Here is a 125,932-nt window from a genome sequence, read left to right on the forward strand (position 1 = left end):
GCGTTCGTTCATATGGTCACGTGCCTACTAGAAGAGAGAGAAAAAGCAACTGGCATGGCAAAACGGAGAAAATTCCCATGAAAATGATTGCAAAGATTCTTTTTTATACATACACATAAGTGTTATTATGATTAGTATATTATTTTTGAACAAGTGCAGAGAGACGGAGAAATTGAATTCATAGGGTAAGCAGCTAAATACGAATGAGATTTTGAAACATATGCAAGGGGATTTGAATTGACATGGGCCTGAGCCTGATTGCAGGGATAACAGAGAACTGCTCAGTTTATTTTCGAACTTTTTCCATCTCACTCGACTGAAAATGTCAAGTGTCTGTGGCTGGCACTTAGTTTTAAGTGAATTTTCTGTCATAATTTGAAAAATTTAATTAAAACTATTTGGTAGTTAAAATTTACGTACGGACATTTGCGGACGCCGTTGAAAACTTTAAATGTGCCTGCGGCAATTGCTGAAAAACTTTTTACACTAATTGTATTAAATTAGTTGTTAGTTGTTGTCCAGGCCCTTAACTTATCCTTTTGGGTGGCCATCCAACCCGAACCGCAAGCCAAACAAATGTAAAGTACCAACAAAACCAGACGAAAAGTTGTCAACCGAAAACAAACCATTAAGTGGGTACAAAATACTGTGTCTCTTTGGAAATTAGCAATGGGAACATTTGGTATGCTTTGGGTCATATTGTCAAGTGTTTATTGTTGGCCCATCTCCCATGCCACACCATTCGAAAAGTGTGTCATCTGCAAATTGTTAAAGAGAAGGTTTGAATGGTCCAGAAACTTGAGGAGAAAATAGCAACTCCTGTTTCCGGGTAAACTTTCAACAAGTCCACATCTTGTCATTGTCTAATCGATCTTACCTAATGCCCCAAGATAGCTTAAACTACTTAACAAGTTTTCAGGGATTGTATTTACTTAATTATGTACATATTTTAGACAGCACTACATAGTTCTTTTTAGTACACCTCAGTTCATCTGAGACTCCTCATCAGAGTCCATCACAACAATGACTTCGTTGTTCTCGGATTCCTTTTCTTCACGTTCACGTTCTTCCATATCAAAATGTGTAATATAATCTTGAATCTCACTTTGCAGCTGCTGGATCATTAGGTCCAAGTAATCCAGTTTTTGGTCAAATGTAAGATTGCCCAGATAGAAAGAGCGTAAGTAACTCGGATTCTGCAAGAAATTTCAAGTTTTACTCTATATATTTATTATATAATTAATAAAATTTTTAACTTACCATTTTTGGTTTCACGAAAACCACGAGGCGATAAAAAAAAAAGAATGTTTTTTCCTCTTTGCAACACTCAGCGTGCAAAAGTTTTCAAATGTTCAACACTTTTTGGTGTCAAAAGCTATCGAAAAGGGTTGGGTAACGAAAACGGAAAGCTGTCAGATTACATTTTGATAGTTTTTAACTAAAATGAGTGATTTTTGAGTTTTTGTTAATTTTACATTAATTGTGCAACATTTAGATGGAAAATAACTTGAATTTACAGTTTTATCAAAAAAATAATCAGAATAATTTTAACTTAAGGACAAATGTGTGTACACAACTCCGCATAAACACAGCTGATAGGAGAATTGTCTCTTTCAAAATAAACTATGCATGTACATACATATAAAGCATTCCAAGTAAGATTATTCGTCAATTGGTTCATTGCTTTTCCTAAGAACTATTTAAAATATTATAAAATACTCAGATACAACTAATTAAGATTGATTTTTGAATAAGCCATAATAAGTCTTCGTCACCTTAACCTCATTGCTCTACTCACCTCTTTCTTTGTGTGTGTTGGTTGGTCGGGTGGTGGAGGGAGTTGATAATTGTTACGTGAATGTGTGAATCCCTTCTTAATACCATTAATGGCTTTTCCATTGCGTATAATTACGAGGGTTGTGTCTACACAATTAGAGTCAGAAGTTTTGCCTTTAAATTTGCATTCACACCCAAACGCCACACCTAAAATACATAGCCCACATCCATCCAAGGAACATCACCACCAACCAACACCATCACCAGCAGGCACAACCGGGTCGTCTGAGTCTGGAGTCTTCAACCCCATCCCCAATCCCTTAAAGCCTAGAGAGAGTAAATCATGATGATGCCAGAGGAGTTGACAGCAACAACGGGGCGAATGGAGTCAAGTCGAAGAGTTGCGCTCGCTTTAGGAAGATTCGTCAGATTCGCATAATTAATTGCAAAAGAGCTTACAACCTGGTTCAAGCTGTGGAATTTTGATTGTGTATGTGTGTGTGTGTGTGTGAGCCATGTGGGGGGATTAGTAGAGAGAGAGATGCGGCTTTTGGGTGGAGTGGAGTGGAGTGGAATGAAGTAGTAGGAGCACAGGTAGTTGTTGTAGCGATTTGTGAACGTAATCAGAAATGGTGGATCATCACCCCTTTTGGGCAGACAATTCCCTGGCATTTGCCAGGCGGCACACACAAAATTAATTGCTTTTGTCATTATACAGAATCTTGACGACGAGAACGACGTTGGAGACGATGGCGATGCCTCGTTTCTAAATTAATGTAGTGCAATGGGCATCACCTGAGTGAGTTTACCTTATACAAATTCTGGTTCATTGCTCGTCGGCGTCGTCGTCTGTCTTCGTTGATGTTGATATGTGATTTATGAAGATTAATTTATTGCTAAATAGTTGAAGATAATTTATTTTACATTGATTTTAAATGCGATTAGACGATGAACTTAAGCTTTAATATTTGGGTGTGAGTCAAGTTTCTAGGGACATGCAATAAATTACAATAATAAGACTATCTTCCATCTATTGTTAGCCAAGTTTGTTACGTATTAACGTTTATTTGGGTTTTAAAACATCAACTTTTGGATAAATCCTTTTCACAATAAGCCATAAAGGCCAAAATGTTCTATAATAAACTGAATGTTCTATAATTACTATCTACTAAAGTATCTTATAGTTACATGTGTTTCTTGATTATATTTTAATACTTGTGCATACATATGTTTGAGAATCTCCCAATTTAGCCAATTTACCTTATCCAAATTTTTTTAAAGGCTTGATAAAAAATTAGATAAAAATTGTAATTTTAAGATAGAAAATGCTTGAACTGCATATAAAGACTGCCAATTATTGGACCAGGTTAACAATAATATCACATAATATTGCCAATTATAAACAATAATTTTAATATATTTTTTAGTTCTTTAAACAGTTTCAGTGATTCTTTTTATGTGTCTGTAATCAAAACTCGACAAGAAAATTTGTTTATATTATGTGTTTATTGAAAAAGTTGTAGATCTAGTTAATCGAAGATAAACTGCTTACCTATAATATCAAATTTAGCCGTGGCATTTATTTTAGGGCCAAATATAATTTTTGGCTTTCTGTGTGCCATTCTTAAGGTCTTTTGGCTGGACGCCGTTTTATAACACAAATTTATACTATAGTATTTTTTTCTTAACTACACATAAAAGTAAATTGAATTTCCCGTCAAATGATAGTTTTGTAAAAATCCAATAAAAATTAGATAGTTTTCAACGCCCTTTTAAAAACAAGGTAATCAAAATTCCACATACATCCTCCATCTCTTTCTTTGTTAATCTCGTCAGATCAGACAGATCTTTCAGGGTCATTATTAATATAATCGAAAGAATACTTTTCCCTCCTATTAATCAGATCGTTCCATATCTGAAGGGTATACTACATATTTAGTATTATATGTATATGAAATATAGGTATAGACATATGTAGGTATTTATTATATTAAGTTTTCCCGATATAAACTAACACATTAATTAACTATGCAAATTAATCAAATTTAAAAGGGAAATTATATAGAAAACACTCACCTTTTGCCATGTGATTGTCCTTACATCTCCTAGCCTGTCCCAGTTGTCTTAGAAAGTGTTGTAGATTTCCTTACACAAATGTTTATTCATGAAATCTCTAATTTAATCGAAAATTAAATGACCTCAAGAGCAAACAAAACAAAATCCAAGTGTTTCCGTAAGGCCAAAAGATGTAACGACTTAAGACTTCATTCCGAATTCAAATCTCCAAGTTGTGGTCAATAATAGGAGCTATTTTCTTGTAAATGACAATTGGATTTGTCACTGGCCAAGCAGGAAGATGGAATTATGCATTCATTGGGAATGGGACAGATATGCAAATTTATTTGCCAAGTAGTCAGTCCAAACAAAGTAAATTGCAAGAGAAAACATTAAGAATTATGCATAAATGGATTGCACTTTGCAACCGGGGGCCATCTGTGTAAAATTTTCTTACATGAAAATTACTTTTCAGTTCGATTTGCTGTTGCACTTGTCTGATGTCTGCCTACAGAGATTTCCAATTGCCAGCACAAACAACCGAACGGAAGGGTAACAAAACATTGAAATGGCTCTTGCCATTTGTTGGCATGGAATACATTTAAGAGACACACACACACACACATAGCATACATACATGCAAAGTTATAGGCACTTGAAAGTAGGCTCCTCTGCAACACTTTTAAAACTTTTAATTGAAAAACTAACTAAAGATGCGAATACCTTACACAATCCCTACCATGAAACATTCCTTGGGGTTGAAGGGGCTGGCATTTAATTTATCACACACAATTAAAGGAAAGGATTTTGTCAAGGATTACCTTGACAAGTCTTGGTTAGCTCACAACAATGTCAGATTGGCCCACATCACATTCTTGGGAGTGAAAGAAAACGAAAATTGAAAGGTTTTTAACTTAAGATTGTATCAAACTTTGGAAAGGTTTTTATTATTGGCTGTAATATTTGAATTTGCAGTGGAAAATCAGATTACTTTCGAGTGGAGAGACAAATTTAAAGAGTTCTTAAGTATAGACCGCCCCACCTGAATTCTAACTGGACTCCCATTATCCGGGACGGTCGACACCAGAGCCAGATCAGTTAAAATTGAAAAACCCGGTAAATCGAGAGCAAAATATACACATATTTCTTACTTGAAACTTTATAAGTATTATCTTTAAACCAATCCACAAACAAATGTTTCTTAGTTCTACAAACGTTTCTTGATGGCCCTGTGTACATACATACATACACGCGTGTTTCTCATTGATTTCTAAGTAAAACCGGGAAGCCCCAAAAAATTGAGGCAATCACGGTTAACAGTGATAATGGAATAAACTCAAATTGATCCCGGATAATACGAATGTCCGGTTAATGGGAGCCCGTATAATCGGGGTCTACTGTATTAAAATTTTCTTATATAATTATATTTTCAAAACTGTGCGCGAAAGCAGAATGGTTAATTTAAATTCCAAGAAATTTGCCTGATGAAATATGCAATAGTCTGCCAAAAAGGTTTTTCTCTTCAAAAATTAAAGATCTTTTGGCAAACCTTCGATAAGGAAAACGTTGCTCAGAGAAGGATTTTTCTGTCCACATTACTTTCAATCCATTTCTATTTTAAAAATCGAATTCTTGAACTTCTTATTCCATACCCAAATAAACCTTAAAACATTTTGTTGAAAATTTATTAATAATTGGGCATATACAGCAATTCGTTGAAACTTTTACCCCGACTATCACTAAACCTCGAAAAGTTCTTATATTTATACATTTGTCTCGAAAGTTCTTATATGTATTTATACATTTGTCTTTGATTTGCAACAATAAAAAGGTTGTATTAAAAATTCAATATCTTCGCTGAAAAATATTTATATCCTGAAAATTATTTTATTTACCAACTACTTTACAGACTTTTCGCTGTCACAAATCAAAATATTCTTTCCAATCTTATTCTTTTTTTTTTTAGAAACATTAACAAATTTTGTCACTTTTCGTTAATTTTTAAATTTTCAATCATCCAATATAAAAACTTATACCCAATTATTTAATTTTTAAGGCCATAACTCTATCTCCTGAGTTGATAAATAATAAATATTAACTTACTTAATATTTACTTCATTTATAAAATCGTTATAAGGACTTGGTTATCAAAATGCTAAAACTCAGATTTTTGTGGGTAATTGTAGTTGATAAAGATAGTTGTATAAATAGAAATATTTTCAAGCCTGATTTAAAAATAAAAAATTGTTAAACGTTTGGTTAGTAGACTTTCAAAATTGTCTGACCTTAAATATATTTTATCCTTTTTAGTTTTCATCTAACAATTTCAATTAAGGAAATGCTTTTAACCAGCATAACTGTAACCGGATATTATAATCGTCTATAAGAGTGGATTACCTCATCCATATTCGCACTGAGGGACTGATCCTTGCGATGGGAATTTCATTTATTTGTTTGCTTGTCTGATTGATAAACGCCCTTTTTTCTCCTCATTGTCAGAGTCGCCGGGGATTGTCGGGGTCTCACCTTAACACCTACCGAAGGGTCTGTCCTTCCCTCTCTTTTAGTTTCCCAGAGTGTGAATGAAGTGTTTTCCTCTTTTTATTCATTTAATCAATTAAGTCATCAACACAATATTTGTATTTATTTTTGTATTGTTTTTTGCCTGGGTCAGAGCGATGATGATGATGGTGGGTATTCTGGTGGTGGTGGCTTTGGTGGTGGCACCTCATATTGACTTTCCAATGACAGTCGTTCTATTGTCACACTATCTCCTTACTTAGGTTCCCATACTTATTGGGTATGGGGCGTGTTTTTTTGTGTTGTCTTCCTTTCTGCCTCAAAAGCAGCACGTGTCTTGGCTGGCGGAGAGCGTCTCAGGGAACTTTGTTTTTTGGGACAGCCAAGCACTTAATTAAGATGAAAATGCCGCTGTTTTATTATTAGTACGGTAAATATGCCCATAAATTTTCCTAATGAAAACACTTAACGGACACACGTCACACAAAAAACAATGCGGGAATTCAATTTTTATTTACCCAAAATGATTATGTACATGAGTATGAGGGGTAACATAATTCAGCAAATAGGTAGATACTTAAGTTAAGTTTGTGAATATTAAATAGGAATTGTAATTAGAAATTTTCTAAAAACGAACCTAAAAAATCGTAAATAAAACCTCTAAAATAATCACATTAAAAGCGAGTTTAATTACAAAGGATTTCACTTCAAGTTACCATTTATAGAAAGAAATAAATTAAAATACTACTGAAATCCTAGAAAAACAAGAGCTTAGTAAGCTATAGTCCATGACACTTGAAAATAATGTGTATTCATTTTAAAGATGCCACAAACGAATTAAGGTAACTGTGGCTTTGATTAATCTTAAGCCATACTATTTATTGTAATCAGACTATTTTATCAGAAACTACCTTGATAATCTCCTTTGAGACCTGTTCTAAAGTAAGAAATTATTATTTTCCCACGTCATTAAAAGGTATCACGAAAATGCCTCTTTCTTGCTGAGTTATATATGACTCTGAAAAGACTCGACTCAGATTAAAAGAAGGAATCATTATATCCAACTTTTTAGAGACCACCTCGAAGCACATCGGAATACCTTAGCCAATGATTTGGCCGCTTCAACACCTCCAGGCGTAGGCTAAATCGTCTGCATCCTTTGGACAAAGATCTTATGACATACAGGAATATTTAAAACCAAAAAGACATTACATATTTGGCAATTGCAATACAATATATTAAATAATTTATAAAAAATGAATGATCTATGCTCTTAAATAGAACAGACAAGCGAAGTAAAAAGAACTTTAGTTGTTTATGGATAGATATATCTTTTGACCATCTTACCATTGCGAACATAATGCAAATATGGGTGTTCAAATTTAACTTATGGACCATGAGTAGGCCCGTTCATACTATAAAGAGGTTCTAAATGACTATTGTTAAAATAATAAGTGGCCAGTTGAGAAGAGTTACGATAAAAAGTCATTACTTTACATTTAGTAGTCTTAAGATTTAATAAATTAAACTGGCACCAGGATTGAAAATTTTTAAGATTAGCTTGTTGCCGATTAAATGAGACTATTTCTGTATAAGTGGGACCAAGTTTGACATCGTCAGCATACAGTAATGACTAATGGAAGATCGTTTATAAATAGTGTGAAAAGCAGAGGACCAAGATGACTAACTTGAGGTGCAACCGAATGTCATAAAGATAGAAAGTAGTTATTAATTACAGAAGTATTTAAAACAGTTTTCTAACAACTAAAAGGCTAAATGATAATTAGGGGTCAAAATAATCTCTATAAATGATTCTTAAAAATGTTGAACAAATACATTTTTAAAAATGTTAAACGACATAGAATTTTAAACTAAATAAAAAACGAATAAAAAAAACTATGACAAATCTACTAAAATATTTAAAAACAACATCATAAATTTCATTAAATATTTTGTATCGATAATAACTGGAAGAAAGACAAAAGGATCTTATAAATTTAGCTTCTGTTTGAAGAACTTTAATATTCGCAAAAATTTTGCACGTTTTGGGAAATTCGCGAAAAGTGATTGATTTGCACTTGCAAAAGCATCAATCAATGAAATTATAATTTTTTATTTTTGCCAACTGAAAGACACGTGCTATACCCATGACAAATGACAGAACTCAGATGTACAAAAAAAGAAAGAAAGAAGAAAGTTGATATTTTTAATTTCAATTAGCATATTGGACAAAATTTTCAGGCAAGACTTTAGACAATTTCGTTTTTCTTATTAGAGGTACTCGTTTTAATTTCACATCTTGAGGCATACAAGTACAATTTGTCAGAGGTCGTGGGCAAGAGAAGGGAAAGGGGAGAAGGGTCAACCAAGCATGTGAATTAATCATGGGCATAACAATTTCAATTTCACTTAAAAAATGCGAAAAGTACACTCAAAAACGGTTTCAATTTGAATAATATGACAAAATAAGGGTAAACCCCCCAAAAAACAAGAAAAGAAGATACTTACCACCCAAAAAAAAAAAGGGTTAAAGGTGTCCATGTCCACTTTTTTTTTGTCGAGACGATGGGTGGGGGCGAAACTGTCACCCAGCTGCGTCTCATTTGGCATTCACGGCATGCACGATTCCTTCTTGCCAATTTCATTTAGCGGCTTCATTTCTTGTCGTGCCTCTGTCATTTTTTTCATCTCAGTACAGGCAATGGGAAAAAAACAAGATAAATGATTTTAAAACTTGACTTTTCATTTTGTATATTAGCAGCGAACGTGTCCCTCTTCCTACACACATACATATATGTATGTATGTAACCATGAAAACTATTTCAAAGGGAGCCAAAAAAAAAGGTAATTGATTTCTATTTATTTAACAAGGCCTCGATTTGTTTCATGACTTTAACACATTTCTGGTTTGATCAGCAAATATCACCCTCTATTAGAGGTCGACCACTTTTTGGACATATGTTGCGCCCTGCTGCCTGCCTGCCTGCCTGCCTTGTGCGATGATATATGACCCTTGTCCACAACTCTCCCCTCTCTCACTCTTCCTCTCTAACCAGGGTTCTGTACAATTCTTGATTATGGTGGCTACAAATGCCTCGAAGCATGAAGCAGAATGGTTGCATTTGCTGGTATGCTACGACTTCTGTTTGCATATAAGCTCAAAACACATAATTAATTGACAGATATGCATCGACTTTGTTCTTTGGGGGAGTATTTAATATTTGGCTAGTATTTTGTTCAGAGCCTGTGAATTCCAAAAATTAAGCAAATCTAGCCTTGGCTTCTTAATTGACAATTTGACTTTATTTATTTACTTTACTTTGAAATCATTTAGTTCAAATTGTCAGTCAGTTTTTACTCAACCAAAATCTATAAATTTCTGCGTCCAACTCCGGCCTTATGGAAAAACGTCAAATTTGGTATTTTGCTGGATATAAGTATCGAATTCAAGTGTGCCAAATTTGATTGCACATCGAGTTAATAAGGGGCGTGACAAAAATTTGAAATAAACTTGATCACTTTACATACTACACGAGTCTATATACCAACTTTGGTGTCTCTATCTTTTATAGTCTCCGAGATCTAGGCATTCATACGGACAGACGGACGGACGTACAGACGTATATGGCTAGATCGACTCGATCGATATATACTTTATGTGGTCGGAAAAGCTTCCTTCTGCCTGTTACATACATTTCACCCTAAAGGTGTACGGTATAAAAAGGTAAATCTCCCAAAAACTAAAATAAATAATTTGAAAAATATTAATTAAACCAGAGGGCCAGGGCTAACTTCGACCGCGTCAAAGTTTGTATACCCTTGCAACTTTTTTGGTAACTCTTTCCTTACCTATTAGCCATCAATGTGGAAGAACGTTTTATCTAAAAAGGCTTATGTTTGCAAAAGAATGGCCTACAATCATAGAAAATAACGAAGATATTGATCAAAGCCACTGTTTTCCACCGATCGTTCCTATGGGAGCTATATGATATAGTCACCCGATCTTTATCAAATTCGACACAGTCGTTTATAGGCGTAATAAACTGACTAATATTAAGTTTCACAACAATAGCACAAAAAATAACGAAGTTATTGAGAAAAGTCACTGTTCGTGACTTTGGGGTTTATATGGGAGCTATATGATATACTGGTCCGATCCGGCTGAATCCGAGATATACAACCCCTGCAGTATATACAAGCCTATGTGCAAAATTTCTCTGTAGCTCTTACGGTCTAGGAGGAGTTTGCGTTGATCCAGACGGACGGACGGACATGGCTATTTGAACTCGTCTCGTCGTGCTGATCAAGAATATATATACTTTATATGGTCGGAAATGCTTCCTTCTATGCGTTGCACACCTTCGAGCAAAATTAGTATACCCTTTTTGCAAGGGTATAACAAAAATAAAAATAAACGTAGTAGCCGGGTTATTCTAAATGTCATTTAAAAATCCAATGCCCCAAACCCAGAGCCAAACATCATCAGTTTGTTGTAGCACCTTTCGAGCATAACACAAAAAAAATAAAAATAAAAAAAAAAATACAAAAATTCCAAAAAACCCAAAAAAAAAAAAAAAATGTGTAAAAGTAAAAAATCAAAAAAAAAAAAACCCGAATTCGAAATTTTTAAATCCATTTGGCGTAATTTTTTCGGGTATTCTTAGGCTAAGTAAAAAGTTTTTTTTTTTTACTTTTATAGAAAAAAAAAAAAAATCTTACTGAGCACATTTACTAAACCAGCACGGAGAGAACTGGACACTAGTACCCTTGGCCGAAGTGATCATCGATGTTGGCATCGATGTAGAAGTTTGTTGATTTACAATTTATAATTTTACCTTATAACGATATAATTTTTAATCCAACTAGAAATTGACATGGTTAACAAAATTAAAAGTCAGAAATCGAGAACCGTCTTAGGGATCTTGGAATGAAATAATAAGAAACGGATGTTTTTCTGCTTGATCTTGGAATGTTTATATTTTGATACTACTAATAAATATATATTTTGATACTAAATACAACTAATTTAACTGTCTGGTTTTTTTTACTAAGAATCCAAAAATAACAAACCTACAAAAGTTTGACACAAATTTCACTACTTTGACGTCTGGCTGTGCCCTCTACCAACTGCCATCTTCTTTTCGGAATTTGTGGAACTTCCTGCGTTTCAGGAGCCCTGGAGGATAGTGATATCCCCGACACCACTGCTGCGGCTATATACTGCCGCCAAGATACATACGTGGTTGCTCAGAGGGCAGTGCCCTTTATAACTGCAAGGCGAACAGCAGGCTTGACTGTCACTCCACTGGAGCGCCCACACACTGGCCTATTGATCCCAATAAGATCCCAGATTTGCCGTGTCGAAAGCAGTGGACAGACAGAGGATTGTCGCAAGCAATGATCAAGACCTTTGTTCAGATCACTGTGCAGTCAAGCTGCTTATTAACATGCCAGCCAGCACGAATACAGTCAGAAGCAGACTGTTCAAGAGAAGTACCAACATTCAGTCATACCATACATGGTTCCAAAATAACTTGGATCTAACGGTTCAGCTGAACGATGAGGAGGACCTGAACGATGCTGTCGAGCGGCTCAACATCGCAATACACAACGCGGCCTTCATTGCCACTCCGCCACCTACTTCTAACACAAGGAACGTTCCACGCAGAGGGACAAGGCCGACTTTAACAGAGCGGCAAAGGATCTTAAAGAGCTCTCCGTCGAGATTCTTTAGAAAGTTTCCTGCAAAACGTCGAGCGTGGAGATCAGTAAGAACATAATCTTCGGCGGCTGACAAACAACATCAAGAGGCCCACCAAGAGGAAGGAGCCTATTAAGAAGGAAGACGGAAGCCTTCACTCCGTTTAATAGGTGCTCACAAATCGAAGCTAGCCAAACGCTAGAGTTCCTAGATGTCTCCTACCAAATGGCTCTCCCTATCTGGCACGTCTAATCAGATAAACTGCTCGCTGAGATCGCGAAGCCAAAGTTGTCCAAATCGCCTGGATATGATGGCATTGACGTACCATCAGTCAAAGCCCTCCCAACAAATGCAGTTCAGCTTCTCCTCAACATTATAAACAAATGCTTCCTGATAGGACACTTTCCCTCCTAGTGGAAGTGCGTCGAAATCATCCTGATCCAAAAACCTGGGAAACTTGCAGCCAATCTCGCCTATATCGTCCGATCAGTCTATTGGCAGTATTCTATTTTTGCGTAAAATGCGGCCAACACTGGACGAGGCCGGTCACCAGTTTGGCTTCACAGGATCACGGGTAAAATACTGGAAGTATTTGAGGAGAAGAAGTACTGCAACGCAGTGTTTCTGGACGTTAAGCAAGCGTTCGATAGGGTTTGGCACACTGGACTGCTGTTCAAGCTAAAGACCGCTCTCCCAGCGCCTTTCTAAAGTTGGCTGCGCTCCTATCTTTGCCATAGGATGTTCTATGTGAGATGCGGTGATGACACCTCTGAAATCAAGAGCATAAGAGCAGGATGCTGGGCCCTATATTGTGTACCATTTACACTGCCGACATGCCGATATCTCCGGACCCACGAGTTCTCACTGCCACCTATGTGGATGACACTGCCTTCTTGGCATCCGACGAGTCACTGCTGGCAGTTTGATTCAGGTGCAGTTAGACGCCATTAACACTTGGCTGCGGCGCTGGAATATTGTCGTCAACCCCGAGAAGTCTGTGCAAATTACCTTTGCGCTTCGAAGAGGATACTGCCCTGCCATACATTTGGATGGAAGTACCATTCCATTCAGCGACTCGGCTAAATACCTGGGCCTCATTATGGACAGACGTCTCACTTGGAAAACGTAACCAAGGCTGCACCCATTGGATCTGCCGCATCTAAATTAGGACTGACCCTTCAGCGCACCCGGCTTTTCTCTCTAACTGCTCTGCTATTGTTACCCCATAATTTTTGTATTTTGGAACATTGAAACTTCCATAACACATAGTTTTTCATTATCTAATACTATCTTATACTATTGTTACTACATAATTATACCATACACCCATAGGCTGAAATGGTATATTAAAGTCGCCAATGTGTATGTAACAGACAGAAGAAAGCTTCTCCGACCCTATAAAGTATATTCTTGATCTGGATCAACAGCCGAGTCGATCTAGCCATGTCCGTCCGTCCTTCCGTCTGTATGAACACGCAGATCTCGGAGACTGTAAGAGCTAGAGCCACCAAATTTGGTATGTATACTCGTGTAGTATGTAAATGTATAGAGTTAATTGGAATTTTGGCCACGCCCCCTTACGCCAACAGGAATCACATAAAACTATTTTTCTTAAAAAGTATAACAGCTAGAGACATCAAATTTAGTTTGTATACCCGTTCAGATGGCGCGCAGAAAATAATCGTTCAAACTTTTTGCCACGCCTCCTTACGCCCCCAGGAATTACATAAAACTGTTTTTCTTAAAAAGTATAATAGATAGAGACATTAAATTTGGTATGCAGACTAGCTTAATAGACGAGCAGATATTGGCTATTTGTTTGCGTGTGTGCTTGGTCTCGTATGTTTGTTCCATGTGAGTGATAATGCGTATGTCCATATGGTCAGACGCTGGACGAGCACACTTTGTTCTGCTCTTTGTTGGATACATGGCACGGTTCGCTTAATTGTTCCAATGCATTTTACAGGTGAATTTCGAATAATGAATCTAGAAATTTGTCAAGTAGTATCTACTGAGTAGCAAGATTGTTTAGAAACTTGATGCCTAGATCAGTAGGTCAGTATTATAATTTATGCATATCTTTAAAGATAAGCCGATATACTTTAAAATGAAATGCATATACGAGATTTTATCAATGCTTTGCCTCTTTTGCTTTTTGCGGGTACAATTCCCAACTGGTTTTAGTGTTAAAGGAAACCCATTACAATAGCAGTGGAAGTTTACTTTATTAGGACTTGTTAGTTCGCCAAACATAGAACTTACTCCATTAAAGTTTTAACATGTAATATGTTTATATTTAACATGTAATATACCTGATCCTGTCTAAGACAAACGATTATCAAAAGGACAAGAGGCTCATTGTGCCATCTAGCTATTTCATTTGCCTGTTCTAAATAGTTTTTATGTTTTCAAAATATTTTTATAAATAAACGTTGCATTTTTTACACATGTTTTCTCATTTTCAAGGCAGTTTTCTGTGGGGAATTACCATATCAAATTTCACTCAGAATACAAAATTGTCAATTGTTCTACCCAAGACACTTTCTTCCAATTCTAATCACTCATCCATGAGAAACACTTCAAATAAATAGAAAATGAAATACTAAAACAAAAATTAAAATAAACGTAGTAGCCGGGCTATTCTAAATGTCATTTAAAAATCCAATGCCCCAAACCCAGAGCCAAACATCATCAGTTTGTTGTAGCACCTTGCAAGCATGACACAAAAAAAAATAAATAAAAAAAAAAAATACAAAAATTCCAAAAAACCTCAAAAAAAAAAAAAAAAAAAATAAAAAAATATAAATCCAAAAAAAAAGTAAAAATTAAAAAATCAAAAAAAAAGTTTAAAAGTAAAAAATCCAAAAAAAAAAAACCGAATTCGAAATTTTTAAATCCATTTGGCTTAATTTTTCGGGTATTCTTAGGCTAAGTGAAAAGTTTTTTTTTTTTTACTTTTATAGAAAAATAAAAAATACTCTTACTGAGCACATACATACACTAAACCAGCACGGAGAGAACTGGACACTAGTACCCTTGGCAGAAGTGATCATCGATGTTGGCAGTAGAGGTTTGTTGATTTATAATTTATAATTTTACCTTATAACGATATAATTTTTAATCCAACTAGAAATTGACGTGGTTAACAAAATTAAAAGTCAGAAATCGAGAACCGTCTTAGGGATCTTGGGATGAAATAATAAAACACTGATGTTTTCCTGCACATACTCTGAATCTTTATATTTTGATACTACTAATAATATATTTTGATACTACAATTAATTTAACTGTCTGGTTTTTTTTACTAAGAATCCAAAAATAAATTTCAGAACCTACAAAAGTTTGACCCAAATTTCACTACTTTGACGTCTGGCTGTTCCCTCTACCAACTGCCATCTTCTTTTCGGAATTTGTGGAACTTCCTGCGTTTCAGGAGCCCTGGAGGATAGTGATATCCCCGACACCACTGCTGCGGCTATATACTGCCGCCAAGATACATACCTGGTTGCTCAGAGGGCAGTGCCCTTTATAACTGCAAGGCGAACAGCAGGCTTGACTGTCACTCCACTGGAGCGCCCACACACTGGCCTATTGATCCCAATAAGATCCCAGATTTGCCGTGTCGAAAGCAGTGGACAGACAGGATTGTCGCAAGCAATGATCAAGACCTTTGTTCAGATCACTGTGCAGTCAAGCTGCTTATTAACATGCCAGCCAGCACGAATACAGTCAGAAGCAGACTGTTCAAGAGAAGTACCAACATTCAGTCATACCATACATGGTTCCAAAATAACTTGGATCTAACGGTTCAGCTGAACGATGAGGAGGACCTGAACGATGCTGTCGAGCGGCTCAACATCGCAATACACAACGCGGCCTTCATTGCCACTCCGCCACCTACTTCTAACACAAGGAACGTTCCACGCAGAGGGACAAGGCCGACTTTAACAGAGCGGCAAAGGATCTTAAAGAGCTCTCCGTCGAGATTCTTTAGAAAGTTTCCTGCAAAACGCCGATCCTGGCGATCAGCAACATAATCTTTGGCGGCTGACAAACAACATCAAGAGGCCCACCAAGAGGAAGGAGCCTATTAAGAAGGAAGACGGAAGCCTTCACTCCGTTTAATAGGTGCTCACAAATCGAAGCTAGCCAAACGGTAGAGTTCCTAGATGTCTCCTACCAAATGGCTCTCCCTATCTGGCACGTCGAATCAGATAAACTGCTCGCTGAGATCGCAAAGCCAAAGTTGTCCAAATCTCCTGGATATGATGGCATTGACGTACCATCAGTCAAAGCCCTCCCAACAAATGCAGTTCAGCTTCTCCTCAACATTATAAACAAATGCTTCCTGATAGGACACTTTCCCTCCCAGTGGAAGTGCGTCGAAATCATCCTGATCCAAAAATTTGGGAAACTTGCAGCCAATCTCGCCTATATCGTCCTATCAGTCTATTGGCAGTATTCTATTTTCACCCCCGAGAAGTCTGTGCAATTGCCCTTTCGCTTCGAAGAGGATACTGCCCTGCCATACATTTGGATGGAAGTACCATTCCATTCAGCAACTCGGCTAAATACCTGGGCCTCATTATGGACAGACGTCTCACTTGGAAAACGTAACCAAGGCTGCACCCATTGGATCTCGACCGCGTCAAAGTTTGTATACCCTTGCAACTTTTTTGGTAACTCTTTCCTTACCTATTATATACAAGCCTATGTGCAAAATTTTAACTCTTTATTTGGAAATTGACTTTAGAAAAATGTCGTGTATTTGTAAAATCATAAATTTGTATGGAACCGACCAACTTAAATGATGAATCTCCAAAGATAGGCAAAGATCTTTCATAGTTTCCAAGTTTTAACTAAACTAGTTAAATGACCTCAAGGCAACTCAAAAAGGTGAGCAGGTTGATATCCATTTCAAGAACCACCAAGTTCTATGATCAGCAGACTTTGCTAAACAACTCCAGAATTGCAATAGCCCTACCTTGTCTTCGACGCTAAAACTAGTTGAGAATTGCAACTAAATGAAGTGAAATGAGATAAGTGAAGCCAATATAATGCCAAAGTCCGCCCATTTGTGCATACTCTAAGCTAGTTAGACTAGTTAAACAACTTAAAAATTGATTCTTATGCAACCAATTCGTTGGTTTGTAACCAAAACTTATCATAAAAGTAGTGCAAACATACAAACAGCCTTACATATGTTTCAAACAAAATATTTAGCTAGATATTACCGTCAAACTGATTAATTTCACTTTGGTGGAAATGTTTCAAAAAAAAATGACGAATGAAGGGCAAACGACAAACAAAACAAAATAAACGGGGAAAAAAGAAAAATGAGCGTCAATATTTGCACACAATCCGTACATATGCTCTAATTATTATCCTTTCGGCTAAGGGCAGTGGCCAGTATCCTCGAATGCGTGGTGTTAGCCCCCTGATCAAACAAGTTCCAGTATCGTTTCGTGGCCAACTAATTATGGTAATTTCCAGGCGGAATGTCAACAAATATTTTCTAGTCCTGTTATTATATTGCACGGCCGGTTCGACCACGTAAGAAGGATTCTCAGTATCTATGCATGTAGTTGGAGTCGGTTACACGTCCAACCTCTTGACAAACGATGTTTACCTGAGGTGCTTGTTGGTGGCCCGTAATATGAAATGGTCTAGTTATTTTTAACCAAACAGGACATCAAAACCAGGACACTTCTGGGTGTGCAACCGAAAAGAGTGTAACTCGAACTCTGAACCCAATTCGCTTGATTGTGTTTGATTTTGGCCGCATGTTTTGTTAGCATTCTTTATTTTTATGCCCTTTTGCCCAGTAATTCATTTTTAGCCAATAAATCGTTGGTTGGTTGCTTGGCTGGTTGCTTGGCTCGTTGGTTTCTTGTCTGGCTGATACCTATGTAGTAGGTGCGGCTCCCAACTGATTACGGTATTAATTTGAAGGTAATAAGGAAATAATCGCTCTCATTTATCATTTTAATGCTTTGCCGTTTTTTATTCTTTTCCTTTGTAATATTTCTGCCACAACTCGGGCAAGTCAAGAGAGAAACTTAAGTTGAATTATTTCACAATTATGAATGGCAAGGAGTATATTTGTTATAACAAATCTCAACTTTTCTTAAACAAATTTCATAGTTTATATACATATCAATTTAGCATTGAGATTTACCTTATATTTGTGTCTCGCCCATAAGGCCTGATGAAGTTTCCCTTGTTAAGACGACTTGAATTGTTTTTTGGATTTTAGAAATTATAACTAATTAAAACAAGGTAGTATAATTGTCATAAGTTATTAAAATTTTGTGAGGGTGTCTGATTAAATCTGGCTAGAAATGTTATCCTAATTTTATGGCGCGATGTTTAAAATTTAGTGCTACAGCAAAACTTTATTTTAATCAAACAACAAATCAGACTATAATAACTAACAATAAAACCTAATTAAATGTTAAAAGCCTTATCAATAAAATATATTTCATCTTACCAGATGCGCTGGACCATTGGCCACAAATCGCAGCTCAGCACATTCAACAAGATAAGGATTGCTAATTCCCACCTAAAGCCCATATGGACATTCGTCATCCAGCTGTGGGATACAGCGTCTCACTCCAACCGGGAAATACTACAAAGGTTCCAAAACAAGCTGCTACATAGATTGGTCGGTGCCCCCTTCTATGTCCGGAACTCTGTTCTACACAGGGACTGTGTCCACAAGGAAATCCCGCGAATCGGAGTTCCCCAGCTCAGCCAATCAATCCAACCGGATGGCAGCAGACGTGCTAAATGAAAACTATCCTCGCAGACTACCTTTGGATCTACCTTTCAGGCCTGATTCTAACTGTTAGGGCTTGACTAGTCTCGTCGGTCTCAGACCCACCAGATGAACCCCTCTGCGGCTTTGCTTTTTGAGTGGCATGTTTTATATGTTTTTCATCGAATTTAATCATTGTTTATGCCTGGACGGAGAGGAGAGGGGTCAATTTTTTTCCTTATTTGTTTATACTTTTTAAAAATCTGGTTAGAGACTACGACCTATTGAAATTTAAATCGAACTTAGCCGGCTCGAGGTCAATCTTACAAAAGAAGATTATTTCAAAGGCAACACACAAAAAGGTGAGCAGGTTGTCTGTATAGCTATTTCAAGAACTACCAAGTTCTATCATCAGCAGACTTTGCTAAAGAACTCCAACTTGTTAAAAAACGAACAAAGTGACTTTTGTTTAAATAATTAATGAAATTTATGTATTTTTATCAAAACCATCACGAGGTTAATCTTCAAAACAAAAGGTTTAGTTTACAACTTCAAAATAATAATCACTAATGTATTATACTTAAAACTTAAGAAAAACAGAATCAATTGATAAATTTTCATATTCACACTAGAACCTTATTAATTCAAAGAAAGAAATACCTGAATAGATAATATCAAGACCCTCAATAACTTTTTACCAAGCAATTAAGGTTTACTATAAAAGACTAAAGGCCTTGGCGATTTGGTGAAAATATCAACCATAAATATAAATTAATTTTTCCCTTAATAACAACCACAATTGATGCGTTAGAGTTTTCCAACATCTCGAAAGCATATGTGATATAAGAACAAGATATTCCCATTGCCTTTCCCCTTTAAGTATGAACCAATGAACCACAAATGGGTCCCTGTTCTCGCCTAGCGGCGGTTTCCTGCCGCGAAAGATGGAAAAAGAGAGATGGAGATGGAGAGAGAGTATAGCGAGGGATTAGGACAAATCAAATGACTTTAAATTAAGCTGATGCGGCGGCGAATGTCGATTTAATTAAAATCAAAACAAAATCTTTACCCACGTCTGGCTGGCCATCCCCTCAGCCAGCCATTGCGGTTAAGAGCCATCTTCATGTCTATGAAAATAGACAAATAATAAAGGCATAAATAATGCAAAACAATAAATGAACAAATATTCATAAATTATTAACGCCGACTTCTGGCTCTTGTACTTGCTTCTATTGCTGCGGCTCCGACAGGAGAGGACAGGACAAAAGACTGCACAAATACCCAAAATATTTTGCCAAAGCATTTAAAAGGACAATAAAGCACGAACACAGGGCCAGATGACAGCAAAATGGTGAATGGGTCGGGCAAGGAAGGGTGTGGAGGGTGTAGAGAAAGGAAAACCAAATCCCCGCAACAAATAATTGAGCCTCATAAAGGAAATATCATTCATTGATTTTCCTTTTCCAACCGTACCCAGTACTCACTCCCGTTTCCCTTCCTCCCCCTCTCTGTTCATTGGACGAGTTTCTGCAAGTGGATGAAGTTGTACCCGTAGTGGAGGCTGTCACAACACACACACAGACACACAGGAAAACCATAAAGACAGCTGATGAAACTATCTTCGGGGTGGCAGATTTTCACATGAATTCGAAATCTATGCCCTGGCCCTGGCCATGATTTGCAGAAAAAAAAAAAGTAAGGAAGGAAGAAAAATATGAACTTGAGCTGGCAAATTTGTCAGCGCCAGGAAGCAAGTTGGTAAAGCAGGCGATACTCAGGACCGAGTCAAGTTTGTGAAGGACCGAACCTCAACACAGAACAAATGATAAATTATTAAGGGATTTCTGTTAATTTGATGACATTGATGCCATGACCAGATTATCCCAAAATGTTCAAGTGAGGGCGAATCATTATGATTTTGTGGGTGAAAACCTGTGTGGGGATATGTATGTCCTATATCAATCACTATGATTTGCACCTTTCAAAGATGAATATTGTTTGAATTTCAAATAGAACAAAGCAAAGAGAAGAATGGTCACTAAATTTATGCTAATTAGATAATTATTAACAATCGAACTTAAATTGGGTTCTTACTTACCCCAAAGTCGCTTGATTTGTCGTGTTTAACCCAGGTAAGAGACATATGTATTAGTTTTACATTTTAAAATATGAATACAAGTTCTTTTATACCCTTCCAGAGAGTATTAGAAAATTGGTCAGACGGTTGTAACGCAGAGAAGACGAGAGGAGGAGACGTTTCCGACCACATTCTTGATCCGTTCGTTGGTGGAAATCCGTGAAGTTGATTCCAATTAGAAAGCTATTGAAATAAATCTCCTGAAAATACGTAAAGGAGTTGGATTATTTTTATGAAATTTACTAATCAGATAGTTTTGAGTGTAAGACATCAAATCCTTAAACTTAAATAAGAAAAATATTATGGCCCACGGACTGTAAGGGTATATTACGTTCGGCATAACCGAGATTAGCTTCTTTGATATGTTTTTTATACCTTTCCAGAAGGTATCAGTCAGAGGTTGGTAAAGGTAAAAAGGAGACGTTTTCCTACCGCATGATAAGCCTTACGAGCCGATGCGGTATGCCCTTCTGCAAGAGTATGTGAACTTCGGTGTATCAAAAGTAATCTTCTTTGATATATATTTTGTATAATTTATTCAACAAAGAATAGCAGTGGCTTTGAAAAATTTTTGATACTTGTTAAGTGAGTCTTCTATGTATATTGGAATTGGAACATATTTTTCGAACCCCTTTTTAAAAAAGGTAATCATTTTACAACAGAATTTGAAATTGTAGTAAAAAAAACTTTTTTCCATGGTAAGAGAGCTGGCTCGAATGCATTTTTTTGTAGTTGAGTATAAAAAATACCCAAAATTTTGATAGAAATTTGTAATATTTGCAGTCAATTCGAGATAAACGTAAAGATTAGTATGTAAATGATAATTTTAATGGACTTGGGGTACTTATTGGAAATGCTATTCCTACTATTTCTACTACTATTTATATGCATATCAATTCACAGAAATTCATTTGATTGACATTTGATGGACAACATGAAATATATGACTGAATCCTCACAGTCGGTGGTTCAAAGAAGAACTACTAATTGTTTAAATTAATACACGTTGTATTCGAACTCTGATAAAGCTATACTAAAAGGAAGTTTTACTCCGGATAATGGAAAGGATTGTGGATTATAGAAATCTTATAAGAATGTATTTAGAGAGCCCATTATAAGTGGAAAAGAATTTAATTATAAATAATTTTAAATAAAATAAAATAATAAAACAGTTTTTAAAACGATCAACACATTTTCTAAATCAAATTTAAAAAAAAATCATATGGGCCAAAAATTTCTGAACATTTAAAGGGGTCACATATGTACGTTGATCTCCTATTTAGGCCATCAACAGAAATTAATTGTTCCATAAGAAAATCTACAAAACTAAAAAAAGATTGCAAATATAATTAAATCTAAGCAAACAACAAAGAAAGTGCAACGTAATAATGATTCTTGAACAAAGATAAGTATTCCACCGAGGAGGAATACTAAATGTTAAAAAACTGTCATAGTTATTTCTTATTAAATAAAACTCAAAACTTCCATATTTTAGATAAGAAAACATCATTATTGGATGGATTACTTTTAAGCTTTCAACAAGTGCTTATTGTACAATAGACCGGAAGCGGAATCACATAGAACTATGAACCCTAAAAATATGTTAAAAATATTTATATGTTGTTCATTCATTTCGAGTCTTATCAAATTTTTGTTTTAACTTCCGGCCTGAATCAATGAATGAACGAAATTTCTCATTAAAAAACTTAAGATTATAAAATATAATTATTAGCTGATTATAGTGTAATGGTTTGATTTGTTTATTTTAATAAAATTGTAAAAAATACTTAGGTGTCTACTTAATCTCACAGAGGTACAGAATTTTCGTTTAACATTTATAGAATGTGTGTGTGTGTGTGTGGGTTTGATGTGGTGTGTGGATGTGATTGTTGTCAATGGCCAACAAGACAATAAACAGTGATCTAAGATTGTTGACAAAAATGGAATATGAGACAACGAAATTCGAACATAGTTATAAAATAATACATCAAAATGAGATTTGGATATGATGTGGTTGTTGTTGTTGATGATTTAGATTGTTCTCTTTCTTGGCATGTAATACTAAAACGACAATTAATAAATTTAAAAACACAAACGTTTCAATGAGTTCTTGCGACTCAGCTTGGAATTGTAGTTCTGTGGCCGCTGTTTGGGCGGTGTGAATCTCTCACTGGGCATCATGACTTTGGATGGCGTACCGAGCTCGGTGACAAGGCATTTCTCGCCCGGATGAGGCTGAGAATAGCAATGGACGCAGAAACGGAATCTGCATAGGAAATTCGTGCATTCGCCAAATTTATATGTCGACGATGAGGGCTGCGCATCCTCCTTTGCCTCCTCTAGATCCAGCGAGAGAAAGCGTGCAAGTGGAGGAGCAGTCGATGAAGAAGCAAATCTGTCTCTAAAATTGGGTAATGTTTGTGAAAGCAGGCTTCGATCTCCGCTGCCGCCTGCACCACCACCTCCAGGTGAAGGCACCTCTCTGAGATATACTTTGCTGCCTTTGCCGCAACGGGGACACTTGATTCTTTGCTTCTGCTCCACTAAGTGAGAATTGTCGTCCCCTTTATCCTGTGGCCGATTGACACTTTGATTCTCATAGGCTAGCGCATGGTCATGGGTATTACTGATAGTTGATGTATGTAATGGCACAATTGTATTACTTCTGGACAAGATGCGTCCCTTTTTCGCTACATAAGGATTTTCTTTGGTTAGGTTCATTTTGAAGCGATGATTATGCAAACGCTCCACAGCAGCGGGAATCTTATAGAGCGCCTGTTCCCAGCGCTTGGATACACGAGTCATTACGTCCAGCGTTTGGGAATTGACATTTCTCAAAATGCACTGCATGGCGGGTAAGGTGTTGCTCAGCATGCCAATAATATCCAATTGTTCCATGCCATTGTAGTAGCGTGTTCGCCCTATACGATCCGGCTCCAAGGGAGGAGGAAAGAGTTGCTTTTTCGATTTCTTGGGACTTGTGTGCGATGCTTGAAAGTGCAGCTTTCGTCTCTTGCTTGCCTGGTGCACCTGCTGGCAGCTCGGTGACTTGCAGGTCTCGTCTTCTCGTGATTCGCCTGTTGAAATCTCACTTTCTAAGGCGCCTTTGAGATTCTTATGTTCAATGACCATGGGACAACTTTTAATTTTGTTCCACAAGTGTGACGAACTGCCGACCATTGGCCCACTTCCTGGCGTCTGATATTGTGTGGAAGATAAGCCCAAGCCCCTATTGGACACATTTTGACAATTCTCCAACTCTTCCTGGTCCATTAAAAATGGCGCCTCCACGGTTGAATTGTGCGTACCTCGAAAGGACAAGTAGCCAGATTCGTCCTCCATTTCCATGTCACTATCCGGCGGCCCGAGGCTCATTTTTTTCAACATCTGCATCTTTCGATTGTAGGCACTCATTTTGAATGAATACTGCTAAAATTTTCTTGGTTTTTTACGCATTTGTTACTTTGTTTTCTCGTTTTGCTTGGTCAAAATTAAATTTATGTTTCTTTTTTGTTGGAATGATGCTAGAGATGAGCGATATTATGTTTAGAGTTGTCGCAATCTAATTTGCATCAGTGGCGCCAGTATTTTTGTGCGGATAAAAGCCAGTGGCAGTCTGATAAAATTTTGTCTAAAGATGGGAAGCCATCGATAGTGCTTGCGCTCGATAAAAGCGATGAAAAATATCGATGGACTTGCAGCTCTATTACCAAGCACGTGGCGCGCAACAAGCAAGACCAAAAAGAAAGAAAATTAAATTAATAAATTCCCGTTTAATTAAAGTTTTTAAAAGCTCGGCCAACGATGAGTACATCTTTGGCACAGCAGCTGCAGAAGTTGGCCGCGCCGCAGACAGCGGGAACACTAGCGGATGCCCACAGCAGAGCGTCGATATTGTTTGACCCCAAAGAGGCGGCCACCAAAGACCGGCGAGCCATCTATGAAATTGGTTTAACTGGTCTACAGGATCTAACAGAGTTTAATCCCGCCTTCAAGGAGTTTCAGTTAACACTCTACGATGAGGCCACCTTGACCTTGGAGCGTTCCGTAGAGCTACCGGAGGTTAACAAAATGCTGGATGCAGCCATTGCCAAATTCCTGCGCTTGCTTTCACCCTATATACTACTTCGCCCTGCACATATGGCTTTTGAATGGCTGCTAAGAAGATTTCAAGTGCATGAATATAATCGCGACGATGTGATGGCTCTTATCCTGCCCTATCATGAAACAAAAATCTTTATTCAAGTGCTACAGACCATGCGACTCCGACAGTCGGATAACAATTGGTCATGGCTGCGCCCCTTGCAGCGTCCCGGTGTGACTCTGGCCAAAAGTGCAATAATCAATCGGGCAGCGACCAATCCAGCCTTTTTGGGTTTCATTTGCAAGAGCACGCGCAAAGCGGTCAAAGAATTGGGTCCACGGGCTCACCAGCTGCAAACCCAAATCAATTTCTACTCCACAGTCGTGGTAGGAGCCCTACAGGCGGCGAAATCTGTTGAGGATTGGCATATAACTACAATACTGGAGCCACTGCTAAAAGGATTAGCTTCCGAGACTGTGGATTTCATGGCCGCGGCATATGTGATTGTTGCCCAGTTGGTGTCCCGCACCAAATTAAAGAGCAAAGTGTGCAATGCTCTCTTAGAGAGGATAGCAAATTGTCCCTTCGAGCGTCTGCATACCACATCGCTGCTTCTTCTTATTTGGATTAATGACAAGCAAAAAAGTGCCAAGCCAGAATTTAAATCGGAAACTATTCTTAATTTGGTGCGTCAAAAGTGGCTCATTATATGCCTCGCCTCGCTGGCCAAGGATAATATAGCAATTCAACCAATTTGTATACCTTTAATACGAGGTTCCGTTGCCGCCATCAGAGAAAAGGACGAGGACTCTTCGCTTACATTTAAACAATTTCTGGATAGCCTCATTGGTGATGTACCATTCTCTAAGGCCGGTGCTCAACAGTTGATCAAGTTTGTTATACCATTTTAATCGAACTAAATTGCAATCCTATTAAATTTCTCTTTCCCCTTAGCTGCTTCCTCGACACATACGTAGAGACGGAGATAGCCAATGCCACACCATCTATAGAAACCGCATCCAACTCCAATGAAGATGACGAAGATACAATTGTCATTGATTCTGATGATGAAGAAATGCCTCAAGAGAAGACCAACTTTCAAGCTTGGTATTCCGCATTTATGGAAAAATTGGAACGACGATTTCCCGAGGCCTTCGACTTGAGCGTTAAGGAAGCATTGAGGGCTACATCAAAGACAAGCAATCGCGAAAAGGCTTTGAAGTTGGCTCTTGGTAATAATTACTGTTATTCTAAATTACCTGAAAGTTAAATACAATAATTGATTTTCGTTCCTTTTAGGTTTCCGTTTAAATACAACCGATGAAAAGGCCAAATTGGCCTATGAGAAACTGTATCACTATAGTGCCGATTGGCGTCTGAAAGGAGTGAAACAATTGTTACGCAACTTAAAAATTCCCTCTAAGCGGGAAAGAAGTTTAAGTCTCTTGGAGGAGTGTCTTTCAGATCGATTGCAAGATGACAGTGGAGATATTGTAGCCGCCTTGCTAACACTTGATACCAATGAATTGATTGGCATGTTGAAATCCCCAGCCACATTTGCTCAGATTCTCTGCCGTCTCCTGCAACGTGCCCAAGTGGAGACACAAGATTGGATTGCTGTTATACCGAAAGCCGTTCAACATTTGACCACAGCTGATGTGAGCGATCACTATGATAAAAATCTAGTGCTATTGGCCTTGATGCCCTTACTATTTCCTAGCGATGAATTTAAAAAGCAACATCATCAGGCTCTGGTTGTATTGCTTGAAAGTGAATTTGTGTTGAATCGTGTTCCATTTTTGAAACCACTGAAGGTGGAACGAGAATTCAATGACTTCAATTTGGTAGCACATCGTCAGAACTTTTTGGATGTGATTGCGAGCAGCTCAGGAGAAGCAGTGAACCTGGACAAGGGACTTCTTGAGAGTGTTGAACAGCATGGAGGAGTTAATTATCTAAAAGAAGCATCTCAATTCACACATTTACTGCTCTTGCTGACAGCCTATGCCAAGAGGCAACTGAAGCCAGAAGAGAGTTTGCAAATGCTTGAGAAGATTAACCAATACAGTAAACGGTTCAGTTTCAAATGGGCCGCAAAACATAAAACACCGCATGTCAAACTTCAACTATTTTTGGATTTCTTATTAACCTTGGCGAGTAATACAAATTGGTCATCCAAAAAATTGGCTACCCAATCATGGACAGAACAAACCGCTGATTTGAAACTTTGCCTCCTCTTGATTGAGATCTTGGCTGGACATGTGTATTCAGAGAACTTGCATTCTGATCATAACGACCTCAGAGAGTGGTCAAATGCCTTGATGCAGTGCCTTAATTGTATATTCCAAAAGCCGCAACAGAAATTGAATTTCCTAAGCAACTTCTTTATCTATGAAAGATTGCCGCAAGTGTGGCCCAAAGACGCGGATTATGCAATAATTCGATTGCAAGGATTTTGTTTGCTTCAGGCAGTGGTCAGGGGCAGAGATCCCACACTGAATTGCACCTTAACCCATGTGCTTCGCGTGGCCAATGCATGTGCTTCGCCTTTGCGGACTCTACGTCTTTTAGCCTTGGATTCGTTAAAGTTAATGAAACATATTATAAAGGAAAAACATGTTATACACTTGGTGGAACAATTGCTGCAACGAACAAGCGAATTGGGAATAGATCAAGATCAATATGCTTTGATATTGTATACCATTTTGGTTTCGAGACTCACAAGCACAGAGACACTAGCCCAGGATAAATTGAATAAAGCCAAATTGCGTCGCTGCGTTATAGAACTCGCAACGGATGAAAAGCAGGTACCAGTTTTTACAATTGCCTTGCTCTCTGCCCTCAAACATGTGAATAACGAGGAATTGTTGACATCACTTTTGCCTTTGGGAGTTTCGGCTCTGGAAAAGATTAGTTCCGGTGATTCTGTTAATCAATCGCAATTGAAACAACTTCCCTGGCCTTATAGTCAAATCTATAGATCAGTTGTGGAACGTTTTGAGGGTAGCATTGCCCTAAAAGTTTTATCGAACCAACCTCTGGCCTGGGATCTGTTTACGAAGAGTTTTGAACATCAGGATTCGTATATTCAATTGGAGCAGAAACTCCAGCCCATACCATGTTTGCTGCTCAATACTCTCACACCCGAGACCTTCGAGAAGTTGCAGTCGAAGCATAAGGTGGATCTAATAAAGCTTTTGGTAGATGCAGCCACTAAATCCGATAATGATAGCATCTTTCTGGCTGGTCACAGGCTTTTGAAACGTTGCAATTTGGAATGCCAGCCATTGGTGGCCATGCTATTGGAGATGGCAACTAAGGGACAACGGCAAACGGAAACAAAGACTACAAAGCGGCGCGTAACTGGCACCAGCCAATTGGATTTGACAAGTACCGCTTGGAAACAGGGCATGACTCTGCTCGAGCTATTGGAGCATAAAAAACAGCTGAAAGGAGCAGAGTTACTTATTCCTCCACTTTTTGAACTGCTTCAGGCTTGCCTCAGTTTGGAGGAACACAGCGCTGCCGAGTATCCTAAACAATTGATCCTGTCCAGCTTATTGCATAGCTGCCAAACTGCCGAAGCAGCAGGAATTCAATTGGCCAAAGCTTTACCTGAATCTTGTTTCCGCATCGAACAGGTCGTACAATGTCTGAGAAACACGCAAAATCCTCAAACCCAACAGCAAGCTTTGCTCTTCCTTACCCACTGTGCTGGGCTATATCCACAGCAAGTGCTACACAAAATTGTGGAAATCTTCACCTTTGTGGGCTCATCTGTGGCCAGACATGATGATGCCTTTAGCTTGCATATTATTCACAATGTGGTCGAGTCAATAGTGCCCATACTGCTAACCAAAGCTGGCCAACGAGAACAATTGGTGATTCCGGTGCTAAAGGTCTTCTCTGATATATGCACAGATGTGCCAGTCCATCGAAGATTACCTCTCTATGCCACATTGTTTAGGGTTCTTGAACCCAAGGAGCATCTTTGGCAATTTTTGTGCATTGTTTTTGAGTCACAAGTCTTAATGGAGGAGAAAATTTCAACAGACAAATCTCGTTTGGAGTTTGCTCGCGAGTTGACAATGATGTTTGAAAACTCTTCAGTGATATTGGAGACTTTTATCAAATTGCTTGACTATCTAAGCAAGTTACCTGTCCATATTGGCAAAACCCAGTCCGGCGCCAGCAAAGGAGTTGTATCCTATCTCTCCACAGAGCACCAACTCTTTGATGTACGCACAAGAACCTTCAAACAACTCCGTCACTACAAATATCTCATAATGGATCATCTGTCAACGTTGAGCAGCAGCCAGGAGTTCCAAACGAAAATGAGCACCGTATCAAAACCCAGTGAACTTTTGCCTCACTATCAGGATCTTATTTTAAAGACTTTGGCTTACGTTACGGTGGTTAATGATGCCATGCTTGGAGCAGCTGGGACACCGTCTCTGGAGAAATATTGGCGTGTCTTGGCCAATCATGTGCACGATGTTTTGGACAATGCAATTGGACTCCTTTCTCCGCAATATTTCATCAGCGTTATTACAGAACTCCTGCAACATGATCTAATCTATGTGAGGATCAAAGTTTTGGAATTGCTTGTTCAAAAATTGAACTCGACCAGCAATTACTTTGAGGCATGTGAAGTTTCACATTTTGGTGTACTCTTTAGTCCGCTGGATGCCATAGTCAATGGCATTCTAGAGTCAGAGGGATCGAGCACTGCGCAACAGGCACAACTGCAGCAAACAGCCCTTCAAGCTCTGCAGCTGCTAGCCCATCGTTATGGACGCACCTACCTAGAGGAATGCCGCACACTATTGGCCACTTTGACTAGAATCACTAAGAGACGTTCGAATGTGCCCAAGGCCGTTGTGGGCAATGTTGTACTCACCCTGGTAGAGATTTGTGCTGCTCTCAAGGCACATGCTTTGGCCCAACTGCCGAAATTCGCCCCACAATTGGTGGAATTGCTTAAAGACCAAGTACAGCAAATGAATACTTTAAAGCAAGGTCCAGACTATCTGTGCTCCACCTTGGTAACGGGTGAGTAAAAAATTTCCCTTTCTTGTATTATTTGTCACTAAATCCAATATTCTTTTGCAGCTTTCCATAAGCTATTCAATGCTTTGCCTCTCTTTTTGGGTCCTTATTTGGTGGACATTATTTCGGGCCTCGTTCGTCTCTCTGTACAGTTGGAAAACTCGGACTTGGAACGGGACAAGCGAGCTCAGGCATTGAAGTTACGAATGAAAGATGTATGGACTGCTTTGGTTAATGGTGTGGAGGTGCGCATTTTGGTGCCCAGCTGTGCCAAGAGCTACGGATGTCTTATGGAGGCTCAAGCCTATGATGAACTGGGTCATCTCATGCAACATTTACTGCTACAGTGCATCAAAATTAACACAAACGCTCAACTGGAACCAGTGCGAGATATATTGAGTGAACTGTTCCTACATGCGTTGGAATTCCGGCTACAAGTTCGTGGTCGTTCCTTAGCCCGCCCACAATTGTCAGCCATTGAGGCTAATATTGGTGAAACCTTCGTCACTTGGATACTTAAATTGTCTGAGACCAGTTTCCGTCCCATGTACTCTAAGCTGCACAAGTGGGCGCTGGAAAAGAATCAGCAGGAGACACGATTGACATATTTCCTACTAACGCAACGCATTGCCGAGGCCCTAAAATCGCTCTTTGTTCTCTTTGCTAGCGAATCTGTTGAGGAATCATCCAAGCTGGTACACGAACACAATTCTTTAAGGACACAATTTGTCGCCAACCAAGTCGAAGATAATGTTGAGCTATTGAAAGCTGTCCTCACCACCCTCCATCATGTATTCCTGCACTGCAATGACGACTTTGTTAATGACTATCGTTTCAATGCGCTGATGCAACCTCTGGTCGATCAACTCGAGAATGAATTGGTTCTGGAAAGCGAACCCCTTCAGCAATCTCTTATTGATTGCATAGCTCAATTGGCTGTGGCCACCAACGATGTAATGTGGAAGCAACTGAATGCCCAAGTGCTACTCAAAACACGCACTCAAACGCCCGAGGTGCGGATTTTGTCGTTCAACACGTGTGTGGCCATAGCCCGCAAGTTGGGTGATAGTTTTGCTCCTTTGTTGCCCGAGACGGTGCCATTTATAGCAGAACTTCTTGAGGATGAACACGAGCGAGTGGAGAAAAGTACACGTTCGGCTGTTCAGGAATTGGAAACTATTCTGGGTGAACCTGTTCAGAAATATCTTTAAAATTGAATTCAATTTTTAATTTGCTTTGTAAATAGAAATTGATTCTGTTTACAACTTGTAGTTTTACCTAAGTAATTTTCAATTTAAAGCTATATTAATGCAAGTTATATTCAAATTAGTTTTATATTTATAAATATGTATAAAAGCAAATATATTTCTACAAGTTTTAAATTATAATTTGGAAGCCCTTCCAGTCGCCCCATAGATAGAGCTGTCAGGTGAAAGGCAAACATCTAGACCAAAGCGTCCCAAATAAAAGAAAATGTTGCCAATTCTGTTACCCCTTCACATGAAATGCCATTTTTGGGTTTAAATCAAAACTTCAAACGTTGTCAAATTACTTAAGTTATATTTTGGAACGTAATGCGCATTAAAACTAAATATTAACAAATTTTCTTTATGCAACATACAACAGGCTGATCAACAGGTTAGGAGTAAGTTGGGGAAGTTGTAAGCACTATTTCCCCTGTTCGATTACTATTTATTGTAGGAATAGGATATGGTTGGAATATGCGCATTATTATGCGTATTATCCTGCGTCTCCTTATCCTCGGGTATTTCGGGATCTTCACGTTCTTCTTCCTCGTCAATGATGCTGATATCACGAATGGACGGGCGATGACTGCGACGCCAGCCAGTCAGATCCTGAGGCTGTTTCGTCTTGGTGAGTAACTTAGTGCCCGTCACGGATATCAGAATGGCTCCCAAGGGAGCCGTGAGAACAATACTAAAGACGCAAATTGTCTGGACAATGGCGGCATAATTGCGTTCTTCTTCCGTGGAATTCTCATCAAGATGCTTCAGGGCAACCGGTCCGAGAGCAGCCTGAACAGTGGCCTTGGCCATCCATGAGAGACCCACAAAGAATTTCTCTTTGGTATTCAGGCGATCACCGAAGGCGATGCCGGCTGTAGTCAGAATACGAAGAATGGAGCCCGTGAAGATGCAAGCGGCTCCAATAGAGACCGTATGCGAGTCCAGCTCGCGTATTTTGATGGTGGCTCCCGTGATGCCAAACAGAATGGGTTCAAAGATCATCCAGAAAATTTCAAAGGCGGTGGACACTGGATTATCCTCCACATCCCAGCCGTCTTTGCACCAGAAAAGATTCGACACAAAAGCCGAAAAGACGACAGCCAAAGGGCCGGCTCCCTCGAATCCAAGCTCCTCGCTGCCGTAGATGGCCATCAAGCCACCAGTAAAAAGTAGCAGGGTCCTCAGCGGCACCACAAAGGCATCGCCCTTTTCGGGAAAGATGCGAGCTAACATGCCCCAAATGACACCAAAGCCCAATCCACCAATTATGCAAACTGGCGCCTGAGCAATCTGATAGCCGAGTCCCTTATCCGAGAACATCACAGTGCTAATAATACCAAAAATGGCCACAGATAGAGCATCATCCACACCGGCAACGGCCACCACCAAAGTAGGTATACCCTTGGCCACACCATAGCCCTTGGTCCTCAAACGGAACAGGCAAGGAACCACCACAGCCGGCGATACAGCAGCTATTATGGAACCCAGCAAAAGGGCCCAAATCCATGGCAAGTCCAGCAGGAAATGCGACATCACAGCCATTACCATGGCCTCCACTATCCATGGCACAATGCCCAATTTTAGAATTGTCTTGTAGACTTTCTTAAATGCTTTGGGCTCCATTTCGAGACCAGCTCTTGTTAGGATAATGGTTAAAGCAAATTTACGCAAATGTCCTGTGACCTTGGAGAAATCACCATCGAGATCCACCCAGCCAACGTTCTGCAAATGAAAGAAATGTTGAAAATTACGAAATCCCAATAGGAGCAGAGAACTAAACTGAATTCTTGGTCTAAAAAACCGAAGAGAAAGTTTGGATTGGTATCAGTGTCTCACCTGAAATAATATGCCCACCAGGAGCATACCGATTAATCTTGGCAATGTGGTCAATGATATCAAATAGCCACCAAAATTGGCTGCCACAGTCAGCACAACGAGACCAAACAGCTGTCCACCAGGGGCAGCTGAGTCTCCGATGATCACAAAGGCCGTAATCCATATTAGGACACCTACAAACAGAGTTTGCCAATTATCAAAGGATATCAAACTTTCAATTGTTTTGAACTTACCAATAAGAATCAGGGAAATCAAACGTGATACAGTCCTGAAGGTAGGACACAAGGGATACGGGAATACTTTTTGCCAGAATGGTGGTTCCCATGATGCTGATGGCTCTTCGCCGCGACACTTCAGACAGAATGTGTACATCCATGACTCTTCCACATAGTTGGCTCCATTGCTGCCTTGGTGTGAACTCTGACCCATCTGATGACCATTGTATTTTGCATTCAGAATATCCAATGCATTACCTCTATAGTCTAGGAGAGAATATAGAATCGGAAAAAAGATTGATAAGCAAATTGTTTTGACAACAACAAAAATTATATCATCAACTCTAATTAGGTGATAAAATATGGGCAAATATATGCATGTATGTATCGATCCGATCGATTTTTTAGTATACGCCCAAGACCTGCGCAATAAGATCAGAAAGTCAGTGGACTTCTCCGGTGCCTTTGACTGTGCTAATTGATAATGTTAACCGTGTGGGCCAGCTCGATGATTGCAAATTGAATTGAAATAGACAAAGTTGATGTATTTGCCTTTCTGCTAAAAACATATATTGATTTAATTTTGACGTGGGCGGGCTTGAAAACTTGCCCAACAAACATTGATAATACATCAAATTTTGGTAAATTAATTCACCCCGAACTAAATCTAACTAACGGTTATGCCAATTATCAACTAAATAACAGTTAGTCAATGCTAAATACCTTGTTGTTTGGTTATTAGGTAAATTGAATGGAATTTACCTTGAAAAATGCTTTGAATTATTATGGAATTTTCTCATGTTCTACGTCATTTAGATCTCTGTTTACATTAGGTATAAATATTTTATTGTAAATTTCCACAACAAAAAATAATTTGGACTAATTTAAATAGAACTTAAATATTTTGCCCAATCAAGTGCTTAGAATTAAAATAAATTTTAACAGTAAACATTTTTTTAGGGGAAACCTTAAGCCTGACTTTTTTGGGTTTTCTCTTTACGGGACACATTTTGAGGATAGCTTTTAATTAAAACATCCTTAAGAATTTGGTTTTGGAAAGTGCAAAAGGATGGCCAAGTCTTAGTCCTTTGCAGGGATGTGAGATTTAAAAACAAAAACAACATTTTTTAAAGCTATGTATGTGAAGAATTATGAAAACAATTTTTTAATCGATACGCTAAAAGTTGGTTTTTAGGCACATTCGTTTTAAATATTATGATTAGAAAATTAGACACAAAACTGCAGAATCGAAATGAGAGTTTAAAAATTCGGAGTATTTTTCAATTCTCGAAAAATTTAATAAGCTAAAAAAATTAATAATAAAGTTTTTTTTTGAAGAAGTATTTCTCTTGCACATCAAAAATATTTAATTTGCTCAATTCGAAATACAATTCTGGCTAAGTTATTGTTTTTGAATTTTAACTCTTTTTATATTGACTTCCATGTAACTTAATAATGAAATTAATTTGTTGGTTTTTATAAATATAAATAGATTTTATCTTCAGGTTCCTTGGAACACAAAAAATTGCTGGTCAAACACTTTTCGTTTCGCGTGTTTTTCCCAAAAAACTTTTTTAGATCCGGAAAAAACTAAGATAAAGTTTTCAATTCTTCATAAGCATTCTTTTTAAGGCCAATCGAAACTAATAATTTTATATCATTTTTGGATCTTTTGATCTTATTGTAGATGTTTTATGACTCTAATTTTCACTATAGAATAAATACTTTAGTATAGAATAAATATAAAGACATGGAATCGAATTTCTAAACAAATTATATATATGTATATTTTATAAAAATCTGAAAAAAAATTTGATAATTTCTAATGCCCTCAAAAATAAAGCAATATATTCTGTATCTCTGTAAATTTTCAATATTTTGCTGTAAAAGTTTTTTTTTTTTTCATTAAATCTACACATATTCACACAAAAATTTAAAAACCAGGAAAAGTCTACTAAGAAGGGTGGCATTCCCCTGAAAATAACTTGATTTCAAAATGTCTAGAGTCTAGACACTCGTTGGAACGCAATTTTCAATTAAAATGTTGTCTCCAAGTTGTTAATTTTAACACATACATATGTTTAAATGTATATTTCTTTTTTGATATACTCGGACGTGCTTTTTGTTGATTAATGTAGAACTATTAAATTTTTGCACAAAAATTAAAAAATTCTTGAAACATGTTGGACAGAATTCTATTAGCACTCAAAATTGCTTATCAGTCTGAAACTTATAGAAAATCAAAGTTTGTTTAAGCGTTCTATCAAGTGTCGATATAGTCTATGGCCCTTTAGGCACTCAATTTTAATCCTCTTAATCCTTTTGCACATTGTTCTCTCTTTCATTGCATTAGGGACACTCTGATTGGAAAAAAATGGAAACTATTTCAAATATTTTTCATTTCTTAAGTTTTTACACCAAAGACTAATTTTCACTAACTAATTTAAAGGCATTATTTCCTAATCAGCTTTTCACTTAATGTCTGTTTTTCACTTTCAACCAAAGGGTCTTAAGACTCATATCACTCACCATAGCTATGTGTTGAGGCTCGATCGCTTTCATTATCATGAATGGGAGTGTCCTTGAGTATGCTTTTTCGCCGCGCCGGACCGATTTCTGTGTGCGAATGTTGGGAGCTCTTTGGAAAGAAAGTAGAAACACAAATTATGAGTACAGTCAAATATGTACATACATCGGGCATTATCAAAACACGTGCGTCATGCGATAATCAATACATATGTGTGTATATATAGTTTTTCTGTGTTTTATAGAGTTTTGTCATTAAATCGTATTATATGTGGGCATATAGGCGAATGCGACTAAATCCAAATTTATGGGGGACCCCAACGAGCAAGTTAATTATAATCGCAATAGCAGCCAGTTACCGAAGCATGCCATGCACATGGATGGGGGCAATTGACTGAAAGTGGGTACGCCACAAGTCTAGTCCACTTAAAATCCTTCTTCTCCCGCCAACCATCTCACCTGTGATATTTTTCGACGCGGATTTTGCTCATAGGCAATATTGTCATAGCCGCCACCGATGACACCGCCGCCAGCGATCATGGGTGGATCCGAGATAATGCTGACACGTCGTTTGGGTTGATTCTCAATGACTATGGTGCTCTTGTGATTGCCATTGCCATTGGGCAAGGGTACATCGCTAGTTACGGGCGGATGAACGGGATTGCTGTTGCTCTCATCGCTGGTTGCTGGCTCACCGTGGGCCGTCATCGTTTTATGGCTCTACGAAAAGCAAAAACGGAATAAAAAAGATTGTTTATTATCACAAATAACCGAAACGGATTTTATAAGGGGGCAAAAAGGGGTTTATGATGGTCTGTCTGTGTGTGTGTATGTGTGTGTGTGCCTTACAATAAACATTGGGTCGAAACAATGCGCCGCGAATCGTAGTCAATGTCTCGATACGACGAAACGATTTTTACAACTATCTCGTTCGGCGTTTAGCAATGAAATAAATTCATTAGGCTACACCTGTCGCCGGTACAGCTGGTGTACCAATCCGTAAAATTTCAGCTGCCGTTGGTGGGGAACTTGTGAAAACGTTAAAGATTAACACAAATATTTGTTTATCCCCAGCAACAACAAAATATCAGACAAACTTCTATAAAAATTAACAATAATTAGCTTCAATTATATCACCAAATCGCCCCGTCGTCGACATATGTAAAAACTTTGTCAATGATTATCCCATCGGTTTCTCGCTTTGATGACCAAGATGAAAAAAACTAAAACATATCAGCAAGATCTTAACGAATTCGTCATACTCTACAGTCAACAACACAGAAAACACTGATATAAGCAAACTCTCAAACAAGTTGTAGCTCATTCATACTAACAATAAGAAGCAGCGACTAGGGGCAGATTTAAGATTTATATAGAGTTGTATTTATAATTCTTTTTCACTGCTATTGCAAACTACTTATATATTTGGTATGAATTCTACTTAAACTTAAATTTGGATTATCCCTAAAACCAGAAATCACCCACAAACATCCCAATTTCTAAATCAATATTTTACTTTATTGAAAAGAAGAGTTATTAGTTATTAAGTATTCAAGTCTTAAATCAATTGCCTAGATTAATTCTGTTCTAATTTGATCAAGGATTAGTTGTGGAACAGTTAATGTCTTTTATAAACTTGTCTTGCTTAAGATAAGATTAAGAATTAAATTTTAAAGGTTCACTTAGCTTATATCTGCCTTTCTTTATAAATCTAACTAACTAGATAACTAATCGAATGAACCCTTTTATGCGATTAATAGAGAATTAGAGTATTAAAGGAAATATGTGTGTGTGTGTGTGTATGTTTGTACTTTTTTCTTTGTCCCCTCTCACCTATCATTATGACGCGTTTTATCTAAATAAATTCACGTGAGTTGGTGTCTCGAAATAATGAGGCTGAATTGATTATTGTTATTGTTTTCTTTTCCCTCCCCGTATATTTGTTTTTTTCTTCTTTTTGGCTATACATACATATATGTATATTATATCAAATTCAGAACAAAATGTGACATTTAGTCATGTGGTTCGTTAGTTGCAATCAAACAAATATCCATCCAGGGGAATGTTGATTTTGCTTTTGTGTGTGTGTGTTTTTTTTCCAGCTACCAGTAAAAAGTTTTATATTTGTTTATTTATAAAAAAAACATCTAAGGGTTAGCTTAGCGGTAAGAACTACTTATATAAAAAATCTTGCACTCTTTTTATTTATATAAATAATTATCAATTGTATTTTATATGCCACTATTATAGTTCGCAAATGTATTTAGGTGTTATTTTTGTTATATTATTATATTATATTTAGGCAAATATTTACTCAAGTACAATGTATGAAAATACATTCCGGAAAACACTTTAGAAAGCGCTTTATAAAGTTGTTTTCGGATCTTAAGTTTGCACTAGATCTCTTTCTAGACTACTACGTTTTTCAAAGGCGGTTAAACCGGCTCGAGATCAATCTTCTTAGGATGATTTCTCCAAAAGGCAACAATAACAGCAGACTTTGCCAAGATGTTTGGCATATCTTCAACGCTAAAACTAGTTACGAATTACAACTAAATGAAGCTAAAAAAGATTGGCAATACGAGAGTCCAGACCTTTAAGCACACCTTTAAGAGCCATGACAATTTATGTAAGCTCATCGCCCTTAACACGACATCCATAGATAGGGAAAATCCTTTCTATATATGTACATACGTATGTCTGATATATGCCTAAATGTCTAACCTTCTCAAGTTATATGTATGTTATTTATGGCAACAAACATGAGTAAACCCTAAATTCAATTAAATAAACGATGAAAGAACTACAAGAAATGAAATATTAATATTAGTTAAATTTAAGTATATTAGGAAGGAAAAAGATTGAGTTAGACATTCTGCCGAGGATCTTTTTCGCCAAGTTTTCTCCTCTTTTGTTATAAAAATCATCAAATTTATAAAAATATTATGCCCAACATTATGTGTTGTAGGAGAAAAGGTCCTTGGACTATAGCTGAGTGAAATTGTATTTGCACCTATTACAATAAACAGACACAAAAAATTGAATTGAAATCGAATTGTCAGACATTCTTGACACCTGGATATCATTGGTTTTACGATCAATGCGTTTTGAAAGTGTTTTTATTTCAATAAAAAACATCAACTTCGGATTTGAACAAATTCGCTGCCATAATGCTAAAATCAATCATATAAATATCCTTATTTCGAATAAAGTAATACTTTATTTTTTAAAAGGTTCCAAATTTTCAAAGATCATTTGAATTAGGATGGGTATGGCTAGGTCCCATCTTTTGGTTTGCTCAATTTTAGAACCTGACTTTGTTACCAATATTGGCAAGTGCTATGCAAATAACAACAAGTGAGAGCTTGTCGGACTTGTTTAATACCAAATCCCCCAATTATATATTTGTTTAATTCCACCAAATAATGTGTATAAAGAAGATCCATTTATTTGCTGTTGAATTGAAATTCAATGCTAAATGAATTTGCATTGGCTGTTAAACAATTATTTGATATCCAATCAATCACTTGGACATTAAACAATGTGCAACAACTTGTTGTTGACTTTATTCACGCTCTGATTGAGACACTAAATATAGACATAGTCCTCGGTCCGAGTAAGAGAGTGTTGAACTAAGTATACACACACATCTGTGTACTATACGTATCGGTATCAAAAGAAGAGGCAATAATGTCTATTTGCAATCACAACTGCATAATTGACCAGACACGCTCAATGTTTTCAATTTTCGCCTTTAATTAGCGCTCCATTTCAACGCCTTTTTTCCTTTTTTTTTTTTATTTTTGAGTTATTGATATGAGTAATTTGCAAAAAGAAGAGAGAAAAAAAAAAAAAAGAATTGCCATAGACAATATTTAGGTACGAACAGACTGTCAGATGTCTGCAGATCAGGTGGTAGAGACTGACTCGTCTGTCTTGCCAGACCTAGCCAAGATCCACGCGTGTCTGGTCTGAACTTGGTCTTGGTGACAGAAAATAAATTCAACTTCCCTTGCCATCACGTGTGAATGGCAAACAAACATTAATTAGCATTCACGTATCATTTACCCACACACATAAATTATATATACATGCTATACTATATATAGTTAGTATATATGCATATGTACTTGTGTTTGCATTTGTATCCCGAGTTGAGAGTTGGAGTTTTTGGGGTATATGCAGTTAATGGAACATAGTAACTCTATTAAGTAGGAATGTAAATACGCAACAGGCATTTCAATTCAATAAATTTTGCAATTTAAATCTACAAATTTTTTTTTGTTGCATGTAAATTCATTTAATTTGCTACTGAGCACTTTAATTAATAAATCCATTATATAGGTACTTAATTTGAATTAATATCCTTTATTCATATGTTGATATGGTTTTTTTTTTTAATGCTTTATTGAAAACCACATAATTGACATGATTTTTATTTGTTATCTAGAATGAAGCAGATGGATAAGTAAAAAAAAAGGATTTACAATAAACCAAATTACATATATTAAAATTATATAAAAAAAAAAACATTTAAAATCAATTTAGTAAAGTAATAAATAAACAGAAAAGGAAAATAAATGTAAAGAAATAAATTTTTCAATCAATTTTTTACTTATATATTTTGACTTTGAATTAAGAATATAAAAGTAAGTAATTATTTTAAAAGTATGAGTAAAAATTTTTGATTTTCTTAAAGAATTCCTTATTTTTCTTCTTAATTTTTTATTTTGAATTTAAAAGATGATATTTTTTTAAAATTTTTTTATAAGTAACTTTTAATTAAAACCCATATTTTATATTTAAATATACATTGAACTGCAGAAAAAAGAGAGAAAGAAAGAGATTTAATTGCTTATTCAGAAATCAATACGAAATTGTATGGTTAAAAGTAAGTACTTATCTACTTATGTACATACATACATATTTAAGTAGACAAAGTGAATGAATTAATGCGAGTCAACAAAATGAATAATTTTGCAAGACTTGAATTTAAATATACGTAATGGATATTTAATTGTTGTATTGTGCTACGTTTCAGTTTTTGGCGGGGTTTTTTGATTTACATAATGTGTTTGACTAATTTTCATTTAACTTAACTTTCGCTGTTGTACCCTTTATCAAAAGAAAGGGTATTGCTATTTGAGACAAAGAAGTCGAAAGTGAAAATAAGGTTTATTAAATAATAAATACATAAAAGGAGTATAACAAATTTAGGGAGTCTTGCTCACTCTTCTAATTACACAACTTCACTCTTCAATTTTTGTGTTCATTTAATGTAGGTCGAAAACATTTTTACGTGTAACTCATCTATTTTTAGTTCAATTTTTTTAAAATTCTCTGGTTTAATGTATAATTATAAGAAATATTTGTGTACCAAATTTTATAACGATACATGAAAGAGAGAGTGAGAAAGAGTGGGCCTTGATGGCTCTAGCCCTTATCATCTATAAGATCTAGATGTTCATACGGACCAGATCGACTCGCCTAATAAAGAAATTATGTACTTTACTTTCTTAAGTATAGCCCAGTTAATCAGCTAGTTTTTAAGAGTATAAAAGATTGCCCTCTGGTTTATGCTTTTTTTTTGTTTCATTCGTTACATTCACTTGACAGCTGTGACCTTGCTGGAGGTTGCCCATCACCAAAAAGCATTTTGCATTGGCACCGAAACAAAATGAAAAAAAAAGAGAAACAAAAACAGAAACGGATTCTACGTGACATGATTTTTGATCGGAATTGGCATAGGCGTAAGCAAATTTAATAGTTAACTTGGGTCAGTTAGGCACTGACCCACTCACCCAGTCACCCACTCGCCCACTCGCTCGCTTACTCAGTTATCACGACCCTTGCAAAACCATTTTCGACTCAAAAGGTTTTTCTCTTACTCTGTGCAGTACTTTATAAGCCTCGTTTCACAACTCAATGAGCGGCTAAGCATTAATTTTTGACACGGATTTTGAAAAAAAGAAAAACAAAAATTACTCTGGCTAATTGTAAATGCGGCGGCGGGAAGGCGAGGGGGGGCCAAACAGCTTTTGGTGACGTGATTCATTGACCTGGAGCCGTCGTCTAGAGCATTATTGTTATTTATTTGTTTTGTTTTTGTAATTAGTTTTCCAGACATTAAAATTCAAGTAGATTGTTGTTATATTAATCTAATCTGCCTTTAAGAACCCAATACAATTCATTGTCTAACATATTTGATATAATACCCAAGTATGTATGTACAATATATATATATACATATATATAAATAAATTCTTAGAGTTACAATACTTGGGTTAATATCAATTTAAAGCACATGCCTCTATGTGCTAGTCCATTGACTAAAGAATTTGAATGGTTTTTGTCAGGTGAGTATATTCGTTCTTATCGCGTGCGTTTGTCACATGTTTCAATTAATAAAACAACAAAGTCCATTTAAAAAAAAAGGGAAAATTCCAAATTAAGCGAATCATGTTCAGGACTTGTTTTTCTTCTTTTTTTGTTGTTATCTAATAACATATCTTAAGTAATAAAATTTATAAAAATAGGCACATTTTAACGTAAAAACTAATAGTCAATCAAACTATCTCTTGTTACCTTCTGCTGATGAAGGTGACTAATCCAAGGGATAGAAAATTAAGTGAAATTATTATTAGTAAACAATTTACCCTACTAAAATTTCATAAGTAGTCCCCTTCATCTACCATCTAATAGTATCTCTGTTTAAACTGAGATCTCGACCTTCTAGTCTATTTTGGTAAGTATGACTATACGACTTCGGGTAATGCATTTGAGTCAGCTATAACATTGCTCATACCTCGATTTATTATGCATTACACTTGAACCGATTTCGCTTTGAAGCCTTTTGCAAGCAATTGTAATATTAATAAACCTTTTCCCCTTTTCTTCTTTCCCATCATGTGTCGTAATCCATAAACGATTATCAAACATTTGTTTTAGTTTTTATTCATATGTCTTTTGGTTAGTGAATTAACTCTTAACCATTTCAATTTTTGGCTTTCGTTACTAAAACTATGCCAACTTTTTTCTTGCAAATTGGAAATGGAAACAAAAGAAATTTACAGTTGAAATGAGTTATTACAAAATTACTTAGAATTAACAATTTGAAAACGGAAAATAAAGCAAGACAAAATCCTAGAAATTGAGGAGGAAATCGGATGGGTGTCCAGGACTTAACGAAAACCTATAAGTTATACATATAATGGAAAGAGATTAAAAACAAAAACGGTTTAAACAATAAGAAAAGATCACCGATAGTCCAAGGTAAAAGTCATAGGCCAATTAATCTACTAAAACTTTATAAGTAAATATATGCCACAGTCTTCGTAGTCTAATTAAATTCAACATATTTTCATTTATGGCACAGCGAAATTCCAAAAACACGACTAATTTTGGTTTACATTCTCTTCTCATCGTGACTATCTATAAATGTAAGATAGCTGGTAACTATCCTTAATAAAGGGGGAAAACCTCTTTGTTTTATTTTCCTTTTTTGAATTGATAACTGCATTAACACCTGGACATAAAGACCATGTGCACCACGTGCCACAACGCTAATGTAATCACCTGCTATGCCTTGAAACTTTCTTTATTTATCTACTACCTTTGGGTCGAGCTACTGTGTTTGTATTAGAGATTAAACAAACAGGACAGGGGGGAGAGGAGAATTTCTAAGATTTTACTATATAAGAAGATGCTGCATTTGCATTAAGCAAACCAGTTGGTAAGAACGATCGTCATAATGACTTGTGGCTCTTTGTCTGAGATGAAGTAACTTTTTAAAGTGAAGTAATACCGTCTAATCGGACAATGTTAAAGAGCATTTGCAGTAAAGAAAAGATACTGTTAACTAGGGCAATGCTTTGCATCGATCTCGTAGATAATTGGAAACGTTAATCAATTTATTGATTTGTTTTTGTCCAACACCATGTGCTCTGCCTTTTATAACTTTAAAGTTTGACGTCAAAGCGAAAGTACTCCGCGAAAAAAAAAGGAAAAAGCGTAAACACAGTTCAATTGATCACAATCAGATGGAGCTCAATTGAAACCGTTTATAACTCGCATTCGCATTTAAATGACTTTAGCAAATGGAGCGAAATACAAATTTATAATAAAGGAAATTATCTATAACTGGCTGGTTGGTGTTAACAATTGGCCGATTGAGACGCCAATTTTTATGGGCCTCGAAAATCTTTCACAATTTTATCAGAAGCCGTATATTTGCAATAATTTATAACATACATAAAAGGCTTTAAATGATTGATCGCCCTAAATATAATATGTACATACATATAAATATATTTATTTATAATAATTTTATTGACTTGAAGCTTATCTCATGAAATTTAACATTAAAACTTGATAAGAAATCTTTGCCCTTAACGGCTATAGAAAAGATTTAACCATATACATATATATATTTACATTGGAAAGGTGTATAAAAATGAATCCATAAACTACTTGAACATAACCCATATAAAATTGTCGTTGTCGTTGACAATGAGCGATCGCCATGGACTGGCTATCGGAAATTGGGGCTCTCTCTTATCGGGGTCTAACAGAACAGTTAATTGACTTGTATTGCCCTACTACTGTTTGCCGTTATTAGCATTGTGATTGATTTCGAATGCTGAATAGCCGATCAAGATCTCGAAACAATATTGTGATTACTCCACTTACGAGTGTTTCATTAAACAAAAGAAACCTATCCCCCACTTGAATACCAATCAGCCATGATCGTAGAAACACTAAAAAAAAAAAAACATACGCCCCTTCGTCCGGTTGGCCATTCAAGTGGTTATCTCTAGCAAAAAACACAATCACCGAAAAAAAAAAAAAACATTATCAATTTCGGGTAATCCGAATTGCCTATTTTTTCCAGTTTCGCCAGTTTTGATTCATTTGAAACTCATTGAACATACACTAATGGTAGTAACTGTTAATTGTACAATTCTTCGAGACGACTCCAACTAGATAAGATTTTCACTTTTAATTATGTGTGTTTGTAAAAAATTATCGTTTGGGGGTTTTGCCTCTTGAGTCTTCAGAATGACATCTAACCATTATCTGAGTTGGTTAGTTCTCCATTGTTATTGGCGGAAGATTTTAAATTTACTTCATGACACAATATCTTTTTACATATCTATCTTTATGTTATTATGAAATATCAAATAAGCATCCAAATGTAAAGCAATGACTTGCATTTTTGTTTAATCTATTATTGCTTTCATTTTATTTGTTTCAGTTTATCGATAAGAAGTTAACTCAAATCTGAGATTTATAAGCGAAATAAAATTGACACCATTTTCTAGACTCTTAACAAAATTTATTAAAAATACGATTCTTAGTATATAAATATATTAAATTATTCCCACTGAAATATGTAGCAGCCCGATGTAAAGGGTCAATCATTTGGGCCACAAACAACAAGGTTAAAATCAATTCATTGCCCCCAGTTTGTAATGAGATATGATAAAAAACACTTCTGTTAAGTCTGATTGAGGTTCCCATATCATAAAATAGTAATTTAGAATAAAAAAAACAATAAAAGAAATTGCTGGAAATCCTCTAGGCATTTTAGCCAAGAATACGTATACGCACTGCATGCCAGCTAAACTAATAACATTCAGAAACACATTTGGACGAATGTTATAATGATAAAAATTGTAATTAAAGTCAATAAAAGTGAAAAGAATTTAATGTTTAAAGAACTTTTGGGCTATTGATGTTCACTGCTATGTAAATCAAAAACAAATGCAAAAATTTCAAATGTTAGTTTATTAAAATCAAATTTTGACTCTTGACTTTTTTATATTGCCTAATATAGCCCCAAATCTAAATTAGTCTTTTGATTTATCCTTTTTACAACTTTAAAATGTTGGCTTTGGTCGCAATCACGTGAGCCAAAAGTACTTTGGCCGCTTCATATAAGTTAATGGAAAAATTAACCTGTACGATTCGAATTCGTATAAAATAATTCCAGAAATACTTTGTTGTCTAAAAATAGTTTTCTTTCTTTAAGCCCAGTAATGTTAAAACTTATTAGGCGGCTCTTTTAAACTGTATATCGTTTTTAATCCACTACTGAAATATTTGAAACATTTCTCTTCACTTCTCTCTGATTTATTTTCGTCTTTTATTTAACAATTTTTGACCAATTTTCATTTTGAAAAAACTTTTTTTTCTTCAAGAAAAGAGAAACAAATTCTTGAATTCATTTGAAATTAATTTAAAACTTTAACGAATTTTAGTGAGAGAGGGAGAGAGAAAAAAATGTATCAACACAATTATTCAATAACAAAAACAATAATTAATTAATTCTTTTTCGTCAGTTCATAAAAATCTAACAATAAACATATTCATTTATTGTTGAAAGCATTTAATTATTATTATTTGTTTTTTAATAATTTATAAAAATATGTTAATAAAGTAATCAGCATTTTAATCAATAAATTGTCTCTTCCTCTCTGCCTCTTTAAGCCATTTTTCATATTAATTGTTGAACTTTTTTGATAAGTTCATGCCATAAATTAAAAATTATATTCAGTGGCACTTGGCAAATTATCTTCCTGATTTTATGCAACTTTACGAGTGAGTAGTATATACAATACATATAAAATATATAAAAAATATTTATATATTTTTTTTACAACACATCATTTGAATAACAAACAAAAACATGCATTAAGAAATCATTCACTTTCCGTTCATTTGCGGTACCTGCACTTGGTATGCAAATACACAACAATAACAACAATTTGTTATTGTTTATTAACATAAACCAAAATTTAAATTTGCATTTTTTTAAAATTTTTTGTTTGTTTTGCTCACAAAAAAAGATGCATTGATTTGATGTAAAGTTTAAGACTAAGGAAACCTACATACTTTGAGTTTAGCACACTCCAATCAAGAATTTAATCAATGTCACTAATGTATATCTTTCTATATATATATATATCAGTTTTTACGATGTTCTTAAAACGATTCAAATTGCTTGCAATTATTAAGCGGAAACTTTTACTTTCATATTTCACGTAACGAGCGCGAAGACTGGAATATAACTGAGACGATCCGCGATTCACTGCCCGCTTTAATAAGACTAAATCGGTGCAAATTCTTGCCAGCAATTTATATAGACACGGGGCGCACACTTATGCATCCGTGTGTGCGAGTGTGTGTAAGTGGGTTATGCCAGTGACTGCCTACATACATATTGAAAGGGGGAAAAGAATCGAAATTTGTTGACAATTTTTTTGTTGTGGCTTACTCTCTCGCCCACTCGCTTGGCCCACGAAGAAGACCCGAAGTTGTTTTGAGTAGGTAAGTTTCATTTAATCTGATTGTGAGCACATGGAGGCATCAAGCGATTGAACATCGATCGATTTCACTCTGTAATATAAATCAAATATTGGTAGCAACAAAAAATGAAGAAAAAATAACAAAAAATAAAGGTTTAAACAGAATTGAGTACTTAAGACTCAACTTGTCAATATTGAATCGCTGCGATTATTTCTTGAAAGAGGTTTTATATCAAATTCTATTTCTATATAAACAATATATAATTTTGATATATGTATGTATGTGGAAGGCGGTTTGCTTTAAATTCATAAGCAAATATTTCATATTAGACGCATTCAAGCCACTTGACTTTTAACTTAGCCATAAATTCGGTCTATCACGTAGAGGAATTTATTGACCCTAAATGCAATGTCACAACTTAACTTCATGTCAAACAATGCCTACATACAATACAATATAATAGAACATTGTAGTTTTTATTTCAAACTTGTATACCCTGTAAATATATGACACTAACGACTGTCAAATGCTAAAACCAAGTCCATAAGAGGTTTAAATTTAACTAAAACAAAACTGTCTTCCATTTTGAACTTATTTGTAATTATATTTATATATTTATACTAATACATATATTATAAAAGTCGCCCATAGTGTAAAGTGGTAAATTGAAGTAGCCAATATGTGTGTAACAGGCTGAAGGAATTTATCCTATTCCATAAGTATATTGTGATCATAATCTGTCCGTCCGTATAAACACCTAGATCTCGGAGACTATAAAAGGTAAAGCCACCAAATTTGGTATATAGACTCATGTAGTATGTAAAGTGATCGAGTTTATTTCTAATTTTTGCTTGCCACCCCCCTTCCCCCCCTTATTAGCAGTTTTACTGGTGCATAGTAAACCTAAGTCGGCGACACGACTTACTTACATCGTTTTATTCTAAATTCGACGTTTAAATTAGTTATTTGCTTTTTATATACTTTTAAATATTTATTATTTTGGCTTGCATTCTTGGGTTAAATATTATTGTAATGACTAAAATTGTATATAAAAAAGGAAAGTCATAAGCCTAATTTTAAACATTTCTTCTTTATGAATAAGCTTTAAAACTTTAATTTATATACATTAAAAGTACTATTCATATAGTGCAAAAAATTTTCTAATTTAATTTTTTATTATAGCATTTTCTGAATATATCAATGATCTATTGTTATCTATACAAATTTTAAGGAAATGCTAAAAATTTGTTTTCCACAGTCTTATTCAAATCCTAGGAAATACTAACAAGTTACGTTGTTTCCATTAGTTCACCTTACTTAGAGGGTATATTAAAGTTAGTTTAAGTTTTAGTAGATTTCTTAACTCGAGATGATCGTAACATGAATTGACTGATTTCTGTGACATTAATGAATATATTTAACAATATACGACACGGAAAAGTATGCAATCGAAATGATTGATAGCTTTAGATTAAGATTATTCCTGTTCAATTCTGGCCAATACTCAATTAGTCTGAGTTTAAAGCATTCAATCAATTGAATAAATGGATTAATTTATTACGGCGCTAATCGCAAATTATTGATAAGGTCTTAGAGCCATGTTCTTTGACTTGAGTGGTAACTTCTTGGGAATTTCTACACTTTTTTCATATGTATATAGAAAAGTACTGGTAATTATATTTACTCACTAGTTATAACATAATACTATCAAAATCTTAAAATAAATATCAAAAATATATTCCACTTCCCAACAAAGTGATCGATTTCGAGGTATTAATGCTAATTCATAGATATTTATTTTCATTCATAAATATTAAAATGTTAACGAGCATTAAATGTCATTTTCGTTTGTAGACATTCTGTCTGCTAGTTTAATTTAGTCACTTGGCAAATATTTGCTAAATTTAAGTCATTTAATTCCTCTCTCAAACTAGAATGATATCACAATCAATTACTGACAAATCATGACGATCCAAATGATAAGAAAACATTTCCACTTGGATTTTGGTAATATCATTTTTGTCTGATATCGGTTTAATTACATTAATAAAGTTTTTAAAGATATCTCTACATGAATTTGAAAAGTAAACAAATCATTTATGTAATTATACAATAAATATTCAAACTGATATAAGAAAACCTACATGCAAACATATCATATATTTTTGTTTTGTTGTGGGACACGATAATAACCCTCACGAGACTTGATATCTCCATTGAATCAACTTCGAAGTGCACGGTTTTAAAATTTACTTACAGAGTGTCTCTTTTTGAGGTTCAAAACCTCTTTGGGCACTAACTTATAAGGCCAGACAGAATCAGAAACACTATTTTCTCACTCTTGCATATAATTTTTTCAATTGTTCTACTTTTTCTTTTAGTAAATGGTTTCTTTTTGGCCTCTTAAATTTTTAAAAGCTAGCCAAACATTTTCTTCAAGGCAAGCATTCTGATTGGTTGTTTGCCATTATATCAGATAGCCAAGAGTTTTTACTATCAATCAGCCTAAGTATTTTAGCTGATAAAGAATATTGTATGTATAATAAATTTAACTAACAAATGTCACTTTATATTGCTTGAGGTGAAATTGAATAATTTTTTAATAGCCTCTGCAAACAGTTGATATTAAAACATTCTGCGACAAAACAATATTTTATGACAAGTAAAATACATTAAAAGCAATGCAAAAATTATCAAAACTCTATCCTTGCCCGGTTGTGGGTGGGGTAGAAGATAGACAGACCAAATATGAAGAAGGAAACATGTCTTTGGAAAGTTGGATTCATCACCTTGAACGCATTATGTGAAGACAGTTTTTTTCGTCAGAATACAAGAAAGGGAGAACACTTTGGTGGGCCACCTGGAAAAAATGAGTAAAAAATAGAAAAAAAGCCACACAACATTTCAAATTTAATAAAATTTTATTTTAGTCCAAGCTTTTTCTACTTTTTTTAATACAAATAAATAATTAATAAAGTAATTTGCCACCAACTACTTAAAATGAATTGTTGGCATTTTTAACAGATGTCTTTAATTGATATTTTCAGTGGCCTTATCTCTTTGATATTTTTAACAGATTTCAGTTTGCAGTATTACAAGAATTAAAAATTTCTTAAGAACTTGTGTGTTGAAACCAATACTCAGAATGGTCCAATGCCTCTACGATTCCCAGCAGCTGAACCAGATTAGATTTTCATTTAAGTTTACAAATTAAAGGATGAATTTTCATTTTAGCAAATTTAAACAAAATTTCTAGACAAAAATTAAAAAAAAATTTACCTTTTCTAAATTTGAACTCGTTGGCTGATAAAAATATATTATTTTAGCCAAAAAAGTATTTGGATCCATATTCTAACAGAATGTTGAGAATAATTGGTTGGCTTATCCACAGCCGGGAATGTTCTCTTTTGCTGTAAGCCCTAAAAATATAAATTTTTTTGTCATTAATTTTGTGAGAAAAATAGTTACAAGTTAAATATTATTTAAATATATTCTGGTTCTAAAAAGAAGTCACCCATTTGACCTGCCCTTTAAACCAGCCGGACTGCTGATTCCATTCCCATTTTATGATTACCTTTGACAATATTTCTTTATTGTCGATTTAGGATGGATCGCAAATAAAAATTAAATATAAAAAATAATAGATACTTTGTAATTCAACTAAATATGTAAGCGATTAACTAAACTGTTGACCTACCTCGATACAAATATATAGTTAAAACCCAAAACAAATAATTACAAAAACATATTTTAAATTAAAAGGATTTTCATACGAAAATGTTTATTATATAATAGGAATATATTTCTCTTGAATTGATAATAAATCATTACGATAAAATTTGATTTCAAAAACTTATTTTTAATGCTTTTCTTAGCCAAAACATTTAATTTTAACTTATTTATTTTCATAATTATTAACATATACTTATTTTCCAAGTTCCATGTGTATTGAATTAATGGTTTTTGAGTTACAATTTTATTCTTAATACTATTCAATAAGTATTAAAGATGCGAATGTTTAAAAATTTATAAAAGAATATTTATAATTTAAGGTAAAACACAATTCGTTTTTACACAGGTCGCTTTAAAAATATATTGTATCCCTTTGCGGCTAAAGTACACACGAGTTTGACTAATCAAAGGATATCCTTGGTCTCCTTAATATTAAGAAATTTTTAATTGTAAATTAACTAATCATTAGACTGACTTAAATAACAGAACTGTATACTAACAAATTTTGATATAAATTTGCATATCTAAAACGGATTTTAGTTTCAATTTAAAACTCTGCCTAATTTAATGTAAATATATTTTGCACATTTATTGATCTGTGTAATTTCCGGATTAGTTTTCCCGTCTCTTTTGCATAAAGCAAATCAATTTAATTTAGTTAATCTAACAATCTTGATTTAAATGTAAACACAGACAAAAAATTAAATCAAATTCGAAAATCGTTTGCCTGTTTTTAATTAATCGGGGTCAGCTCTTCTAATTATTCCAAATTCAAAAGTGCAAAGCAAAAACAAAACAAAAAAAGGAAAAAAAGCCAACGACAAACAAATCTCCAATTGGGACACAGGACACGCTTGAGAATGGAATTTGGAGGACTAGTTTTTGGCGTGTCGGTAGGGTCACCATAAATTAACTTTGGCAAAATTACAAACATTGTGCACATTAAAATCCAAATCACGACGCAGGACACAGGACCCCATACGCAGGACCCGCCTGCTGAAATGGGGGAAAGGAGCAATTTCAATTAAAGCTAATTACAACCAATATCGACTGCCAACAATGTCAAGCGTCGAATTGCGACGAAGCCACCAAACGTGGACAAACGATGGAAATGGATGACACACAAGCACAAAAACCATCACCCACAGACACACACACACGCACACACACACACAACCAAAGTGAAGCAGAGCGGATGGGTCCAGATAATGGCATGTCTAGAGATACACTGTGAGAAATATATAATATATATGTATATATACTAATATGTATATGTTCAGTCAGACAAGGACGCTTAAAGTGGTGACACTTGTGGGTGCAAAAATCCGCTCCGGGGCGCATGCATAAAATAAATGTTGTTGTCACCCACCGCCGTTGAGTCGTAGCGGGAAGAAACTTATGGGTTGGACTCACTGGTCGGGTACATAGGACCCAAGTGGCGACCAAGTCTGATGCAGATGCACGGAATAATTAAAGCAAATTTGCACTTCAGACAGAGTCACCCGTGGAAAAACAACAAGCAAACAGCTTCAGCCCGCAACGCTGGCGACCCACAACAAGAGAAGCGACGCCACGCTAGCCCAGGCCAAGCCAAGCCAACCCAAGCCAACTCAGGTACACGAGTTGGTGGCAGGGTGGTAGCTGTGCGTGGCGACAGCAACTCGAGTAGATGGAGTCGCCACAACCACCATGCACCATGTTGAAGGAGGAAAATAACAACGTCAGTCAGTCAGCCGGGAAAGTATGCGAATATATATATATATATACATACATATATATATAATATGGAACAGAGCCAACAATACGAGAAACAATGCCAGTGAGTGCCATACAAGAGAGTGTGGCGGCCACACACTTTGCCCAGTAGCGAATTAGTTTAAGAAATGGCCCAACTTTTTAATCTTCAAATTTGAATGCCGAAAGTTAATAAATTTGTCAGAAATTTTATATGTTGAAACTTTTACAAGTTTGTACTATGGTACACTGTTCATTCCGAATGTACATTATAATGATAATATGAATAAAATAAACTTAAACCATATAACTAATGTCATTGCGATTCATGATCAAAAATTTTACTTTGAAATCTATTTCTTATCTTACAAGGGGAACTTCAGGTATGCGAATCACCGGATTGGATGAATTTTGTATATATTGTAGAATATGCCGTCATTTGAAGTTGTGTGAAATATTTCTGCGCATTATTCTATATTTTCCTAATTACCTACCCTTCTTAGTTGAATTATGTTTTTGTAGTTTTTTAAATAAGAATGTTTTTTAGTAAACTACTTTCAAAATCATAACATTTTCTTTATATTTGTAATATAATTCACTTAGTCTCGATTCTAAATAATGACATTTTTCGATATTGAAGTCTTTCCTATGTCGTTCAAGTTGATTTTAGAAAACTTTGCTTTTTTAACACAGTTAAATAATTTACTTATAATTGATAACCCTTATTAAAAAAACAAATCAAACAGTAATTCAGTCATCTTAATTTTAGCATTTTCTTGCTTTTTATTTTAATTTTTAACATTTTTTTATTACAACTAGTTTCTTGCTTAATGAATCCCAATTAAAGTTTTATCTGCCATTCTCTTGAGGTTTACAATTTTATATAAAAATATAACAGATTTGGTTTAATCGTTAAAATAAATAAACAGCAATGCTTAAAAATTTCGCTAACTTTAAAACATTAAATTGTTAAAAAAAAAACGTTTGAGTTTTGTTTTCTCAACTTTAAAGATACCTCCTTTAAAATTATATTATTAATTATTTACTAGTTTTATCTAAGGCATAAAAAATTTCAAACTTTTTCAGAGAAAACCGCAATATAAGAGAATTTAAAAGACAATTTTATTTAAGACGCTCTAAATCAAAAGTAAATTAGCTTTATTTAATAGAGTCAGAAATCGAGAAAGTGTAAGTCTTAAATGCAAAATAAGTAGTCAGTCATTCAGACAATCATTATGCCAAAATTAAGTAAGACTACTCTAACTTAGCTAAATTAAAAAATTGTTTGATTACTTGCTACTTGATTACTTACTATTGTACATTTTTTAAAGTTTTATCTAATGGTACTTAAGTGATTAATAATGTAAATTTACCATTATAAAGGAAAGGGAACTTACTAATTTTTGTTTTTAATGTCTTGAAACGTTTTTGTCACTCTAATTAATCTCAAAACAAAGTCACGATTTCGATATTCCATTAAGTGTCTTAAAGAATTATAAACGTGACATACAAGTTTAAAATATGTTTAGATTTAATATAAAATTTTCAAACTCTAGAGCTTGGGGTAAATAAATTTAATTTTGAACTTTAATTACGATTAATTTAAACTTTTGAGCACTACAGAAACGGGGGAAAAAACAATTTCGAAATTAAAAATATGGCCAACCGAAAAAACCGGTTAAAAAACATGCAAAACAGAAACCGCCAAATAAACAAAAAGTTCATTTTATGCTCTGATGAAAACTCAACAAATTTTCAATAAAGTTTTGCCGAGTTAATTTTTGCCCCAAAGGCGCCTAAAAACATGCTTCAACAAAAACGCTCGCGGACCCTGCCTAAGCGTGCTGATAAAGAGAATCTGAGCGAGGGAGAGAGAGAGAGAGAGTGAGAAGGAGAAAGGAAGAGAGAGCAAATTTAACACCACACACAAAAAGCCGAAACGAAAGCAAAGCGAACCAACAAACAGTGGGCACTCGTGAATGCTGCTGAGCGCAACAAGGACCAGCAACAAAAATGCCAACACAGCAGCCATCAGAAGCTGCGGCAACAACAATAAACGAATCGCAACAATAAACTGAGTTTGCGCCAAATAACGAGAATTCTTCGGGGCAAAGAGAGATACATAGAGAGCGAGAGCGAGAGACAATAATAAGCGCGAGGCACAGTGAAAACGATTAAATAAAATAAACAAAAAAACTCCAATTGTTTATATTGAATAAAAAATGTTTCCTACAGATTGTATTTCAACAAGAAAAAATACATACTACAATATTATGCAGTATTCATTTCAAGCTGAAATTGGATATTCAATAAACAAAAATAAACCCCAAAAAAGAATCGCTAGCCAAGTTAATCAAATTTTTATTTGTTTAAAGAAGTTGTTTACTATTGAAGTTGCTTTTAAAGTAAAATATATGAAATATTTTATTGATTTTGGATACTAAAGTAAATTTAAAACCTTTTACTGATAAATAGGTGATAATAGATTATAAAAGAAAACGTAGACTTAAAATGATATGGCCATATTCTTATATCAACAATGTGAATCATATTTTGAAAATCTTATCGGTTAATTGTAATTCTCAACTAGTTTGAACATTGTAGTGAGCATAAGACAAATGGTTCGCTCAAAAGAGACGTAAGTAAAACGATGTTTCTCTTCATGTCTTAGTAAGAACCATTTTTGGAAATTGTTGCGGATTTGAAATTTCCCTTCAGATGCCAAAATACCAACTAACGTCTCTGGCTATAGAAATACTTGATAAGATAACTGGCCCTAGAGACGAACTGCTCACCTCTTCGACCTCGACCTTCGCCAAACAAAAGGTACATATGATGAAAGTGAAAAGGTTTGTATAACTCATGCTTCTTTGAATGAGACAAAATGCTTTCTACTTTAGTTTAGTCTAACATGTGGATAGTCGTGTCCCATTCTCTCCATCAATGATGTAAATTTTTAACGTTGTTTTGTATGTGAACATCCCATTGTGCGATGAGATGATGATGGCAAAACAAAATCACATATACATACACACACAGAGATATATTGGGCACGAAGTTTACTCTCCAAAATGGAAAGGAGAAAAGCAGAAAGAAAAAAATAAACCCGAAAAGTTTTCAACTTGAAATTGAACCTGAGCAAGAAGCAGACAAATTGGAGAGCGGTATCACACGCATTGTTCTTGTAGTTGTTGTGCGGGGAGCACAAAATATTTTAACGCAATTAGAGTCGGGGAGCATCCGACGGTATCGTCATCCATCCAAGCAACCAACCAACCAGCCAACCAACCAACAAGCCAGGCCAACATCACAGCCTCACAGTCAAAACCAGAGCCAGAGCGAGCGCGCACGCAAACGGACACGGAGCTCGGATAAACTACGCAAAAAGAATCCACAAAATAATCTAAAAAGCAAAAAATACAAAGAGAATAGAGGAAAGGAAAAGTCACATTGTGCTGGCTAAAATCGTGCAAAAAATAAACCCAAATCATAATTAGCAGACTTTATTAACTGTAAAAACTGCCAGAGCTAAGCAAAAAACCAAAAATTAAACACAAGAGATAGAACGAGAATAGAATAGAAAGAGAGGCTGTGAATGCGAATGTATGCGTGAGCGTGTGTGTGTTTGTGCGTGTGCCTGTGCGTGTGTGTGTGTGAATGCGTGTGTTCAAAAGAGAAGCGCAAACAATTTGTTGAATACCTCAGCCAGAGTTAAGGGCCAAAACGGAAAAACCCACAAAGAGCTCTAACGAAAACGAAAACGAAAGTGAAATCAAAAGAAAAATCAAAATAGAAATAAAAGGAAAACTGCAACTAAAAACTGTGAGTGGAAAATTCCCCTGTCCCTTTAAGCTTAGTTGGAAAGAAAGGGCGAAAAATTGGCGGCGCACAAGTTAAAAAGGACAAAGGCGATTAAGCAGCAGCAGGAGCAACAGCAGAAGCGGCAGCACCAGCAGCAGCAGCAGCTTGGCAAGGACGAGGCCCAGTACGAAAGGTGAGCGCAGCGCAAATAAGTCATGCAAAAAGAAAAATATGAACAGACCGAAGTTGCTCCTAGCGACACCAAAGAAAAAAAACGAGAAAAGCAAAAGAAAATAAAAACGCCCCAAACAGATTTTTCTTGAAAAGTGACAGTCGTCGTCGTAGTCAACGTCGTTGCCGTCGCCTTGCAACCGCCTTAAGAGTCTGAAGAGCCAGATGCGAGGGAAGGAGAATGGTTCGGGTCCTTTTTTTTTGGGGGGTTGGGTTGAGGCTAAGTTCTCAGTCCTTCTTCGTGGGCGTCGTTCGTGAGGACTCTACGAACATGGGTCTACCATCCCCAGCATACCGCACTTCTACCCACTTTACACGGCCATAGTGAGCTGTTGTTGGTGTTGTTATTTTTTGTTATTCATCAGCAAACACAGGCAAACAAGCAGAAGCAAAGCAAAGAGCAACCTGCGACAACAACAGCAACAACAACAACCACAAACGAGGGCTGATCCTAAGATTAATTAGACCATTTGCTAAAGTTAATGACTTGATCAAAACTAAGTCAAATAGGCATACACATATTTCATCATGCGTGAAACAGGCATTACATACAAAACTCATGCACCTCCCCATCCCCATCCCCTTTGCCTTACTTTGATCCATTGTCATTCACATACATACATACATACTTATAATATCTATTTTGGGTGTTTCGTTCAGTGAGCCCTTTTGCCATACAAAGGATTGACTATAGAACTACCTAATGTATTTTTGGGCTCATTCTTCTTATTTATGACCAACAGAATATCAAAAGATTGCGTCTTTATCAGATGCTTCACTCTTATTTAATGATAAACTAGGATAAGAACTATTTGTGTTAAGGCTTGTAACTTAGTAGCTTTAGTGCTAATTAACTTGCCGCATCTCGTAGAAGAACTTTAAATTAACCCGAAAAGGCTTTACCAAGAGTCTCTCGCAAAACTTAATTAGCAAAAAAACAAATAGTTTGTGCCTTAAAGTATATATTTTCTTAAAGTTAGAAAATACTTTATCCAGACTCTTGTCTTTTCGCTTAAGGATTACTTAGAGACTTAGTTTCCTTTAGTTATTAGGCATTAGTTTATTATTGTTTGATCTTCAATCTAGTTTCTAGTTTCAAATTTGACAACAACATCCAGCCCTTCATGGTCGTTACTTGCCCCCTCCCTATAGGCTAAAGGCGAATCTATGTCTTGGGGAAATTTACCCCTTAAAGCACGCAATTGTTTGGAATTCGTTTTCATTATTCATTGAAAACAAATTTATAATCTTGTAACTTAAAAAAGGTTCTTCAATTCTTTAAGGAATTTGATTATCCACAGAAAACTTTTTTATATGTGTGAAAAAGATAAAATCAAGGACTGCTTATTGCATACTTTTGGGATCATATTTTTCATACGTCTCCTCCTTAATCCGCCCCCATGCTATGAACATACTTATCTGATAATACACAAACTTAAACAGTTTTATCACAATAATTTCATTTAAATTTTTCAGATTTTCTTCAAAAAAGATTTTTAATTTTTACTTATTTCATAATAATAAATTTCATTATAAATAATCATTCATAAAAATATTTAAATAAAATAATAATGAAAACTTATTTTTATATACTTTGCTCAAACTTTAAATACTTAGCTCTGGCTTTGATTTGAATTTATATTGCATACTTTAAGGATTAGCCCTTTCGATTTCATTAAAATACTGAAATGTAAAAATAAACTAGAAATTTGTTAAGATTTAAACAAGCTTTTACATAAAAGTAGATATGAAAATGTTAGTTCATTAGTTCCTTAGTTGACTTTTAAAGTCAGACTGAGAAGTAAAATTTAAAAACAAAACATTTTAAAGAGAGGAAAGAAGAACCTTGAATGGTCCTTAAAGAAAACAATATTGTTGAACGAATGAACTGTTTATTATTAGGTTTTATTCTGACTAAATCTGCAGTTTTAATTAGAAATTAGGTTTAATATATGTAGACCCATTCGATAGTATTCAGCATTATTCTATTCTGCTTCCTTTAATTTACCAAAACTTGGTTGAAATATAAGTAATCAATGTCCAAACATAATATGCAAAAACACTTTCCATTAAATGTGATTGCAAATTTAACTTTCTGGTGCTTCACTTCTGCTTGACTTTGAAAACTACCCTCGTTTGACACCCATGCGGCGATGGCGGTCCAGTGATAACTCATGTCCCACTGACATTTTTGGGTCAAAAAACTAAAATATTATGTGTAACTGCTGCCATTTCGTTTCTCTGTCTGTCTCCCTGTCTGTCTCTGTGTCTGTCTGTGGGTTTGAGTGTGTTTTCTGGTGTGAGTTTGTTTGTGTGTGCGTGTCCTGTGTGTGTGTGTGTGTGTGTGTGTTTGTTATATTTGCGGTTTGTAGTCATTATTTCATCTGTCCCCGGCTACCGATTATTCGTCTATTTTGTCCGCCATGGCATTCCGGCAGATTAAAATTGCATCCGTTGGTTGGGCAAACAAATGTGTTTTGGACAACAAAAATAAGACAAAAGAGTTAAAGGAAAAAAGAATTTAACACCTATTGAGGGCACCAGGATCTAGATCTGTGTGTCGTTTGGCAAAGGTTCAAAAGGGTGACACAAAACAACAACAACAAAATGAAACACAAAGAGAAAGAGTAGAAGAAAGACAAAATAAAACAACGACACACAAAAAAAAAAGAGAAAACGAATTCATAGTAAAAGTCTTAATTGAAATTTTTGCTTCAAATGTGTACTGAGGGATTTTTTATTCCTTTTTTTTTTGGTATCACCCAAAATGAAAGCGGTCTATGACTAAGTGTGTGTGTCTGTGTGTGTGTGTGTGTGCAAGCGTATGTATCCTTATTTGCCAAGCATGACTAAAAAGCAAAAGTCCTGCCCTGTGGTGTGAACTGAACTGAGCTTTCCCTGTATTCTTTGGCTAACTTTCTATGTATTTTGTATCATATTTTTTATTCAACTTGGCTTTGCGCCTTTGTCTACGCTTCTGTGTGTGTGTCTGTGTATGTCTGTGTGTGTCTATGTATGTGTGTTTTGGAGTTTGTTCTTATATTTGTATTTGTATTTGTCTCCCATTTGTATAAAGCTCGTCCTTGTCGTTCACATTTTCGTCCTCGTCCTTTGGTCGTCGCCGACATCATCATCATGGTCGTCCTCGTCGTTGTCGTTGTCGTTGTTGTCGTCGTCGTTCTCGTCTACAAAAGCCAAAGGCAATCAACGTGCCAAAGTGCTAAATGTTTGATTAGAATTCTCGCATTTTACACGTAAGGGAAATTACTTTTTAATTTAATTTAATTGTGTTTTGAGTTTTTTATAGCATACTTTTCAGCGAATGAGAACCGAAAAGGATTTACGACTTGTTCACGCAATGAGCGATTACATGAAAATATATTTTTAGTAATAATAATGCATAAAACTCATTTAATAAGTCATGGGCTCTTGCTAAAATTGACATTTTAGACATAATTACTCATACGCCCTGTGCTTCGTATACTAAAGATTCTTCATGTCATTGTTGCTTCTGGTCATGCAGATCGACTGTTGGCACAAACTGCCACTTTTGGGTTCAGTCTAGATGTCCTCGGTCTAATTCGAATGACCAGCATTCGTAACTAAATTGTCAATTCACGTGTCACTAAATAGGTTAAGCCAGCTTCAGCTTAGCTTCTCGATGCTACAACTGGATTGTATCCTGATTGATGTCCTTAAACTCAGGCGGCTTATAACTGTCAATGCCACTAAGAGTTCAGATGGACAAATAAGAGGGCATCAATTTACTTTCATACCTTTTTTATTTTCTTAGGTTTTTGTCAATTTGTTTAGCGACAAGAAAGCTCAGCCTGTTATTACTACCATCAATCGATAGATACAAGCTAATAAAGCTTGATGAAAAATTAATCTAATTTGTTAAGAAACCAAATGAAACTAGTTTTACCCCATAGCAAAAGGCATTTTTGTCAAATAAAATGATAAAGCAATAAAAGATGATAAAGAGAATCGTATAGTTTATCTTCTGAGTACCTATTTATTTTTATCCTTTTTCCAATACATTCAAAGAATGTTGTCTGAAAAATCTTATCAAAACTGTTAAAGAAAAATCGCTTAAACAATAACATTTTTCAAGTGATAAGTAATTATATTCGATTGGTTAGAATGAAGAATACACTTTAAATAACTAAGAACGTTCTCCCTCATTTTCCATATTCTTCATTTATTTTATTATTTGTGCGTTTTATTTGCTACAAATGATAATGTCTAGAAATTTGTCTACTATGTAATTTTAAGAAAAGTGCCGACTTAGATTCCTTGACACAGAAGATCAGATATGTAGGTAACGACAAAACCTCCGATCAATAAATATGTTTATGTCTGTATTTGTCTTCTGGACTAGTAAAAACTGTAATTTTTAAAAAATTAGAAATGACCAACTGCCTTTAATTCTTTTTAGTTAAGTAATATAAATAGAAGAATTACTTAAATATGAGAAAGAAAATAATTCTGAACAAATCAGAATTGCATTAAAGAGTATAGAATGGAATAGAATGTTGAACGCTTGCTAGCCTTGCTGAATTTAATTGTCCTGGATCAAATATTACCCTTGGCATTGCAGAGAATCCTGTTTATTATTAGAGGAAAACTTTCTCCATTCGCTAACCTTAAATCCTGTTAATTTTTCTTGGTGAATCGAGAAAAAAGAATCGGTAATGAGAAATTACTTTACTAAGTTCCTCCAACACAAATCGAAAATCATCCTCCTTATTCATAGAGAAACTTGGCTTAAATTCACAGCTCGTGCAGAAACGGTTACCCAGTGACTGGTGTTAAAATCCATAGGAATAGTTTTCTGCAGTCTTTTCTGCTTTCGATTGAAGATGGTTATCTAGACTTTGGGTGGGGAATCAACTAATCGCTCAATGTTCCATGCAAAATGTCTTATCGAACATTGCGAGAGCAATAATCTGATAAGAAGATGGGTCATGAAATGGTTGGAGAAATGAAAACGAATCAATATTTACTACTGTCCAAAGGGTTGCTTTGAAGAAATTTTCTCTGATTGGGCATTAACAGAGTGAATTAGAAAACAGTCCACAAAAAGAAAAATAAAGCCAAAAAAAAAAAGAGTGATTGACAAAATGTCATAAAATAGATATGTATGTACCCAACTAGGATGAGTTGAATTCAACACTTTGAAAGAGTATATGTGTGTGTGTGTATGTTTTGGATGATGTTGCCGCCCATCTTACATAAAAGTCATTTGCTTTGTTCGGTGGTGGGGGGGGAATTTGAATCGAAAATTGTGTGTTGGGTAAATTCATGTGTCTAAGGCATAAGAAAGGATTCTATGTTGTTGGCAAAGGCGATTGCCGCAAAACGAAAATGGGCGAGAGAGATGAGGCGAGATGGTGAGCGAAGAGAAAAACTGAAAAGAAAATTGTGTTGTGTGTAAAGGTGGTGTGAGGCAGGGAGGTGCGGAGGGTGGGTGTGTATGGCTTGCCACGCCTTGCACACCAGCAAACAGCAACCAAACGCCTATAGATAGACACACGCAATTACACGCCCACTTTGCTTTATCTCTGTAACAGTTACAGAGACTTGGCTTTTCTATTTCTATGTGAAGCGTATGACGGTTGGAGGATCAAGGAAGGGATGAGAGGTGGGATGGCTTTCCGATGCGAAGAGGAGTGTTTATCTTGGCCAGGAGCAACATAGTTTATCTATGTGCATGTTTGCTGATTGTTGTTGTCGTCGTTGTGGTTGTTGGCTAAACTGGTATACACTTTTCCGCACTTATTCCATATTTAAGAGGCAATTTATATTCCCTTTTTTTCCTTTGCAGTTGTTGTATTTCTCTTTGTATCTCCCTTTCTCTCTCCCTCTCTCCCTCGCTCACTTCACTCTGTCCGTTTCCACTCGCCTGCCTTGCTCTATCGCTCTCTCTGACTGCCATTCAACTTCATCTAGAAACAGTTTCCGTTTCACCATTCCTCACCATACTGAATTTGTGTGCTTTCTCAGATTCTGTTTCTGATTTAGCCGCCACAAAAACTCGTTCCTGATGCTGATGCGAATGCCGCCCACTCATTCTATACAGAACTTAAGCTGCCCCCCACACCTTTGCATTCCTTCCTTCTCACATTCATCCTCTATACACACACAGAATGTGTTCTGTTACTGTCAGTTTGCCATCTCTTTTGGGTTGTGTAGCCAATTATCATTTTTTGAAATGAATAAAAACCGCCGCTCGCCACGTACCTAACAGGATATATCTAAATGGCATTTCCATAGCCACCGTTGCCATCAGCCATGTCCTTTTTGCACCTTACGGCAATTGCAACGGTGTGTCGGTGTGACTGTGTCTCTATCTCTCTCTCTCTCTCTCTTTCTCTCTCGCTCTGTCTCTGTATCTCTGTGTGTGTCCTGTCCTGACTTTCTTTCGGTTTCATTTTTTTTTTTTTTTTATTGTGTCATAAATTATTCAAACGTAAACATCATCAACAGCAACAGCAAAAGCAGAAAACAGCATCAGTAGTAGGAAGGTTGTAGGCAGCGGATCAGAATAAAGATGCGGCTCAACCAGCGCCTCCAAGCACTTCTTCACAACGTCCTTCTCATTATCAACAGCAGCCGTTTAACACACAAATACACGCACACACACACACACACACACAGACAGACAACCATTCGTTCTCTGCATGTTCTTTATTTTGGTATTTTTATACGTTGCCTGTCCCCTACAGACATGATGAACCAAACCAAACCAAGCCAACACGTACATTGGTCAAGATTTTTGCCCAAAGTGTTAGAGACAAATGGAATTCTAATTTATATGATCTACAAATACTTTTTCTTTCCTCACTTAAATGCCGCAAATATCCGTTCTTGGCTATAGGAAACTGCATTTTTATAGTTAAGTTTTAATAGTTCATAACATCTGTTCATAAAATTGGCTACTTTGTGTTTCAGTAGAAACGAATTAAACAGTTTTGTATTGTTTAAGCATCTACTTGCAAATCGTTATGATTTATGACAATCAAAATGAACTTTTCTAAATTGTACTTTCTATGTAGTTCTGTGTGAAACTTTTCCATACAATTTGTTGATCTGTTTTGTCTTTAGGCCAAATTTGATTTACTGTTGATTTAAATTAATTCAAGGTGGGAAAAAAGTTGTTTTTCCTAAAGGCAAATCAAAAACAACAACCAGTCCACTTTAATGAATTATAAAATGAATTATAAAATGAATTCCATTAACTTTATTGTGTACATTAATTGCATAAAACTTATCATTGCTTCATTTAAATTATTGAAAATACATACAGGCAGATAAATGTTTTAATTTGTTATATCAGCATAAACTATTATGCAACGAGGATTTGGAAGTGGGCTTCTAATGTGGATGAAGATTTTAGACCCCATGAATCCTCCACTGTATGGCACGCAGTTTAACCAAATTAAGATAATAACATTAGATCCAACAAATAATATCAATATACTTCAAAGAGTTAAGCTTAACTACTCAAATAATGCTTTTTGAAGCTAAACACATTTCAAAAAACCTCAAGTCGGAATTTCCCTATTAAAAATTGCTATTTTAAGGCCTATTGCTGTTCTTCATTTGAGTAGCTATTTTTTAATTAGATGCATGTTCAAGAAATTATTTCAACTACGTACACAATTTGTGATTTTTTTTCTTTCTTTCATATTTTGCAATACTTAATGCGAAACATATTTTCTGCCCCAGTGTGCGATGATGCGGAAGCAATCGCCTGACCCAGCGGGCGGTGGGATATAGAGTGGTGGCATACACATACTATATAATATATAGAATGGATGGATGGATGAATGGTTAAGGACTGCGCGGTATGAAGGCGGCTCGGCGTACTCAGCGCACACTTTCATAAATAAAAGCGGCGGTGACGTTGCCATCACTTGATAAATAAGTAGTAGTGCACGTAGGTATTCGGCATAATGAAGCGAACGCCCTCCACATCCTGTTACCTCATACTCCCGTCTCTTTCTCTCTCTCTATCTCTGTCGTACACTCGCCTTTTCCTTCCTTCAGGCATAGCAATTTGTTGGCCCATGCTGCGTATACGTAATCACGCATTGATATGCCATTTACTTGCATGACACGAGCAGAGAGCTGAGTAAAGTTGAATCGGTCGGAACGGGCGGCCAACCATCATTTCGTTTCGGGCTGATTTATGCACTTGATTTTGCAGTTTCAACTTTATTGTTTTTTATCATTATACGATATATACAATTTAATTCCTTAAACGCTAAGAGTAAAGGCCCGAAAGGGATGCCCAAGGAGGGTAAAGGATTTCCGTCTGGAAATTAAATTTATGCCATTTGCAGCATTCAATTTCAGATATTTACGAGGAGCAAGCAACAGCAGCAGCAGCAGCAAAAAGACCAGTTGGTCGTTACAACACTGATTACATGTTAATTATCTTATGGTAATGAATCGCTATCGACCTTTTTGTACTTTCATGTACATAAATGGGTATATGCTCACATATATGAATGAATGTATAATAAAGCCAATCACTGATAACTTATTAATATAAGCATATAAAAATTTCATTATGAAAAAGTACATAAATATTATTATTATGATGTGAACGTGTTGAGAAAACAGAATCATGTTTAATGCCACAAAGTGTAGCATACTTTATGGGGCAAACAATAAGTCATTATTAAGCTCAACTTTGTTTATAACCAACTTTTCAAAACAGCGCAACTGCAATTCAAAAACTTTGCCACACAAAAAAGATACGGGTTAATCTTTGCCCAAGACTTAAAAAAGTTCCTTAACCGACAGTTCATTGGCTTTTAGTACAACTATTTGATTTTAAAGTAATAAACAATTCTCAATTAACTAGTTACACTTTGCCTAAGTCAAGGAAATTAGTACTAAGAGAGAAATTTTTACCCCTTAAGTATGCAAAAGACATACAGGAAGCTTTTGCTGCATTCTGTGGCCCGAATATATTAGATTAGAGCTTATTATAAATATTAATTTTTAAGCAGTTTAAAGCTTCCACACACTTTTGAAATACTTTAGAATAATATCCGCTGAGCGATCTTTGATTGTTCTAAATCATTATGTAAATGGCAAATTTGTTACAGATACTCCAACTTATCGATTAATAACTCTAAATTCTGTTCTAATTTATACTATTTCCCTTCAAAGACTTAACCTATGTAGGGACCTATGTAGCTTTAAGTTCAAGCTCTGCTTCGATAGCTTTTAAACTGAGAAACTATTCAGATAGTTTGACTTTTTTGCTGGGGAATTTTGGGGCCAAGAACCGTTCTCTCTCCGCTTTGCAAATATTTAAACAATTTAAAAGTTCTTTCAATTTTGCCTTATTTCTTGGTCAGGCATTCTTAGAAGGCTATATATTCCGCCAGAGAGAGAATATTCACGCCATGTACATATCTATGTGCTTAAATCCAAATTGTAGAAATGTTGTTATTAAGAAAAGTAAATTTAAACTTCAACAAAAACTAATTAATGAATATTATTTAATATACGTTATCAAATCTTAGTCTATTTCTAATGCTTTTCCCATTTTACTTTTAGTTTTAAGATGTTTGTGTGTTTGCCAATTTATTATAAGTATTCTATTAATATACTACATATTTATATGTATGTATGTTCATTAGACACATTAGTTCTCTTAGTGACGAAGAACAAACTCTTATCTACAAAATGAAGGATTCATTCATGGCAAATAATCCGCAATTTAATTTTCGAGCTCATAGAATTTTCATTGAGCTAGAGCATCAACATCATTAGAAGGCTTAGGTTTCCCATTGGTATAGAGTTCATGTATCTCACCTCCACGGCAACTTGATAAGAGTTGTCTACAATCAAGAATTTTGCAAACTCAAATGCAAATGCTGTCAAGTACACACACACACACACACACCATCACATCCACATCACCAACACCATCATCATTATCATCATCACGTACACAAGTTTTAATGCCTGAAAATTTGGCTATCTAAAAGATACACTTCAACTTTGCTCGGCACTTGTTTCTGTTTTTGCTTGCGTTTTGTTGTTTTTGTTTGTTTGTTAGTTGAGAACACATCAGAATAAAAACACCAAGAACGACAACAACAACAACAATACAAGTATGAATACTTGAAACCGAACAAAAACACATTTACCTAGATACATACATAAATACATTAACAAACGCACCACACACAAAACAAGAGAACCCTATCGAAGTGCTCTTAAGAGAGAGAGTGTGTGGATGTGAATGTGAATGTGAATGTGAGTGTAAGTGTGTGTCGGTGTCAGTGTAGGTGTGTACGTGTGTGTGTGTGCGCAGACTCCGATTAATTCCATTGGCACCGATTGAAACTTTTGCGCTTCATGGCAGCAATAAATTACGATTGAATATATATTTACCAACCAAGTGGTACACATATTGTAGATACACATTACCCTGTACTTTATATATATGTATCTTCATGCTCATTGCACACATTGGCATTTAAGTGCATCCCTTTTATTTGCATATTCATTAAATTACAAACGATCTCGAAAATAGAGAAACAAAAAAAACCACACAAACGAGATTTCAACTACGAACTGCCAAGTGGCACGTCTGTGGATGCATGGCTTCGTTTGACTGGCTGTTCGGTTGTTTGGATGGTTATTTGGATGGATGATGCATGAAACGGTAGCTAGAAGAGTGAAAAGAGAGCCGAGGGAAACTCCACATTTGCATTAAGCCCATTTAATTATACTAAGTACATAGTAAATACGAACGAAGAGCAGAATCGTAGCATGTTTACATTTGCTCAAGTGCTTGCCAACGGTCCTCCCTCCAGTCCATCACTCTGGTCTCCCCTCTCCTCTCCCTCTCTGTCTTCTCCTTAACAACGCCTTATTACCCACTACACATTACATCATGTATGTATGTGTGTGGTGTGTGTTTGTGTTAGTGTGGCAACTATTCAGGAGTCTAGAGTATGTTTATATGTATATGGGCGAAATGTTTGCCGCAGTCATAAATAATTTATGCCTGCGTAATTTGGTCAACTTTCCTCCGAGCTCCGCCTAGCCTAGTTCATGCCCACCCTCCTTCACACTCACTTACAGGATATACTACGTACGTACATATCTTCATCTCAGACCCATCAGTGTCCCTTGTGTTAATCGCCTCCATTGCTCGCTTGTATTGTACAAATGTGTAAATCAACTTGGAATTTATATGTTTCAATTGACCACGTTTGTCTCATTTGCATTTTACATTTGCTCTTTTGGGTATGTCCTTTAAGGTCATTAGGCCACACAACTCGGCATTCCATTGGGGAGTAATTAGGAATTATAAAACATTAGCTACTTGTAGGCATAATTATTAACGTATGTATTTTAGGTTGCCCAGGGAGAGATTTATGAAGCATTCAAATACTTGTTAATGTTGGACTTTGCAGTAGTTTTCTTTAAATTATGTATATGTTTTTTTCAAATTAAAACAAAAATTTCGAAAAGTAAAAATAACTAAACGGAGCCCTTCAGAAATTCTTTCTTTGACTAACATTAAAGTCTAATAAAACTTACAAAAATAAGTTAAACAATAATTTTTATAAGAATTCTTCATAATTTTAAAATACCTACAAAATTTGCTACATCTTAAAACAGTTCAAAAAAATTTTCGAAAATTTTGTCACACAGTTTAATCAATATTATTGATAAATTAGATGTAAATTTAACTACTCTATTAAAGTGCTTTAACTACTTTATTTATAGACACTTTACCCTTAAGCAATTAGGCAAATTGTGAAAATTTACATCAAATTTCTCAAGACTAAAGACAATTTATTCACTTTTGTTATGCCTACTTACATGCATATATACATATACGTATGTATATGCCTTAACACTTTCGGTTTTCAATATGTCTTAATAGTATTGTAAAATATTCAATCTGTGCCCTAAAAAGTAGGCAATAAAATTGTGCATACTTCAGGGCAAATCTATAGCTAAACTAAAAAGCCATTAAAAAGCAATTTCCCCAAGCTCAAAAAGCGAACACACCGCATACACACACACACACACACATACATATATATTCTAAACTTGTATAACCTTCAACATGTTTGTGCAAACTTTATTTTCGATTTCCGTTCCAGAGAGACAAAAAAAAAAGAATATAAATTGAAATGAGAATAACTGGAAAGGTCAACCAGTAATAAAGTCCTTTGTCAACACAAATGCGGAAAATAGTTTCTAATTATCCAAAGCAGCAAAACAAAAAAAGCGAAAAACGAAAATATGGCAATGTTTCAGGTTTATTGACACACGCAACACACACACATACGATACTCACACAGCACACAGACACAAAAAGGGAAAATCAACAAAATTCGCCAACTTGACAAATCTTGAAAATGAAAATAAAAAATACATATAGAGGAATATGTATATACACACTTTTACATGCTCATGTTGAACACACATTTAGATATATAATATACTATAACAAAGTTAAAAAATGGGAACACCGAAAAAAAGAAGCTGAGTACGGCCAACTTATAATGTTCTGGTACTTAAATACTCTTACCAATTACTTGTTTTACTTGAAAGTCCATCTACATACATACATACATACATACATATAACCATCAGTTTTCAATTGAATTTGTCTATTTTAAACTTGTTTCAAAACTTGTAATTAGAGCAATTAAAAGTTTCTATTTTCTTGGAGATGACAGGCAAATTGTGATATGCCATCCACATTTTGATCAACTTTTTTTCAGTATCCGTTCGATGCTGATTCTTGCTGAAGTTTGTGTTTGAAACAGCAGAAGAAACCTAATTAAAGGCTTGGTATATTTTGATGTGAAACATTTCTTAAAGGTTCCTCTTTAACATAAAAGACGGAAACCTTAATCACACTTTTCAACACAGAAAACTGCGTCCTTTAAGACACAAACTTGTCAAATATTATATTGATCAGGTCTTGTAGTCATTTTTACTATGCCAAAATTCTTGCTCTAGCTTTGATACTCCTTAGCTAGTGTATACAAAGAGGAACTAAAAAATGCTTGGCAAGAGCTTTAGCCGCCCTCTCGTCCTGTCTCATTCGATGCTGGATTCAAGCAGCCATGTAACCTCGTTTATTTTGCAGCATAATGAAAGGGGGAAAGTTTCTGCAATTTTACCGCCCCTAGTTCCGGCATGTGTCTCTCTCTGTGTGTGTGTGTGTGTGTGTGCTGGTGAGGTGCAACGACGGCTGGCACTAAATGGCATTTGAAATGTTTTGTAGTTCCACTTTGGTGCTTTTGGCCTGAGGATGACGATGACGATGACGACGACGACGACGACGCAGCTTACGCCTTTTGCCATTTAGAACAGACGTAGAGCCCGTATTCCCAAACACTCACACAGACCCCACACACACACACACTCAATCATGTTAGCGCACACACACTCACACACAAAAAAAGGTCAAATGAAAATTATAATTTAAATAATAAAAATAAAAGCGAAAGAGAAAAAGAGTGAGCGTAATTCCTTTTTACGAAATTGAAATTGCCACATAGCCCCTGTTCTGTTCTTTGGTTCCACTTGAGTCCTTCGTATCTCAGCTGTCTGCTAGCGTCCTTTGTAATCCTGTGAACCTTTCGGCCTTTTTCCCAAAGCAACAACAACAACATAAAATAAACCAAAAGCGAAAAGCGAAAAAGAGAAAGCCAAATGCGTCCCTTTGCATTAGCAGTCAATGGTAACTTTTGAGCTAATTATTTGACCATTTTTCATGACCGTCGACAATTTCGACAAGGGTCATCGTAATTGTTTTTGTTGCGGCGCCAACATTTTGAAATTGGATTAAGATATCATCCAAATATGTCCCAAGAAAATTATGTGAAAATTTGCAACAAAAACGAAAAAGAATAAATGTTAAAAAACCAAAGCGAAAGGAAAGTCGCTTACCATATGCCAATTTCGATACTTTACTCATTAAACTGCCTAAAATAAGTAAGACTTTAAATATTAATAAGTCGAAGTATATCCTTTAGGCTAATCAGACTCATAGAGTCCATACAGATATACCCAACTATTTGATGTAATCTTTCAAAGGATTAGCTTCAAGAGTGCCTGGAATATCATTTTAAATTTAAACTTCTGATTTAAAATGTATGTAATAAATGCAATGAACAGGAAAGCCTGACCAAAGCCTCTTTCAAAAGAGCATCCTTTTTTAAATAAAATTATTATTATTTCGAAACGCTTTCTGTACATCAAACAGAAAAAGTTTTCATTTTGTTGTAGCAAATATTTGTATTTACTTATTCCTGTTTTTCTCTCTTTTTGCCATATATGTATCAGTCACATTGTCCTGTACATTTTTACCCTCTCTGTCAATATTTGACTCCCCTCACCTGCTTCACTATAAGTTTTCTGCCCATAATGTTTCATATTTTATACATACATATGTACATATTTGTTTTTAAATATACATGTGGGAAATGGTATTGAGAGAGAGCAATCAAAAGTGATAGAAGAGAGGAGACAAACGCGTAGTGGCCGAACATTCTAGTAGTAGTAGAGAGAGCAGGGCATAGGATCATTATATAAGTTGAGAGAGAGCTTGTAAAAGAGGCCGTGGTTCATTCGCAGAGAGACTGTCAACTGAGTCGCACGTCAAGGTCCATAATTCGTTTAGTGTTATTTCAATAAGTATGTTTAAATTCTATCAATATATTGAACTAAATTGTCATCAAGCAATTAAAATATTAATAAATAAATAAATACGTAACGATCGCTAAATGAACGCTACATTTTTGGGGGCTCGTCCGGGATATTGTTTAAAGAAATTAACATACAAACATATAACACTGCGTGAGTGAAAGAGACAACAAATAAAGTTCTTCGAAGTGACAAAGGATCAACTTTTTGTGTCGGCATCATTGTGTAAGAGCAAGCGAGATAGGCTGTGCTAAATTTGTTGCATTAAATCGTTGGTGTCCAAATACGTTACGACGCAAAACTACACGCACGAGCATGTTTGGTAACGGACGGCGATCAGTGAATCTTTCTAGAACAGTCTAGAAATATTTGGACAGAGCGAATCAAGAGGTAAAACGTCAGCAGAGGCAGAGGCAACCCGTTGGCAGAGGCGAACCGTTGGCAGAGGCAACCCGTTGGCAGAGGCGAACCGTTGGCAGAGGCAACCCGTTGGCAGAGGCAAAGCTGGACGTAGCGTGAGGCAAAACGTCAGCAGAGGCAGAGGCAACCCGTTGGCAGAGGCGAACCGTTGGCAGAGGCAACCCGTTGGCAGAGGAAAAAGTGGACGTAGTGTGAGACAAAACGTCAGCAGAGGCAGAGGCAACCCGTTGGCAGAGGCGAACCGTTGGCAGAGGCAACCCGTTGGCAGAGGCAAAGCTGGACGTAGCGTGAGGCAAAACGTCAGCAGAGGCAGAGGCAACCCGTTGGCAGAGGCGAACCGTTGGCAGAGGCAGAAGCTGGACGCGGCAAGAGACAAAACGTTAGAAGAAGACAGACAACCTGCTGGCAGAAATTAAACGAAGACTTCGTGGGACAGGAGCGGACTTGGGTAAATTTTTTGGGGACTATATGTATATACATAGTTCTAACCTTAATTGAATTTACTAAAACTAACCTTAGCATTAATTATTGGTATTGAACAAAGAAAATATTGTAATATGGAGCTTGACGAGGTTATGGCATTGCGAGTCGCAGATTTGCGAAATAAGTTGGCCGAATTGAACCTAAGCACAGTGGGAAGAAAACGTGATCTACAGAATAGACTTCTTACTCATTACGATATTCAAGACCAAGATAGCGAGGATGAAGAAGTAGAATCAGTAGTTACAGCTAGAGACGAATTGCCCATAAACAATTGTAGTCGATCTTGGTACACCTTAAAAGATGTTGAGGGCAGTGTATCCTATTTTTCCGGCACAGGTAGTCCCGACATTGATTCGTGGGTACAAGAGATAGAAGAGTGTGCTATTACAGTACAATGGGACAAGTTACAGACCTTTATATACGCCAAACAGTTGTTAGCTGCGGCAGCTAAATCATTTATTCGGAGTCAACATGGTATAAACAATTGGGAGATATTAAAAGCAGCACTGCGCAAAGAATTTGGTTCGAAACGATCAGCAGCTGAGATTCATAGAATATTATCGCAACGTTCTCAGAAAAGAGAGGAGACTTTGCATGAATATTTTTATGCGTTAATGGAAATTGCCAAACCAGTGAATTTGGACGATGAGAGCTTGATAGAATACTTTGTAAAGGGCATTCCAGACTCACAAGTAAATAAAGCTATTCTATTTCAAGCCAGGAATCTACAAGAACTGAAGTTTCAAATAGAAACGTATCAGAAAGTTCGTGTTTCACACAAGTCGTTAAACAAGTTTGAGGCTCAGTCAGGAGGAAAGATTAATCAGGGTAAAATAATTGATACATCTAAGAATCGGAAATGCTATAGTTGCGGTGATACATCACATATCAGACGAGACTGTCCGAAGAACGACCAAAAGTGTTTCAAATGTGGTAAAGTAGGACATCGAATGGCACAGTGCAAACTAGAAAATCCAATTAAATACGAGAGAAATACAAACGTGGTAGAAAATGAAGATGTAGTAATACAGCCGTCAAGCGAATTTACTCCGTCAGGGTTAGAACTTAAAAACATCGTATATTCTAACGTTATATTTAAAGGACTCGTAGATACTGGCGCTGGATTATGTCTTATGCGAAGAAATATTTATTTTATGATTGGATCTAAACCGTTATTAGGCGGAGCTAGACACTTAACAGGAATTGGCGACAGTAAAGTGTTGACTTTCGGTAGTTTTATCATACCAGTGAAAGTGGATGGTTTAGTTATGAACATAGAATTCCATGTAGTGCCAGATCAGGATATAAGTTTTGATGCTATACTGGGTCGAACGATATTGAACACTGTCAATATAAATGTAACAGCAAATGGATCTAGGTTTGCTATGCGCAACGATATAGAAGTTTGTCACACCCATAGTATGTCGAAGAGAGAACAAAATGAGTCAGATATTCAGTGGGCAGGAGATATTGGAAATATCTTCATCACAAATATTGAAGACAGGGATAAGAGTCCAGACATAAATCTTTCGCATTTAAACCATTTGATAAAAGGGGAAGTAGAGAAATTAATTCGGAACTACCAGCCAAAAAGAAATGCAAACGCACCAGTAAGCATGAAAATTATATTGAGCGACGAAATACCTGTGTATCAGCACCCGAGGCGTTTAGCCCTTTGTGATCAGGAAATTGTTGATAAACAAATTCAAGAATGGCTAGCAGAGAAAATAATTAAAACCAGTACTTCTGAGTACGCGTCGCCAGTTGTCTTAGTCTCGAAAAAGAATGGTCAAAAGCGTTTATGCTGTGACTACAGGAAATTAAACGAAAAGATTCTTCGTGATAACTTTCCCATGGCTCATATGGACAGCGTTTTAGAAAAGTTGCAAGGTGCCAATATGTTTTCAACTTTAGACTTAACAAACGGATTTTTCCATGTACCGGTAGTAGAAAGCTCTCAGAAATACACTTCTTTTGTTACTCAGAGTGGACAATATGAATTCCTGTATGTCCCTTTTGGTATTTCAAATTCACCAGCTGTATTTACAAGATTCATAATGGTTGTGTTACGAGATTTGATTAAAGCAAACGATTGTGTAGTATACATGGACGACATCATCATTCCAAGTACAGGTATCGATGATGGGTTGGCCAAGCTAAAACGCGTACTAGACGTGTCAGCCAAAAACGGTTTACGAATTAATTGGAGTAAATGTCAGATGCTACAACGAAAAGTCCTATTTTTAGGGTATGATGTGGAAAATGGTACCATAACGCCGAGCAAAGAAAAGATTAGAGCTGTTTCGAATTTTCCTATCCCAAATAGCAAAAAGGGGTTACAAAGATTTTTGGGTCTAACTTCCTATTTTAGAAAGTTTATTGAAAGGTATGCAGTAATTGCGAAACCGTTGTCCGATTTAATGCGTAAGGATTCTAAGTTTGAATTCAAAGATATACACAAACTCGCTTTCGAGGAACTAAGAGCTGCGTTGACTAAAGAACCTGTCCTTAAATTGTTTAACCCGAAATTGCAAACTGAAATACATGCGGACGCTTCAAAATACGGATTTGGGGCAGCTTTGTTACAAAAGCATCCAGAGGATAATTCATTTCATCCCGTTGAATATATGAGTCGTAAGACAAAATTGTGCGAAGAAAGGTATCATTCTTACGAACTCGAAGTGCTTGCTATAATTGGAGCACTAACCAAATGGCGTGTTTATGTCCTAGGATCTCGATTCACCATAGTTACTGATTGTAACGCATTTGCTATGACCATGAAAAAGAAAGATGTTCCTTTGAGAGTTGCTCGTTGGGCTATGTATCTTCAAGATTTCGATTATGTTATCGTACATCGATCAGGTACTCAAATGAGGCACGTCGATGCGTTGAGTCGTTTTGCATGTTGTATGCTTGTTGAGGACACTATTAAACATCGATTAAAAGAAGCTCAGTTGGAAGATGAGTGGACCAAGGCAGTAAGGACGCTAGTCGAAAAAGAAAGTTATAAAGACTTCTATATAGAGAACGAGATTCTCTTTAAAGACCCTAATTATGAGTTGATTGTAGTGCCTTCGGCAATGGAACATGAGATTATTAGACTTGCACATACCCAGGGTCACTTTTCCGTCAAGAAAACGCAAGATTTAATCGAGAAATCATACTATATTCCAGAATTGAGAGATAAGGTTATTCGTGTGGTACATAGTTGTGTGGAGTGTATTGTTGTTAACGCAAAGGCTGGCAAAAGAGAGGGATATCTAACTTCGATAGAAAAGGGTGACAAACCACTTGGTTCATTCCATATTGATCACGTCGGACCAATGGAACTTACAAATAAACGGTATAATTACTTGTTGGTTATTATAGATGGTTTTTCTAAGTACGTTTGGTTGTATCCCACTAGGAGCACAGGCGTAGATGAAGTGATACGGTGTTTAGAAGTTCAAGCAACAAATTTTGGGAACCCAGTACGATTGATATCTGATAGAGGCGCGGCTTTTACATCGCATATTTTCAAAAAGTATTGCGAGGATCACGACATCGTGCATTTATTGATTACCACCGGAGTACCGCGAGGAAATGGGCAGGTTGAAAGGATTCACAAGATTGTTATTCCAATGCTAGCTAAAATGAGTTTAGATAATCCAGCTTCATGGTATAAATACGTTGGGAAAGTTCAGCAAATCATCAACGATACGGCACCTAGAAGTACTAAGATAGCTCCTTTTAGGATCCTAACCGGTATTGACATGCGTAGATCAGAGGATGTAAACCTTAAAGAACTACTCGATGATCTTCTAATCGAAGAACTAGCAGAACACAGAAAGAAAATACGAATGGAGGCAGTTGAAAATATAAAACAAATTCAGGAGGAGAACAAGAAGTCAGCTAATCTAAAGAGAAAAGAGGGAAAACGATTCAAAATAAATGATTTGGTTGCTATTAAGCGTACCCAATATGGCGTTGGTCTGAAACTCAAAGGAAAGTATTTAGGACCCTATAAAGTAACGGCAATTAAAAATCATGGTAGATATGAAGTAGAGAAAGTTGGACAGGCGGAAGGGCCTAATAGGACATCAACTGTATCGGAATATATGAAATTGTGGGGACCGTCATTCGGGTCGAATGTACAGTCAGGAGGGCCGAATGTGGGAAATGGTATTGAGAGAGAGCAATCAAAAGTGATAGAAGAGAGGAGACAAACGCGTAGTGGCCGAACATTCTAGTAGTAGTAGAGAGAGCAGGGCATAGGATCATTATATAAGTTGAGAGAGAGCTTGTAAAAGAGGCCGTGGTTCATTCGCAGAGAGACTGTCAACTGAGTCGCACGTCAAGGTCCATAATTCGTTTAGTGTTATTTCAATAAGTATGTTTAAATTCTATCAATATATTGAACTAAATTGTCATCAAGCAATTAAAATATTAATAAATAAATAAATACGTAACGATCGCTAAATGAACGCTACATACATATGTAATTACATTCTGAAAATGCCAAAAGAAATAAAATAATTTTTTCAAAATTTCAAAATGTCAAAAAACGATTATGACCAGGAAAATCTAATTTGGGCATTCCATATGAGTTATTATGCTTATCTAAGATGGCAAAACTACGTCATGAAAATGGTATTTAAAAGCTTTAAGATTCTAGATGACAAACTATAAATAAGAGTTTATTTACTTTACTCTACTACTATTTACAATGGCCATTTAATGACTAACAAATGAGAATGACATTGCATATACTAAGAATAGAAAACATTTAAGCTGCAACTATTTAGAGTGATTCCTCAGAGGACAAAAACGTGACTCTATTTTCATAAGAAAATTTCCTTTAAGACTAAATTTAAATTGGTTATGTAATTTATATATAATTAAAAATCACAAGACCTTTGAGCAATTCAAACTAAGCTACCTCAATGTCAGCTTCAATGTCTGCTGTTAGCCCAATGGGTTCCTTGACACTCATTATAATCTTATACCTTATTAGCTCTGCCGAGACATCTATATATAAATCTATCTAATTTGGATCAAATTTTGCCTTAAGTTAAGTACTTTGGCGAAAGGAGAGTCTCTTTTACTACAAGTGAGTCTGGGAAAAGGATTGTTGGCAAATGAACATCTTTTGAAAGGGGGGAAAGGTTTTCCAATGAAATTTAAGCTTGTCAATTTATTTCGCAAGAGAATGCGAATTCAACTAGATATCTAATAAAGTCTCTTTCAAATATAAAAGTGATTAAATTCCCATGTGCTTTCTATGTCATTGAATTTATTTTCTGTTTCCTTTGTTTTGCTCTCACAAAAATAGTCGAAGATGAAATAAAGAAACTTCCTACTTTCTTGTTATTCAATAAATAAATACGGGTCTCTGTTCCTTTGCCGTTGGCAAAATTTCTGCAGCAAGTTTTTTTTTTCAATTTTTTTTGGAGAAAAGAAAAATCAATTGAATGCTTCAGTAAACCAAATATATTGCATTGCATTTTGCTTTTCCTTGAACCATGTTTTAATATTAACAAAAGCAAAAGGGATAGCTCTTAGTCCTATTCTTACTTATATATAAATCCTTGTTTCATATACATACATACAGATCTTTATATATATATATATGTGTGTGTGTGTAATGCATGTTCGCATTCATATGCAAGCAATTTGTTGTTGTTTCGTTATTTTTATTGCCACATCTCTCGTTCCATTGTTGACCTCAAATGAATTACACAGCAATTTCATGTACATACATATCCTGAAATTAATCGCAAACTTATTAAAAAAGAAAAAAGAAATCAAAAGAAGCAAAATGAATGAAAAACGAACAGAAGAAAGGGAAAACTGTTTTCAAAAGAATTCAATGTGAAAATCCGCAACCAATGACAACAATTGCCATCAACATCCTTGTCTCGGTATTTTCATTTTTGCCATACCAACGCTCCTTATCTCCTTCATTCTTTTTTAACCCAACCAACTCACATCTCTGTCCTACTTTGTTCCTACCCCTCTCCCACCCTTTATCTCACACTATCTGTCTCTCTCTTTCTCGCTCTGTCTTCCTCATACACATTGGCGTTCTTTTTGCAATTGCAAATTGTAAAATGCAACAATTTTAATGCTTTTGCAACTTTGATTTCGAGTTTAATGCAAAAAGTTCCCCCAAGTTAAGAAGGAAATGGCAGCAAAAAAAACGCATAAGACCTGAGATTGTGTTGCAGTTTTCTTTAGCCCATTTCACGATTTCATAAGTACCCTGTAAAATGGCCAACAAGGTATACTAGAGACATCAGGTTACTATCTCATATTGGATGGGAGTTACAATAGAAAAACATTTGCAGCTCTATGTCAGTCTCTTCAAAGGACTGTTTCACCCTCACTTCTTGAAAAGGGGATCCTATGTGACTTCTCCCTGCTTCACAGTCCAAGAATCATTTTTAGATCTATTTCTTATTCGCTATTTATTATAATCATAGATAACTAAAGAATATTAAAACACCCAATTTGTTTGCGCTGGCAAATTATTATCAGTTATTTTACATGTTAAATTTTTTTGATCTTCTTCGATGGGCCACGATTCAACAAAACAAAATTTTGTGGCTTTACATCTTATAATTTCAGATATATAAGTGTTAATACCGACGGACATATCTTTATCGATTCGGCTGTTAAACGAAGAAAATACTTTCTTAATACTTTCTTTCTGTACCCTAATAAGAAAAATAAACAATGCCATTAAATTACAACTAAACATAAATGAAAAATGTTTCAAAAAGTCGTAAATCCCTGGATTCAAAATTCTCAAAAGTATTTCAATATCTTCTACATTTATTGTATGTAGGGCAAATTCGAGAACTTAAAATCTTGACTCAATCAATCAATCAATTTACTTTCATCAAAGCATTCATTCTCTCACTCCATATAAATGCTGCGCTTATAATTTTTACTTAAAAGAACTTTACTGGATATTAATGAGTCGACTCCTTTTATGACAATTATTTCGTTCTCTTATTTTCTTATGTATTTCCTTTTGTGTGTGATTTGCTTCTATGGTTACACCTTCTTCTTTTTCTGTCTTAATATTTTTTTCCTCTTTTTTTACCCCCTTCTTGGCATCAAGTTGAAGTTGGCGAATTGCACTGAGCGCCAAGAACGCAACATTTCCTGTTTGCTTTTGCTATGATTTCCAACCATATTCAGGCAGTTTCTGCTTCATCCTTCTGCCATCCTGTTGTCGTATGTGTGTGTGAGTGTGTGATTGTGTCCCTTGCACTTCCCATTTCCATTTCATCTGCTCTGAGTGTGTGTGTGTGTGTGTGAGTGTGTGAATGAACGTATGGAAATGGAATTAGATGGCATGGGTATGGGTCTATGGGATAAATGTCTGCGTGTCTTCGTCTCTTGTAGTCACAGACAACTTCCTATCCCCTCGGGCTGAATGCCTTTCATGCAAAAATATGCAATTTTATCGGTCTTTACAGATTTTTCATAAAAAAAGGAAATGGGCCGGGGCAGAGTAGGAGACAGAGGGCCGATTGGGGGTGTAGTGCAAAACGCATAGCTTTGAAAGACATTTGCCAAGGAAAAATGTAAATATTTATCATACCGGAAACATGCAGTTCTTCTACCATGTCTACTTCAATTTTTCTATCAAATAGTTAAACCAAAAATATATATATCCAGCTCTTTATATGTGTGTTTGAGTAATTCCTATTTCCTTTTTCTCTGAAGAATGTCTTTTTAAGCTTTTAGTTAATTTAAAAGTTGAAATTTATTTCGAAATATTTTAGAATTTTCTCCATGCACATGACTCACAGTATTTGCAACGTAAAGTAGAATAAAAGAGATGGCACAAGAAGACAAAAAATAAGAAAAAAAATGGAGAATTCCCGTTAAAAACGTGCCGACATTTTGGTTGTCAACACGCACACAGATACACACAAAGCACACACACACACACAAAACACCAAAAAAGTTGCCCTGATTCCTCTGTTTACTATAGAAAAATGTCAGAGCTCTCCCTGGTCCATAGTTAAACTTTAGTTTTATGGCTGCAATTTAGTGAAATTGTATGTTTATTTTAGCTTCAATGTCTCTCGTCTCGTCTCGACATTGTTTTATTTCTGTCAATTGTTTAGCTTTAGACATGCTACATACATACACATGGATATACTTATACTTATACAAAGTATGGTATATACATGCGATTTAAACAACTCTCTGCTTAGAGCAGAAGATATATATCACCACTCACTCCAAAACGGGCCATCCACTCTTGGTAATGTAATGTGGCCAAAAAGCAGCAAGCAGGAAACAAAATGCTGGTACAACAATTGTTAATGAGCCCCACAAGAGCTTAGAGCAGTTCATATCATTTGTTATGTCTTCCCGGTTTTGTTTTGCTTTTTGGTTTTCTGTTTTTTTTTCTCTCTCTCTCTCTCTTGTTGTTGTTTTAAATAGCAAATTACAAGCCAGGACAAAACACCACACAACATTTAAGGGTAGGGCGGGGCAGAACTGAAGTGGGCAGTGCATTAAATTAACACCTAAAAGGTTGACATATTTACACTTTGGGCCCAAAAACCCTCTCGCACACACATACACGCACACGCACACTCGCATGACTGGGAAAAATCTCATCATATGCGTTAACAAAAGCAGTTTAATTTCGCTGGATTAGCATTGTAATGTGATGGAAATGATATGGTAATTTGGGTTACGCAAATTGTCAAAGGGTTACCAAAACAAAAAGGTATCACAGCATAAATTCCAATGGGTCATCAGTCTATTAAAAGTGAATCTATTCAAACTGAAGGAAAATTGCATTTTCATTTTTGAATATGCTATAAAAAAAAGAACAAAAATCATTCTTTAAATATTCAACAACGTTTGATTTCCGCTCATCGAGAGCAGTCCTTAAAAAACTATCAAGTATTTAAGAGCTATTAAGCGAGATAATCTATCCCTATGTTCGATTAAGAGTCCTTTCTGTCTGTACTGCAAAATTGTCAATGTTCTAATCAATTAGCACCAATTGATATAGTCACTGGGTGGAACTGCACCTCTTATTATGGGACACCTGTTGTATCAGTCGATCCGAAAAAAAAACTTTATTTAAGCCAATTGCTTTGTGGAAAAAAGTAGTAGAAAAAAGGAAAGTCTAATAATATAAAAGACACTGTAGAACGAAGCAACAACTTTGCCAGCTAAACAGTTTAAATGTCTTGGTTAATAACCATAATATAAACACACAAAATACCGGTTTAAAGCCTGACTATTTGGTCCCTAATGCTGGAGTAAGCCCATGCCGACATTTTTAATGGACAGTTGCACAATATAAATTTTGAAAGGTACATGATTTAAAAAGGTTGTATGTATGTACGTTTCTCTTTTGTCAAAACATTCTGTTTGCGTTACATTCTGATATTTTCTCACATGGCCCCTCAGGAAATCCCTGGCGCAGAGTACCCTTTCCACCCACCTGTCACGCTTTTTGAGTTACATGTGAAAATATTTTGACATTTTTCAAAAAAATTGTTGCTCTTTGGCCATCTTTTGGTGGCTTATGACTAAAATTTGCCATTTCCCAAAACCGAAAACGAACAATGTTTCGTGATATTCTTTTTTTTTGGCGTTTTGTGAAGAACATGGCCGGTTTTCCCGTAACATAATCAGGCCCACATTTTTTAAATAGAAATGCAGTTACAAAAATGTTAAAAATTTTGAATTGCCTTTTTCAAAATTCTCAAGAGCCTGCAAAAAAAAGTAATTTGTTTGGATTGAAACCGCATTAAGAATCAACTTATTAAATATTTTCCATTTTAGTGGAAAGTGTGACTGTAAAGGTTAAAAGTAGCTTTAATTAAATCTATTTTATTTAATATTTACCAATTAATACCTGCTAAAATATGCAACCCAGGATTTAGGAAAAGAAATATTACTCATACGACTTGTTGGCAAGCAACTTCTGCGGCAGAATTTGATTCCGAAATGAGTCTTTTTCTTATTGCAATTCCCAATTCAGAATACGCTGTGCGATAAAAAGTTTTATCATCATTAGCAGCTTCAATTATACTTTCGTGACTCTCATTCTAAACTTCTTCCGTAGCAACTAAAAATCTGAGCCTCGTCGTTTTTTTGTTTTTCTTTAGACAACATTTAAGGCATCAGCATAGGGCAGCTCTTATTATCAGCTAAGCACATAAATGAATAGTTAATGAAGTTCTTTGCACTAGTTAGTTCAAACTGATTCAAACGCCTCTGCTTAGAACTCTGCTCAGCTCATTTTCTTCCTCTCAGCATCACCTTATTTCGCATAAAAGGCAGGGCAAAAAAAAAAAAAGAAACAAGAAAAAAATTACTAGAAATGGCAAAAAGAAATCAGGCAGACAGGCAACAGTTTTGCACCTGGACCAGCAAAAAAAAAACACACGGGTAATACAAAGTGGGTGGTGGTGTTGGTGGTTGAATGGGTCGTTGCCAGGCTAGGTTCACATTTACGGGTACATGAACGAAACAAACCGGCGCCCGGATGCATTGACCAAAAGCTATTTAAGGATGCCACGCTCTGATGCGTTGCACAGTTAAGACCAGAACTTGCCAGCGGAAAGGTGGACTGCGTCTGTGTGAGTGCAAGTACGTGAACGTTTATCCATGTGTGTGCGAGTCTGTGTGTGTGCGTATGCGGTGTGTGACGTGAAAGGTGAAATCTTTTATAATCTCAAAGGTTTAGAATTTCTACACTTTTGGAAATTTCCATTTAATGAGATTTGAAATTTATTTACTTATTTAAGTAGAATCAAAATATCAAAAAGAAAAGTGGATGCATCTTTACAAGAAGAAGTTATTGCAGCGTTAGAAATATGTTTTACTATTTCTATTGATCAAAGAAAAACATTTTTCAAAGAGTCATTTTGTTCTTGGGGTTTGCAATCTGTAATCTGTATAAATCATACGCACTGTGTAACCCAAACGGAAACGGAAAATTTGGTTCATTTAGAACTTTTTCTCTCACTGTATTCACCAAAGACAGTAACTTCATTTTGGCCAACTAAAAGTTAATTCGCAATTTCATTTTTTCTTGCACATTTTGCAGATATTTTCACATCAGCAGCAGTCCAAGCAGCAATCCAAGCAGCAGACCAAGGATAAGGCGTGAAGGTGCATTTATTATAGAGACCACGTCCAGTGTATAATATTTGAAATCAAAGCATTAGGGTATGACCATGCCAGTGCTAGACGTGCCGAACAAGTTAAACCAGAGCACTACAGCTGTGAAAATGAAAATGAAAAAGCAAAGCAAACCCAGAAACAGAAACCGAAACCGAAACCGAAACAGAAACGGAAAAGTCAGAGCACTGGGCAAGCGGAAAAGGAGCATAGAAGCCAATTGATAATGATGACAAATCTAAATCCAAAATCAAATCGAAAAACAAAAGCAAAACGACACATTTACTCTATATATTTTCTCTTTGGTTCCTTGATGTGCTACATTAGAAACATTTGTGCAGCAATTGTGCAGCAGCAAATGGCAACAACGGAAGCGGAAACAGATGAAACGGATGCGGATGTGGATACGAATGAGAATGGGAATGTGAATGTGGATATGGAAATGGAGGTGATAGCGGATACGGAAACGGATGCCCGCACTATGATGATGGGAATTTGCATTATAAGACTGATAACATTAAAAAGATTTCTAGAGATTTCCTCTTCAACACACAAAAGAAAAACTAACATCAACGACAACAACGACGATAAAGATGACGAAAACGAGGATGACAAGGACGACGAGGAGATGGAGAAGGAGAACGACAAACACAATCATTGGCAATCAGCAAAGCGACGACATCAACTATACACGCATCCACAATCCTGTTGGCGACACCAGCTGACGCCTAGCACGATGATAATGCTCTTGCTGTTGCTATCCTCACACTGGCCGGATTGTTGCCAGTGCCTGCAGGGTGGAAGTAACACGGTGAAAACCAAATACGGCCTACTACGGGGAATAGTAGTGCGCTCTACGCCATCGCCATTGGTGGAAGCATTTCTGGGTATACCATACGCCTCGCCGCCGGTGGGCAGTCTCAGGTGAGTGCTTGGTGACAAAGATTACGAGTATATATATATAAATACTCACAGAGTGTGTGTGTGTGTGTAGTGGGTACGACGACGGGGTCACCACATTGGCGCCATCATCTATCTTGGGAGTTCTCTCTCCCTCTCTCTCTCTCTCGTTTCCACTCGCTATCTTTTGGGTGACTCTGCGTTTGGCAGGGCAAAAGTTTTCTCCACCAACTTTATGCAAAACAATTTTAATAATTATTCTTATGAAATATGTGAGTGTGTGCGAGTGTGTGTGTGTGTGTGTGTGTGTGTGCGGTCCCCATTGCTTCCTGTGAAATCATGCTGTTGCTCTTATCCAGCTCATGCGGAAGTATTTACGCCTCTCTGGACATTATTTTTAGGATTTAAGCATCCCACCAGCCGCAACATCAGCATCATCAGCAGCAGCAGCAGTAGATTTTGTAATGAAGCCAAAGTGCTACTTGGAATTAATCCACAACTTATTTTACAATTAACAATTACCCAAAGTTTGCGACAATTTGGGATCCAAACTTATTAAATATGCAGCATCCGAAAGGAAAAAAAAAGCAAGAGAAACGGAAAAAGCGAAATTTTCTGTTGTTAAACACAAAGAAAAGCAAAAATTATCCCTCAACTTTTGGTGAATTTTAAATTTAAATGAACTCCACCAGAGAGACAGTAAAAGTTTGCTGCAACTTTTAGTTTTTTTTTTGTTTCATTTTGTTTAACTAAAATCAACATACAAACTACATACTAAACATTTGCAAAATAATTTTTTCTGTTTTCATTTTGTGTGCGAATTGAAATTGTTATTGATATTCCGTGTCTATAAATAAGTGATTTTTAATTAAAAATATATATTTGCAATAAAAATGAAAAAAAAAAATATATATACATATGTATGTATATACGCTTATGTAAATATCCGCATAAACATGTATGTATGTATATAAAACTATCCAACAAATACATTCATACATTTAGGATTTGATGATTATGGCTAAAATTAGAATGACATTAGAATTGATTGCCAAGTAAATTTATTTATAAAATGACTACATTGTGATTTGCATGATTTGCAATTTAAATTTCAATTTCATCAGTTCGACAACTAGGTAAATTTAAAACAAAATTGTTTTACACCACTTAGTTAATATATGTAGTCATGTCAAATTTGTTTTTCCAAAATCGAAATCATAGACGAATCCAGAAGGAAGGCAGGATATCCCCCAGAATATTAATATTTTAAATAATATTCAACCTTTTTGGATTTCCAACTAATGCAAGTCCTTAAATTGACAAAATATTCCCCTCGAAAGTTATTAAAAACATCAAAGATAGCAAAAAAGCTACAGTGGTGGTCAAAAGTATTCGCACAATGGCATTTTATTACAAGGTTTTTATATTTTTAACATAGAATGTTATGTTGTTGTAGAATTACAACCCAAATGAATACTTACAACAACAAAACTATCTTCCAAAATGCAAGAAGCAAAAGAAAGTCTAATGTGTAAATACTTTTGACTACCCCTTTTTTTTAGATTATATCATTATAACAATTCAATAATACAATACAATTCAAGATATTCCTCAGTAATTAATTTTTGTAAGCATTGTACCAAAGTTAAGGACCCTTCTTTAGAATGAACTAAAACTACTCTTTTCTTATAATTAGAATCATTTGGTCGAAATTGTTTCTTAGTAATCCCAGAAAAAGTCAAACAATTTAACTTCTTACCTCTTAAATCTATTAATTGCCATTTAAATTTAATTTTGTCTATGAAAGATTTAAGCTAACACAATTAAAATTTTAAGCTCAGTAAATTTCTCATAGCTTTTTTCAAATTTTGACATAATTAATTTATTAATTATACCTAAAGTTTATATATTTGTCAACTTTTAAATTTAGAATGACCAAATAGATCGGCAAACAACCTCAAGACTATAAGTGATTTAGCATTTATTTATTTTTAGCCTTTTGATGATTTTAAAGAGAGAAATAAGAATAATCAAGCAAATAATTTTTGTGAAAATTTTGAAATATTTTCCCACAAATGGTTTCAATTAGCCAAATGAGAGTTCGTACCGTTAAGCAATGCTTTTCATGTTATTCTAACTAAATTACACAATTAGTGCCAACAGTTCACGCTCACTTTTCAAATAAAATATTCAGCAACCTTTTGGCATAGACCTCACCCTTCTACTCCTCTCTTACCTCAATTAAATTTGCACCTTCCTAACTCACACAATGGCAAGGTGAGAGTTGCTTCCACTTTACACCTTGCCTTACACAGGCCGCTCAGTCACCTCACATTCTGCATTTGAGCCTCACACAAAAAGTTCGATAAGCCATTTAAGCATTTGATGCCATTAAATGGCAAACGAGTTGGTTTCCCCCGAAAAACCAAAGTTTGCGGAATATTACAAAAGTTTCGTCCTTTCCCAGGCAAAAGTGCTTGCCAGCAGCAGCGGCAGAAGCAAGGGAATAGTAGGTACTCGAGTATAGTATAGAAAATTTTCTTCCCCAAATACAAGACGAAGAAGTGAAGTTTTATGTGACACGCATGAACAACAAGTGTGTTTGATGATGTGATTGGATGAGATGTACTTCAACCTAACCCACTCTTCACCACACTCCAGTTTTGGCCACACTTTTCGAAGAACGAAAATTGTTCTTTAATTACTTCCTGTGGCAAATGGTATATGCCCACCATATGACAGAGCCCTACCCGTACCCCCCATACCATCCGGCACAGACCAGCCCCATTCCATGACAAGCCTATATACATTCACACCATATACCATCTCGAAAAAGTCAATGAAGTTGTTTATGAATGCGGTTCATTATCATGCAGCAACAGATGCCAAAATCGTTGCCACAAGACTTAATCAAATGCCAATGAGTTGGAAAGCTTAGAAGTGGTCATGACTTGCTAACAGGAGCGCATTGAAATACAACCAAGAATGGAGTCTGAAAATAATATAAACGACTTTTGAGTAAAGTTAAAAATTTAATTAAGTCAAAATGGAAATAATTTCATATCGATCACCAAGCAAGTGCTTATGTATATCAACCATTCTCACATAGCAATGTGTAAAAAAGTTCTTCGTATGCCTAATGCATACTTTAGGGGGCCCCTTTGGCCCAGTCTACGCATAAGGCGGTCCTGGCTATGCTCCAGTGTGGTCATGTGAATGTGAATGATATTTGACGAATTTTTTATACGGTTCACCGACATGAAAAAGCTAATTAATCATTGCGGCCAAGCGCATGTGTCGCCAAAGTTCCTAATCAAAAATTCACAAAATATTGACAACGAAAACAAAACCAGAATATGAAACGTGAATTTCTTGTGGGTCGCTGCTGTGGTTTTAGATTTAAAATCTATTTTAGTTGATAAAAACAAATATAAAAATAAAGACATTTTTTTTTAGGTGGTCACCATATATTTGTTTAGCATTAAAACGTTTGACATACATGAATATATAGAAGCACATACATAAGTATGCACAATGTACATATGTATATATGTATATATATATATATATTCAAAAGTATATTTTTCTTTTAGCCAATTATAAATGGAAAATATTTGCATATGGCAAGGCTTTGAATGATTTAGACATGAATTGCACTATTTTAGTTTGCCATTTTAATTCAATTAGAAATTCTCTATGTATTTTTAATGCGTTCGTTAAAGTATTTTGTTACGCTTAATTAATTTTTTTCATTTACCCATATAAATTTGCTATTCGTTATTATGCAACTTATAAATCATTCAACAAAGGAATCAAATTTCTGTCAAAGGAATAAAGACTACAAATCGCAATGATGATTTGCGAATTTAGACTTCACACATTTGTATATTTATGAATAACTTACAATTTATTCATTTCAGTTTCAAAATTTCACTAAATTATTCAATTTACATGTAATTTTTTGTTATTCAATTAAAAGGTTATCAATCACGAACTCTGACTAAGAATATTTAATGTTAAACATTTTCCACTATTGATTAAATTTATTTAAAACATTAATGCATAAATATTATAGAATTTGATCATCATTTTTACAAATATGAGTTGTAAATTCGAATTTAAAGTTCTTGTAGCCGGCATGCAAAACTGTACTAGAATTACTAGTTATACTCTAGTTATGGCCCTCAAACCCATAAAAAGTTGCAACAATTAAATTTCTAAATTGAAAACTTTACGCATAAACAAAAAATGTTGTATATTTTGAAACAATTTGTAGTTTGTTTGATCAATTAAGGAATAACGAATGTTGAAAAATGTTTGTGGAAAATAACAATTGTTTGAATTTGATGCCAAAAAGTATGCTATGTTTAAATTGATTTTAAAATGAAACATTTAGTTTGGCTCGCTCGTTAACTTGCTCTATTCAAAAACAAAAAACAATAATGGCAACCAAAAATTTTTGTTATATTCTTTTATAAATTATTAAATTCAAACTTTTCTTGCACACGAAAAACTATTAATTTTATCCTTTGTATGTACAGGCAAAGCGAAAAACTTTGAAAACTAGGTCTGTGTGATGGTGTGTGCTAGTGTGTGTGTGTGTGTGTGTGTGTGTGTGTGTGTGTATATGGGAGAGTGTATTTAAGTGTTTTGAGTGCGGGTACCCACAGTCACGTAGAACTGAAAAATTATGCTCGTTCGCAAAATGTGAGCTTTTTGTTTATGCGGTTCATTGTTGTGTTGGCAAAGGCATAAGCGTTAGCCTTAGCTTCTGATGGGCCATCATGGATGTGCCAGCGGAGGGATAAAACAATAAAAACGTTTCGCGTCAATTATCGTGTCATAAAATCAACATGGAAAATCGTCAACCCACACACACACACACACCACACAAAGAAAGGAGATATAAATTTTCCGCTCTCATGTCTTTCATTTTGATCGATGGATTTCAATGCGAAACAATAAAAATGAACAATTAATCAAAAGCTGTTTCCAATTTTTGATTGATGGCCAGTACTTAGTTTCTATGCCTGGCGAATCCTTTCCATCACAATTCACACACACACATACCTACTCACACCCACATTAAATTATATTTGTATGTATGTTTATAAGTATTTAGTACAATTGTCTTGGCTCGTTTTGCAGATTTATGCCACCAATAACACCATCAACGTGGAAAACAGTACGTAGTGCGGATCGATTCTCACCCGTCTGTCCGCAAAATGTGCCCATACCACCAAATGGGCCAGAGGCTCTATTAGAGTTACCCCGCTCACGACTCGCCCAGCTGCGACGATTATTGCCGCTGCTTAAGAACCAATCGGAAGACTGTTTATATCTTAATATCTATGTGCCCTATGAGACGCAGCGCCTCAGACGTAAGTTGAAAACTTTAGATAATCAGGAAATGAAATCCAAATTACGGGCATTGTAGCTATCAATTCCGTAGTGCATTGCAGTTGGTACTAGAAAATACTGCAAGCGCTGCGGACTTGCTAACTCTGATGACCATAAAACCAACTGAAAGCAATTCTTTAGATAAGTGACGGATCTTGGAATGCATACCTAAGGCGGCGAATTCCGCACAATTCTACAACTCAAGATCCGGCTGTGCTTTAGACCAAATCATTTGCAAAGCTTAAAGAATTTTCTAAAATAAATCAATAGGTTACACAAGCGAAAGACCCAATCAGGAGGCCGATTCTACAACATCTGAAGATTCCGCAGAAGATAGTTCTCCAAAGCTATCCACTGTGGTCTTTATACACGGCGAATCGTATGACTGGAATTCGGGTAATCCCTATGATGGCTCTGAACTGGCCGCCCATGGTAATGTCATTGTGGTGACAATCAATTTTCGCTTGGGTATCTTTGGTTTCCTCAAAACTGGAGGCAAAGAGAGTGCCCAGGGTAATTTTGGTTTAATGGATCTGGTTGCGGGCTTACATTGGCTCAAAGAGAATTTACCAGCATTCGGCGGTGATCCACAGAGTATCACTCTATTGGGCTATGGCACGGGCGCCGTGCTAGCCAATATTTTGGCTGTCTCGCCAGTGGCAAGTGGTAAGTGGTGAAGAAAAATGATTATGAATGGGAATTAATAAATGATTTTCTATTCCTTTTTAGATCTTATACAGCGCACTGTATTGATCAGTGGTTCGGCATTGTCTCCTTGGGCCATACAAAAGAATCCCTTGTTCGTGAAACGTCGTGTAGCCGAACAGACTGGCTGTCATGGTGACATGCTCTATGATGATCTAGCTCCCTGTTTACGTACAAAAAGTGTTGCCGAATTGCTGGCAGTTAAAATTGATCACCCACGGTAAGGAAAATACTTTAAAGATAAAAACAGGCATCAGATGGTAGTGAAAGGTGGAAGACAATATATTTCGTACTTTCTTTAACTTGCAACGTGACTTAAGCTTATCTTAAGAGCCTTTACTAGTTGCTACATAGCCGTTGCTTTCCTCAACTTGCTACGTGACTTAAACATATACTTATAGGAAGCCATTCATGCGAAGGCATGTGCCATGTAGTCCCCCGTTCCATTAAGTTGCACAATAGAATTTCACCAATTGCTTCTAGACATTTTTGTTGGAAATAAAGCAATTGTCGATTAGTCAAAATATACATATGTATGTATGTATGTGTATGTGTGTGTGTTGCTGCTGGCTACAAGCCAAAATGGCAACTGGATTCCGTTTTGGGTCCACTTACAGTCTACTACTTACCTATGTCATCTGTCCCAAAAACCTTGATGCACTAATTACCTCTGGTAATTTGATGAATCTGTTGTGCATTCCAAATTGTGCAGTTACTCAGATGTAATCTGTTTATGGGAGAGATTGTCTAGAACCTAGTGGGGGGTTGTGAGGAGCTGACCAGATATTTGAAGAGCAAAATACATTACACACGACTTTTGTGTAATGAAAGTTAATGTTGGATTCAGAGGTCTAAAATAAACATTAACAAACACACACATATATTGATATACATATATCATTTAAACAGTATTTAACTTCAACAATTTTTTGAAGAAACCCCAAATGTGAATCTTTTCAACAAGATAGTTCATAGATCCTTCTAAGATCTCGTTTGTTTTTAAAAAGGAAATACTTTAAATTGTATGGAAAATATCCTTTCATAAGCAAGATTACCCATTTTTTTTTAAGATGTCCTTTTTCATAGTCCATATTTCGTAGAATTTGGATGGTTCGTTTTGAAAATTTACGGAATATTAAAAAACTTAAAAAGAAATAAAAATAAAAGGGTTATGAGTATATTTTTGTTATAAATATTTATATAAAACATAAAAACATTTGAGATATGTATTAAATGCTATTGATGCTATAAGACAATAATCTTATCCTTTTACTTTAAACTCGTTCTACATTAACTTGCTTGTTCTGATCTCTAACAATTTCTAACTCAGTTTCCTGGTGGGTTTTGCACCATTTGTGGATGGAACTGTCATATCGCCTGGTGCCAATCCCATGGGTAGCACTACTCTACCCATGGGCTCAGCTATTGTTAGGTAAGTAAAGAAGCAATTTCAAAAATATTTCCCAACTTTGATGATTATGGGTAAACTCATTGTCATTGTGTCATACAGTACTTCAGGAATTGAATATGCAAACTTTCCAAAACGTGACCTCATCTTCTGCCTTACATCTGTGGAATCCTATCTGGACTTGAGTGCCCAAGACTTGGAATTTGGTTTTAATGAAACGCGACGTGATCGCATTTTACGTACTTTTGTGCGCAATAATTTCCATTATCATTTGAATGAGATATTTGCCGTCTTAAAGGTGGGATAATGGTAAAAATATATAGGTAACTTTATTAACTCCAATCTCTTACAAATAGAATGAATACACCGACTGGGAGAAGGCCATACGCAATCCTTTGAGTTCCCGGGATGCTACCTTACAATTTCTGAGTGATGGTCATACAGCATCGCCATTGATTAAGTTAGGGTATATGCATAGTTTGCGTGGTGGTCGAACATATTTTTTGCATTTTAAGCATAAAACGATCGAAGAAGAATATCCACAGGTGGGTTAAATAGAAACCACTAATGGCTTTTCCAACTAATTCTATTCCATTCTCAACGTCAATTAGAGAACTGGCTCAGTACGCGGTGAAGATGTCCCATTTTGGTTAGGTCTACCCGTTTCACCGCTTTTTCCTCACAATTATACAACGCAAGAGCATCAAATTGGTCGGCTTATGCTGCGTTATCTCTCCAATTTTGCCAAAACTGGGTAAGAATGTGCACGAGAGTTGAGAACAAGTTGGTTCTATGAATTAATCGATTGTTTTGTTTTGTATTTGTAGAAATCCCAATCAATCTACGGCAAATGCTCCATTACCTCAACAGGAGCTAAGCAGAGATGCTACAGTGGCAACTTCACATCAGCTAAAGAAACGTTCCACGGTGCATGCATCCGGAGCAAGTGAAGCCATGAGCCTGGCTGTTCTATATAATCAACGTCGCAGCAATGCCATGCATGAGAAACGAGCCTATGTTAGAAGACGATTGAGGAGTAATGATGCAGGATCTGGAGTTTTCACCCAATTGGGCCTGGGCAATGTTGGTGACACAGGCAGCTACGATGGCGATGAATTACCCTTCTGGGATGCCTATGATGTGGTCAATCAATTATATGTAGAGTTGGGTAAGCCAAATATTAAAGAGTTTTTTCTTTCTGAGATGCATTTTTAATGATTTTGCATTGGACAAATTTGTAGGTAACAAAGCCAACATACAAAGTCATTATAGAGGACATAAGCTGTCCATGTGGCTGAATCTTATACCCCAATTGCATCGTCATTTTAACATTAACGACCAGTCTATGCGGCACCATCAGTTTCAGGACGATATGAATAACAGAGATCTCTATGAAGGTTGGTACTTTCCCATAAGATCTTCTCACTATCTCAATTTTACTTCTTTCCTTTGTAGGAGTTGTTCGACCTCAGCTGCAGATAAAACCAGCAGATGATGATAATATTCTAATCATACAAACAAGCAGGACGACAACTCCGCCACCAGTTCCATCCAAGAATCAAAGCCCAAATGCCACACAGGCCGTAAATGCAGGAACCACGGGACTGACCACTACAGGTACCTATATTTTGATAATTTTAAAGAACTTTGGCTATTGACTGGCCAAAAATTGATCCTTGATTGAGCTATTGTGTGCTTGTTTGTGTTGTACACTCATCTTCAATGCTATGACTTGAGAATTATAACTAAATAAATTCACTTCTTTATGACTAAAATTGCTTACTTACCCTTTACAGAGTGCAACATTGATGGCGCCATGTCCGTTTCCGAACTGACCACCACTCAAGCGCCTATAGGCAATCGCACTGGTCAGACGACACGCTTGGAAAATCAAAAGGATTTGGCCACTGCATCTACTGGAATCATAGGCAATCTAGAGCTATTGCGTCGCTTGAGCGGCAAACAGTTTCAGAGTTATACCACAGCCTTAATAGCCACTGTGGCAGTTGGCTGTTTTCTATTGATCCTAAATGTTCTGATCTTTGCCGGCATCTATCATCAAAGGGAGAAACGTGCACGTGATGCCAAGACAAAGGAAGAATTGCAAGAGGGTGAAACGAGCAAGAATTCCAGTGTCCTCAAATTGAATGGCGATGGCAGTGATGCCTATACGTTAAGTGGTGCGGTAGTTGATAGCAAATCGGGAGGCAGTGGAGCCGTGGGAGGTGTGGGCGTTATCTTTGGTGAATACAGTTGCTATGATGAAAAGACCAAGCAAATGAAAGAGGAGAAACTATTGGTGGAATTACCACCAGCATCAACATCGACTGCTGGACAAACCTCTCTGATGATGGACAACTGGGGACCGTGCTCGACGAGCACTCTAGATTTGCTGAAAACGAAACCCATAGAAATGGTGACATATAATCCGTTGCCCACGGTTATTGAGACAACTTCGGGGTTGAGCAGTAAACGTGGATCATTTGTACTGGATCCCGGCATGCAGTTTCCAAGTCCACAGCAATTCGATTATGCCGTTCAATCCTCAGATCAAATGTCTTTCAAGGCCATTGAAGAGGCTGTTAAGGCGGGGGTAACAAGTGAAGCAGATATAATGCGAGATGATGGTATACCTGAACCACCGCCACCACCCAGATCCTTTCTAGCTGCCCAACAGCAGCAACAGCAACAGCAACATCAGCAGCAGACTGGCATCCTGCGTCAGACCACCTCTGGCGGTGGCACGGTACCAAGTTCAGGGACTAGTGGAGGCAAAAAACGTGTACATATTCAGGAAATCTCTGTCTAACCTAATATACCCTCCCAACTCTATGCGTATATACCTAAATATAGTACTAAACTATCTATTTCTGTCCCCTGACCCAACCTGATGTATACTCGTTTAATTTTGTATTCTTCCTGAATTTTCATCCTTATTTCATTTCCTCACATCAGCCCGTTATAGACAATGCAAATTAAAAGTGGGGAAACAAAATCATTATATAATTATGTATGTATGTTTGTACATTATGTAAATGTTCCTTGTAGTGGTATATATTTATTAAATGTAGCATTGATTTTCCTTACCTTTTCCTTACCACCAAAAAATTGTTATTTGTCCCAGAAAGTCCCTATAACTAAATAATTATATGTTATATGTGTGTATAGTTTATTTTAGGATCTCGTATTGCATTTGCTTGTTATTTAATAATTAGCGAAATCAAAAATAAATAAATATATACTTATATGTGACAAGCTTTTAATTATTTATAAAAAGAAAACAAAATGAGAAACTAAAAAACCAAACAAACAAATAAAAAGCGAATAATAAAACAAAAACTAAATACTATAATAAACAATATTGTATTTAATGTATTGTAAAATATTGACTCTATTTGTATGAAATACATATGTAATAAAAGAAAAAACCAAAAAACATTGCAAACTGGCCATTTTAGTGAGTTTGGTTTCAAATATCATACAAAAGCAACCAAAACGAATCCCCTCTAATGGTAAGTCTATTCCAGAGCTAATATCTGTGACTAATTCACTTATAATTAGGACCGATAAAGGGCGAAAGAGTTTAGTTCTTCCAGATCTGGCTACATTCATCTTAAAATAAATGAAGCCCCCTGCTCTACAGCATCCCAGATTTTGTCTCAGAATACTTGATTGCAAATGTCAAAACGATGCTAAATTCCTTTTTACTAACTGAATAAGATTCCTATGCAGTTCATAAGGGTAACTGAAATGTATTTCTTGAGATTTTGCAGTTTGTATTAAGTACTGACATGACAATAATGTGTCTAGAAATAAGTAAAGTGATTTATTTGAGATGTAATGTTTTAAACTACTTATAATGTACATATATGTATACATTAATTAAATGGAAGTCAGAATATTAAAACAGTAGAAAAATGTTGAAGTTTGATGATGTTTTTACGACATCCTTTATGAAGTGCATTTCTCAGTCATTAATGACGACAAAATAATAACGTTCCCTTACTTTCAAGATACATTTCACGCATTTGGAATAAACAATGTAGAAATTCAAACAGTTCCAAATGGTTCCCTTTGTCTTATAAAATGCTGAACATTTTATATAATTTGTACTGCAGACAGATTTTAGAAATTTCAGTTTTTGATTTGAAAATTAGACAGGTTCCACTTTTATTTGTTTGACTTTTTTTAATTTCGGTCCCTCTGCTTCGTCCTTTTTCCGCTTGGTCTTTTTTTTGGGTGATTCTGGGATGGGTTCGGTTTTAATTAATTCTAAAATAGCATCTAATTCCACATTTAGTTTGTTATCCTCCTCGGGTTCGGTGGTGTCAAACTTGATAGATTTATTCTAGAAATTCAAAAAATAAAGTTACATGGAAATATTTGAATATAGTATAATGAAAACCTCACCTGTTGTTCTTCCTCCAGCAACAATTCACCCTCTATATAAGGCATGACATTACTAATATCGAAATCTTTTATGCGAAACTTGATATCTTGATCCATTGTTATTCCTTCTCGAGTCTGTTTCTTGTTGGTGAACCGTATGGTTGTGTTAAAGACTCTGTATATAACGGCGCTAACCTGATGCTTGGATATGTGCCGAACCACACCATTAAGAACTGCACCAGCCACAGGGCGAAACACATAAAAATCCGCATTGATAAGCAAATGAAGGGTAGGATCATCTGTCCGCAAGGCGGCAGTGTGACCCAAAACCTTTATATTCTTGATGCCCAGCACGATTCCTTGTAGATTGGCATTGTAAATGCCCACCTTTGTGCGAATGAGGAGCTCGTGTAGGGCACTTTTAAAACTGGCCATCCCATAGGGACCCATTGAGAGGTGCATGTCGGTGTTGATACAACGCACACAGGACTCTGTATTGGCTGCATACTGTTCAAGCTCCTTGGAGGAGAACTTCGTATACTTCTGCAGGATCTTTGCCATTTATAAATCAGAAGAAATTAAGTATTTCCAAAATTAACAACCACATGAGTTGGGCAATCGTATATCGATTGAATTCAGTGTGGCCGTATGTATTCAGCATGATTGTACAGCCCTGACTTATCGATTGCAACTTGGAGTCTGGCAACATTTGCTTAATGTTTTTGTTATATTCTGCCAATTTGCTTAAATTCAGTTTAATTTGCAATAATTATTAACAAAGTAGTTTTTCTCCGAAGATGGCGGAATTTGGAACAGATTCTGGTGGTCGCCTCAAGGGCGTGACTATCGTCAAGCCAATTGTTTATGGCAACATTGCCCGCTCGTTTGGAAAGAAGCGGGAGGAAGATGGACATACACATCAATGGAAAGTATATTTAAAGCCCTATTTCAACGAGGACATGTCAATCTATGTGAAAAAGGTACACTTTAAACTTCACGAGAGCTACGCTAATCCCAATAGGATTGTGGTAAAGCCACCCTACGAAATCACTGAGACCGGCTGGGGTGAATTCGAAGTGGTCATCAAAATCTACTTCAATGATCAATCCGAGCGACCGGTAACATGCTATCACATTCTTAAGCTATTCCAATCGCCTGTAGTCGATGGCGAGCTGACTTCATCCACCACTATGGATACGAAAAAAGGCCTAGTATCGGAATCATATGAAGAGATTGTGTTCCAAGAGCCCACCCAAGTCATGCAGCATTATCTACAGCTATCCGAACAGAGTGCCAATGGAGTGTCTAGCCATGACACAGATTGTAATTAAGCTTTGACTATATATCCTATATATCATTGTAATATATTTGTTCATTTCAGTTGAGGAAAAAAAGAGGAAAACATTGGACAATATTGTGAATGTTAAACAAAAGGTCAAAGGCGAGATAGTTAGTTTAAAAGACAAACTAAAATTGGCTCGAGAAACAATTTCGAAATTTAAAGTTGAATTGGCCAAGGTACAAAAGCCACCCGCGTAATAATCCATTTACATATTTAAGTATTGCTACATAAGAACTGATTTTAAAATAAGGATTTCCAATTTTAAAATATAAAATATAATTGATTTAGCTATGTCATAAAACAAATTACTGAAGTCCCTTTTAACTGAATTATGTATTGTGGTTTGTACATTACATTCTGAAATTATTTTATATTATTGGGTATATTACCAAAAATTCCTACTGAGTTAATTTTGATTCCAAAATTTACAAGTGTTTAATTTGCAAATCAAATGAATTTTAATTCATTTGGATTTGATTTGCATAAAAGAATTTGTTTAACTGATAAACTGATTCAAATTTATTAATCGCTCTTTACTTTCAATGTTTTATCCCGCTTTATCCTTTTATGCGAGGTTACACTGTACCCGACACCCGCACATGATCATATACCTTTAAGGAACCAGTTCCGATCAACAGAAGCAGGTACCGAACTCAGTGGCACCCAGCGTCACACAGTACCAGTTCCAGCATCCGCGATAAAATACTATTGTTTATTTGCTCTGCTTGTTGTTGTTTAAGTGGTGCTGCTGCATGTGCAAGTGTCGTTTATATATCGGTTAATTAAAATGAACATTAATTTTAACGACTTTTTTTGTTATTAAGGTAAAATGCATTTCCATTATAAGCACAATGAATGAATCTTTCGAGTGAAAATTTCATAACTGCGCAAACGCAACGCAACTCGCATCTCAAAGGGATAGCAAGAAAAAGAAAAAACAAAATATTTCTAGGCAAAGTGAAGGTTAAATATGATAAATTATAATTGAAGGATTTCATTTTAAATTACATTTTTACCTACATCTTACACCTTAGAGCCATCTCTCTGCCTCCCAATGTCGTCGTCGTCGTCTTCGACGCTGCTGCTGATGATGCTATTTCTGCTTCTGCTGCTGCTGACGTCGAAGCTTGAAGCAATTCCGGTTTTGTCCTCCACCTCGCCCTCGCCTGGCGTGCGAATTCTTCGCTCGTCCGAATCAATTGTGGCGCCCCTTGATGACGAGGTGGTCTTTGAATGCGAGACCAGTTTGCCGCCGGAGCGTTTCGAATGGAGCTATAGCAATACCTCCAGTTCCTCATCGGCCATCTCCAGCAGTTTTATCTATTTGAGTTCTGTGGCAGGAAAGGTGAACATCAGCCATGAATATGCCATTTCCCGATTGGCCATTGTCGTGAGACCAGAATCATTGGGTGAATATCGCTGTGTGGGATGGTTCGGCCCATTGGTGGTAACCTCTACCATAGCCCGGTTAGATTTGGCTTCAATTAGTTTAGCCACGAAAAAGGAATCTCATTTAAATTGGCGCACTGAACCGGGAAATTCAATTATTTGGCCATGTGGCCAACAGGTGCAAGCGAATCCCCTGGCAAGTTGGTCATTTTATAAGAATGGCAAAGAAATACAAACTCTTAATCATAATGGAACCTTAATATTGAACAATATTACAAGTGAATCCAATGGCAAATATTCTTGTATGGCCACCAATACTGCCTCCGGAGTGAGATTATCTATTCCCAGTTCTATGGAATTGCACGTGACCAAGCAGGAAGGCAGTAAACCACCATATTTACTGTTTGGACAACCAACTAGGCAATCAGTTACCACAAGAGAAGGTCAGCGTCTTCTTTTAGTATGTCCTGGAGTCGGTTCACCGCCACCCACACCTGTATGGAGTAGTCCCAATGTTACCGCCGCTGTCCCCAATGATCGCAGTAAATTACTATCATATGGCTTGGAAATTAATCCTGTTCAAGTAGAAGATGCTGGCATTTATATTTGTTATCTGGATAATGGAATACGTCCAGCTCTGGAGCTATATATCAATGTGAGAGTGGAGCAGGCCCCGGTTATTGTGCAAGCCCCCTGGGCTGGAAGCTTAACTAACGAAAGTGATCGTCTGCAATTGGAATGTCAAGCTAAAGGAGAACCCAAACCCACAATTTATTGGCTACTTAATGGAAAGAGAAGTCACGAAGTGAATCAATCTCAATTGCTATCAAATGGTCGATATCTAGTATTAAAAAAAGTCCTAAAAGAACATGCCGGATATGTGCAATGCTTTGCTCGCAATCATTTGGGTGAGCATAGTGCTGGGACATTGCTTCAGGTTAATCCAAAGCTAGTCAATGAGACTGATTTAGTTGTGAGCAGACCACAAAGGCCGAAAAAGCTACAGATAATGGTTCCACCGTCAGCTCCAAATGTCACCCGTTTGTCCGATGAGTCAGTAATGCTTCGCTGGCATGTTCAACGTAATGAAGGATTGCCCATTCAGTTCTTCAAAGTTCAGTATCGTCTAATCAATGAGGGCAAGCGTAAAATGTGGCAGACGACAAATGAGAATATACCTTATGGCAAACCCAAATGGAACTCAGCACTTGGAAAGAATTTCACTGCTTCGGTGACTAATCTAAAACCTCATCGGACGTATCGTTTTCGTATTATGGCCGTTTATTCCAATAATGATAACAAAGAGAGCAATACATCAGCCAAGTTCTTTCTACAACGCGGCTCATCTTTGGAGCCCATGCCGGTGCCAGAGCTGGTAAAGATTGATGAGTATTCGGAGACAGCTGTGGTGCTCCATTGGCGACTTTCGGATGATGCGGATGAACAATTGATTACTGGTTATTATGCCTACTATCGTCCTTCGTCATTTGCGGGAGAGTATTCGAAAGCCACCATTGAGGGGGCAAAAGCAAGAAGCTTTCATATCAGCAGCTTGGAAGTTGGCACCATTTACGAGTTCAAATTGCAGTCGTTTAGCGCGGATTCCGCTTCGGAATTCAGTGCACTTAAACAGGGACGAACACAGAGGTCGAGACTAACGACTACAGAGCAACCCATACAACAGAAGGGCGGAGATCGGAATGTTAATACCACACCGAATCATAATGAGACCTATAGCCTAAATCCATTGCTAACAGGCACCATTGGAGGAGGAGCTTTACTCCTGCTACTGCTTATAGTTTTCAGTTTTTGTCTGTGTCGGCGCAAGAATCGAAACGGTGGAGATGGAAGAAATTCACAAAACAAACCTCGTTTAGCAGAGCTACGTGAAGATTTCTTACCGTTGGCCGGTGGAGGAGGAGTTCCCGGTAGCAAGCAACGTCAGCGTTCGCGTCACATTCACATTACCCTAAATCCCCTCGATCAGCAGCAACAACAACCATTAGATGAGAAGAATACAAACACTAATTTAAATTCTCCCCACCTTGAAGCAGATTCGGAGCTGGTGTATTTTCAGCGCCAACAACAAAACCATCCAACAACCTACGACTATGATCATGGCCAAAGACGTCTATCCTCCTCATCGCTAAGGCGTTCACAACGCACCCTGGAACGTACACCGGGCAGCAATAATAATCTTCAGCAAATCGGTAGCGAAACCACAACCACTGGCCAGCGCGTTATCCTTAAGCGACCACGTCTGTCAAGTCGTTCCGAGAATCTTTCAACGGGGAGTCTTAACAGCGTTGGCGTGTAAATCTAAACGTGATCTTTAGTCTATATATAATACATAGCTTATCTCTAGATAATGCATTTGTCTTCAGACAGAGCTTCTCCCTATCTCTGAGATGAATTAATGTATTATTTACCAAGTATACATATTTCTCTACCTCTACTTAAACTTTAATTTCAAAACGACAACGCGCATTGCACAAGTTGAGAAAAATTCGTTTTTCAATTAAAAATCTCTAAAATAGAAATCTCAACTTTCGAATCCTCGAACAAATCTAATACGAAAAGTGATTAAACAAAGACAAACGAACAAAATTGAATTAATAAAATGCACAACTTTAGAAATTTAGACAAGTTTAAGTTAAACATCCGAGAAGGTCCGCAAATAACTACGGAAAATACATCCTTATATAACAGGATAGTAAAAAAAAAAAAAAAAATACAACAAATTAGCCATATATAAAAGCAGTCTGATATAATCATAGCCGTTTAATATAGGGAAATCCTGTATTTTTTATATAATTAAAAAAAAAAAAACCTTTACTGCTTTTTTGCATATTGAAAATGTACTTATAATTTTACAAAAATTGTCCCTCTGTTCTCAGTTGTGCACGCTTGTTTTATAAATTTACAAAAGATATAAACTACAAATTTAAGTACTTAATTAGATATTACTAGACTGTGTTTATCTAAAAACCTTATTGGTCTATATTTAAGTCTTCCATGTTTTGACATAAGTTCAAATTCTGTACTGATAGTGTTTTAATACGAAAAAAAGACAATAAAATTTCCTTATTTTACTAAATAAACTTTTACTAAAATAAATAGTTCTTCAGAGTGTGAGAGTCAGTTGAAAAAGAATTTAAGGACCGATTTCAGAGGGTTATTGCCACATCATTTAGTTAGTCTGCAGTAAGAGTTGCTACAGTTTGAACGGTACCTAACCAAAGAGATTTTTTTTTCTTAAATGTTTTTATTTTTAAAACTCGTTTATATGAAGCATTATTTTAATGTACATATATAAATTGAATGAATAGAAACATAAATAAATAGATTGCGTTTCTAAAACTATCGATATCTTAAATTAATTTTAATCACATTTATTATAAAAGCTAGTATATCATATAAACAAAACTTTTTATTTTTTACAAATTTAGTAAAATATATTTTTTTCTCACAGAAGTTTTGCAGCCCTAGCTACGCCCCAGATTGGCTAAACAACTGGAACTAGTTCGTCAAACTGCAAAAATGATGGCAACTTTGTCAGCTGTCAACTCAAATAAAATATAATTGGGTCGCCAAAATTTCTATTAACATTCTTTTATTTTAGTCAAATCATTTATTTTGCAAGATAAATTTTAAATGATTTGCAAAAATTTCAAATCACAGATGGCTATGCATTAAACGCGATTGTAAGCAGTAGGTAGAGTTGCTGAGTGATAAAGAGACATGCTGGTTCCATTTTTTTAGTTCATTTCATTTCATTCTTGCAGACAAAAGAAACGTAAAATTTTCAATTGGAATAGTACACACCATGTCGAATCTATCCGTGGGTCAGATCATATTGGACGCTCAGCGTATGGCCAGTCGGGTCAAGGACTTGGATGTACTGGGCACAGCTTTGCTGGAGGAAGCAGAGACCAATAATCGCTTCGTGGAGAGCCTTCGACAGTATCAGGATGATATTGAGTCACTCAATCGCATTTCCAACAACAAGACCAATGCCGATATGGTAAATCGCATCCAACAGCAGAATATTAACAGTTCCGAAATTCTCAAAGAGAATCGTGAGCTAAAGATCTGCATTGAGGATTACGAACGGGCCATGGAGCTAATGATGCAAAAGTATCGGGAACACACAGTGACTAAGGTGCTGGACAGTAAAATAAATTTCAAGGAGCTCTATAACGAGCGCCTGTATCAGGTTATACGGGATCAACGGGAGAAAATCAATGAGATGGCCGCCGTCATGCAACGAGCAGCCACTGTAGACGATGATTTGGTGCAGCGGGAATTGCAGACCATATCTCAGTTGCGTCAGGAAAATGAAACATTACGCGAGTTACTGCAAATATCTAGGCAATATGGTTCAGCTCAACGGCCCATAAGAGAAATGGATCATTTGCTGGAGGAAAAGGCCGTGCAAACCGATAGCCAAGCAGATGATTCAGCTGATGATCTATCCATATCGGGCGCCTCAGTAGAGAATATGAACAACAATTCGGTTATACAAATATATAACAGTCCGGATCCGAGCAAAACGCAAGCGCTCTCAATTCCGCCGACACTGCCAGTCGATGAGGATCAACAGCAGCAGCAGCCGCAGCAGCTAGTTAATCCAGTTGTGACCAATGAGAATAATAATGGACCCGCTGCGATAACAACGACAACGACCACAACGTCACCATCTCCAGCACCCGTTGCTAGTGATGATCAACAAACAGATCAGCATCAAAATCAGGCACCAGCGAACAATCTAACATGATAGACGCCGATTTCGGTTATATTACCGATTACGGCAATACATCAATCCTTGTCATTGTTAAATTTTAATATATGCCTTTTGCTTTCATTTTTTGTTTCACAAAAAACACACTTCCCTCACCCGCTCATATATACACACTTACACACATACATACATAAGAAAACATCCATCTATATATACACACACACATGGATACTCTGCAATAGTTCATAGCAACTAATAATCTTTAAGTAATTTATACATAATAAACAACAGGAAATTTCACACAAACACACACACACACGAACTTACAATATGTATGTATTCCGTGATCTATCATCTTTATGATTTCTGAATAAAATTCCATAACTTGAAACATATTGTTAGTACTTTTATTCCTTAAACAAACTAAGAGCGAAGAAGTACAGAGATAATGTATCACTTTATTAAACAATGTAAACATTTGCCTGAGATATATACAAGATATATTTTATATCTGAATGTATAGGGCTAAGAATATAAATGAAATCGAATCTGAATCTAAATCATCTTCAATTTTCATAAATATAGTGTTTGCGAGACTGAATCTAAGACTATTACGATGCTGTATATATCTTCTACCATGCAGGGCCAGCAACATTGTTGTTAAGCAACACCTTTTCCTAGCAACATTTCTGCTGCCTTATACACATTTGTATTTTAATTGCCGATTGAAAGGAATACAGATATTTGGTGGGGCCTTCGAAGTACCTACATACATATATGATGGATTTATAAATTACTATCACATGGAAACCAATTAAATTATTGATGGCATGGATTATAAAACAATATTTAAATGCCATAGAAAAAAAAAACTACCTTTGGATCGACTTCTACGTCATTCCATCGTCTCCTTACTTATGTGTCATGTCTCAGTTTTTGTCTTTCGGGAGCAAAAATTTCTCTTGCTGAGAGTAAAAGAGTGTGCCGGGTGGTCAATTGATTGTACCTACAAGTATCTCTATATACAATTTTTTGGTTGCTTGAAGCTTTCAAGAATTATTTAAATTTAGTTTCTCGTCGATTTTCAAAGCGTTCGCAAGCCAAAATAAAAGATATGCAAAGTGCGTGGCCTGTGCAATTGGTGCGAAAGAGATGCAGCTAACTATATAAGTATTTTCGAGTGCTCGATCAATGCTGTATCAAAGATATATATACAGTCTGTCAAGAAACTCTTTACACTCTGAAAAAAAAACGAATTTTTTTAACTTTAGATACGAAAAAAACAGCTTTTTATTTAAATTAACGATTTATTTTCAATTGTAATCAGTAGATTATTCAATTTTATGTTAAATTTAAGAAGAAAAAAAACAAAATCATTAACGCAAACAAAAGAAAAACAACAAAAAGGAACTTTACTCAATCTTGACACTGTCAAGAAACTCTTTACACATTTCGTTTTGTTCTAATGTAAACTAAATTATATGCTAAATTATTATTATTTATGTACATTTTAGTATTTGGTATGGCCCCCCCTTGGCACTAGCAACATGTTGGAGGCGTTTTTTCATTGATCCTACCAACTTTTTTATATATTCAAGAGGGATGTTTTTCCACTCTTCTAAAACAAAATCTTTTAGCTGTTGGCGGTTCTTTGGGTTCCTCTTTCCCACTTTTTTTTTAGATAGGACCACGCGTGCTCAATCGGGTTAAGATCGGGGCTCTGGGGTGGTGTATCAATGACGTTGCCACAGTTGTATAAAAGCCAAGAGCGGACATTATACTCTTTATGTTTGGGGTCGTTGTCCTGGTAAAATTTGAAATTCGGCTTATTGTCGCAAACGAATCCAAAATTTATCACACTTTGGGTTAAGTATGTTTTCAAAATTTCGAGGTACTGTTCGGCGTTCATGGTATTTTCGATAAATGACAGTTCACCGACTCCTCGACTGGAAATACAACCCCACACCATAACGGAAAGTTTCCCAATCTGATTATTACGGTAATTAGATGCTTACTCAACGAATTTTCACAATCAAATCAAAGGGAATGCAAAAGAAGAACCGCGTGATAAAGTTCTAAAAGCATAGTTAACGGTAAATCACCGTTAATTCTACGAATAAGAGCAAAACAGATGAACAAAACGAAATGTGTAAAGAGTTTCTTGACAGTGTCAAGATTGAGTAAAGTTCCTTTTTGTTGTTTTTCTTTTGTTTGCGTTAATAATTTTGTTTTTTTTCTTCTTAAATTTAACATAAAATTGAATAATCTACTGATTACAATTGAAAATAAATCGTTAATTTAAATAAAAAGCTGTTTTTTTCGTATCTAAAGTTAAAAAATTCGTTTTTTTTTTTCAGAGTGTAAAGAGTTTCTTGACAGACTGTATGTATCTATATATACATACATACCCAATTGTATGCCTGTGAATGTGTGTGAATTTTCTAAGTGGAAAATGTAAAAATTTGAAAAGTTGAATTAAATTAAGAAAAAATAGTAAACAAGAAATAAAATTTCTAAAATCGTTGGATATTAATTTTTATTAAAGAAGTAAAATGTGCGCTGCCAATTAAAAAGCATAGAAAAAAAAAACATACATATATAAATTGTCTGTGTTCTATTTTTAAAATATAGCAAAAGTTTCATTTAATCGCAATATATTCCAAAAGAAAACTGAAAATCAAAATAGCAAAAATCAACAACTAAAAATATTTTCTTGCAAAATCAAAAAAAAACCAATTCCCAGTGGCATCCTAGACTGGGATAGACTGCAAAGAAGTTGCTGAGAATGAATTCTATTTTTATCGTAGTTATTTTGTGAAAATTGCGACAATAAAACGAATACAAAAGGCAAAAACTTTTAGTGTTACGCAACCCTAAACTAAAAACAGTTTTTTTTTTTTGTGTTTCGTGCGGCGAGGTAAAAGAAAAAGTTCCGCACAATTTGCGGGCGCCTTCGGCATCGAACTCATCCATTTTAGAAGCATATGCAGCTGGGCCCTCCCATTCAGCGGCACTCAACTACAGCTAGAAACTCTTCTAAATGCGGAAATATTTTGTGTAAGTTTTAAATATTAAAACACTGAATCACTATGAATATGTACCTATGTACATATGTATGTATGTAGATATATATTCTAAATAAAGTCTCAATATTTTTTGCAGAACACAATGATGAAAATAGGTTAAAATGGTTGATAATTATTTTTAAACGTGCTAGGGATTTGCAACAGGGCGCATTGTGGTCTCTTCTATATATGTATGTACATACATACATACATATGTACATACATATATACTCAATCTCTTGTCTTTGAATCATGTGCTCTTTGACTCTCTTTGAGAATTTGTATTTCTTTCGATTTTCAAGTTTTTGTTTTGAATGTTTTTAATGGCCAAAAAACATGCGCAAACGATATAGTCAATGGATGCGCAAATGATCTGCCCACCTGTGGTCAGTTCTCTTTCTCCAAGTAAAGTCTATATATACAAAGATACAAATGTACATATATAAATATGTATATGAGATTGAGATACACACATGTATCTAGATACATTTTGTTATTGTTTATATTTACAAAATTTTCTATGGGCTGTTTATGGAAAACTGTTTACTCTTTCAAAATAGGGAAATTGTTGAAAATGCTTGCATCAAAATTATATTTCCTCGTTCAAATAGATCTAAGATCGTTTTACTCTTCTACAATAATTGATAATTAATTGATCAATTGAGGTTTACGTTTGAAAATGTTTCTCTTTTTTTTGTTTATTGCTTGGCGGGTTTAAATTGGTTTGAAATGGAAAAAATTCGCTCAGTTAAGTATTTAATAGCCTGCGAAAGGATACATTCTTTTCATCACATATCAGACATCCTTTTTAGAATCTCCTCCAGCTAAAAAAATGATCTATTTGCTTCAAGAATCGTCTTTTATTCAAATGACATGCACAACTATTTTTTTTTTTTGTTTAAAAAAATAAACGTTTTTTTTTTTTTTTTTTTTTTTTCCGTAACTCTCCTCAACTGGTCACTTATTTTCTAAACAATAGCCCTCTGGAACGTCTAAATAATATGAATGATTTGGGCGTACTTATGGACCATAAGTTAAATTTTAACACCCATATTTCCACCACGGTCGCAAAGGCCATGAGTGTCCTGGGTTTCATTAAAAGATGGTCAAAAGAATTTGATGACCCCTATACAACTAAAGTTCTTTTCACTTCGCTTGTCCGTCCTATTTTAGAGTATGGATCTTGCATTTGGTCACCTCAATATGAGTCGCACCAGATTAGACTTGAATCCGTTCAAAAGCAGTTCTTGTTATTTGCTCTTCGTGGCTTAAGCTGGGATCGCAATGTCAATTTGCCTTCGTATTCTAGTAGACTTCTCTTGATTAACCTTCCATCCCTAACTAACCGTAGAATTATGCTTGGTGTCATTTTTATGCACAAGCTCCTAATTGGTGATATCGACTCGCCTGAGTTATTAGCTCAGGTGAATCTGTCGGTACCATGTAGACGGAGTAGACATCCTTTGATACCTTTATCCCTTAGTCGTTGTTCTTCTAACTATGCTATGCATGAACCTTTTAGGGTCCTCTGCTCTGATTACAACCTTCTATTCCCTGTAATCGGCTCAGAGTTTTCTATTAATATGCTTAAAACATCTATCCTATCCCATTTAGTTAATAGATAGCTGTAGTATTATTTGTTTGTCTGTTTTTTCTATTGTGTACTTGTCCACGCGATTCGTGCCGTGCGTTATACGGCTGCACCCCTCGGTCGGTCGGGTGGGAGGTGGTGCTTGGGCTCGCGCGTAACAGGCTATGTCCTGGTGTCGTAGGGGCCACTTGAACGTACTGCGCATAGTATCGTCAACGTCCGCTTTAATTCAATCTTGCCACGGGACTAAACCAATCTTTATTATATAGATATTAGAAAAACGACAGTGTTTTTATTAAAAAAAAAATAATTTCATATTATAAAAAAGTTCGATAGTGTATAATTTCAACTCAATCAATCAAGAGAATTCACACATTTAAATCAGGATTTATTGCAGGGGAAATATATTATTGACTATTGTATGAATTTTTTGGCCAGATTTTGACCTTTTTGAATTTAATTAAACCTGGGTTCAAATGAATATTCTTAAATATATAAGATTTGAATATGTAAGATTGATGAATCCAGGAATGAATTTTTGCCAAAGAATCTAGAGTTGTAATTCACATTACACATCCTGAACGATTAAACTAGTTGTGAATTCCAACTACATTCAACGGAAAATTATGAATGATGAAGTGATGAACACTTAATTTTTTTCTGCACAAAGTGAATGTTTCCACTTTTATAAAGTTTGCAAGAAAAAACGGTTCAAAAGTTCAATTTTCCACTTAAGACGGAAACATTTTTGAAAAGGTTTTTATTTTGATTCATATAATACATATGTTACCCTTTTTAAACCAAACATTTTTGCAACATGTTGTCTGATATCTATATACATACATACATATGTACATATGGAACGTACATATGTAAATGTGAATATTGAACAATTTAAAAATAATAATAAAGTATACAAAATGTAAACCTTGATTTGGTCAAAAGGCTTTCAATAAATTTTAAGAGTAGAATTCATTACAACCAAATTTGGTCAATATTATTATTCCTTCTTAAACTATTCACATTTCTCCTTTAAAATTAGTTTTCGAGGTTTATGTTTGATGCCACATGTTTTTATAGATATAAAAACGGCTCAGATGAGCCGTAGAAAGGAAAGTACAGTAAAAGTACAGTGGATAACAAACACTTCGAATAACAAACTGATTTTTTTTGCCTAACGAACAAAGTTACGGTTAACGACCCACAAAAAAGGTAAAACCTTAATTGACGTAGAACTTCTGTCTGTTTCAATCAACGAAACAGGGTAAGTCCCGAATATACCTAAGGATTTTCTTCCAAATTTTTCCTTTTTTTATGGATTAGACATTTTTTTCCGTTTAAAAAGTCTTATAAGGTTTTTTTTTATTTTCAAGGAAACCTGAAGTTAAAATGTGTATATTGACTAATTATTCAGTTCTCTAAAAGTTTTGATGCATTTTATGTTAATTTCTTTTTTTAACTCATTAATTCATTTTACATTGATTCATATGGGAAAGTGGTATTGCTTAACGGACAAGATGCTGGAACGATTTGTTAACTGAGGATCCACTGTAAATAATATTGAATGGCCTCAAAATTGAGTTTAGCAAAATTGTTATTGCAAAGCAAATTTTCTCACCCTTAGTAGCTACTTAGTAACTAAAATCTAAATTCTGCTAAGAAATTCTGTAAAAAAAAAATTCCCTTAAATTTTATAACTGTTTATTGACATAAAGCTTAAAAATTATTTTTCCCAATACAGAAGAAAATTTGTTAAAAACTTTGTGGACAATTTCCTAATAATTCTTCTATAGTTGGCTTTCCAAAACCTTTTTAAATTTGTTTTATTTATCGGATTCTAAAGATTTTGCATGTTAATCATTTAAAAAAAAAAAAAACAAAAATATTGCATTTTTTAAAAATTGTCAAAAATGTTAGTTTGACCTTAGTTGCTTTTATATTCAATCAATTTAGTAATTTTCTTTTTAGCTTGGTGTATATTTGCGTAAATAAATCACATAAAATTTATTGAGTTCATCAATGTTTACTGCAAAAATAACCTTATTAATGAAAACATTTTATGTTTTTAGAGCAAAGTCAATATAAAAATAACTTGACCGCAAAAGAACTTTTTTGTTGTCTTACATTCTTTTAAGAAAAACTCAAATTAAAAGGCCGCCAAATTGGATTTTACAGAAATGAAGTCTTTAGGTAAGAGATAATATTATACTACTCATGAACATATATATACATACATATGTATATGTATATAGGCGCTATATGTGAGATATAGCGGCGAATGGTCTACTTATTGACGTATGTATGTACAACATTCTTTTGTTTACTTGGATTACTGCCAGGAATTCCACTTTTGTGTTCAAAATGCAGAAAACTAATAGGTTTAACACAAATTTACACTGTGCAATGAATTTGATCTCTATTGGTAAAAAGCAAAATATTTAGTAAATTTTCCTAATATTTTTAAAAATATTGTTTTCAAGTTCTTTGCAGCTCTTTCTTTACTGAATAGTGTAGTCTTGCTGAGTAGTGTAAAAGGTGTTTGGTTTGGATATCAAAATTCAAAGTTCAATTTCTTATTCATTCATCTATTCTATTCTTTTTGTTTTTCACAGAAAAAGAAAAGCTGATCAATTTCATAAAAACAGATGCATCATCTGTACCCATCGCTGAAGGGCGATCAATTGTGCCCACTCGGGTTTCATCCACAGACACGTTATCCTACACGATGTAAACGCTGCTTTCGAGACTATAAGGAACATGGAGCTCGAAGACCAGGCGAAGAAGTGGCCGCTTCTTCGCCAAATCTCTCCGATGCCCAGAATGCGCGGTAGGAATAGTAACTTTTATTTAGCTTAGTTTAAAATTACTTTTACAAACATTTCTATAGACCATCTTCGCGCACATGGACATCCACGCAAAATTTGACAAGCGTCAACTTAAATAACAGTAATGATATAGGTATGATATAGCGTCAAAACCAAAAATATATAATTTTTTAGTGTTTTGTTATGAAAAATCATTGCAAAATGGAAATGAAACAAAAAGTTACCTTGATTTATGTTCGGAAACTACTAAATATTAGAAAAAACTTTAGCTAAGAGCTAACAAAATTACTTAAAATTTAAAAAAAATGTACTTATTTCTAAATTAATTAATGTTTTATGTTGATTCTAAGAAAGAAACGAATAACCTTCTAAATTGTTTATTATTGACTTACTAAAATTTATATTCTATACTTAAGAGAATTTTTGTTTTGATATTTTAAGTGATTAAGTCCTAAACTTGCGTGTGTAATTTTTATTCCATGATCAATTCAAGGAACTTTTATGCCTTAAGAAAAATGTGTTTTCAAGCACCGAAACTTTTGCGTGTGCCAGTATTTCCTAAAGTGCATTTATTGAACAACACTGCTGAGTTGATTGACCAACACTATTGCAAAGTGGGACCATAAATTGTCATTGTCATTCAAAAACTATTTCTAAGACGGTTCATTGTTTCAATATTTCAATAATCTTGCAACATAAACTTCAGTAGGGCATACAATTAAAAAAAAGAGCTTTTTGGATAAATGTTTTCTGTTGCCAACATTTTTTTTACATGTTGTAGTTGTCCAACACTGCTGCAAAGTAAGACCATAAGTTGTCATTACACTCCAACACTTTTCCCAATGTTGATTTAATTTTATCCATATTCGGATTTTAAAGCTAAATCGTCTGCAAGCAGAGAAAGTCTTGGTCCTTTTTATGTTTAAAAATCTGGTTAACATTTTTGGGTAGTACTTGTGAGTTCTATTACCAAATCATAATCATAATTTTCTGTTATTCGTATTTTTGTAATTGTTTAATCGATGTGTTTGTCTATGTATCTCTCTCACTCTCACGCTGCGCTTGCACACAAACTGCAACTGCACCATGTGTGCTGTGCTCGTCTCGCTCGCTCAACAACTAATCTACTACATTACGCATACCGTTATTTAAACCTAACCACCAACGTACCACAAAATGTCAACGTCCAACAAATGTGTGTGATCTGACTGGCACTTTTGCATGCCCTTCACTTGATGGCTTGTCCACTCAACTCAGTTGTTCACTTCAATGTAGAGCTGAAGAAACGTCCCCAATCCTGGGCCTCGACACCGGACATCGATGAGGTGGCCGATCAGGCGAAACGTTCTACTATCAGCGGAACTCGAACAGCCGAAGATCATAATGTGGCTGTTACGGTTAAATTGCCAGTGGCACCACGGCGTCATACGACTGCCTTGGACATTAAAGAGGTACGTTCCATAGGTAATGAGATGGAAGAAACTAGTCTTTAAAAATTCAAACTTTTTAGGTGGAGAACACTCTTACTCATAATCGAGTTACCGCCTCTCCTAGTAAAACTTCAAGTATTCCAGATGAGCTAGTCATCCTATCGACGGACAGTCTTGCCGAGCGTGTACGCAAAATGAATCTCCTGAAAAAACAGCGTAGTTTGAATTCAAGGGAATCAAGCCGGGAGCGTTCGGTACCACGGAAAGAAGAGTAAGTCTTGAAAATTTCTAATATCCGTTAATAAATGTTTAACTATTCGCAGAGATAGTGAGCCAGCAGCACCTCCTCCAGATCGACCCGAACGTAGCAAGTCAGGAACATCACTTAATGTACCGGCGGAATTGAAACGTGCCTCTCTGCCACCTAAAAAAGTCTCAGTAGCCACTACAACAGCAGCAAACAGTGCCATGACCACAACAACAACTCCAAAAGTATCCAACAGCAGTTCATCATCTTCGTTGACCAACAACGAAGTGAAAGTAGCAGCATCCGCCACCTCTTCCGCATCATCCTCAGTTTCATCATCCTCGACAACACGCCGCAAAGAAGCCAATGATAGTGGGAGCAGCAAGGAAATCAAAAGACAGACTTTACCCGCCATGACGCCAACCAAATCATCAGCTCCAACTTCAAAACTAGAGAGTCATTCGGTGCAGGAACAGATGACGAAACTACAAGTCGATCTGGAAGCCATGAAATCGCGGGCCGAACGTGCTGAACGTGAGAAAAGCGATATTCTACTTCGGCGATTGGCCTCGATGGACACTGCTTCGAATCGTACTGCCGCCTCGGAAGCTCTCATTCTTCAGCAAAAGCTGAACGACATGAAAGAGCAACTGGATCGGGTTACCGAGGATAAACGCAAGCTAAACCTACGTCTGAAAGAGATCGAACACAAGGGCAACGAATCGGAGTTAAGGCGTAAATTGCAGGCTGCCGAACAAATATGTGAAGAGTTAATGGAAGAGAATCAGGCTTCCAAAAAGGAAATACTCAACCTTCAAGCTGAGATGGATGAGGTGCAGGACACATTTCGCGATGACGAGGTCAAGGCCAAGACCAATTTACAAAAGGATCTGGAGAAGGCAACCAAAAATTGCCGAATTCTTAGCTTTAAGCTTAAGAAAAGTGATCGCAAAATCGAAACGCTCGAGCAAGAGAGACAAAGTTCCTACAACGCGGAACTTTCTGCCAAAGTCAAAAAATTGGAGGAAGAACTACGATTTTCCAGTGAGCTTACAAGAAAATTGCAGGCAAGTATAAAGTCATATAAACCAAGATTTCTATTTAACAAATTGTCGATAACTTTCAGGCCGAGGCAGAGGAGCTGCGTAATCCCGGCAAGAAGAAGGCTCCCATGCTGGGTGTTTTAGGCAAATCAACCTCAGCCGATGCCAAAATTACACGCGAATCCCTAACACGTGGTGGCTCTCAGGAGGATCCACAGCACTTGCAGCGTGAACTCCAAGACTCCATTGAGCGTGAGACTGATCTAAAGGACCAACTTAAGTTTGCCGAAGAAGAGGTAAACCACTTAGAAATACCATAATAACTTATAAATGATTTTACTTTGACAATTTCTTGCGAAGATTCGTCGACTTCGTCGTCGTTTGACCAAGCCAAAATTATTTAATCGCGGCACTCAAACATCCGAATTGAATGAGGAGCCATTAGCTTTTCCTCGTTCCACACAGACTGTGAGCGTCAGCCACAAGGATGTCGCTACTGGCATGGAGTATCATGAATCTCGATCCAGTGAACGCGAAACCACTCCTTCTCCGTTCGTAGCTCTATTCCCATCAGCAGCTCCAAATACTTCCACATCTGCCAGAGGAGTCATTCGCAATTCCCAGTCCATACTCTTTCCTAGCGCCATTTCACATATTCTTCTGACTGGGGCTGGGGCTGGGGCAGGGGCAGGTAGCATATCCTACATATATAGCAAGGAATATCGAACAGTGATGGCCAGATCAAAAATATTTAATGAGCTTTTATATTGTGAAGCATGTCTAAAAGAACTTTTTATCATTTGTATAGTCATATTATGTCAAACTAAGATCAAAAAAGTACTCAGAAAACCTTTTCAAATCGGCTGGAATATGATTCAATCTAAACGACAATGATACCAGAATTTTCAAATCAAAATGAGTGTTTCAAAAGAGGACACTAAGTATTAAATCCAAAAGGCGGTAGAAGGGCACTTCCAGTTCCTAATAGATGATCTGATCAAACTTAATTTTTCAATTAATTTCAAAGGATAATGCAATAAATTTCATCCATTTAAAACTTAAAGTTCAACAAGTACAAGAAGTACTTGTAAATACATTATAAAACAATAGACAAGAACTTAAACAAAGCTTTAAAATAATTCTGAACTTTCACTCCAAAAGATTTGAGTTATTATTTTGATTGATCTAGGATTAAGTCAAGTTTTTACAAATTATTGATGGTAGTTGGTTTTGAAGAAAGGGGACGTATTAAATGATTCTAAATTATCATATATTGGACTCCTGGCCATCTCTGTTTTGATATTTACTCCCATGTTAAAACATTCGTAGGCTCCATTTAATGTATAATTATTATCTCAAACTTAACTTAGTGTCAACCACTTCTGTACATTTCACTTTTGTAGATTTTCTATTATATTTGTTTGTTATTTTTCTGTGTCCATTTCAAACTAGGCTAAATTTTTATCCTCGAATACGACGATGGTGCAAATCAAAGTTGATTAAACTGTTTACTTCTCTTAGCTAATGCTTCTAACGGCAATACAAATATATGATCGATGTGAAAATGAAATGTTTTGCATATTTTATACATTTCAGGCTGAACATTTGAGGAAAAAAGGTGACTCGTTTCGAGGATGAAAATGAGTCTTTGATGATGCAGTTGAAAAAAATGGCAACACGCTCAAGAAGTACGATCAAAATTCAATAAAATATTATCATAAATTCTCCAAGACAAACTAACTAAAACATTTACCATAAATGATTAAACAATAATATCATTAATATTTTCATTTACTATCAAAATCAAATTATGGAAACTAAAACCGATTTAGATAAAGAAATGAATCGAAATTAAAACTTTACACATTCAATTTTTTAGTTCTACTAATTTAATTTAATTTGTGCTTAATAAAGACTGAATTGATATAGTGATTTGCCATTTTTTTTCAATCGCTGCTTCTAATATTGTGACTAATTGTAGCATGTTTACCTAAAACACTAAATTGTTTCATAAAGTCTGCCAAAATTAAAATATGAATCATTTTTGAATTTAGCTGGCCGCAAACTCAGTCCTACACCACATGCCCTTCATCGACTGGCCCCCGAGGTACACGCTGAACGAGATGAGGGCATCTCTGATGAAGATGATCCAGCCGAGCTGCGTATTCTCCTTGAGCTAAACGAACAAGAAGCCTCAATTCTGCGTCTCAAAGTTGAAGATCTCGAGAAGGAGAATGCCGAATCGAAAAAATATGTTCGAGAATTGCAAGCCAAATTAAGTACAAATGGCAATGCGAAGCCATCACTTCTAAGTTTTGGTACTTCCTCCAGTGCAGCGGATAAGAAAGTAAAGTTATTGAACGACGAGTTAAGCCAATTGAAGAAAACATTACAAGAACGAGAGAAAACTTTGGAATCAATGAAGGATCAGCTGACCAAAATAAGTACTCTGGAGGCGGAGAATAAGCGTCTACAGAGCAAAGGCGATGGCGATGCAATTAAATTAAAAAGAGTCCCTAAGCCTGGTCCAAAAGGAACGTGATGAACTGACGGCACGACTCAAGCGCATGCAATTGGAGGCAGAGTCGAAGCTGCCGGCTCGAACCGCCAAACGTGTAAGTGACTTGACACCCAAAAGTCATCTAAAGAAATGGGTAGAAGAGCTCGAAGATGAGATCGGTGAGCTGAGAATAATGCTTAGCTCAACTGGCACGGATCAAGTGAAGGCTCTGCAAACAGCCAAGAACACCTTGGAGGAGGAACTGCAAAAGTATAAGCAAAAACTAACACTGGCGGAGGGAGATGTGCAAAGGCTCAAGCAATTGAAACTCACAGAAATGGAACAAAAGGTCAAGAAGAGTGATGAAGAGTCCAAGAAGTTGAACACGAAACTGAAGGAACTCGAAGAAAAGCTAAAGAAACAGGATGCACTGCTCAAGCTAAATGAAACCAGCAAATCCTCTTTGGAAACGCAAACAAAACGTGAGAAGGAGAAACTTTCAAGCGTAGAGAAGGATCTCGAAAAGCAAATGAAGGAAAAGGAAAAACTGGAAACGAAAATTAGTCAATTAGACGCTGAACTATTAAGTGCCAAAAAGTCAGCAGAGAAATCAAAAACCTCGCTAGAGAAAGAGATTAAAGACTTAAAGACAAAGGCCAGTAAATCGGATAGTAAACAATTGCAAGAGCTCAAAAAGCAAGTGGAGGACTCACAAACCGCATTGAGTGCAGAACAGAAGCGTTATGAAGACCTCAATACACATTGGGAGAAATTGTCAGAGGAAACCATTTTGATGCGTGCCCAACTCACCACCGAGAAGCAATCCCTGCAAGCCCAGCTCAATAGCCAAAAGCAGAAACTCTCCGAAATGGATACCATACGCATTGAACGCACTGACATGGCCAGGAAATTGAGTGAGGCTCAAAAGAAAATTAATGAACTCGAGGTCAAGACCCTGAAAACTGGCAATAGCAGTGAATACGAAAAGACTGTCCTGAAAAATAAGCTTTCCGAGAAGGAGCATGAATACGAACGTCTCCGTAGGGAGAATGAGATGAATATTGATTTAGTCTTTCAATTGCGCAAGGATAATGACGATCTAAATGGAAAGCTAAATGATTTCAATCGCATCGAGCAGGCTCAATCATCGCTAAATGGACACGGTGCCCGACGTGAAGCAGAGATTCTGGAGCTCAAACAACAGTAAGTTCTATAAACAAATTTATTGGCTCATCTAAACCAAAAATCTCCATCAGATTACAGAGCACGGAACTACAAATGAAGTCAGAAGTGGCCACAACCCGTTTACGGTACGAGCAGCAGGTGAAGAATCTTAGTGGTGAGCTCAATTCAATGCAGGTAAGTTTCTAAATAAGATTTGTCTTTCAAATTAAATGTTATTACTTACATATACGATACCCATCCACAGCGGCAATGTGAACGCTTTAAGAAAGATCGTGATGCCTTTAAACAAATGTTGGAGGTGGCACAAAAGAAAATTGGCGATCTAAAGGCCAATAATACGGGTCGACAGAGTCGTGGGTCTATGCATAGCAGCGATGATGATGACAAGAGCAAGATTGCTTATCTGGAGCAACAAATTGGACACTTGGAAGATCAACTGGTGGAATCTCGACTAGAATCGAGCAAAGTTAAAACCGAACTTGTGTCCGAGCGAAGTGCAAATGAAATAAAAATATCCGAAATGCAATCGAAACTCAATGAGTTTGAAGAGGGGCGGGTCATTGGCTCGGGCAGTACGAAATTGCCTGGCATGAAAACCAAATTGGAGTTATCCTGGCAAAAGGAGCGTGAAGATCAACAGCGTCTGCTGCAAGAGACATCCACATTGGCCCGCGACCTGAGGCAAACTCTCTTTGAGGTGGAACGGGAACGGGATAAGGAGCGTTTGGAATCGAAGCGAAAATTGGACCAAATCAAACGTGCCACCGAAGAGGAAATGGAGGAGGGACGCAAGAAGATAGCCGAATTGCAATGTGATTTATTGGAATTAAGGGATGTTCATGCCAAGTTGCGAACCTCCAATGAGAAGCTACGTCGAGAGGTAAGTAATGGAAAGAGAAAAATCATTGGCAATATATTCTTTAATGATCATTATATGTAATTCCAGCGTGAACGCTATGAAAAGGAGCTAATCAAGCGGCGTCTGGAGCAAGATGGTGGCGAACGAAAAGTGGGTGCACTTCTACAAACAGTCGACGAACTGGTTAAAATTGCACCAGACTTAAAAATGGTCGGTGGGGCATCTTCAAGATCAAATAATACGCATGCCTATGACAATACTTTGAGACCGGAGCAGGCAAATGTGCGACGTAGTCGTAGTCGTAGTCCATCGCCTACGCTGAATAGCTCTCAGATCACCAGTGTATTGGCCCGTTTGGCAGAGGCCTCTGAAGAACTGCGCAAGTTCCAGCGCCTGAACGAGGATGAGCAGGAACGAAGTCGAATAAGACGAGGCAATCTAAGACGTGCTGCCTCACAGGAAAATGATCATCATGGAAGCACCAGCTCTGTGGCCAGTGCGGCTGGTTCACAACGGGGCGGAGGACGTTTATCACGGAATTCCTCCAACAATGGCAGTTTAATACGCAAGAGTCTATCTCTCGATCACTCCATACAAAGGGATCAGGTATGTTGCCAATAAAAACAATCTAATCTTCACTCGATTAACTTGCTTTCATTTAGAACATTTGGCGACAGGATGACGGAAGTGTGTCCTCAATGCAATCTATAGACTCCGAGCTGGGTGGATTAGTGCGAGATTCCAGTTTGGATTCACGTTTAGACTCCCGCCTCTCGGGCGGCTCCACACAAAGTGACATACCAAGAGGTCCGCGCAAGAAAAAGAAGGGTATTATGGGCAAGCTACGCAGCCTGACAAAAAGTAGTCGCAATTCCGAGAGTGAAATATCTGTGAGTCGAGGATTTCAAAAGATCATGTTTCTTGTTCAAATGACTTAACCACATAAACTAATCTACCACAGATTCAAGGATCCGATTCTGACATCAGTGTTGCTAGCGACTTGAGATCCAGTAAAAAGGATATTCGTGGACGTTTCTCTGGCATTTTTAAGCGTTCGGGTTCCAATTCCCGCAGTGAGAGCATAGAACGCGCTAGCTCTGAGCAAAGACCAGTCGCCGTCACTGTCGTTGGCCATCCAGATGGTCCACAACCACGAGAGCCGCCACCTGCCAATTCCCTAACACCCAAACCAATACGTTCGGTAAATTGGATAAATTTTGAAATCTGTAATCGCATAATTACTATTAATTTTCTATTTTTTCCATTATATTAAACAGATGCCAAGACCGCCAAGTGGCACCACACCCGTCACACCAACCACAAGACGACGCCATGCCAAGTAGTCCATCAACAATTTTTGAATAGGTTCTCATTTGTAATCATAGTTTAGATTCGTTTGTCGTTATCCCTCTCATACAAGTTCCAGTTCATTATTTTTTCAATATACATAGTGCGTAGATATGAATATTGTTTTGCTTTTTTTCTCATCATAATTTCTTAAAATAAAATAAATGCATCTTTTTATGAAATCCGTCAAATGGTTGTTGTTTACAAATAATCAATCTAATTGTTTGTTTTAGCAACTTCATTGGGTAAACTAACATTTTTATAGACCAATCCAGCGCTGATTAAACATAAACTCATTATAGTGCCCAGTTCTCTGAAACCTTCCATCGACGTGGGTTTCTCAACTTTAGCCAGGAAAAATGTCATCGAACTCAAGAGGAACAACACAACTAATTCGAGCATTACTCTCGATTATTTTTAAAAATTTTGAAATTTTTTTCGAAAAGGCAATGTGATGTAACATTGGTTGCCATGGGTAATAATTTAATGGAAAATTCAACTAGACTTATACAAATCCAATCTATGGCAATCTATGTTCCATATTCCAAAATTCAGAACAGAAACGAAAATCGATGATAAACAAATTAGCAGTGATAAATGCTGGAATTCGTAATAAAATATATGTATAAATTGGCAACAAAAAGTAAATTTGGTTCTCGAGATTTCAATGCAGATTAAAACACATTCTATATTAAAAATAAAGACAAGACACGAATTTTTCAAATCATCCGAAAAATGGCTAAATTAGGGCTTCGAGAAAATAAGGTTTATTCGAATACTTTCTTATCAAAAATTCATCTGCGACTATTTAAAGCAGAAAGAGCATCCGAAATTGATTCGTTTATGACTGATCATTAGATGAAGATTAGAGCATCCGAAAATGATTTGTTTATGATAAAAAATAATATGAAATGATGGGGTGATAACTTTGAAATATACTCTGCCAATTTGATATAAGTTTTTACTATCTAATAAGATATAATGAGTAATTTCGAATCGCTGAAATCTTTACAAAATAAAATATGAAAATTTAACAAAAATTTAGCCAAGAAATTCTTGTTACTCTCAAATTGACAACGATAGGAAAAACGTTGAAAAATATTTCAAAAATTTAAAGGTTTTTAAGTCAATTGGATTATAAACATATATTTACGTATTTAGTTAAAAATAATGTTTAATTTCAATCTAAATTTAAACTCTGTTGCCACGGAGACCCATTAAAAAAAAAAAAAAGACAGAAAATCCTAGATACTCTTCAAGATTTCGTTTCGGATTTCAAATTCATGAATTAGGATTGCTGATGAAATGATTAAGTTTCCGATTTCCAATTGATAACGAAATTCTGCCAAGTCCTTGAAATGAATGATTCAAAATGGCATGTTAAATAAAAAGAGTGAGTGACATTTATTCTATTTACTTGCAATTTTATGTATATATTCAAAGTATTTTTGTTTTGTTTTTTTTTTTTTTTTTTTGTTTCTTTTTTTGCTTAAAACTTTTTTTTTACACACTACATTAATTTTAAACATAATTCAAAATTTATAATTAATTTCATGTAATTTACTTATTGTTTTTTTTTTTGTTTTTGTTGTATTTCTTTCTTCTTGTCAAATAAACAAACAATTTTTTATTTTTATAATTTCAACTTGAATTTTTGCGGCAAACAAATAATTGAAATATATATATATATATATATAAACATATTTTTATATATGTATATATTGTTAATTTTTGTTGTTGTTGTTTTTATTTTGTAGGTATGTATAATGTTTGATGTTTTTTATTTTTTTTGCTTGTGTCGTTTTTTTTTTTTTTTTAACCAATATGCAAACCAATTTGTCAATTATTGAAAATCAAATGTTTGAAAATTGCAATTGATGTCATTTTGAGTACGTGGCATGTTTAGATTTTGTTTTTTTTTATTTAGGTTTAGGTTTTGTTTTTTGTAGTTTTCTTTATCATTAGATTTTCCTAAATGAAATTTAACGAATTGTTGTTGTTGTTCTTGTTGTTGTTGTTGTTGCAAATCTAGTACGAGAGACGTATGTAGGGGGTACGTTGCTTTATTTATTGGTAAGTTTTTGTTTTTCTTTTAGTAATTAGTATTTGTTGTTGTTGTTAGCGTACATTTTATACAATTAATGCAAATGTTTTCTTTGTTTTTTGTTGTCCTTTTGGATTCTTGTTCCTGTTTTGCTCGTTTTTTCCCATTCTTTATTATTATTATTTATTTGTAGCTATAAATTGTGTAATTCCATCTTGATCTTGTTAATGTTTTTTGATGTTTCAAATTTGCAGCTTTTTTTTTTTTTTGCTTGTCCGATTTCTGTTTTTCATCGCTAATCTGGTTTTTCGTTTTTTTTTCTTTTCTTGTTTTTGCTTTGTTTTGTTTGTCGTTTTTGTATTTTTTTCTTTTCTTTTTTTTTTTTTTTTTTTTTTTGATATTACTTAGGCACTGTGTTCGTATTACATTAAAGAATTAATTTAAAATTTAAATTTAGGTATGTATAAATACATTGTAAAAAATTTTCTTTAAGTTTACCGTTAAACTAAAACCTTGCTTCGCTATATGTACCTATGTATGTATGTATGTATCTATCTTCTTCTTAATTTTTCAATATTTCGTTTGTTTGGTTTTTCTTGTTTGGATTTTCTTATACCTTTTGTTGTTGCTGTTGTTGCTGTTCTTGTTGCTTGTATGTACGTACGTTTTGTAAATATGTATGAATGAACGAATGTATGATGTATGTACGTATGTATGATGTATGTACGTATGTAGTTAGTATGTAGTGATGTATGTTTATGTATGTATGTATCTATGCATGTTGCAAATTGATTTATTTTAATTGTATATCTCTAAAAAGTTTTGAAGTAGAATAAGTTTTGTTTTTTGTTCTCGAAAAGTTATCGATAAAACATAAACATTTTTGTTTTCGTTTTTATTTTTTAAATCAAGTGAAGCAAAGTAACCCAAAAATCTAAATTTAATGGCTAGCTTTAGCTCATGATCTGCTATCATTTTAGTTTCCACTTATGATTTCATTATTTTTTGTTTGTTTTTGTTTTGTTCTCTACCAAGATGCAACACTTATATGCCTAAAAAACCGTTACAATCTGATTTATAAGTAAGTACTCTATATATGTATGTATGATGTATGTATGTTTAATGCAGGTGCTTGTATATATGAGTGTTTGATGTGAATGTATGTATATGCATGGTGTGTGTGAGTGTGTGTGTAGGTGTAATACAAACTAACTGTTTCTTCAGTTTTATCCATTATAATTTCTGCTTAGATTTGAATATTTTTTTTGTTCATTTTCATTTTTGGCTTACGGACATATTTCTATCTGTTAATACTTTCTCATCATCATCAATATTTCCTTTCATAAAAAATTTCGAAAAATCGATATGATTAAAGAAAATTGCAAATTGTTGTTGGCTTTGAAAAAACAAAAAAAAAACTATTACGTTAAATTCAATTTAAAAACTTATAAAATTGCTTGAAAAAATTAATCCTTACACGAACTTACATTTTGTGTGTGTGTGTGTGTTGGTAGCCTATATATTCATATTCATCTGAGTGTGTTCTATCTGAGAGTTAACGTTTTTTTTTTTGTTTTTGTTTATCTTATTTTCTGCTTGTTTAGCTTCATATCTTCTTATCATCATCAACATCTTAAATTTCATCTTCATATTTATCTTCGTGTTGCATTTTACAGTCTCAATTTGGTTTTTTTTTTATTAGTTTTCTTTTGGGTTTTTGCTTAGTTGCTTTTACTCTTTTTTTGCATTTTTCCGTATTTTTGTGTCTATGTATTTAATGTAACCTTCATTATTATTATTATTATTATTATGATTAGCATTAAGAATATTATTAAACTACATCGTACAGTCAATCTGCATATTACAAATATTAAAATTTACCATATACATACATACCTCGTTTAGATATTGATGCCTTAAGAAATTCAAACCAAATCTTAAAACGGAAAAGGCTCGAAACGATAAACAAGAACAAAAGCCAAGAGAACTACGAAATGACATGGCAGGTAAATCGATAATATTTTTAGTAAAAACTTAAGCAAATTTGCAACAATCCTTAATAGTTCTTAATCTGAATGCTATTTTATATAATTCTCACAGATGTTAAAAAAAAAAAACAAGTACAAAACATGCCACCAAATGGTTTTCTTTAGGAGTATTCTTCTTTCAACTCTTTTGCATGTATCTTATGGATTTATCTTCTTGTTGTTGTTGTTGTTGTTGCTTGCCCTATATAAGTTTCATTTTTTGTTTTTAAGTCATTACAAAAGGTGTCTCAGGTGGAATCGTTTTGTCTTAGGAATTTACGCTTAGATATTCTGGTTTGTTTTCGTTTTTGTTTTCACTTATTTCAAATCATTCTCTCTAGTCTTAAAAGGCTAAATACATGGTACGTAATGGCTGGGGAAAAGGGGGGAGTAGGTTGTTTGTTTTTGAGGAGGGAGAGAGCTTTTTTGTGTCTTTGTTTTGTTTTGTTTTTAAAAAGATTTTTTGTTTTTGTCTCTTAGCTTAACTATTGTACCAGTCGAAATTTCCAAAAATTAATCATTTAGTTATGCAAAAAACTTATAAATTCTTATCGTTTCATTCTTTCCTTACTTCCATTGTTTTTGTTTTTCTTTTACTTAGTTGTGGTTGTTAAATATCTAGAGGTATACCTATACAATGGTTATACAACGCTTTCAATCATTAGTTTGCATTTTGGCGCATAATTCGTATTTAGCTTATAGTATTGATTTCTTGTTATAACTATTTCATTTGTAATGTTCTTATAGACGACGATCAAAATGCAAAAAATCAAAAGGGAGTGCTGCAAAAGAAACGCAATCAATTCCTATTCAAATCATAAGAAATAAGCTCACGAAACCCCCCTCCCCGCCCTAAAATACAAAGTTTCTCTGGGACCATCAATGTCAACAAAATTTCTAAGCCCTTTGATAACTTGAAACCACATATGTATGTATGTATTAGGATTAGCATAGTAAGACTAAACTAAACAACTATTTATATGGGGAAAAAACATTTGAAAATTCCAAAAAATGTTCATCAATTTCAATTGGGACCCAAAGTCTATATGCTAATTTTCGAGATTTCGACTTTAAAATGCCCTTTTACCATTGATTTGAATCTCTTACTAAATATTAATTTGAAGTTCAGTTAGAAAAATATGGTCAGTCAAATAGTTTTAAAAATTTTCAAAATTTGTATCCCTGAAACACCATATTAACAATCAACCTCTATCATTAGGTATCATCTGAGTTCGGCAGATTATTAAATCAATTGTTTATAGAAAATTTTACGTATTTGAGCTATTTGATTGAAACGTTTTCACAATTCTGCTTTCTTTTACAAACATAGCCCCTAATTTGGGTCCCTTTCTATTTGCAAGAAAGATTTGCTTAAAAACAGTTTTTAAAGTAACCAAATCCACTCAGAAGAACATTTAGTCTAATGATATCTATATCTATATATAGTCCTATAGTCCCATCAATCCATTTGCTGATTGTAAAGTAAAGCAAAAGGAAACATAAAAACCCGTATACATCAAATGACATCAAAATATAACTGGAAACAAACAGAAACTTAAAACTTCTCCAACATCCAATTAATTTTTACGTTTTCTTTTTTTCTGTTGATAACAACTAATTGGATGCCTGTTGTGTTTATATGTGTTGTTGTTTTTGCTCTTGCTGTATTGTTGGACATTTAAATACAACAAATTTGCTTTGCATATCCATGCGTGGGACCATGTGTGTCTATGTCTTTGTATGTCTCTGTGTGAGTGTCTTGACAAACTTTTATGGCTAATTTTAAACGTCTTATTCATTTGTTTTGCTTAATATGAAAGTGCAACACTTTACAGTTTTTTTTTTCATAATTTTTTTTTTTTTTTTTTTAGTACAATATTTAGATTTATTTTTACTGTTAAATTGATATATAGGTATGTATATATTAATATTTATATATATATATATACGTGTACATACATATATATATATATATAGCTTGTGTATAGTAAGTTGTAATCATATAATTTTACGTTTAG

The 125,932-nt window shown here is 35.7% G+C and overlaps 9 protein-coding genes and 3 long non-coding RNA genes across 16 annotated transcripts; 8 read left to right on the forward strand and 4 right to left on the reverse strand.

Moving 5' to 3' along the window:
* Positions 1-10,908: 10,908 nt before the first annotated feature.
* Positions 10,909-11,372, forward strand: LOC137573045 (uncharacterized). The gene is made up of 2 exons (XR_011031786.1): positions 10,909-11,157; positions 11,218-11,372. It is a non-coding gene; the product is annotated as an uncharacterized lncRNA (long non-coding RNA).
* Positions 11,373-14,840: 3,468 nt separating this feature from the next.
* LOC137573043 (uncharacterized) lies at positions 14,841-15,334 on the forward strand. The gene is made up of 2 exons (XR_011031785.1): positions 14,841-15,122; positions 15,183-15,334. It is a non-coding gene; the product is annotated as an uncharacterized lncRNA (long non-coding RNA).
* A 7,348-nt stretch (positions 15,335-22,682) lies between these two features.
* Positions 22,683-24,496, reverse strand: Rca1 (Regulator of cyclin A1). The gene has a single exon (XM_068284902.1). It carries the CDS (start codon positions 24,358-24,360, stop codon positions 23,029-23,031), a length of 1,332 nt encoding a protein of 443 aa, XP_068141003.1. The 5' UTR covers positions 24,361-24,496; the 3' UTR covers positions 22,683-23,028.
* A 137-nt stretch (positions 24,497-24,633) lies between these two features.
* l(2)k09022 (HEAT repeat containing 1 homolog l(2)k09022) lies at positions 24,634-31,440 on the forward strand. The gene is made up of 4 exons (XM_068284903.1): positions 24,634-25,922; positions 25,985-26,262; positions 26,330-30,082; positions 30,143-31,440. Exons 1-4 carry the CDS (start codon positions 24,751-24,753, stop codon positions 31,288-31,290), a joined length of 6,351 nt encoding a protein of 2,116 aa, XP_068141004.1. The 5' UTR covers positions 24,634-24,750; the 3' UTR covers positions 31,291-31,440.
* Positions 31,441-31,619: 179 nt separating this feature from the next.
* On the reverse strand, positions 31,620-46,987 carry Nha1 (Na[+]/H[+] hydrogen antiporter 1). 3 transcript variants are annotated; one of them, XM_068284906.1, is made up of 6 exons: positions 46,793-46,987; positions 36,363-36,623; positions 35,907-36,015; positions 33,396-33,644; positions 33,163-33,335; positions 31,620-33,048 (listed from the first exon to the last, which is right to left on the reverse strand). In XM_068284906.1, the coding sequence occupies exons 2-6, from the start codon at positions 36,609-36,611 to the stop codon at positions 31,768-31,770; spliced, it is 2,061 nt and encodes a 686-aa protein (XP_068141007.1). In that variant the 5' UTR covers positions 36,612-36,623; positions 46,793-46,987; the 3' UTR covers positions 31,620-31,767. The 3 variants fall into 3 exon arrangements, with proteins under 3 accessions (XP_068141007.1, XP_068141006.1, XP_068141005.1); XM_068284905.1 differs by having other exon boundaries at positions 46,797-46,986; XM_068284904.1 differs by lacking the exon at positions 46,793-46,987 and adding an exon at positions 36,753-36,874.
* An 8,898-nt stretch (positions 46,988-55,885) lies between these two features.
* Positions 55,886-95,016, forward strand: Nlg2 (Neuroligin 2). The gene is made up of 13 exons (XM_068284878.1): positions 55,886-56,670; positions 83,404-84,401; positions 89,526-89,758; positions 90,048-90,443; positions 90,507-90,702; positions 91,813-91,914; positions 91,993-92,188; positions 92,247-92,435; positions 92,502-92,644; positions 92,718-93,058; positions 93,132-93,287; positions 93,346-93,507; positions 93,687-95,016. The coding sequence occupies exons 2-13, from the start codon at positions 83,704-83,706 to the stop codon at positions 94,697-94,699; spliced, it is 3,825 nt and encodes a 1,274-aa protein (XP_068140979.1). The 5' UTR covers positions 55,886-56,670; positions 83,404-83,703; the 3' UTR covers positions 94,700-95,016.
* A 679-nt stretch (positions 95,017-95,695) lies between these two features.
* Positions 95,696-96,912, reverse strand: Polr1F (RNA polymerase I subunit F). The gene is made up of 2 exons (XM_068284458.1): positions 96,301-96,912; positions 95,696-96,238 (listed from the first exon to the last, which is right to left on the reverse strand). Exons 1-2 carry the CDS (start codon positions 96,838-96,840, stop codon positions 96,044-96,046), a joined length of 735 nt encoding a protein of 244 aa, XP_068140559.1. The 5' UTR covers positions 96,841-96,912; the 3' UTR covers positions 95,696-96,043.
* Positions 96,913-96,974: 62 nt separating this feature from the next.
* Positions 96,975-97,926, forward strand: Gas41 (YEATS domain-containing protein 4 Gas41). Its single transcript, XM_068284459.1, has 2 exons — positions 96,975-97,602; positions 97,661-97,926. The coding sequence occupies exons 1-2, from the start codon at positions 97,077-97,079 to the stop codon at positions 97,816-97,818; spliced, it is 684 nt and encodes a 227-aa protein (XP_068140560.1). The 5' UTR covers positions 96,975-97,076; the 3' UTR covers positions 97,819-97,926.
* Positions 97,927-98,303: 377 nt separating this feature from the next.
* On the forward strand, positions 98,304-102,075 carry ihog (interference hedgehog). 2 transcript variants are annotated; one of them, XM_068284788.1, is made up of 2 exons: positions 98,304-98,445; positions 98,656-102,075. In XM_068284788.1, the coding sequence occupies exon 2, from the start codon at positions 98,676-98,678 to the stop codon at positions 101,325-101,327; it is 2,652 nt and encodes an 883-aa protein (XP_068140889.1). In that variant the 5' UTR covers positions 98,304-98,445; positions 98,656-98,675; the 3' UTR covers positions 101,328-102,075. The 2 variants fall into 2 exon arrangements, with proteins under 2 accessions (XP_068140889.1, XP_068140888.1); XM_068284787.1 differs by having other exon boundaries at positions 98,444-98,584.
* Positions 102,076-102,571: 496 nt separating this feature from the next.
* Positions 102,572-104,142, forward strand: Fgop2 (Fibroblast growth factor receptor 1 oncogene partner 2). Of its 2 annotated transcripts, none has more exons than XM_068284441.1 (2): positions 102,572-102,721; positions 102,796-104,142. In XM_068284441.1, the coding sequence occupies exon 2, from the start codon at positions 102,837-102,839 to the stop codon at positions 103,785-103,787; it is 951 nt and encodes a 316-aa protein (XP_068140542.1). In that variant the 5' UTR covers positions 102,572-102,721; positions 102,796-102,836; the 3' UTR covers positions 103,788-104,142. The 2 variants fall into 2 exon arrangements, with proteins under 2 accessions (XP_068140542.1, XP_068140541.1); XM_068284440.1 differs by having other exon boundaries at positions 102,573-102,725.
* A 699-nt stretch (positions 104,143-104,841) lies between these two features.
* On the forward strand, positions 104,842-120,034 carry LOC137572851 (myosin heavy chain, cardiac muscle isoform). Its single transcript, XM_068284696.1, is given in 18 exon segments — positions 104,842-104,921; positions 106,383-106,808; positions 111,020-111,234; positions 111,295-111,365; positions 112,490-112,683; positions 112,743-112,933; positions 112,986-113,976; positions 114,036-114,248; positions 115,549-115,563; positions 115,565-115,640; positions 116,007-116,458; positions 116,460-117,655; positions 117,709-117,811; positions 117,882-118,517; positions 118,584-119,102; positions 119,159-119,386; positions 119,458-119,697; positions 119,774-120,034. Coding segments are annotated over 16 exon segments (5,373 nt in total). The 5' UTR covers positions 104,842-104,921; positions 106,383-106,808; positions 111,020-111,052; the 3' UTR covers positions 119,840-120,034.
* Positions 118,543-120,305, reverse strand: LOC137572852 (uncharacterized). Its single transcript, XR_011031750.1, has 3 exons — positions 120,099-120,305; positions 119,453-119,992; positions 118,543-119,384 (listed from the first exon to the last, which is right to left on the reverse strand). It is a non-coding gene; the product is annotated as an uncharacterized lncRNA (long non-coding RNA).
* Between the last annotated feature and the right edge of the window lie 5,627 nt (positions 120,306-125,932).

The sequence above is a fragment of the Drosophila tropicalis genome, unplaced genomic scaffold (genome assembly GCF_018151085.1).
Source record: "Drosophila tropicalis isolate 14030-0801.00 unplaced genomic scaffold, ASM1815108v1 contig_393, whole genome shotgun sequence".
Taxonomy (NCBI): Eukaryota; Metazoa; Arthropoda; class Insecta; order Diptera; family Drosophilidae; genus Drosophila; species Drosophila tropicalis.

Excerpts from the sequence above, each read along its gene's own strand:
- Fgop2 (XM_068284441.1), top strand. The coding sequence starts at position 102,837 with ATGTCGAATCTATCCGTGGGTCAGATCATATTGGACGCTCAGCGTATG.
- ihog (XM_068284788.1), top strand. The coding sequence starts at position 98,676 with ATGTCGTCGTCGTCGTCTTCGACGCTGCTGCTGATGATGCTATTTCTG.
- Nlg2 (XM_068284878.1), top strand. The coding sequence starts at position 83,704 with ATGATGACAAATCTAAATCCAAAATCAAATCGAAAAACAAAAGCAAAA. Across the intron at positions 92,645-92,717 it reads TCCAATTTTGCCAAAACTGG|AAATCCCAATCAATCTACGG; the intron begins GTAAGAATGTGC and ends TTGTATTTGTAG. Across the intron at positions 93,508-93,686 it reads CACGGGACTGACCACTACAG|AGTGCAACATTGATGGCGCC; the intron begins GTACCTATATTT and ends TACCCTTTACAG.
- Polr1F (XM_068284458.1), bottom strand. The coding sequence starts at position 96,840 with ATGGCAAAGATCCTGCAGAAGTATACGAAGTTCTCCTCCAAGGAGCTT. Across the intron at positions 96,239-96,300 it reads TGCTGGAGGAAGAACAACAG|AATAAATCTATCAAGTTTGA; the intron begins GTGAGGTTTTCA and ends TTGAATTTCTAG.
- Gas41 (XM_068284459.1), top strand. The coding sequence starts at position 97,077 with ATGGCGGAATTTGGAACAGATTCTGGTGGTCGCCTCAAGGGCGTGACT. Across the intron at positions 97,603-97,660 it reads GTCTAGCCATGACACAGATT|TTGAGGAAAAAAAGAGGAAA; the intron begins GTAATTAAGCTT and ends TGTTCATTTCAG.
- Rca1 (XM_068284902.1), bottom strand. The coding sequence starts at position 24,360 with ATGAGTGCCTACAATCGAAAGATGCAGATGTTGAAAAAAATGAGCCTC.
- Nha1 (XM_068284904.1), bottom strand. Across the intron at positions 36,016-36,362 it reads CGCGTCGAAAAATATCACAG|AGCTCCCAACATTCGCACAC; the intron begins GTGAGATGGTTG and ends TTCTTTCCAAAG. Across the intron at positions 33,049-33,162 it reads TGGTGGGCATATTATTTCAG|AACGTTGGCTGGGTGGATCT; the intron begins GTGAGACACTGA and ends TTTCATTTGCAG.